At 35.9% G+C, this 144,179-nt stretch overlaps 1 pseudogene; it reads left to right on the top strand.

Moving 5' to 3' along the window:
* Positions 1-3,263: 3,263 nt before the first annotated feature.
* LOC109438722 (proteasome subunit alpha type-1) lies at positions 3,264-87,587 on the top strand (annotated as a pseudogene).
* The last annotated feature ends 56,592 nt before the right edge of the window (positions 87,588-144,179 follow it).

Consider the following 144,179-nt stretch of genomic DNA (forward strand, 5'->3'; position numbering starts at 1 on the left):
TAAAAAAGAATTAGACAAAAATTTTGGAGCTGAACAATATGACTGTACTGAAGAACTCAACACAGAGCTTCAATAGCAGACTTGACCAAACAGAAGAAAGAATTAATGAGCTTGAAAACAGGTATATTGAAATCATCCAATCAGAGGAACAACAACAACAAAAAGGAATAAAGAAAATCTACAGGACTTACAGAAAACCATTAAAAGGAATTATGTCCATATCACTGAACTTCAAGATGGAAAAGAAAGGGAGAAAGATGGAAAAAACTTATTTAGAAAATGAAAATATATTAATATATTGGTAAAAAAATATATATGTACATGTATGTAATCAGATTGAAATTACTGTAATACTGTAATATGGTGTTGTGTTCAACACTTATCTAAAGGAATAGAGACAGTGGAAATGTAACGGCTGTATACAATGTCAGAGGGGAAGTAGATTGGGGGAGGGGGATTATCACTTTGTGAGGGGTATAAATGATAAATGTCTAACTATTACAGTGTTTTGTACACATTAAACTAATAAAAAAGATTTTTCAAAAGAAATTTAAAAAAAATGAACTAATACAGTAAGACAACAGTTTAAAAATATTTAAAATATCTACAGCTACAATGACTTGTTAACAAATATACAATATAAAATATGTAAATTGTGACATCAATACCATAAAAGGGTAAAGTGGTAGAATTTTTGTATATGACTAAATTTTAATTGTTATCAGCAGAAACACACACACACACATATATATATATGATGTTTTATTAAGTCTCATGATAACCACAGAGCAAAAACCTATGGTACATGCACAGAAGATAAAAACAAAGGAATCAAAACATACAACTATAGAAAATCATCAATTCAAAAAAATGGAGAAAAAGAGAGCCACAAATAAACTACAAAGCAGCCAAAAAACAATAAGATAAAGTTAGTAAGTCCTTACTATCAATAATTACCATTAAGTGTAAATGGATTTACTTCTTCAATAAAAAGACATCGAGATGCTGGGTGAATAAAAAAACTAAACCCAACTATGTGATGCCTACTAGAGACTCAATTTGTCATTAAGAACAACATAGGCGCAAAGTGATGGAAAAAGGTATTGCATATGAGTGGAAACCAAAAGACAGCATTAGTAGCTATAATTATATCAGACAAATAGACTTTGAGCCAAAAACTATAACAAGAAATAAAAAAGATCATATATTGATAAAGGGGTCAACTCATCAAAGATATTATATATAGCTATATGTAGGTATATATATAGATATATATATATATACACACACACATATTGGGGCTACAAAAAATGTATACACATGACTTGTATTAATCTTTTGTTATTGGCATACATTGAGTATTACAAATTTAATAAGGTTTTTTTCCTTTCTTAAAACATGTATACATTTTTTGGCACCCTCTGTGCGTGCGTGTGTGTGTGTGTGTGTGTGTGTGTACATACATTGGATCTGGTATATATATATATATATATATATATATATATATATATATATATATCATTGGATCAGTTATATATATTAAGTAAATACAAATGGATCTGAAGGCAGAAGTAGACAATAATACAATAATAGTAGGAGACTATAATAATCACTTTCAACAATAGATAGTTCAGACTGATAATCAAAAAGGAAACACTGGACCTGAAAATTACTTTAGAACAAATGGGCCTAACAGACATATATAGCAGCAACAATATACACATTTTTCTGAAGTGCACATAAAGCATTCTTCAGGATAGATCATATTGCTACAACACAAAACAAGTTTTAACAAACTTAAGAAGCATGAAATCACACAAATATCTTTTCTGACCATAATGGTATGAAACTAGAAATCAATACCAAGAGGAAAATTAGAAAATTCACAAGTATATGGAAATTAAAAAAAACAAAACAAAAAAACATGCTTCTGAAAAACTAATAGGTCAAAGAAGAAATCAAATGGGAAATGAAAACTGACAAAACAATCAACAAAATAAAGGCCATATATGACAAGCCCATGTCTAACATCATACACCATAGTAAAAAGTGGAAACTTTTGCTCTAAGATCAGGAACAATCAGTTGTGTCCAGTCTCACCACACCCATTCAACACAGTACTGAATGTCTTAGTCAGGGCAATCAGGCAAGAAAGAGAAGTCAGTGAATTCAGTAAAGTTCCAAGATGCAAAATCAATATAGAGAAATCAGTTGTGTTTCTATACACTACAATGAAATCTGCGTAAGTTAAAAAAAAAAAAAAAATCCCATTGATAAAAGGAGTAACGACACTAAAATACTTAGGAAGAATTTTATGCAAGGAAGTGAAAGGTCTGCACACTCAAATGTAAAAGACACTGACTTTTTTTAAAAAATGAAGACACAAATAAATGGAAAGATATCCTGTGTCCATGGATGGGAAGAATTAATATTGTTAAAATGTTCATGCTACCCAAAACCATCTATTGATTCAATACAATCCTGACCAAAATTCCAATGGCATTTTTCACATAAATAGAAAAAAAAATTAAAATTAATATGGAACCACACAAAAGGCCTCAAACAGCTAAAGCAATCCAGAGCAATAAAAACCAAGCCACAGGTGTCACACTTCTTAATTTCAAACTATACTACAAAGATAAAACAATCATAACGGTATGGTACTGGCCTAAAAGTAGAAACATATAGAAATGTCAGAAGCATAGTGGCATGAGGGATGCTCCTTCATATTGTCCCTTGAAGTTACAACAAATTGAACAGCTATAATTCAACAAAGGAGTCCTACACAACACAAACACTTCTGAGAGATCTGTGCATTGAAACATCTGATGATGGGCAAATTGCGGTGAACAGGAGATGGGGGAAGGAAGAAGTACAGAGGTGGGGGGCCACAGGATGCAGTCTGGAGATCACTGGGGTCCCAGGAGACAAGAGGAGAGAATTGAGAATGCCGGTGCACTCTCTGTGGCCTCAGCAATTCTTCCTCAGGGATCAGCAGGTAACACAGCTGAAACCAGTGATTGGGGCAGAGACCTGGGGGCAAAGACCAAATACAGCAGTGTGACAACTGCAGTCTAACAGCCCTCACTGCCAGGCAGAAAACAAAGCCATGCATACTGGGTGCCTCTCCCCAATCTCCCAGAGCTAGCTTCCCCCACACCTTCCCAGTATTAGCACCAGGTCCCAGGAAAAACGGTAGCAGTGTCAGATTAAAGAGAATATCTATAGCCCTGACAACTGGAGAGACAGTTTCTGAGCTGCAGATGAACAGTGAGGCTAATTCGAGTGACAAGGGAGAAGCTATAAAGGTGAGGCAGCTGTGGTCATGCAGTCACCATTACTTGGAAGAGAACAAAGTCACAAACCGACCAGGCACCTCTCCCAGGCCACCCTGCCATAAACTTTCATGTCTCATCACAGCAGGGGCACACAGGGCTACTGAGGCACACAGCTCTGCATCTGGCTGCAGGGACAGCATTAGGATTTCACAGGCTCAGAACCACATAGCCTATCTCATCCTCCCCTGGGGGTTGTGTTCTGAGACCAAGATGATATCTGACAAGACAAAAGATCAATCTATGATTAAAACACTTAATAAAATGTTTTACTTACCTCAACATAATAAAGGTCATATATAACCAAAAGTCAGCTAATATGGTGAAAAACTGAAAGCTTGTCCTCTAAGATCACGTAAAAAAAATTCCTTTGCAATTGCAATAAAAAGAATAAAATACCTAGGAATAAATTTAACCAAGGATGTGAAAGACCTATATACAGAAAACTATATGACATTTTTAAAAGAAATTGAAGAAGACACAAGAAAACGGAAAGACGTTCCATGTTCATGGATTGGAAGAATCAACATAGTTAAAATGAAAATGGCCTTATTACCCAAAGCAATATACAGATTTAATGCAATTCCCATCAAAATCCCAATGGCTTTTTTTTTTTTAAACAAAACAAAAAAATCATCAGATTTGTATGGAACCAAAAAAGACTTCGAATAGCCAAAGCAATCCTAATTAAAAAGAACAATGCTGGACATATCACACTCCCTGACTTCTGCTTGCACTACAGGGCAACAATAATCAAAACAGTATGTTACTGGCAGAGTCCAATGGAATAGAATTGAGAACCCAGAAATAAATGCACATAAATATGGACAGATAATTTTTGACAAAGAAGCCAAAAATATACAACGAAAAGAAGACAGCCTCTTCAATAAATGGTGCTGGCAGAATTGGAAAGCCACGTGCAAAAGAATGAAACTGGACTGCTATCTGTCACCATGTACCAAAATTAATTCAAAATGGATCAAAGACTTAAGCATAAGACTTGACACAATAAACTGCATAGAAGCAAACATAGGTACTAAACTTATGGACCTTGGGTTTAAAGAGCATTTTATGAATTTAACTCCAAAGCAAGGGAAGTAAAAGCCAAAATAAATGAATGGGACTATATCAAACTAAAATGCTTCTGCACAGTAAAAGAAACCATCAACAAAATAAAGAGGCAATCAATCGAGTGGGAAAAGATTTTTGCAAATGACACCTCCGATAAAGGGCTAATATCCAAAATATACAAGGAACTCATACAACTCAACAACAACAACAAAAAAATAGAATTAAAACATGGACAGAGGACCTGAATAGACATTTCTTCAAAGAGGACATACAAATGGCCAGTAGACATATGAAAAATTGCCCAACATCACTAATCATCAGAGAAATGGAAATAAAAACCACAGTGAGATATCACCTCACACCAGTTAGAATGGCTATCATCAACAAGACAAATAGTAACAAGTGTTGGAGAGGCTGTGGAGAAAAAGGAACCCTCATACACTGTTGGTAGGAATGCAGATTTGTGTATCTACTATGGAAGGCAATGTGGATGTTTCTGAAAAAATTAAGAACAGAATTAACATATGACCCAGCAATCCCTCTCCTGGGTATCTACCCAAAAAATCTGAAAACATTTATCCGTAAAGATGTATGTGCTCCGATGTTCATTGTAGCTTTATTTATGGTGGCCAAGACATGGAAACAACCAAAGTGTCCTTCGATAGATAATTAGATAAAGAAGATGTGGTATATATACAGAATGGAATAAGTATATAAACCACAAAAGAAAAGATGTGATATATATACTTCTGCCATAAGAAAAGATGAAATAGTACAATTTGCAACAACATGGATGAATCTTGAGATTATCATGCTAAGCGAAATAAGTCAAACAGAAAAAGTCGAGAACCATGATTTCACTGATATGTGAGATATAAAACTGAAAACAACAAATGAACAAGAGAAACAAATGAAGAAACAAAAACTCATAGACACAGACAATAGTTTAGTGGTTACCAGAGGGTAAGAGGGGAGGGGTGGTAGATGAGGGTAAAGCGGATCAAATATATGGTGATGGAAAGAGAACTGACCCTGGATGGTGAACACACAATGTGATATATAGATACATTTTAGAGTTGTCCACCTGAAATCTATGTAACTTTACTAACAATTGTCACCCCAATACACTTTAATTAAAAAAAAAATAAATGAAAAAACGAAGAATAAAATACCTAGGAATAAACTTAAGAAAGGATGTAAAGAACCTATACACTGAAAATTATAAGACATTATTAAATGAAATTATAGAAGACACAAAGAAATGGAATAATATTCTGTGTTCATGGATGAGAAATCAACCTAGTTAAAATGGCTATATTATCCAAAGCAAATATGCAGATTTAATGCAAACCCCATCTAAATCCCAATGGCATTTTTTTCAAGAAATAGAACGCCCCAAAAATTATCAGATTTATATGGAATCACAAAAGACCCGAATAGCTAAAGCAATCCTAAGAAAAAAGAATATGGCTGGAGTTACCACACTCTGACTTCAATCTATACAAGAAGGTGACATAATCAAAACAGCATGATATTAGCAGAAACAGAGATGAATAGAATAGAACTGAGAACCCAGAAATAAACCCATGTATATATGGACACATAATTTTTAAACAAAGGAGCCAAAAACATGCAGTGGAAAAAAGAAAGCATCCTCAGTAAATGGTGCTGGGAAAACTGGAAATCTTGTGCAAAAAAAAGAAGGAAGATTGCTATCTGCTACCATTTACCAAAATTAACTTGAAATGTATCAAAGACCTAAACATACGACCTGAAACAATAAATTGCATAGAAGAAAGCATAGAACCCATATGGACCTTGGGTTCAGAGAGAATGTTATGAATTTGACCTCAAAGGCAAGGAAAGTAAAAGCAACAATAAATGAATGTGACTGTATCAAACTAAAGGCTTCTGCACAGCAAAGGAAACCATCAACAAAACAAAGAGACAGTCAACCGAAAGGGAGAAAATATTTGTAAACAACACCTGTGATAAAGGGTTGATATCTAAAATATATAAAGAACTCATACAACTCATCAACAAAAAAAAGAAAAAATCCAATTAAAAAATGGACAGAAGACCTGTACAGACACTTCTCCTAAAAAGATACACAAACAGCCAACAGATATATGACAAAATGTTGAATTTCACCAGCTGTTAAAGAAATACAAATCAAAACCACAACGAGATACTACCTCACACCTGTTAGAATGGCTATAATCAACAAGACAAGAAACAAAAAGTGTTCGAGAAGTTGTGGAGGAAAGGTAACCCTCATACACTACTTGTAGGAATGTAAATTGGTACAGACACTATGGAAAACAGTATGGCGGTAACTAAAAAAATTAAGAATAGAATTACCATACAACACAGCAGTTCTTCTGGATATCTACACCAAAAATCTGAAAACATTATCTGTAAAGATATACGAGTATGTACCCCTATGTTCATTGCAGGATTATTCATGGTGTTGAAAACTTGGAAACAACCAAAGTGTCCTTCGACAGATGATTGGATAAAGATGTAATACATACATACAATGGAATATTACTGGCCATGAGAAAAAATGAAATACTGCATTTCCAACAACAACATGGATGGATTTTGAGATTATCATGCTAAGCAAAGTAAGTCAGACAGAAAAAGTCAAGAACCATATGACTTCACTCATATGTGGGATATAAAACTGAAAGTAACAAATGAACAAGACAAACAAACAAAAACTGATAGACACAGACAATAGTTTAGTAGTTATCAAAGGGGAGGGAAGTTGGTAGAGGAGCAAAAACGGGGTCAAATATATTGTGATGGGAGGGGAACTGACTCCGGGTCATGAACGCACAATGCAATATATAGATGATTTATTATGGAAATACATACTTGAAGCCTATATAATTTCACTAACCAATGTCACTGCAACATATTTCATAAAAATTAATAAAAAATAAAAGAATATACACCATCACCAAGTGGGATTTATTGCTGGAATGCAAGGATGTTCTCACATATGAAAATTAATCAATGTAATAATACACCCTATCAACAGAATAAAGAAGAAAACCACATGATAATCTCAACTGATGAAAATGTATTTTTAAAAATTCAACAGACTTTCATGATATAAAGACTCAACAAACCAGTACATGCATTAAACTACCTCAACATAATAAAAGTGTCATATGAAAAGCCCACAGTTAATATCATACTTAATGGTGAAAGACTGAAATTGTTTTTACTAAGATCCGGAAAAAGACAGGATTGCTCACCTTTGTCATTTCTATTCAACATAGTATTGGAATGCCTCGCCAATTAGATCAATTAAGAAAAAAAAAAGATATAATTCACATACAAATTGGAAAAGTAGAAGTAAAATTTTCTCTGTTCACAACAACATGAAGTTCTTTGTACAAAACTCTATTACACCCCCCTTAACCCACCCCCCAAAAAAACAAAGAAAAAAATATTATATCTAAAGAAACTAATTTGGAAAAGTTGGAAGATACAAAATTAATGTCAAAATCAGTTGTATTGCTATACACCAACAATAAACAATCTGAAAAGGAAATTAAGAAAATTTCATTTACAAGCCTCAAGCAGAATTAAACACTTAGGAATAAACTTAGCCAAGGAAGCAAAAGGCTTGCATTTAAACTACAGAATGTTGCTGAAAAAAACTGAAGAAGCTAAAAATAAATGGAATGATATCCTCTATTTATATATTGAAAGAACTCATATTGTTAAGCTATCAATACTACCCAAAGTATTCTCCAGATTCAATGCAATCTCTATCAAAATACCAATGATGTTTTCACAGAAATATAAAAATCTATCCTAAAATTCATTCGTGGAATCTCAATGTATCCCCAATAGCCAAAACAATCTTAAGAATAATGTTGGAGGTCTCGCATATCCTGATTTAAAAACATATTTCAAAGCTAGAGTAATCAAAATAGTGTGTTACTGTCATAGAGACAGAGATGGGGACAAATGGAAATTGAATATAGAGCCCAGAAATAAATTCTCATATATATGGTAAAATGATTTTTTATAAACTTGCCAAGGCCATTAATGTGGAAAGGACCATGTTTTCAACACCTGGTGTGTGGAAAACTAGATATTCACATATAAAAAATAAAGTCATACCCTGATCTTACACCATACACAAAATTAACTGAAAATGAATTAAAAAAAAACAAACAAAAAAACAACAAACAACCCAAAGATACGAGCTAAAACTATAAAACTCTTAGGAGAAAATATAGTGAGAAATATTCATTATACTGGATTTTTTTTTTTTAAGTTTTATACATGAAAGGACACTATCAACACAGTAAAATGGCAACCCAGAGAATGGAAAAGTATTTGCAAATCATATATCTGAGAAGGGGTTAATATTCATAATATATTAAAAATATCTACAACTCAACATTAAATAAACAATCTGATTTAAAAATGGGTAAAGACTTAACAGACGTTTGTCCAAACAAGGTATGCAAATGACCAATAAACACTGGAAAGATGCTCAATATCAATCATCACTAGGGAAACGCAAATAAAAACACAATGTTACTTCACATCCCGTTAAGCTGGCTGTTATTTCTTAAAAAGTGTCAAGGATGTGGAGAAATTGGAATGCTTGTGCATTACAGGTGGGAATGTAAAATTCTGCAGGCATTGTGGAAAATAGTATGAGTATTCTTCAAAAAATGAAAAATAGGATTACCATTTGATCAAGCAATTCAACTTCTAGGTATATACGCCAAAGAATTGAAAATAGGGACTGTTGAACAGACATTTGTACACACATGCTCATAGCAGCATTATTCACAATAGACAAAATGTGGAAGTAACCCCAGTGTCCATTGACAGATGAATGTATAAACAAAATGTGATATATAAATTGGCATATCATTTTACCATAAAAGGGTGAAATTCTGACATATGCTGAAACATGCATAAACCTTGAAGACTTTATGATAAGTGAAATAAGCTAGTCACAAAAAGCCAAATAGTATATACAAGATACCTAGTGTTAAACATAAGAAGCATTGAAACTTATAGAGAATTTTTGTAAGAGTATATGTGAGCCAAACTGATGACATGCCAGGAAGCAAAATCTCAAATGCTCCTGAGAATGACAATTTTGTAGTTTCTTTTATGCATTTGGAATATAAGGGAGATTACATGAACATGGGAGAAAGCAAGGCAGGGAAATCTCTATGAATGGATTACAGGATAGTTAACAAGATTATGTGGTCTCTTGAGGTTGGTTATGCTTCCCAGGGGCCTGAAAACGAGGCATTTCAAAGGCGTGTTAAACCTAGATTCACAGAAACAATGGATAGGGCTTCCTTAAGGCAATGATAAACCTTTTATAGCCCTGGGGTGTGACTACCCACCAGGCTCTGCCCAGTTGGCAATTTATTATCAGATCACTCTGTCAGGTAACTTTCAGTTAGATTTATTATAGAGCCCCTTTTTTCATCCACAATTCCCCCTTTTGGTCATAAATCAATTGCAAAGATGCATTAATGACCAACATTTTGGTGAGACAGTGTGGTCTCACAGTGCTAGGAAGACTCATTCTTAAAAGTCTTGGTATCTACATAATTTCATTGAAATGGGGGACCATTGGGGTGGAGTAATAGTGTAACATGGGCTATGAATTTAGACCAAATTTTCCCAAAAGGGAGGGCTGGTAAATGAAGGCACTCAGGTCTTATGGCCTTCATTGTGAAAAAACACTCTGAATCATTTCTATCCTGTAAAGTGTCATTATCTGTGTTTTGCCTTCTGCCACATTTGTTTGTATCTGGCATCTAGTATTACATTTACATAAACCATGAATAGAATACTAACTGTTATCTTATACATGTTCAGTAATCATAAATAATTGGACTATATAGAGAAATCCAAATAACAAGTATAATTGTTATAAAGACTAATATCATTAGCAGACAGGTAAAGACAATCAAACAAAATGGATTATGAGTTCAATATTAATCTTTAGGTATATAGGGACAGCTGTCTACCTCTGATGTCTGTAGCTTCTCATCCTAGAGAAGTTTTTGATGCCTGTTATAGATGAAAGGGAGTGTCAGCAACAAGGGTAGATGTCCATTCATGGTTAGGCACCTGATAAGGTCCCTTCCAATGAGGTTCAAAAGTGCCTTTTAGTTGATGTCCTTTCCAAAAAACAAAACAAAACAAACACACACACAAATAAACAATATTTAAAGCCTTTGTCTCCTGGGAACTTGCTGTGAAAGGAAACAGTTACCAACTTGGCATTTTCTTGAAGTGACTCTTTCAAACCTTGGCAATATTGTAAGATATCTCCTTTCAATAATGTCAGCTCATAAATTCCTTCATCTAAGTCCTGCTTAAATGCACTGTGATGCATGAAGGAATGCAAAAACTAAAAAATGGTGAATGAACCAGGGAACAGGGTAGAACCAAGCAGCCATCGGGTTTCCCATAGCCCCAACTATATGTTTTTTTATAACCATGTTTACCCATACAATATACGTTAGACATTTTCATCCCTTATTTTAGAATAATTTCCATGCAATTTCAAATCTTTTAAGGTGTTGCAGGAGCCCTTCTGAAACACTGCAAAGTTATTCCTACATATATTGAGATATTAACCCTTAAATTCTCAATGTCTAATGAAAATTAAGAATCAATTAGCATCCCTTAGCTTGGACATTTTACAACCTCTAGAAACATTTTTCATAAACATCAAAGTCAATTATTAACATGGACTTATTTTTGTAAAACCCAGGCAATATAAAGAAGTCTGTTTTACTTCAAAAAACTTAAGTTAGCTTTTATTTACTAAGGATTAATTTCAGAAATGTGAACTGAAAAACATGGATTGGTTTCTATATTTATGAGAATTTTATTTAGAGTTCCCAATTCTTACAAGTACATACCTTTAAATTAATTTTAACAATATCATCCAGAGGTAGAAAATTATCTCACATTTATAACATATGTATTTATAAGACACACAGACACAAGCAGAGACCTTTCAGCCAAGAGAAAAACTCTCTAGTTTATAAAAGAACAATTGGATTCAAATTTTGCCCTGGAGACATTTACAATTTATATCTGTCCTTGACAAGTCAAGTACCAAATGATCTTCCCTCCGTTAAAATAAAAACACTAATTTTTGATACCTCAAAGAATTGGGTTGACACCTAACGGACATCATAGGTTGATCTTTATATCTAAATCCTTTTTTTAAGATTTCAGAGAGCAATGAAATATGTTTTCCATTCATTATGCCTACTTTTATAGCCAGCTTTTTCTAATTGTGTGCACAAAACCTTAGAAGTATCAAAAGATCCTCATTTTGACCATTTTAGTATTAATGGGAGGCTGACTCAAAGGGCTTGTCAGCCTCAGAGGCATGATTTTCTACGTTAATTTGGACAGCTGTAGAGCCTGAAGAAACTTCTAAGGAAAATCAGCCCTTACACTCATGTCTCCAGATGAACCATGTAGGGCGGAGATCCCTATGGGACCACTTTATGCCCTAGAGGAAATTTTTCTTCAGGCAACCTCACAAAGATTCTTAGTCACTTAGGAATACCTGAGCAAGGGCCAGCAAGAGCTTACCAGACACTACCAGAACCGTGATGCTTTCCAAAGCACAGTCTCCTTTCTTGGGCTCCTCTCCCAGGGTGAACCCATTCTAGTGTCCCCTGCCCTTCTCACCATGGCTCCCACTGGCTTCTCCAGGATTGGCTGAATGACTCCCATTTCCCATCTCCACCACTCTAGATTAGGGAATCTGAACAACAACCATCACCCCACTGGCTATTTGAGTTGGGGAAGCGAGTATCCTTTCTCTTTCAGAGCTAAAGGGAGTTCAGTCTTTCATTTGACCAGAAAAATTTTGTTCAGACTCTCAGTAAGTAATCCAATTAAAACGCTGAAATTAAAAACAGCAACCCATTTTTATTTATTTTTTTTTGTGTGTGTCCTTTCCCTGGATTATCTCAACCGTATCCACTTTAAGGATTTTCTAAGAACAGGTCAAATAAAGTCATGGCCTGCTACTTAAAGCAAGAAGGCCCAAAATACCAAGAGAAACTCACCCAAGTTCACTTGAGGCCAAATGGGGAGCCAGTGGGACACAATGGGCCCTTGATTGTACCTAGCACCAGGTCCGGGTTTGCAAGGTGGGCCTGGGTGGGCTTCTTCAGAACACTGCTGACTATGCAAAGTAATGTCCAAATCTGGGGAGAATTTGTATGAGTTTATTTGAGCCAAATTGACAACATATGCTGGGTAGCTGGTATCAAATGCTCCAGAGAATAACAGTTTTGCAACTTCTTTTATGCTTTTGAAATTAAGTAGGGAACATAAAACAGATTACATGGATGTGGGAGAAAACAAGGCAGGATTGGATTACAGGACAGTTAACAAGATTATTTGCTCTCTTGAGGGTGGTTACTACTTATTTCAAAGATGTGTTAACCTAGATGCACAAAAACAAAGGACAGGGCTTGCTTAAGGCAAGGATAAACCTTTTACAAAAAAGTTATATTACCCAGAATGACATTATGCCTCAGCTGTTGTCTTCTTAAAGGAAAGAATCAGTCAAGAGACAGAGTTTGTACAACATAGAACAGCAAGATGTTTATTAGTCAAAGCGAGTACACTCCGAGGCATGGAGCGGGCTGACTCAAGACAGGGAAGCAGTCACCCCCTTATATTATGTGAGGGTTTTTATCTCTATGGGTAGAATTGCCTCCCCAACTCCTTCTCTATTATCTTTCTCTTTCTTTGCTGAGGTGTCCCATCCTCCCCTCTGGTTTTCAACATTGTTTCTCAGAGTGTAAGCTGGTAATTTCCTATGATTTATTTGAGAATCTCATTAAAAATGGTCCTGAGAATGGAAACTACTTGGCCATAAGAAAAGATGAAATACTGCCATTTGTAACAACGTGGATGGATTCTGAGATTATTATGCTAAGCAAAATAAGTTAGACAGAAAAAGTCAAGAACCATATGACTTAACTCATATGTGGGATACAAAATAGAACAACAACAAAGGAACAAGACAAACAAAGAAACAAAAACTCATAGTCAAAGACAACAGTTTACTGGTTACCAGAGGGTGAGGGGAAAAAAGGGTGGTAGATGAGGGTAAAGGGGGATCAAATACATGGCGATGGAAGGAGAACTTGATAGGGTAGGTAGATAGATAGAAATGAACAGGAGAAGAAGAGATTTAGCCCCAATTAGAAAGTCCCTTGCTGCGGCTCTTACTTGGGTCAAGACCCCTGGCAGCTGCCCAGCAGGACTCCAGGCTTACACTTACCTCTAAATCAGAGATGTGTTGTTAGAAGTCAGAGAAGCAGGGGTGGGGGTGGGGAGGTGGGGGGGTGGGCATATTCTCTTTGTCAGGATCATCAGTATCTTTCTAGACCAACAGGATTCCAGGTTTAAACATACTCCTAAAGAATGTGTTTACTCATCCCCGCCCCCCAACCAAGGGGATGTGTTTATTCATGTCCCTAAATCAAAGGGGTGTGTTTGCACATGCCCCTAAATCAAAGAAATGCATTGTTAAGAGAAGACATCCTGCTTATCAACACATCCTGTTTGTCGCCAATACCTCACTAGCCCAACAGGATTCCAGATTTACACATACTCCTAAGGAATGTATTTACTCATCCCCCCCCCCAACCAAAATCAAAGGTGTGTGTTTACTCATGCCCCTAAATCAATGAAATGCATTGCTAAATGCCAGAGGGCTAGGTACCTCAGGGGGAGAAAGAGAGATAAGAGAAGGGCATTCTACCCACAGAAATAAAAGCCTTCATACAATGTGAGGCAAGGCTGCTTCCCTCTCATGGGTCAGCCCGCTCCAAGTCTTGGTGTGTACTTTTACAAACAAACTTCTGCTGTTCATGTTGCACAAATTTCCATCTCTTGATTGAATTCTTTCCTTCAAGAAGACAAGAACCAAGGTTATCGTCATTTTCCTGGTAACAAACTGACTCTGGGTGGTGAACACGCAATGTGATATATAAATGATGTATTATAGAAACGCCCACTTGAAACATAAAATTTTACAAACCATTGCCACTCCAATAAATTTAATAAAATAAATTTTTTTTAAAAATGGTCCTGAGAAGCAGGATGTATATTCTGATAAGCGGAATGGTTTGTCTCCCTCTCCAGCATTTTTCCTTGTTGTAACATCATCTTATTCTCAGTATCCTGCTGAGCAAGCAAGATGTTTGTGCCCCAAGTGAAAGCAGCTGCAAGGGGTCTCCTAACTGGGGCTAGTTCCCTCCTTCTCTTGCTCATTTCTACCTTTCTGCCTACCCTATGAAGTTATATGCCTAGGGATTGACTTCCTACCATAACCTGCCCAATTAGGAATTTTTCATCAGATCACCCTCTGTAGTTATTTTCCATCGAACCCCCCTTTTTTTTTCACTCACAGAAGAAAACTTAAAATTCAAGGAAAAGGAAAACTAAAATCCTGATAGAAAATTGGGAAAAGACATAAACACATAATTCACTCACATACATAAACAAAATATAAAATTAGTCCTCAAACATATTTTAAAAGTTCAAACTCAATTATAATTAGTGAATTATAAATTAAAACAACACTGAGATAATGTGTTTCACTCATCAGGCTGGCAAAAATTAAAAAGTATTAAAATATTCTGTTGACAAGTTTATAAGGAAACAGGCACTCTCATATTGTTGGGAATGCAAATTGGATATTTGACTGAAGAAATTTCTAAGCAAAATTTTGAAGGAATAAGCTAGTTTCTCTTGAATGCTTGTATTAATAGTAAAGTGTGAGAAGAAAGAAATTATTAAATGATGGATTGATTAATCAAAATGCAAACATAACTTAAAAATTTGGAAAATTCCCCTACTAGTATCCATATTGAAGAAAATAAGAAAGCTTGTTTGGGAGAGAATACAAAAGGTATGGCCAGGATTCCATAAGGAGATTGGTATGGATCAGCTATCTCAATGGAAGTTAGAAGCTATTTGTCAAGACAGTGGGGAGTTTGGTGGGCCATCTAAACAGAAGCCAGGACCTACTATCCAAGAGAACGAGAGAATGACCCAGTAGGCATTTCAAAGGTCTTCGGCGCTACCTCCCCCATTAGAGGCCTGGAATGCAAGGTCTGAGGGGCAGAAGAATTTTATAGGGGAGACTGAATTATTCTGGCCTGTCTCACATAAGGGGCTCTACTCCTCACATTCAGTTGCCATGCTCCACAGCCACCCCAGGTGTGCTTCAGGCTAAGATAGCCACCCCTCTGGAGGGCACGGACAGTAAACCTTGACAGCATCAGCTTTCCTGCTGGCACACAGAGTGCAAGAACTATAGGGACATGGTTACTCCACCTCGATACCTGGGAGAGCCAGGGTGTGAAGGAGGAAAACCTCTGTAGGGATGGGGACCACAGTGGGGATCTCTTGCTAGGGCAATGCCTAGTGGAGCCATGGGTGTGGGGTGGCCCTGCTACCCCATCCTAGGAGATCTATAGACACGGAACTCTAACCTATGAGAACTGCAGTGAGGCTGTATCCCTCAAAGCCATGGGAAATCCTCACCCCAGTGTTTTTCAAAGGCAAGACCCTTGCCCCAGTGGGCCTTATTTATTTATTTATTTTTTTATTTGGACCTGCTACCTCTTTCTTTTTTTTCATTTCTCTCTTTTGGGAGAGGAATGATTATCTAATCCCTGTCCTATCATAATGATTTAGAAGCACATAACATGTTTGATTTCACAGGTTTATAGCTAGAGAGCAATTGGCCTTAGAATGAAGGGTACCTTGAGCCACACACATATCTGATTTAAATGATATTTAAATGATAATTATATTTGGATTTAGACTTTGAACTTGATGCTGGAATTAGTTAAGACTTTGGGGGCTATTGGAATGGAATGAGTGTATTTTGCATGCAGAGGAACATGAATTTTGGTGAACCAGGGGAGGAATGCTATGATCTGAAGATTTGTATCCCCTCAAAATCATATATTGAAACTTAGCCCCAAGGTGAGTGTGGGGGCAGAGCCCCAGAAAGTAGTTTCCAGGCTCTCAGCCTCACATAAACAGGTGCTGGCTCAGGTAGTAAATGGCCAACTGTGATTGCATGGCCATCAGCTGTGGCTAGTTGGCCGTCAGCTGTAACCAGTGAGCCATTGGCCACAATATAACTGCTGTGGCTACGCTAGAGGAGAGAGAAAGAATGGGGCTAGCAAGAAGATGGCGGCTAGGCTGGCAAGCGTGGATGGCGGTTTGCGGACAGTGTGGATCCAGCCTCCAGTGAGAGTATAGTGCCGCCAGAGAGAATATAGTGGTATGACTCCCCTACCTATGGCTCCGTGGGTGTTCCTTTTTGGCCTCACCATATCCTGCGTTCTTGTGTGGGGAGCGGGACCAGAGACCCCGCAGACCTCCCTGCATGACAAATGGCGGAGCGAGCAGGGTCTCCCGCACGACAGTGATGGTATTAGGCGATTGAGCTTTTGGGAGCTGATTATGTCATAAAGGCAGAATTCTCATGAATGGGATTAGTGCCTTTATTAAAAAGGCTTCAGAGAGATCCTTTGTCCCATGCACCATGTTAGGACACAGGGAGATGGCACCCTGATTTCACACTTCTCATAGGTGTATGGGTTAACAATTTTGAAATTACTTTAGATGTATATTAAAATTAAACTAATAATCGTGTGTGTGTGTGTGTGTTTAATAGACAATAAGAGCTATTTCTAACTGCTGGAAAAATAAGTTATAGGCAAGAAAGAGGAAAACCTAATATAAAGCCTATGTTTTGTTAGAATCAGAGACATTAAATATAAATCCATTGGCATATATATGTATATATATATATATATATATATATATATATATATATATACACACACACATATATATATATATTCAATATTCAATAGGTACTGAATTAAACAGAGACACATGTATATTGTGGGCTAGCTCTGTCTCTTGAGAGAGTAGAGAATCAACGTCACTTCAATAGCAATGAGCAAATCTAGTGCTAACACCTTAGTTTCTAAATACTGTTCTTCAATACAAAGGTCCTGGGATCCTTGAAGAAGTGACTGAGGGCGGCCAGGTAGCTCAGCTGGTTAGAGCGCAAGTTCTGAACAACAGGGTTGCTGGTGCGATTCCCACATGGGCCAGTGAGCTGTGCCCTCCACAACTAGACTGAAGACAATGAGCTGCCACTGAGCTTCCTGAAGAGCAGTTGGATGGCTCAATTGGTTAGAGTGTGACCTCTCAACAAAGTTGCCAGTTCAATTCCCTGCATGGGATGGTGGGTTGCGCCCCCTGCAACTAAAGATTGAAAATGGCGACTGGACTTTTAGCTAAGCTGTGCCCTTCACAACTAGACTGAAGGACAACGACTTAGAGCTGATGGGTCCTGGAGAAACACACTGCTCCCCAATATTCCCTAATAAAATTTATTAAAAAAAAAAAAAAAAAAGAAGGAGTGACTGAATGTAGGGATGGGGTTGGGGCAGGAAAAATATAAGATTAATTTGGGATACCTTGTGGTGTCAGAAATTAAGAAAGAGGACTTGTTGAAAAGACACAGGAGCCTAATTTAAGGAGTGCCTAGTAGCCAAAGTTGTAAAGTTTTAAGCAAGAAAAAAAGTAAAGATAGTATAGTATAATATAAAAATAACATGAATCCATGTGTCCATATTTATATAAGTAAACAATTAAATAAGTAAAAATATTTGAGTAGGGACAACTCTTCTTTATGAAAGAATTGTAATTTAAAAATTAGGAGAACTAGCATAAAAAATAAAGACTAAAGAACTGTAACAGATTGGAGGAGACATATAAACTAAATGTCATGTGGGTTTCTGGATTGGATTCTGAAAGAAAAATGGACATTAGTAGAAAAATTGTGAAAATATAAATAAAGTCTGTAGTTTAGTTAATAGTTTTGTCCAAATATTAATTTCTGAGTTTTTTATAGTTCTATGGCTATGTAATGTTAACATTAGGGGAAATTCTAACTGAATACATAGCTGTATGGATCTGAGGATTTCAGTTCATGTCAGTTTAAGAAACATGCAGTAAATATCTATTATGTCGAAAACACTGTGATAGATGCCAAAAAGTGTATGGCGAAGAAACACAGATTAGTAAGGCATAGGCCCTGTCATTGAGGTGTTTAGAGTCTAGTGGCATAAAAAACAATCACATAGTCCAATAATTTTACTCTAATTTGATAAGCAATAATATAATGGTTTGCCCCAGGAATCATGGAAGCACAGAGGCAAAGCTCTTAGTTTAATCTGGGTGTCTAGAGAATACTTATTGGAATAGATAACTTCTGGGCTAAATCTTTTTAGAGGAATATGAGTTTTTCAGGAAAAACATAGCATACATTGTGTACTTTAATAATTATTTTTATATTTGCCTATTCGCTAATCAATTTCTTCATATTGGCTTATAGATTTAAGATAACTTTATGATTTTAGTGAAAATATCAAAGAAAAGTAGGTTCTCCAGTTCTTTTGGCTTTATCTATGCACAGCTACCAACACAGACTCTGATATTTTGCCTGTCTTCGTAATTGATTTCAAGTGTCAAGCTTGAAAGTGTCAAGAATTCAAGTGTCAAGAATTGATTAAGTGGTAATCCAAAAAAATTACCAACATTGTGCAAACAAATATTTCAGTGTGGTGTATTCTATTTGATCTCATTCATGGTCAGGGGAGAATCAGATTGCAAAATCATTTATCTCCCTTTCAGTCTTCCCCTCTTTAAAAAATTTGCCACATCAATTGCTGCGTCCATATTAAGTGCAACAAATAGCAATTTTAACTAACATATCTATTTAACTTCAGCGTTAATGCTCAATTGTTACATCCGTAGCTTTGTACACATTTTATATACATAACACTTGCCACAAAGTGAGCCCAATAAGGTCAGCCAGATAATTACCAGTCTTGTCACACACACATCAGCTCTACAATTATCCTTAATTAATTAGAACCTTGATGCAATCACCAGAGGTAATCAACAGTAATCATTTTGAACTGCTCTCCTTTGATTCCCCCAAAGTGTCAATATTGGAGTATTATTTGATTTGAAGCAAGTAACTATAAATACAAGAGTCTAAATTCTCTTTAATAATTTATTTTAAAGAATTTCTCAGCAACTACTCTCATTAATTTTTTCTAGCAGTTATCACTCCAGAAGGTTTAAGTGCCCATGATGAATAGAGAGTGAATGAAGTGCCAGGAGGAGTCAGCAAAGATGTTGACAAAGCATCTGAACTTTGTGACAGGTAGTGATCATCAATAGAAATAATAATACTTAAACATTTTAAGCATTAATAGATATAACTGCTCATGAACGCTCTTTAATTAAGGTGTTGTAGAAAAATACAGTTGCTTACAGAAGGGAAAACTGAGCGAAGTTAAAAGAAAGCAGACAGAATTAATCACAGGCAAGTGACAGTAACTCATTTTCATGGTTAAAGCAAAGGGTGCACTGTCAATGCAACAAAACAATGGTGGTTAAGCAGTGGATTTTGGAGGACATTAAAGATCAAAATGAGAGATCATCCATTGTCTTTAAAAATTGTGAAGTGGCACAATCTTTAGGGGAGAGTCACAATTTTTAAATTACACTTAGAAACAAATACTACCATTGTCAGGCAGATTTAGAAAGGGAGGCAGTCATGAGGAAGACTATTCCAATTATTTAAGGCTGGTGAGAACAAAAGGGAAAGAGAGAAGACTAAGGCATCAGCAAAAAGGAATGGATGGTAATTTGTACTAGTCATGTCCAAGATCTGGAGGTATGAAAGTGACTTTCTGTGACTACTGGTACAATATATGGGTAGTAAGATGAGTGTTTATCAGTTAAGGTTGTGGTCAGCCAAAAGTAATAGGACCCTCCAAAAAACAAACAAACAGTAACTTAACAAGTAGTTTATTTCCTTTTTGTTTCTTATATATAAGAAAACTTGGGGTAGGCAGTCCATAGCTGGTATAGCCATTCAAGGGTATTGCCAAACACCCTTTATACAGAGGGTGCCAGAAAAACGTATATACATTTTAAGAAAGTAAAAAATTGTATTAAAATTATACTGATGGTAACCACTTTGAACACCTCTTGTAATTGCAAAAGTCAAACGTGACTTGTATTCATCTTTTGTTATGAGTATATATTGAGTATTACAATTTCAATAGTTTTTTTCTTTCTTAAAATGTGTATACATTTTTTTTTGGCATTCTCTGTATATTCCTGCTATATTAGTTTCCTGTGGCTGCTATAAAAGAACCCCGCAATTTAGCAGCTTAAAACAATACCAATTTATTCTATTAGACATCTGTATGTCAGAAGTCCAAAATGAATCAGGTAGAGCTAAAACCAAGGTGCAGTTATAGCTGTTCTTGTTTTTTTATCTTTTTTTTTTTTCTTTTTTCCCCTGGAAGCTCCATGGGACAATCTGCTCCTTTCCTCTTTCAAATTCTAGTGCCTGCTGACATCTTTGGGGGGGCCATTATTCATACTGCCAGATCTTCTACGCAATCCTTAATGTGTACCTTTGATCTAATTTCTGTAGCTCTAGGCATTTCAGGAAAAAAAGAAGGAGGTGGCTAAGCAAATACTAGGGAAGTGATTCTAAAGAACACTTTCCCAAAATTCCCCCGAAACTTCCACTTTTATTTCATTTACCAAAACTATGTCACATAGCTAGTCCTACATAGATGCAAGGAAATTTGAGAAGGCAGTATTTTACTTTCCAGCTACGTTAGAGGAGAAAAGAAAAAAAAAAAAAAAAGAAAAAAAGAAAAAAAAAAGGGGGCTGGGAATGAGTATTGAGCAAGCCAACCAAGAGTACCTGCATTTTGTAGGAGTCCCAGCATATATGTGTGTGTGCCCCTGGGGACATATATACACACATATAAGTCTTATTCATTCCTCAGTTCACGACATTTTCTAGTTTTTATGTCCTTGGGCTAGGAAATGAGGTGAAACAGAGGTAGAAAAATGAGCGAGAAGAAACTGGGTGTAGGGGCAAAACTTCCCTTATTTCCTTCTAGGTTCTTTGGCTGGTCTGATAATTAAGTTAACATGAGAAAAATTAACAAGAGAAAAATAAATTCCATACATACAGAAGCTCCATAAAAATTTGAGACTCCCTTGCAGTCAGGTAATTGAGGCACCCTTAGCTAAGGAGAAGGGGTTAGGGGTCTGGAGCTTCAAAAGGGAAGTAGACAATTCACAGGAAGATGAAAAGATCAAATATTTTACAAACAAATATTTCCCATGCTATGCACATAAGTCTTTCTGATATAAAAAGAGTGTGTGTGTGTGTGTGTGTGTGTGTGTGTGTGTGTGTGTGTGTGTGTCTGTGTGTCTTGTAACGGCTCTCCTCCTGGTATAGACCCCCTATCTTAAAATTCTTTTAAGGCAGTTAAAAAAAAGGAAGAAAAAAAAAATCTCTTTCTAAGTCTGCTGGGCCCCAATTGTCTTCAGCTAGAAATAATCCACATGCCACCGTGGCACATTCTAGGGTGACATATCCTGTTCCCCTCTCAGAAGTTAGGACTTGGCTGGTAATAGAAAAGGGAAAGTTAGGTCGATAAAATCATTAATTTGTGGGCTCTTGAAATTCCATTCAAGACATGTTCTGATGAAACAATTGTCCTATTCCTGAAGAACATGTAACAATATCTGCAACTGCATAAATACCTAATATCTTAATACAAAAAATACTACAAGTCCTAAGAAATCCAAATGGAGTTTAGATGTTTTAAACTCAAAAAGAATATGTCCTTCTCAACTTTAATATTTCTGTTAATTTCTGATGACTTAGAAAGCTTGTCTCTAGGAAAAGCTGTATTGGATGACCAACAAAGATAGACATATCTGTTGGCCATTTATCATACGAAGTAGAAATGTTAGCTAGATTACCATATAAATGCTTTTTTTTCTACTTACATTCTTGTCTAATACAAACACACCTAGGACAAAAGACAATGAAATGTGATGATACTCTGGAATTTAGACACAAAAGCCCTGCACATTTAAAATTCAATGACAAGGGTAATAGGGATTATTGAACATCTGATCTTAAGCGCTTGACTCTGGAGTCTCTATGTAGTCAGGATAGGGACTTATTATTCTAGCTTCAGATTTATATGTTAACCAATATGTTTTACATAATTTTTACTCTTGTTGATTCTCCTTTAAATTTGTAGTTGAAAGGCAAATTATTTGCTCTTCGCAATGTAGTACAGGATCCAATTTTCTTTTTTAACATAGATTTCTAGTTCTTATGGTCTCTTTAAAAAGAATCAAATCATTAAAAAATGCGACAATTTAACTTTCACTGATGGGTAACGATGAAATAGGAATTTAAGTACTTAAAAAAAATTACAGCTGTCACAAGTTTGCAAAAAAAATGGTCCCTATGAGACAGCAGCTATTAGATAATTCTTAAGAAGACAATTTATCTGAACATTTAAAGCAGAAAAGGTAACTATGTCATACATTTCCTTAGGTATTGGTTGATTGTTAATAAATGCAATTAATGTATAATTATAATATTATTAACATGTGTCACATTCTATTATTCTGCAATGTATTGTTATATCTATATGTTAAGTGCAGTAGACATACATACTAAGGAAAGCTGCTTATACTAAGTTAAATGATACTTAACTGTGATTCAGTAGAATCTGTGGATTCTACTGGTGTCTGTAAAGTCTGCTTACCTTTCAGCACTTATTTGAAGAGTGGCCATATATTAATGTCCCACAAAAATGTTTCTTCATCTTTTAAGTAATATTTTCATTTTCAAAAATTTTTAAATACACCTAATTTCAGGGACTATGAAATGGAGTCTTTAAAACAAGCTTTCTTAAGATCCTCTTTTTATTTGGTCATTGTTTTCCAAGTAGCTCTGATCTCAGGATCTCTACTTCACGTCAAAATATCCCCTGTGTGACACAATTCTGTCATAAATTACTGAAGCTCTTGGTACTGACATTTAACCTCAGTGCTATTCAGTGTTCTTAGTCATTAAACAACACCTCAAAATCTTACCACCAAGCTATGGCAGAATTCTCAAGTTAGGCAAGAGACTGCCTGATTTAGCCTGGATGGGTCCCCATGTTGAGAGACCTGGCTTACTCAGTGTCCTTCATTAAATCCACCATTGAAGTGGAAGTTGAAAATATGAAAAACAATAATGACGGAGCATCTACCTCCTGCACTACTCCCAGAGAGTCAATTAGGCATCGGATACTCAGTGACTTCTTTTTAGGCCAATGAAGCAGTAACTTAGTTAATGGCATCCCAGTGGCAAAGAAGAGTTCACACAGTTTCCAAAAATGCCCAAATTTCTCCCAGAGAGTAGTTTACACATTATAAACACATTATAAAAATCTAGCTCAATCATTACAGGCCAAATAGTCCATTTATAAAATGTTAAGAGGTTTTGATGCTGTGGTAGACAATAAAATGGGTGTAGCTACTTCATGAGGGTGAGTAATGATTTCAAAGGCAACCAAAATAGAAAACTGATTATAATACTGAAATATGCAGTGAGTCATATATGCAACTTATAAGCTGCATGCCTGTATGAAATATATAATATCATCTAGATGTAATTCATGGGAATATGTAAAATGATACAAATTATCAGGCTCAAGAGATAGAATAAGCAACAATTTCTACAACTCACAGGAGTTTAGAATATCTTTGTCATTTTACGTTAAATGATTCAGTTAAAAAACATTAGGCCATTTAAAAATTAAGTATTGCTATAGGTATGATAATTCTTCTCTTAAGTAGCTTTTACTTAATAGAGAAGAAAGAATACATGCAAAAACATTCAGAATGAAGATAGGGACTGCACCTACACTATACCTTGTCTTCTTAATGGTCTGAATAACACCATAGTTAAATATTCATCTGGGTATTCTCATGGTTATTTTAAATAATTTAATAAATTATACTGAAAACTATTTATTTTGCAGTTGCAACAAAAAGAATAAAAACCTAGGAATAAACCTAACAAAGGATGTCAAGGACTTATACACTGAAAACTATAAGACATTATTAAAAGAAATTGAAGAAGACACAAAAAAATGGAAAGACATTCCATGTTCATGGATTGGAAGAATCAACATAGTTAAAATGGCCATATTACTTAAAGTAATACACAGATTTAATACAAGCTCCATGAAAATCCCAATGGCATTTTTTCAAGAAATAGAACAAAAAATCATCAGATTTACATGGAATCACAAAAGACCCCAAATAGTCAAAGCAATCCTGATTGAAAAGAACTAGGCCGGAGGTAGCACACTCCCTGACTTCAATTTATACCACAAAATGACAATAATAAAAACAGCATAGTATTAGCAGAAAAACAGACATGCAGGACAATGGAACAGAATTGAAAATCCAGAAATAAATCCACATATATATGTGCAGATAATTTTTAACTAAGGAGCCAAAAACATAAAATGGAGAAAAGACAGCCTCTTCAATAAATGCTGCTAGGAAAATTGGAGAGCCGCGAGCAAAAGAATGAAACTAGACTGCCACCTGTTACCATATACCAAAATGAACTCAAATGGATCAAAGACCTAAACATAAGACCTGAAACAATAAATTGAATAGAAGAAAGCTGTCATGCAAGGTGTCATGCGGGGTCTCTGGTCCCGCTCCCCACATAAGAACGCAGGACATGGTGAGGCCAAAAAGGAACACCCACGGAGCCATAGATAGGGGAGTCATACCATTATAGTCTCGCTGGCGGCTGGGTTGGAGACACAGGAAGCAGGAGCCAGACGATCCACAATCCACACTCTGCTAGCCCCCATTTTCTGCTAGCGTAGCCACGGCAGTTATATTAGTGAGCAATGGCTCACTGGTTACAGCTGACGGCCAACTAGCCACAGCTGATGGCCATCCAGTCACAGTTGATGGCCATTTACTTCCTGAGTGAGCACCTTTCCATGTGAGGGCAAGAGCCTAGAAACTGCAATCCTGGCTCTGTCCCCACAAAAGCATAGATACAAAACTTATGGGCCTTGGGTTCAGAGAGGATTTTATGCACTTGACCTCAAAGGCAAGGGATGTAAAAGCAAAAATGAATGGATGGGATTATATCAAACTAAAAAGCTTCTGCATAGCAAAAGAAACCATCAACAAAACAAAGAGGCAAGCAATCAAATGGGATAAGATATTTGCAAATAACACCACTGATAAGGGGCTAATATCCCAAATATATAAAGAACTCATACAACTCAACAACAAAGACACAAACAATCGAATTTAAAACATGGGCAGAGGACCCCAACAGACACTTCTCCCAAGAAGACATAGAAATGGCAACAAATATATGAAAAAATGGCAACAAATATATGAAAAAATGCTCAGCTTCACTAGCTATTATGGAAATGTAAATGAAAACCACCTCACACCTGTTATTAGGTTGGTTCAAAAGGAATTGCGGTTTTTGCAATTATTTTCAACCTTTTAAACCGCAATTACATTTACACCAACTTAATAGAATGGCTATCATCAACAAGACAAGTAATCACAAGTGTTAGAGAGACTGTGGAGAAAAAGGAACCCTCCTACACTGCTGGTGGGAATGTAAATTCGTACAGCTGCTATGGAAAACAGTATGGAGGTTTCTCAAATATTAAAAATAGAATCATCATATGACCCAGCAATCCCTCTTCTGGGTATCTATCCAATAAATCTGAAAGTGACATAAATCAAACAGAAAAAGTCGAGAACCATATGACTTGACTTACATGTGGGATATAAAACTGCAAGAAACAAATTAACAAGACAAACAAACAAGCAAAAACTAATAAACACAGACAACAGTTTACAGCAGTTACCAGAGGGTAAGGGGGAAGGGGAGGTAGAAGAGGGTAAAGGGAGTCAAATATATGGTGATGGAAGAACTGACTCTGGGTGGTTAGCACACAGGGCAATATATAGATGATGTATTATTGAAAAGTACACTTGAACCTATATAATTTTACTAACCAATGACACTCCAATAAATTTAGTAAAAATTTAAAAAACTAATAAATTCTACTGAATTATCTCTTGGATTGATAGGGGTTTAAACTATTGCTCATTAGAAGGCTTATTATCACCTTGCTGTGAACACATACGTCTCACTAATTTGAAAAGGAATTAATCATGATAAAGAGGGACATTTCTTTTAAAATTGAACCTTTTTTTTAAATTAAATTTATTGGGGTGACAATTGTTAGTAAAATTACATAGATTTCAGGTGTACAATTCTGTATTACATCATCTATAAATCCCATTGTGTGTTCATCACCCAGAGTCAGTTCTCCTTCCATCACCATATATTCGATCTCCCTTACCCTCATCTCCCACCCCCCACCCCCCACCCCCCTTACCCTCTGGCAACCACTAAACTATTATCTGTGTCTATAAGTTTCTGTTTCTCATTTGTTTGTCTTGTTCTTTTGTTGTTTTTGGTTTAAAATTGAACCTTAATGTGTCTGTGTAGCCAGAACATTCTTAATTTATTTGTAATCTGAATTAAATGTTCCTCCCTGTCCCAGCATATTACTTTCCTATATACATGACTGTGTACTTTCTTATGTTCCCAGTTTTAACCTGTTTTTCTTCATCTGGTTAATTTAGGTTATAAAATTCCTGAAAAGATGGGCAAAGTAAATTTTGAACCTAGATCATTATTTCAATTTCACAACAGAAACACAATAATTAATAGTAATGCTAAGTCTGATTTAGAATTCTGATCCAGATAGGTTGCAAAATGAGTTTTTTGTGGCTGCATAACAAATTGCCACAAATTTAATGTTTTTAAACAATACAAATTTATGTTCTATATTTATAAAAGTCCAACATTCATTTTAGTGGGCTAAATTCAAGGTGTCAGCAGGGCTGCATTTCTTGCTGGATGCTCTAAGAATCTGTTCCTTGCTCATTCAGATTCTTGGCAGAATTGTGCACCTTGCTGTTGGGACTGAGGACAGAATATTTCCTTGCTGTCTGTCAGCTAAGGGTGTTCCCAGCTTGTCCAGGCCACTTGTATTCCTTGGCTCTTGGCCCCTTTTCTCTATCTTTAAAGCCAAAAACGGTGGTCAGTCTTTGCACACTGAATCTTTCCCTTTCTTCTGTCTCATGTCTCTGACCTACTCTTTTGCCCTCTTCTTTTTTTAAGGACTCGTGTAATTACATCAGCCTCAGCCAAATAATCTAGGATAATCTCCCCATTTTAAGGTCAATAAACTTTACCAACTCTTGCAAAGTCCCTTTTCCCCATGTAAGGTAACATATTCACAGGTTGCAGGCATTAGGGTGTGGACATCTTAGGGGATAATAATTCTGCCTATCACAAACAAATTTAAAGGAAACTTTAAAATCTAAAATCACCTTTAATGATACTTCTTGAACATTTTATTTTCAACACATGGATCACTGCAAACTTGAAGTTTTTATACAGGCAATTACCTTCAAGGGGAGGAGTGATATATAGTCGTGACCGTTGAAAGGACTTGCTCTAGAAAGAAATCATTCTTGGATTTGACATATAGTGTGGACATTTTAATTTTTAAGATAAATAATGTTGATTCTTTTCTATGATTTTTTTAACAAGAAAGAAATGTTATTACAGAAAAATCCATTCCATTTGTATTTGGTTATACTTAAATATATACATGATATAGTAATTATTATGATCCAGAATGAATAACAAATGCAATAGTACTTTTCTACTTTTTAAAATATATTTCTGCTCAGAAATAAAAACCAAGTTCTTCTAGGCTTGCTCCTACTTAGTTGTAGCTTCCAATTTGTTTTTATTTTGCCCACACTTTAAACACCTCAATAACAACAAAAAAGGTGTACACTTGAGGCTTCCATTCTTCTCAAACTTTTCTGCTATACGCATGTGAAATCTGGCTTCCATTCATACCACTCTACAGAAGAGTGCTTTCAAAACTCACTGGAGACCTTCTTCTAGTAATTTCCACTGGTTTCTTTTTCTCAGCTTGGGCTTCAGAGACACTAAATTTAATACTATTGATGGTTTCTATTTTTTAATTATCTGACCACTCCTCTTATTTATCTATTTTTTCCTTTTTCCTTTTTTTTTGGTCTGCAATTCTCTAACTGTCTGTTTTTGGAGTTGCTCCTACTTTTGTATGCATATAATCATCTTAAAAAGGTAATATGGTTAGTGATGTCATCAAAATGGCACTGTGAGGTGAGCCTCTGGAAATCTCTCCTGGAATTTACAACAAATCGAACAACTGTAACTCCACAAAGGACTCCCTGCACAGCAGACAGGCAACACAAAGAGGCTCACTATTGAATTCATCTAAAGGTGGGCAAATTGCACGAGCAGGGGAGGAGAGAAGGGAGAAGTGTGGAGACGGGGCCACGCAGGCGCAGGACGCAGACCTAGATCAGTGCTCTGAGCTTGCTGCGTCCAGAAACTACAGCAGCTACCGGAGAGGGAAGAACTCAAACAGCTAGGGCTCTGTTTATGGCCCACAGGGCTGGGGACAGCGTATAACACAGCTGAACCCAATGCTCATGGCAGAGACTTTGGAACAAAGACTGAGGGAAGAAGGCTGAAAACAGTGGTTTCAGCCCTCACCACCACAGAGAATGGAAGCCTTAGGCACAGAGAATGGAGATTAGCTGCCACCTCCAAGCAAATGGCATTGAGAGAAAATAAAGTGTAGCTATACTGATATCAGATGAGACAGATTTCAGGGTGAAAAAGGTAACAAAAGACAAAGATGGACATTTCATAATGGTAAAGAGGACTATACAACAAGAAGACATAACAGTCATCAATATTTATACTCCCAATCAGGGAGCACTGAAATGTATCAAGCAACTACTAACAGAACTAAAGGGAGAAATTGACCAAAACACAATTATACTAGGGGACCTAAATACATCATTGACAGCTATGGATAGATCATCCAAACAGAAAATAAATAACAAAATAGCAGCCCTAAATGACACATTAGATGAAATGGACATAATTGACATTTATAGAGCACTTCATCCTAAAACATCAGACTATACATTTTTTTCTAGTGTACATGGAACATTCTCAAGGATAGACCATATATTGGGACATTAAACTAGCCTCAGCAAATGTAAGAAGACTGAAATCATACCAAGCATATTCTCTGATTACAAGGCTTTGAAATTGGATATTAACTGCAAAGAAAGCAGGAAAAAACTACAAAAACATGGAGATTAAACAACATACTTTTATAGAACGACTGGGTCAATGAAGAAATTAGAAGAGAGATCAAAAGATACATAGAAACAAATGACAATGAAAATACATCCTACCAAATTTTTGGGACACAGCGAAAGCAGTTTTAAGAAGGAAATTTATATCATTACAGGCCTATCTCAAGAAACAAGAAAAATCCCAAATAAATAACCTCATGTTACACCTTAAAGAACTAGAAAAAGAAGAACAAGTGAAACCCAAGGTCAGCAGAAGAAAGGAAAGAATAAAAATCAGAGCAGAACTAAATGAAATAGAGAACAAAAAGACAATAGAAAAATTGATGTGACAAAGAGCTGGTTCTTTGAAAAGATTAACAAAATTGACAAACCCTTGGCTAGACTCACTAAAATAAAAAGAGAGAAGACACTAATTAACAAAATCAGAAATGAAAAGGGGGGAGTTATAACAGATGCCACAGAAATACAAAGGATAATCCAAGAATACTATAAAGGTCTATATGCCACGAAATTCAATAACCTAGAAGAAATGGACAAGTTCTTAGAAACATATAGCCTGCTAGGCTGTTCCATGAAGAACTGGAAAATCTAAACAGACTGATCACCAGTAAGGAAATGGAATCAGTCATCCAAAACCTTCCCAAAAGCAGAAGTCCTGGACCAGATGGCTTCACTAGTGAATTCTACCAAAACTTCAAAGAGGATCTAATACCAATCCTGCTCAAACTCTTCCAAAAAATTGAAGAAGAGACAACACTCCCTAACTCATTTTATGAGGTCAACATTACCCTGATACCAAAACCTGGTAAGGACAGCACAAAAAAGAAAACTACAGACCAATACCTCTGATGAATACAGATGCAAAAATCCTAAACAAAATTCTAGCAAATTGAATGCAACAATGCATTAAAAAGATTATTCATCACGACCAAGTGGGGTTCATCCCCGGGGCACAAGGATGGTTCAACATCGCAAATCCATCAATGTGATACATCACATAAACAAAATAAAGGACAAAAATCATATGATTATATCAATTGATGCAGAAAAAGCATTTGACAAGATACAACATCCATTTATGATTAAAACACTTAATAAAATAGGTATAGAAGGAAAATACCTTAACATAATAAAGGCCATATATGACAAGCCCTCAGCTAATCTCATAATTAATGGTGAAAAACTGAAGCCCTTTGCTCTACGTTCAGGAACACGACAGGGCTGTCCCCTATCACCTCTGCTTTTCAACATAGTGTTGGAAGTCCTTGCCAGAGCAATCAGGCAAGAGAAAGAAATAAAAGGCATCCAAATTGGGAATGAAGAAGTTAAATTATCACTCTTTGCAGATGACATGATGCTATATATAGAAAACCCTAAAGACTCTACCATAAAGCTGTTAGAAGCAATCAATGAACACAGTAAAGTTGGGGGCTATAAAATCAATGTACAAAAGTCCATTGCATTCCTATACACTAACAATGAAATCTCACAAAAAGAAATAAGAAAAACAATTCCTTTTGCAATTGCAGCAAAAATAATAAAATACCTAGGAATAAACTTAACCAAGGATGTGAAAGACCTATATGCTGAAAACTATAAGACATTTTTAAAAGAAATTGAAGAAGACACAAAGAAATGGAAAGACATTCCGTGCTCATGGATTGGAAGAATCAACATAGTTAAAATGGCCATATTACCCAAAGCAATATACAGATTTAATGCAATCCCCATCAAAATCCCAATGGCATTTTTTAAAGAAATAGAACAAAAAGTCATCAGATTTGTTTGGAACCACAAAAGACCCTGAATAGCCAAAGCAATCTTAAGAAAAAAGAACAATGCTGGAGGTATCACACTCCCTGACTTTAGCTTGTACTACAGGGCTACAATAATCAAAACAGCATGGTATTGGCAGAAAAACAGGCACCTAGACCAATGGAATAGAATTGAGAACCCAGAAATAAAACCACATAAATATGGACATAATTTTTGACAAAGAAGCAAAAACATACAATGGAGAAAAGACAACCTCTTCAATAAACGGTGCTGGCAGAATTGGAAAGCCATGTGCAAAAGAATGAAACTGGACTGCTATCTGTCACCATGTACCAAAATTAATTCAAAATGGATCAAAGACTTAAGCATAAGACCTGAAATAATAAACTGCATAGAAGAAAACATAGGTACTAAACTTGTGGACCTTGGGTTCAAAGACCATTTTATGAATTTCACTCCAAAGGCAATGGAAGTAAAAGCTAAAATAAATGAATGGGACTATATGAAACTTAAAAGCTTCTGCACAGCAAAAGAAACCATCAACAAAATAAAGAGGCAACCAACTGAATGGGGAAGATTTTTGCAAACAGGGCCTCTGATAAGGGGCTAATATCCAAAATATACAAGGAACTCATGCAACTCAACAACAAAAAAACTAACAACCCAATTGAAAAATGGGCTGACAACCTGAAGAGACATTTCTCCAAAGAGGACACACAAATTGCAAATAGACATATGAAAAAATGCTCACCATCATTAATCACCAGAGAAATACAAATAAAAACCACAATGAGCTACCACCTCACCTCAGTTAGAACGGCTATCATCAACAAGACAAATAGTAACAAGTGTTGGAATGGCTGTGCAGAAAAAGGAACCCTCATACACTGTTGGTGGGAATGCAGATTGTTACAGCTCCTATGGAAGGCAGTGTGGAGGTTCCACAAAAAATACGAATAGAATTACCATGTGACACAGCAATCCCTCTCCAGGGTATCTACCCCCAAAAATCTGAAAACAATTATCCATAAAGACAAGTGTGCTCCAATGTTCATTGCAGCTTTATTTATGGTGACCAACATATGGAAACAACGAAAATGTCCTTCGACAGATGAATGGATAAAGAAGTTGTGGTATATATACACAATGGAATACTATTTGGCGGTAAGAAAGATGAAATAGGAGCATTTGTGACAACATGGATGGATCTTGAGAGTATAATGCTCAGCGAAATAAGTCAGAAAAAGCAGAGAACCATATGATTTCACTGATACGTGGTATATAAATAAAAACAACAAAAGAAGAAGACAATCAAATGAGAACCAAAAGCTCATAGACACAGACAATAGTTTAGTGGTTACCAGAGGGTAAGGGGGGGAGAGGGATGATAGATGAGGGTAAAGGGGATCAAATATATGGTGATGGAAGGAGAACTGACTCTAAGTGGTGAACACACAATAGGATTTACAGATGATGTAATACAGAATTGTTCACCTGAAATCTATATAACTTTACTAACAATTGTCACCACAATAAACTTGAAATTTAAAAAAAGGAGTGTGTTAATGTTTTATATTAGTTCAAACAGTACTTTAAGATAACTGAAATCTGTATATTTAGACCTAATTTTTTTTACCTAAACAGCAGTATCATATTTCTAAACACATTCAGGGCATCTATGCTGGCTATAATTGACTTGATGAGTGTAACATTACATATATTATCTTCTTCCAAAATTTGCTGTGCTCTCCAAAATCCCTATTAATGGTATCACTGTTCTCCCAGTGTGAAACCCTGAAGTCAAGTTTTATTTTGCTTTTCCTTTACTTCTTCATGTCAAATCCCTCATTAAGTCTTCAGTTACATTTCTTCATACAAAACATCTTTCTCATTTATATCATTGTCGTCTAAGCTTAGATCAACCCACATCTAGATTAGTTCAACTCCTTTCTAACTTTAAAGTATTCTTGCATTCAGCTTTTTCCTCATTAATCTGTCTTATTTGCTCTTACTAAAATAAAACATTTATCATAGTTACACAAACACACCTCCTGTTACCAGAATAATAACAATTACTAATCACTGGATTCCTAATATGTGCCAGGTATGGTTTTAGGTGCACATTAACACCTTTTCTTCTCATTACAACCCTAGGAGTTAGGTGTTATTATTATCCCAATTCTACAGATGAGATAATTAAGACAATGAGAGATTGTCTTTCCCAAGGTGATGGAATTAGAATACTACTTCAGGTAGTGTGCCTCCAGTGTTTATACCTGGAGCCACAGTACTATACAATTTCCTTCTTCCTGCTAGAGTGCTTGTAAAATACATCTACTCAAGTTACTCTCAGCACAGCATAGAGGTGAACTTTCCAGGAATTGGTGGGAATGGACAATGCAGGTTTGGTGTTGGTTTTCTAAGCTTAGTCTAAAGCAGAACATTTCTCCAAAAGTAATTTTTTGTTATTTTTAATTTTTACCATGTGGTAAAATTTAATGCTTTGGATGACACTGTTCTCTGAAATTTAATACATGTCTAGATTTGGGTAACTACAACCACAATTTAAAAAAAAATTCATCATCCCCCCCAAATCTCCCTATCACTTCATATAATCTCACTTTCTCACCAGCCCTAGCCTCTGACAACCACTGATTTGTTGTACATCACCACACTTTTGCCTTTTTGAGAATGTTATATAAATACAATCACACAATATGTGACCTTTGTTTTTACTTATTATTTGAAATAATTATAGCCTCAAGGAAATTGCAAAGATGCACAGAGAGGTCCTGTGCATAGTTCCCCTAATTTTTCCCACAGTTAGCATCTTGCATAACTATAGTACAACATCAAAACCAGGAAATTGATAATGGAATAATCCAAATAATTTATTCACTGGTTATGCTTGTACTAATTTCTATGTGTGTGTGTGTGTGTGTGTGTGTGTGTGTAGCTGTATGCAATTGTATCACGTGTAGCTTCACATAACCATCACCACAAACACAAAAAACTGTACATCACCGCAAGGCTCTCATGCACTACCCTTTTGTGGTCATATCCATCCTTTCCTGCCATTCCAACTACTGGCAACCACTAATCTACTCTCAATCTCTGTAATTACGTTATTTCAAAAGTGTTCTATAGATAGAATCATACACTTTTCTATCTTTTGAGACTGGCTTCTTTCTCTCAGCATAATACCCACAAGTTTCATCCACATTACATATATCAATAGTTCATTCTTTGCTAAACACTGAATAGAATTCCCATATTTATAGGTGTCAGTTTTTTTTACCAGTTCACCAGTTGCAGGACATTTGTGTTGTTTACAGTTTTGGGCCATTACAAATATAGCTGCTATAAAATATCACACACAAATTTTTATTTAAACATAAGTATTTACTCCGAGATAAATGTTTAAGGGTATAATTGCTGGGTCAAAAGGTAAGTGTACATTTAATTCTATAAGGAATCTTTGCTTTTTAAGCATATTACTTACAAGGTAAAGAAAAACCTTTCACAATCACCTCTTATCAAAAGCAGATCAGTAGTCTAAGGGCACTTTGTTCTTTTAGCAGTTATCATCTTAAAGTGTAGTGTGTCACAGAAATAACCAAATTTCCTTGTCAATTTAATTATAATGAATCCTCAACAGATCTTTAACCATGGGTGTTTTCAAGTCTTTTGCTATTTACTGACGGTTATTGCTTTACTCTGACGCTTTTGCAATGGTGAGACTATTGGAAAGGATCCGACCAACAACTCTTGATCACTGACACCATTGCCAGATTACAAGATGTCAAATCTTGGGTACACACTTCACAGCTGAAGAAGGCTTCACCTGACATCTGCTCCTGTGTAAATGCTGGAAACCTCAAAATCAAGACTAGGAAAAGAAGTAGCTGACAACAAGTTACACTGCTTTCTCCCAAGACTTTGGATCAAGAGTGTTTCTTTATATTTCTCCTTCCCTCTCTGATCATCCTTTTTCTAATTCTAAAACCATGAAGGTCTTTGTAATTTTTTTTGGTCTATCTTTTACCTTTCTCTGGCCTGAAAAGATGCCATTGTTCACATATCTCAGGCCATTGTAAAGGGGGATAATCCAATTTCCAAATAACTGTTGGATTTGCTGTGATGCTGATTATCTTGCCATCCTACCCATCACAAACTTATACCTGACTTTCACTGCTTCAGTTTCTCTGGAACAAACTCAGCCCCTTCTCTATTATGTCAAGCTTCCCAACCCTGGTGCTCCATTTTCCCATCTCTGGTTAACAAACCTAAACCTGAGGAACTTATATCTAGGCTCTGTATAAGAAAAAGACACAAGGCAAGGTAAGTAGAATAAAGCCACTGGTATGGTCTACAGACATTTGCATTTTACTGACCTCCATGGCTGTAATCTTCCTATTTTTGAGCCACAGACTCCAATGGGAATTACCAGGAGGCATTCATGATTCAAAATTATCTTTCTTTGGTAGATCATTGCTCTCCTGGCTAGGAGTAAGTGCAAATGAGGTTATGAGCAGGAACATCTCAGAATCTGCTGCTACAGCAATAGCTACCCAACAAAAATCCCTAGAATATCTGGCCAACATTCTTGATAATATGATAGCCCTTGATTAACTTTTAGCAGAGCAAGGAATTGATCCAAGTGCAGCAAGTGGTGTTGGCGATGGCCAATACCACTTGCTGCACTTGGATCAACACTTCTGGGAAAGTTGTGACTCAGCTACATGATCACTGAATAAACCACTTGGCTCAAGAAAGTGACTCCTTCAGTGGGATCTTTCTTTGACTTATTTGATTCTGATTGATTTGGGTCTTGGGGACTACAGCTTTAAAGCACACTCCAGACATTGGGAATTATCCTGCTTATAATAATTATAGTAGTCTCCTTGGTGCACTGTATTCTCTCAAAAGCTTTAAAAGCATGTTTGCAGCTGCTAACTACCAAGTAAATGAGCTCCCTAAGATTATATTGTCAGAAAAGAAGTGAAGAGAATGGCTGACTTAAAGAATGTGAACTCAACATTGTGACTTGTGAATACCACAGAGATTGAGCAAAAAGACATCATGGCTTATAAATATCATACAGAGAATTGTCAAAAACTGCTCGAATTTCAGAGTGGTAGCTGGAAGTAGTACTAATGCCTTACATTTTGATCACATTCTTCAGTTAGGTTGAGAGTCTGGTCAAAATGGAGGAATTTTAAAAAACAAGACAATAGGCCCAAAACAGAGTCATTTATATGAAATTAAGCCCCATGTCACCAAACCAACAGTTAACTTAATTACAGTTTCAGCTGTCCCAGAAATGTAATCTTAAACCAGTCAATCAGAAATTACTGGCTTGGTACTAGTGAGGTAATAAGCCTGATAGACCTCTGCTGTCCCCTAAAGGAAATGGACCTTGCCACAACCAATATGCTTTTTTCTAGTATAACTTCCTTGTTCCTGCTCTATTCTGCCTGCAAGCCTTTCCATTTGTACAGTTCCTTGGAGCTCCTTTATACCTGCTACATTGGATGCTGCCCAATTCATGAAATGTTGAATAAAGCCAATAAGATCTTTAAAATTTACTCAGTTGAATTTTGCTTTTTAACAAGTCAAGTTTTAAATCATGTTTGTCATCTCTTACAGTATGCATTAAGCTAAGGACATAATAGATGCTTAATAACTGCTCGTGGATATTTTGGTTGATACTTGTATTAGCAGACACAACTATTGATAGCTGCCAATGGTAATCTAAATACCACTCCCTCTGTTAGTAAAGATTACCTTCCCATCGAAGTCTCAGAGCTTCACTTGAGAATGAGAATAAGACTGTAGGCATTCCATTTAATTAAACAAGTATTTATTAAGAATCTAGAGTATAATGTATATGAAAATTAACATCTTAATTAAAAATCCAATTATTCAAGAACATTCAGACTTTTGATTTAAGATTATAAAATGTTAAAGACCACAATCTCTGGAGAGTCAGACTGCCTGTATTTGAATTTGGGCTGCAGTACACACAGGACTGACTCATAGACCTCACCCTGTGAACTCAGAAAAGTTGCTTAACTTATTTATGCCTCAGATTCTACCTGTGGATAATCACATAGTAATATCTAATTTGCAAACTTGTCAGAATAAAATGAAGATACATGGTATTTATTTGATAAAAGTATTATTATTATTACTAGTTAAATGAAATCCATAAGCTAACATCTTAAAGTCAGTAGCTTCCTAAAGTGGATCATTCACTTCCAGTTTCCAAGTATTACTTCTTTTCCTATCCTTTTGCTACGTCAGCTTGCATATTTGCTACCAAACTAATATGACTAAATCGCCACTTTGATTTGCTTTAGCTTTGAGGTTTCATCCTATTTCCAGTTTATTTTTTATTTTACTGCCCTGTTCAAAACTGTTAAATAACTCCAAACTCTCAAAGTCCAAACATCCTATCCTGATATCAAATATCTTCAAAATTCTGACTCTAACTTGCAGCTACACAGGTCTATTAGCTGTACCTCAGAACACACATCCAGCTATTCTACCTGTATGCTTTTACTTATGAGTGTCTCCTACCTAAAACTCTTCCTCAGAATCATATTTATTCTTGAAATGTAAATTATTTTTAAGTCTCCCAAAATTAGAATGGTCATTCCCTTTTCATACTTTAGTATCAAATGTCTATGTGGATATTTAAACAATTATCACTACTTTGTTTTAGAAATCATAATTTGAAAGATTATAAAAGTAATATAAACTTATTGGATATTTGAAATATTATGAGAAAACTCCTCGGTACTATTTTCAAATTACTAATTCAGTTTTTAACTACATCAGTTTATATATTCCTTTTAATTGAGTTGTTAAACTTCAATGCCTATACCCATACATTTTCAGGGTTTCTCACTGGCAATTTTTAATATCTGTATGAATTTGTAATATTCATACATACATCAGTAGCACATTGTCTGGAATCTTTTGTTTTATAAATATTTTTGATATCTAAAAGAGCTGGTCTCCCCACTCTGTTTTTTCTTTAAAATTGTCTTAGTTATTCTTGACTCATTATTTCTTCTATGTGAATTTTAGAATTATCTTATTAAATTCTAAATATAAAATTTGTTGGGATATTTGTTGAAACTAATTGGGTGGAAATGTTATTTTGGTGATAATTGACATCTTTATTCTTAAAATGTCCTTATACACACATATATTAATATCTGTCTATTTATTTAGGATTTACTTTGTCTTCTAATAAAGTTTTATGTACTCTTCCCTTACATTGCTGAACCTGCTTGATCTGATTTACTTCTAAATATCTTATACATTTTATAGCAATTGTAATTAACATCTTTCTATTTAAAATTGAAATTTATAAATTATTTTTCTATATTGATCTTTTATCAGCAAACTTTATGAATGTTCACCTTAGTTCTCAGAATTTATTTCTTGAGTTATCTATAAAGATGATCATAATATTTGATGTAATGGCAATTTTGCTTTTATTTATTTATTTGTTTATTTGTTTGTTTGTTTGTTTGTTTACCCAACCATGCTTTAATCTGTTAACAAAATATATACATAATCACCTTTTCTGATGTTACAATATTTGTGCCTTCTGGAAATAAACCCTATTGGTGATGACATATTTTAATTCTAGATTTGGTTTACTTGTCTATGTTTATCAGGGTAATATTCCTTTCTGTTTGTGTCCTTTTCTTGATATCAAAATTACACTAACCTTTTTAAAAGAGTTGGGACATTTGCCTCATTTTTCTCTTAAAGAATCTGTATACAATTGGATTATGTTTTCCTTGGCTGTTTATTAAAAATTTGTTTAAATAATTACCTTGAACTGATATTATTTTAGGAATTAAAATTTTACCTCCAAACTCAAGTTCTTTAATTCTAATAGGTGTATTCAAGATTTGATTTTTTTCCCTTCTCTTCCTCTTAGTTCTGGAGCTGGTTTTGGAAATTAAAAAAAAAAAAAAAAAGAAATTGTTCATTTCTCTTAGGTTTTGATATTTATCATTTAAACAGCATGTTTATGACTATTTTATGTTGTTCTGTATCTGTGGATAACCCCTCCCCATTTATGTTATTGTTCATTTGTGCCTCATTTCTCATTTTCTTGATCAGTCTTGCACTGTATTTACCATTAATTAGTCTTTGCAAAAGACATTTGACTTTAATATGTTTGTATTCAATTTGATTAATTTTTGTTCTTTCATATTTTGAGTTTTCTTTGAGTTTATTTACTCTTCATCTTTCCAACCTCATGACTTGGGTTTTTAGTTCCTAATTAGTTTTTTTCTCTAAAACTGCTTTAAAGTTATCTCATGAGTTTTTATTTTGAAATATTAAATTATGAAGTCAGTTTCTCCTATATCTTCAATGTATACTTAAGAAGAATGAGTAGTCTCCAATAGTTGGTATTAGGATTTGTGTGTATGTGTGTGTGTGTGTATGTGTGTGTGTGAATTGACATTAGAACAATCATTTTATTTTTTTTAAATTCTCTATATGCTTATTTATTTCTTGTTTGAATTTTTTTAATTTTCATGTACTGAGAATTATAGCAAATTCACTCTGTATAATTGTTCATTTGGCTTTTTTTTCTTGTAGCTCTATCCACTTTTCCTGTATCCACATTACCTGTTAAACAGTAGTTATATCTAGGAGCTTAAGTAGGTTAAGCTTAATATTTTTGGGGTTTTTTTTTTTGTTTTTTTTTGTTTTAGCAGAGATACTTCATGGGTGGTGATGTGTACTAATTATTACAAAACATCAGGAGGTATATGCAGTTTGGTTATCTTGAGTTTAGTGAAATTAAGATTGTTCAGTGAATTCAGGTGACGTCTGCCTGACCCTTTCATTATAATGTTATTGATTAACTTTTTACCTAAAAGTTTAGCATCCATTAATAATCATTTTCTGGATTTATTATTTTATTAGGTAATGCATACAGGTGATGTTTTTCCTAATTCTATACTTATTTTATTCAGTAATAGATTTTTTTTTTAAATAAAATATGTACCCACATCAACTATTTCATTACCCTAAAATAATTTGCTTAAATAAACTGGATAAATGCTTGACTCTTTACCTACTAAATTTCAAATTAGTTGTAGGTCTAGCAACCTACAAAGAAGACTATTGCATTAGTTTTTAATATTTGAAACAATAAGAAATATATAAAAACTTGATCTTTATCTCCAGTTTGTGATACAGAGCTCCTAAATTCCTTAGAATTTCCTGGGTGATAGTAGTGATATGAGCATTTTTGTTCTGATAAGGTGATACATGGAGGGCCTTTACATAGTTTCAGTACAGGGACTTGCCACCAGAAACACCAAGAGTTTATTAAGATTAGAATTCTCAGCCTCACACTCAATCTCCAGGGAGGAGAGAGGAGCTAAAAATTGAGTTAATCATCAATGACCAAAGATTTAATCATTCATGCTTATTAAATGCAACCTCCATAAAAAAAAATCCCTAAATGATGGGGTTTGGAGAGCTTCTAGATTGATACTGGGAGCGTGGCACACTCAGAGGGTATGAGAGCTCCCTAATTCCCTCCCCCATACCTTGCCTTATGCATCTCTTCCATTTGGCTGTTTCTGAGTTATATCTCTTATAAAAAAAACGGTGACAGTTATGTGTTTCCCTGACTTCTGTAAGTCAGTCTAGTACATTTTCAATCCTGATGAAGGGGTGTGGAAACCTCTGAATTTATAACCAGTTGATCAGAAGTGCATGTGGCAAAGTGGGATTTGCAACTGGGATCTGAAGTGGAGACAGTCTTGTGGGACTGAATCTTCAACCTGTGGGATCTGTACTAATTATACAGATCCAGTGTTAGAATTAAAATGAATGTAAGACACTAATACAGTGGAGAGATGGGAAACACATTCAGTGTCATACGTACTGTTGGAAAACACTACAAATATCCATGTAAATTTACGGATATTTATATATTTGATATAATTTACTCCATTAGTGTAATTTTTCTTTTAATACTTAGTTGGCTGACGTTGGCCAGTGGGGGGTGGGGTTTCCTTAGTATTGTTTCTGCATTGCTTTGACATGACTCCAGTAGTTTTAATATCCCCCTTGTTTGCTAGCAAAACAACATTCCCAGGCTCTTCTTGTATGTTTCCTGACCCAGATTTTTTTCTTCTATTTCTTCAAGGACCACTAATTTTATTTATTAAGAATATTTTAAGACTTCAATCTGGGCATTATGCATAAACTTTGCTACTCAGTTCTCATAGCGTATAGGTCTTTTGGTGGAAAGAGATAAGAAAAACATATATTTTAGAAAATAAACAACAAATTATGACTTCAACTTTCTACTTCAAATTTCAGATTTCAGGTTTTCACTTCACTTCTTTCATTTTGTATCTGTATCTTTTCTTTGTACTGAAAATACTGTTTTCTAATAAAAATGTATTTATCTTAATTTACCATAGCAAATATATATATACGAAGATACAAAAGATAACTTTTTGAGGTGATGGAAAATCTGTACATTGATTATGGTGTTGGTTTAAAGTAAAGATTTCTTTAATATAATTAATATAAAAAACACAATGCTTTCAAGACATTCGATATAAGCCCCTGAGTAATTCTGGCACCAACTTTATATACATCAAGACTCATTCTTCTCATTCTATGCACAATTTTTAGAATTTTTAGAGCATGCTTTTCACTCTCATTTAATTTTGTCAATTATACCAAATATATACATCCTTCCAAGTCAAAGCTGAATAACAAGATACATTCACAAAATTCTCCTTTCTATCCATGTCATGTTAAATCTGTTCCCTTTCTATCCCTAGATCTAACTTTAAAAAATATATAATACTTGCATGGTTTCTTTTTGAAAATATAAGCAAATAAGTTATTTAATTTGATCCCCCTACTTACTTCACATACAGCTTTATTGAGATGTACTTAACATATGTCATATAATTCACCCATTTAAAATATACAGTTCAGACTTTTTGAGTTCTCCTCCAGATCTTATCACAAACAGGACATCTATAACCCATCAAAGGACTCTCTGCTCATCACGCAGAACAGCTAAGAAACTTGTGCAAGGATTACTTGAAGGTGGGCAAATTGGGAGAGCAGGGAAGAAGGAAGGGAGCAGAGTGGAGACGTGGCCTGCAACTGTGGCTGTGGGGACGCGGCCCACACCTTCGGCTGTGGAGACACGGCATGCATCTGCAGCTGCAGAGATGCAGGGGATCCCAGGACAGAACAGAGAACACAAAAGCCAGGAGTTGGGCTCTTTCCCTGCATCCCACACCTGATCTCTCCCACTGAGGGGGCAGCATATCCAGCATTTGAGGCAATAACCTCAGTGAGACCTCCAATTGGGCCCTAGACTGGACAAAGGACACAAACTCCATACCTGGGCCCCTCGACCTCTCTTCCAATCCTACTTCCGCCTTTTCAGAGACTTAAACTGGCCCCTGAACTGAGGAGTAGTGTCAGATTACAGAGGAGCCTTACTGCTCAGGCTCTGAGAAGACTGGCGTGCAGCTCTGACCCAGGGAAGAGGCTGGGAAGAGTGTGATTTTTGCTGGGCTACGAGAGAGAAGACCCCTCCATCCCCAGCCCCCTCCCTTTCTGGCCTGCCTAGGGCGGGGCAATTACAACCACGGAGGCATTCCCAGGGATCAGCAGTAAGCGGCAGACGCAGCTCTGGGCTTTCAACAGCTCAGAAATCTCCTACCCGCCACACACACACACGGAAGAAGTGCCCTAAGATTCAGGAGAACTGGACACAGGACTGGTGGTGCTACTCTCAGTGCGCATATGTGCAAGAAAGAGCAGAAACTGCACTGACTTTGGAGAAACTACCATCCAGACCCCTCAGATCCCCATATCCAAATCTGCAGTTCCAACGTCACTCTGGGCACCAGGTGACCGGCTCTGACTGCACAATACGCAGAGGACTCTTTGGTACAGCAGAGGACAACCTGGTGATTACTTGGTGGGCTTAAGCCAAGACTGGCGCTGCTTTTGGTTTTGTTTTGTTTTGTTTTCTCTTTACGTCTTTGATATCTTTGCCTGTGTTGAGTGTGGGTTGTCAGTTGTTTTTACATGTGAAGGTATTTGATTTTTTTCTTTGTTGTTGTTGTTGTTGTGCTTGGTGATTTCCCTTGTTCTGAAATTGCCCTACCAGGGCCCAGCTTAAGAGGCACAAGATTCAACACACCCAGAGGCCAATTCCAGACCAAACCAGAGTACTACCAGGTTGGACCTATAAGTGACACACCCAGAGGGAATTGTCTACAGGCACAAGAGCCAATAGAGGCCAAACCATATTTAAGCAGTCAACCCTCACGCAGCAGAACACCCTGCAGTGGGCAGAGCCAAGTCTCACAACTAGTCAGCCTAGGAGTTAACCTCACATACTCACAAGTGAAAACAAATTAAAGATCTTCTTTAACAGGACAATATACACAACGCAAGAGTCACCTTTGGAACACATGCAGAGGAGAACGAAGTAGTGTAAGTCAAATATAAAGGACACATACTACATAAGATAACCCAGCAAGAACTAAGAACTCTAGGGGATCTACCTAACACATTGAATCAAACACAGAGAGTCAGCCAGAATGGGGAAACAAAGAAACATGTCCCAAATAAAAGAACAGAAGAAACCTCCAGAAATGGAACCAAATGAAACAGAGGTAACCAACCTATCAGAGACAGAGTTCAGAACACTGATGATAAGAATGTTTAAGGAGCTTAGAGACGACATAAAGAAGGATGTAGAAATCATAATGAACAACCAGTTAGAACTAAAGAACACAATTACTGAAATAAAGAACTCACTTGAAGGAATTAACAGCAGGTTAGATGAAGCAGAGGATCGAATCAGCGACTTAGAAGACAAGTTAGCAGAGATCACCCAAACAGAACAACAGAAAGAAAAAAGAATAAAAAACAATGAAGATGGTTTAAGAGACCTCTGGGATAACGTCAAGCGCAACAACATGCACATCATAGGATTACCAGAAGGTGAAGAGAGGAAGCAAGGGATTGAGAACATATTTGGAGTAATAATGTCCAAAAACCGCCCTAAAAGGATGAAGGAAACCAACATACAATCCCAGGAAGTGCAGAGAGTTCCAACCAGGATTAACACAAACAGGTCCACACCAAGACACATTATAGTTAAAATGGCAAAGGTTAAAGACAAAGAGAGAATCCTAAAAGCAGCAAGAGAAAGACAGAGGATTACATACAAAGGAACTTCCATAAGACTGTCAAATAAATTTTCTACAGAAACATTGAAGACCAGGAGGGAGTGGCAGGAGATACTCAAAGTGATGGAAAACAAAGGCCAACAATCTAGATTGCTTTATCCAGGAAGGCTATCATTTAAAGTTGATGGAGAGATAAAGAGCTTCCCAGAAAAAAATAAGCTAAAGGAATTTATTCCCACCAAGCCAGCATTAGAAGAAATACTAAAAGGACTTCTGTAAATAGAAGAAAGATGAAAACAATCTAACTACAAATTTAAAAATGGCAATAACTATGTACCTATCAAGAATCACTTTAAATGTAAATGGATTAAATGCTCCAATCAAGAGACACAGGGTGGCTGAGTGGATAAGAAAGCAAGACCCTTGTATATGCTGTATACAAGAGACTCACCTCAGATCAAAAGACACACACAGGCTGAAAGTGAAGGGTTGCAGTAAGCTATTTCATGCAAATGGAAATGAGAAAAACGCTGGAGTTGCAATACTTATATCTGACAAAATAGACATTAAAATGAAGAACATATTAAAAGAAACTGATGGGCACTATATAATAATAAAGGGATCGATTGGACAAGAGGACATAACCCTAGTAAACATCTATGCACCCAACATAGGAGCATCTAAATATATAAAACAGATATTGACTGACATAAAGACAGAGATCAACAGTAACACTATCAGAGTAGGGGACTTCAACACACCTCTGACAACAAGGGACAGGTCTTCCAGACAGAAAATCAATATGGAAACCACAGCCTTAAATGACACATTGGACCACTTGGATTTAATCGATATTTTCAGAGCATTTCACACCAAAGCTGCAGAATACATGTTCTTCTCAAGCGCACATGGAACATTTTCCAAGATAGACCATATGTTAGGCCACAAAACAAGTCTTGATAAATTTAAGAAAATTGAAATCATACCAGTTGTCTTCTCTGACAACAGTGCTATGAAATTAGAAATGAACTACAGGAAAAAAACTGGAAGACACACCAATTCATGGAGGCTGAATAACATGTTACTAAATAATGAATGGGTCAACCAGGAGATCAAGGAAGAAATCAAAAGATATCTCGAGACAAACAAAAATGAAAACACGATGACCCAAAATCTATGGGATGCCGCGAAAGCAGTCCTAAGAGGGAAATTCATAGCATTGCAGGCCTACCTAAAGAAACAAGAAACATCACTAATCAACAGTTTATCTTCACACTTAAGGGATCTGGAAAAAGAACAGCAAAATAAGCCCAAAGGGAGTACAAGGAAGGAGATAATAAAGATCAGAGTGGAAATAAATGAAATAGAAACCAGAAAAACAATACAAAAGATCAATGAATCCAAGAGTTGGTTCTTAGAGAAGATAAACAAAATTGACAAACCTTTAGCCAGACTCATTAAAAAAAAAGACAGAGAGGACCCAAATTAATAAAATCAGAAATGAAAGAGGAGAAGTGACAACAGACACTGCAGAAATACAAAAAAATTAAGAAATTACTATGAGCAACTATATGCCAACAAATTTGACAATCTGGAAGAAATGGACAATTTTCTAGAGGCGTACAACCTTCCAAGGCTAACTCAAGAAGAAACAGAAAACCTGAATAGACTGATTACCACCAGGGAAATTGAATCAGTAATCAACAATCTCCCAACAAACAAAAGCCCTGGACCAGATGGCTTTACAGGTGAATTTTACAAAACCTTCAAAAAAGAATTATGACCTATTCTCCTCAAGCTCTTCCAAAAAATCCAGAAGGAGGAAAGACTCCCAAACACTTTTTACAAAGCCACTATTACCCTGATCCCAAAATCAGACAAAGACACCACAAGAAAAAAAAAACAAAAAAAAAAACTACAGGCCGATATCACCAATGAACATAAATGCAAAAATCCTCAACAAAATATTAGCGAACAGAATTCAGCAATACATTAAAAAGATCATACACCATGATCAGGTGGGATTCATCCCTGGTATGCAAGAGTGGTTCAATATCTGCAAATCAATTAATGTGATACACCACATTAATGAAATGAAGAATAAAAATTACATGATTTTATCAATAGGCGCAGAAAAGCATTTGATGAAATCCAGCAGCTTTTATGATAAAAACCCTTAAGAAAGTGGAAATAGAGTGATCATATCTCAACATAATAAAGGCCATATATGATAAACCCACAGCTAATATTATACTCAATGGGGAAAAGCTAAAACCATTCCCTTTAAAATCAGGAACAAGGCAAGTTTGCCCACTTTCTCCACTTCTATTCAACATAGTGCTGGAAGTTCTAGCCACAGCAATCAGACAAGAAAAAGAAACAAAAGTCATCCAAATCGGTAAGGAGGAAGTAAAATTGTCATTATATGCAGATGACATGATACTATATAGAGAGAACCCTAAAGACTCCACCAAGAAACTATTAGAGCTGATAGATGAATTTAGTAAAGTAGCAGGATACAAAATTAATATTCAGAAATCAGTTGCATTTGTATATACCAATAATAAAACATCAGAAGGAGAAATTAAAAAACAATCCCATTTACAATTGCTCCAAAGACTATAAAATACCTGGGAATAAATTTAACCAAAGAAGTAAAAGATCTGTACTCAGAAAATTATAAGACACTGAAGAAAGAAATGAAAGAAGATACAAATAGATGGAAACACATACCATGTTCATGGATAGGAAGAATTAATATAGTTAAGATGTCCATACTGCCTAAGGTAATATACATACATATTCAACGCAATTCCTATCAAACTACCAACGACATTTTTCACAGAAATAGAACATATAATCCTAAAATTTATATGGAACCATTAAAGACCCCGGATAGCCTCAGCAATCTTGAGAAATAAGAACAAAGTGGGAGGTGTAACAATACCTGACATCAAATTATACTACAAGGCTACACTAATCAAAAAAGCATGGTACTAGCATAAAAACAGACACATAGATCAATGGAACAGAATAGAGCGTCCAGAAATAAGTCCATGCCTATGTGGCCATTTAGTCTATGACAATGGACGCAAGAATGTACAGTGAGGTAAAGGCAGTCTATTCAATAAATGGTGCTGGGAAACCAGGACAGACACATGCAGAAAAATGAAGCTGGACCACCTCCTTACACCATATACAACAATAAATTCAAAATGGCTTAAAGACTTAAATGTAAGATCTGAAACCATAAAATTCCTAGAAGAAAATATAGGAAGAAACTTCACAGACATTACCTGGAGTAAGATTTTTACTGATATATCCCCTCAGTCAAGAGAAGTAAGAGAAAAAGTAAACATGTGGGATTAGATCAAGCTAAAAAATTTTTTCACAGCAAAGGAAACCATCAATAAACCAAAAAGGATCCTACTGAACGGGAAAAGACATTTGCCAATGATATATCTGATAAGGGGTTAATATCCCAAATTTATAAAAAAACTCACTCAACTCAACTCCAAAAAAATCATACAACCCAATTAAAAAATGGGCAGAGGACATGCAGAGACATTTTTCTAAAAAGGACATACAGATGGCAAACAGACATATGAAGAAATGCTCAACCTCACTAACCATCAGAGTAATGCAAATAAAAACCACAATGAGATACCATCTCACCCCAGTCAAAATGGCTATTATCAATAAATCAACAAACAACAACTGCTGGCGCCGATATGGAGAAAAGGGAACGCTTGTGCACTGTTTGTGGGATTGCAGATTGGTACAGCCACTATGGAAAACAGTATGCAGGTATCTCAAAAATCTGAAAATGGAACTACCTTATCATCCAGCAATTCCACTCCTAGGTATCTATCCGGAGAAATCCAAAAGTCTAATTCAAAAATCTTTATGCACTCCTATGTTTATTGCAGGACTATACACAATAGCCAAGATTAAGAAACTGTGGTACATTTATACAATGGAGTATTATGCAGCCATAAAGAATAAAGAAATCTTACCATTTGCAACAACATGGATGGACCTAGAGAACATTATGTTAAGTGAAGTAAGTCAGACAGAGAAAGACAAATGCTATATGATCTCACTTATATGTGGAATCTAAAGAAAAGAATAAGTGAATGAACTAATGAGAAACAGTTTTGGAGACATAGAGGAAAAACTGAGGGCTGTTAGATGGGTGGGTGTTCGGGATAAGGGGGAAGGTAAGGGGATTAGAAAACAGTTGGTAACCACAAGATGGTCATGGGGTTTTGAAAATTAATTTGGGGAATGTAATCAACAATGTTGTAAAGATTTTTCAGGGTATCTGATGGACACTTGTCCCATTTGGGAGACCACCTCAGGGATGATGTAGATGCCTGATCACTGCACTGTACACCTGAAGCTGAACAATAATGAATGCCAACTACAATTTAAAAAAATAATATACAGTTCAATAATTGTTAACACATTCACCCATATGTGCAGCTTTCACCACAGTCGATTTTAGAACATTTTTATCACCTCAGAAAAAAGTCATTTAGGAGATCCAAGATGGCAGAGTACATAAACACTGTTCCTGCTTCCTTCCATGAACAAATTAAAATTACAACTAAATTATAGGACAGTCAAACTGGAGAACCATTTGAAGTCTGGCTTAACAGAAGTTTTATAACTAAGAATGTATGGAAGAAGCTATGTTGAGATTGGTAGGAAGGGCAGAGACACGGAACTGGCTAACCCCAACACTCCGTGTGGCAGTTGAGAACCAGGAGGGATATCTTGGCCATGTAGGTTCCCCTGGAGAAGTCAGAGACCCCAGTCCCACACCGGCCTCCCCAGCCCAGAGTACTGGTATGAGGGAGAAGAGCTCTCACAACATCTTACTGTGAAAAACAGTTTGGATTCCAACTGTTCAGGTGGGATGGAAGGCAGTGGGTAACCCAGGTATCCTCTTAAAGTGTCTGTGCACAGATGTTCTCACTCCCAGGGACTCACCTTGGGCTCCAGCAGAGGGATGGTGACTAGGAGGGTATCAGAGATATACAGGAGGAGGGGGAGGGACAGACTGAGTTGTGTTGCTTTGGGTCGAGGGCTGGAGGACAGTTGCCATTTCCTTGTGAGGAGGTGCTCCACCCATGCAGCCAGTGGGCGACATTTTTGCTGTGTTGAGCTCACCCCCACATAGCCAAATCTGAATCAGATTGGTTTGGTAAGCTACTCCCAGCTCTGCTCTGCTGACTCACTGGGACCCTGCCTTACCCAATTCCTGCATCACCTGAGGTCCTTTCTCCAAGAGCAGCCAGATCTGACTGCATTGCATTCTTTCGTAGAAAACTAACAGACCCCAGATGGATGGTGACTGGCCTTGTCATGCTCTGATACTTTTCCTGAGTAACTTCAGGCTCAGCATTAGCGCCAAGCCAGAATTTACATTAACCTGGTGACCACAACTCTTCCCACTCTAGTGACTCCTTGAGACACTGCCCCACCCAACATGCGGCTTTATCAGTGGCTGAACCTTAACGGAGCTAGCAGGTGGCAGCAGGCAGGCCTCAGGGTGTCCTGACATTTTGAGGAGATACCCTAGGCCTGGTAATGGTGACAGACATCCTCAGTTCACAGCATAGCCTCTCCCACGCACCTCCAGGGTTAGCAGAGGCAGCAAACAACCGCAGATCATTTTGTAGCTCTTACCAGGTAGTCCCTGGCTAGTCATAGGCAGTGGGTGACCTGGGCCTGCCCTGGAGCGCCTCACAAGAGATGCCAGAACCAACATACTTGGAGGATGGCTTCAGACCACAGCAGAGCACTGCCCAATTAGCCCTACAAGGAGCACACCCAAAGGGCAGTCTCAACAGGCACCAGAGACCACTGGGGCAAATCCCACTCAGTGGGATAAGTCCCCCATAGAGCAGCCTATAAGCTGTGGACCTGGCCAAACGCCACAGCCAAACAGCCTCAGGATCAATCCCATCCACTGACATGCCAATAGCAACCAAGGCTCAAGGAGGGCACACACAACCCACACAAGGGACATTTGTGGAGCACCCAGAGCAGGTGACAGGAGGAGAATGTGCCATTGGGCCCCACAGGGCACATACTACATAAGGCCACCTGGCCAAGACTGCAAGAAATAGCATATCTTCTTAATACATAGAAACAAACAGAGAGGCAGCCAAACTGAGGAAACAAAGAAATATATCACAAATGGAAGGATAAGAGAAAATTCCAGAAAAATAACTAAACAAAATGAAGGCAAGCAACCTACCAGATACAGAGTTCAAAACAATGGTTAAAAGGATGCTCAAGGAACTTAATGAGAACCTCAACAAAGAGAGAGCAAGCATAGAAAAGGACATCAAAAAACAGAAAACCATAAAAAAAAAAGTGAAGAATACAATAACCAAAATGAAGAATGCACTAGAAGGACTCATCAGAAGACTATATGAAGCAGAGTGTCAAATCAGTGATTTGGAAGATAAGGTAGCAGAAAACACCCAAACGGAACAACAAAAAGAAAAAAGAATCCAAAAAAATGAGGAGAGTTTAAAGGGTCTCTGGGACAACATCAAGCATAACAACATTTGCACCATAGGGGTACCAGAAGGAGAAGAGAGAAAGCAAGGGATTGAGAATCTATTTGAAGAAATAATGACTGAAAACTTTCCTAACCTGGCAAAAGAAATACGCGTACATGTCCAGGAAGCAGAGTCCCAAACAAGATGAACCCAAACAGTCCCACACCAAGACACACTATAATTAAAATGGCAAAGGTTAAAGACAAAGAAAGAATCCTAAAAGCAGAAAACAAAAGGCAACTAGTAACTTATAAAGGAGCTCCCATAAGACTGGGAGCTGATTTCTCAACAGAAACTTTGCAGGCCAAAAGGGACTGGTGAAAAATATTCAACATGATGAAAAGCAAAGACCAACAAACAAGATTACTCTACCCAGCAAAGCTATCACTTAGAATTGAAGGACAGATAAAGAGCTTCCCAGAGAAGAAAAAACTAAAGGAGTTCATCATCACCAAACCAGTATTACAAGGAATGCTAGAGGGACTTCTTTAAGATAATAAATTAATTAATTAAAAAAACAAATAAATATCAACATTATGAATAATAAAATGGCAATAGCTACATATTTATCAACAATTACTTTCAATATAAATGGATGAAATGCTCCACTCAAAAGACATAGGAGGGCAGAATGGATACGAAAATAAGACCCTTACATATGCTGCCTGCAAGAGACAATTCAGATTGACAGACATATATAGACTGCAAGTAAAGAGTAGAAAAAAAGTTTTTATGAAAGTGGAAATGAAAACAAAAACAAAATTTAGGGTAGCAATACTTATGAAACTTATAAAAGACAAAGTAGACTTTGAAACAAAGGCCATAACAAGAGACAAAGAAGGTCAATTTCACTTCAGGATATTTAGTATCTGAAGAAACCCAAACACTATTTCGAGGAGATGTGTGCATCCATGTGTACATTGCAGCATTGTTTACAATTGACAAGATATAGAGGCAGCCACCAATGGATGAGTGGATAAAGAGGAGATGATACATGTAAACAATGGTATATCGCTCAACTATGGAAGGGAATGGGGTCTTGCCATCTGTGTTGGCATGGATGGACCTGGAGGGCATTGTGCTGAGTGGAGTGTCAGAGAAAGACAGGAGCAATGTGATTTTGCTTATATGTGGAATTTAAAGAACAAAATAAACAAAGAAAAAGAAACTCATAGATACAGAGATTATATTGATGGTTGCCAAATAGGAGGGGTGTTGGGGGTGAGTGAAGAAGGGGAAAGAATTACCGTATTATGCCATGTATAATGCACTCCTGTGTATAATGTGCACCCACGTTTTTGGCACAAACTTTCAGGGAAAACAATCTTTCATTTTAATTTTTTAATTCAATTTTTATTTGTTTATATTTAGGTACTTGTTTTTTGTATTATAAAGGAATTTCAGCCTTTAGTTTTTTGCATATTATGGTACAAGAAATTTTATGTAACAAATAATCACAAAACAAGAACGTATACAAGGTACAATAAATTTTATGTACTGGTAACAAATTTACGATATTTATGCATCATAGAAGCCAAGAACTCTACGTCGTTGAAAGTTCATCATAAATTCAACAAAACTGATTATCGTATTCCAGGGTATTATTTTGCATATGGATACCATTATTGATTCCTAGAGTTACACTTTTAACTCATAAGCATAAACAAAGGAGTTAAAAACATTTATATAGATACGGAATTAGCACTACCCGTGTAGAATGCACATCCTTATTTTTCCCTCACAAATTTGGGCCAAAAAGTGCACTTACAAGGTGAAATACGGTAAGAAGTACAAATTGGTTGTTACACAGGTTGTTACTTGGGGATGTAGGGTATAGTATATGGAATATAGTCAATAATATTGTAATAACTATGTACGGTGTCAGAAGGGTACTAGATCTATCGGGGTGATAGATGGAAGGGGTGTTGGAGGCAGGGTGAAAAAGGTGAAGGAATTAAGAAATACAAATTGATAGTTAAAATAGTTATGACAATGTAAAGTGTAGGGAATATAATCAATAATGTGGTAATAACTATGTATAGTGCCAGGTGGCACTAGTCAGGGGGATCACTTCCTAAATTATGTAAATGTCTAACCACTATGTTATGCACTTGAAACTGATATAAAATAATATTGAATGTCAACTCTAATTGAAAAATTTAAAAAGGGGAGAAAATTAATAATATTGTGATAGCATGCTACAGTGTCAGATGGTTGCTGGACTTCTCATGGTGATCACTTCTTTAGCATAGGGAATATAATCAATAATGTGGTAATAACTCCATACAGTGCCAGGTGGGTACTGTTGAATAACTATGATGTACACCTGAAACTAATATAATATTGTATGTTATCTATATTTTAATAAAAATCTTTTTTAAATATTTTTAAAAAGTTTATTGGGCCATTTCTTAATTAGTTTATTTGTCTTTTTATTATTGATTTATTTCTATTTTATATTCTGGGTACAAGTCCCTTATCATGTACATAATTTTCAAATATTTTCTCCCATTCTTTTGATTGTGTTTCACTTTCTTGTAGCACAAATTTTTAAAATTTGTCTTGTGCTTTTGGTGTCAAAACTAAGAAACCATTGCCAAATCCAAAGTCATGACGTCTTATCCCTGTTTACTTCTAAGAGTTTTATAATTTGCATCTCTTACATTTGTATCTTTTATACATTTTGACTTGATTTTATTTATGGTGTGGCATAAGGGTGCAACTTTGTTCTTTTGCATGCAGATATTCACTTGTCCCAGCACCATATGTTTAAAAGAATGACATTCATTGAAAATATCTCCATTGAATGACCTTGGCACCCTTGTTGAATACAAGTTGATCATAAACACATAAGTTTATTTCCAGACACTTGATTTCATTCCATTGATCTGTATGTCTCCTTAGGCCAGTATTACACTGTCCTGAATACTGTTACTTCATAGTAATTTTGATATCAGGAAGTGTGAGTCCTCCTATATTCTTCTTCTTTAAGGTTATCTTGGTTATTCTAGGTCAGTGAGAATTCTATATGAATTGTAAAATCGGCTTGTCAATATCTACCAAGAAGCCAGCTGGGGTTCAGTGAAGGATTTTGTTGAATCTATGGATTAATTTGGAAAATATTGGCATCTTAAAGATATTGGGTCTTCTAATTCATAAACATGAGCTAGTTTTTTATTTATTTACATCTTTAATTTAATCAACAATATTTTATAGTTTTCAGAATATATGCTTTGCGTTAAAAAAAATTCCCTAGTTACTTTATTCATGTTGATGCTATTGTAAATAGAATTGTTTTCTTAAGTCCATTTTTGGATTGTTCATTACAAATGTACATAAACGTAATTGAATTTTGAACATTGATTTTGTATCTTACAATATTGCTAAAGATTTTTTTATTAGTTTCAATAGCTAATTTAGTGGATTCCTTGGGGTTTTTCATATATAAGGTCATGCAAACTGTGATTTAGATTGTTTTAATTTGTCCTTTCCAATCTGGATGCCTATTATTTATTTTTCTAGCCTATTGTGTTGGCTAGAACCTCTAGTATGATTTTGAATAGAAGTGGTGAGAGTGGCCATTCTTGTCATGTTTCTGATCTTAAATGGGAAAGCATCCAGTCTTTCATCAGTATTATTTTAGCTGTGGGTTTTTCACAGATGCCCTTTACCAGTCTGATGAAGTTTCCTTTTACACATAGTTTTTATGTTTTTTTTCATTTGTTTGTTTTTGTGTAATGAGGGCACATTAGGTTTTGTCAAACTTCTTTTCTGTGTCTAAGAAGACCATTAGGTATTTTTTGTATTTTATTTTACGGATATGGTGTATTGCATTAATTAATTTTTATATGTTAAACCAATGTCACATCAATAGGAAAAATCCCATTTGACCATAGTTTGTTATTCTTTTTAAATATGTTGCTAGGTTTAATTTGCTGTATCCAGGAATAATTGGGATACTAATTAATTTACCTGCCTGAGTCCAATCGGAGAAGCATCTCCAAGGCCAGTAAAGTTCTTTGTTGTTTTGACCCAAGCTAAGCAATACCCAAGTTCCCTGGCTTTGTTCTGAGGACAATCAGCAATGTCTGACCACCCCTTTGGCTAGAGTATTGCTGTGCTATGCAGCAGCTTCCAGGTGTTCTTATCTGTGCTTTCTTTCAGATGGAGTCATGTGCCATACTCTGCAGTGGGTCAAGTTATGACTCAGCTGCCCTGCCTGGACAAGACTGGAAGGGATCACTTCAGGCAACTACCAGTTTTTTCTGAACAGGGTTTCTGGTTAGGAGGGGCCAGGAAACACACTCCACAGTGAGTGTCGTGCGGGGCCTCTGGTCCCACTCCCCACATAAGAACGCAGGCTATGGTGAGGCCAAAAAGGAACACCCACGGAGCCATAGGTAGGGGAGTTGTACCACTATAGTCTCACTGGAGGCTGGATTCACATGACGTGCTACCTGCTGTATGCTTTTCTGCCAACCGACCGACTCTCTCCTCGACTTCCCTTGACTCGACTCCCCAACATAGCCGTGCAGTTATATTAGTGGCCAATAGCTCAATGGTTACAGCTGATGGCCAGCTAGCCACAGCTGATGGCCATCTACTACCCGAGCCAGCACCTTTCCACGTGAGGCCTGGAGCCTGGAAAGTGCTCTCTGGGGCTCTGTCCCCACAGTGGGTTTGGCTATGAATTAACTCCCTGGCTTAGGTGTACTACAGGAATCCTCCACACCCAGTACTGGCTTTGCTCTGAGGGTGATCATCTCTGTCTACCCTCCTCTCAGCCTAAGCATTGCTGGATTATAGTTTCCTGGTTTTCTCACCAGCCTCTCCTGTCAGATAGATTGGGGGCCATGCTATGTAGAGACTGGAGCTATGACTCATCTCTCATGCCTAGGGAGGACTGGGAGAGCCCATTGTAGACAGCTCCCAATTTTCCCAAATGGGTTTTCTGGTCAGGAGGGTCTGGGAGCCATGCTCCACAGTGACTGTGACTATAACTCAGCTCTTTTGAGTGGGCATAGGCAGGTCAGGCTCCAGGGCTGGCAACATTCTTCCTTTGAGAACACAAATCAGGCACACCAGCACCTCATCAAGTTCCCTGGTCAGACTGTGACACCAACTTGGTTCTGCAGATGAGCAAAGCTGATGTTTGTGACTACTAATTGAGCTCTGAAGGTAGGACTTGGTCTGCTAATATCCCAGTGCTGGTTTTTACAAGCCCTTTTGCCCTTCTCTGTCACAATCAGATTCCCAACTGTTGAGTACTGCAGGTTTCCCTGTGTTCCACATGGGGTGAAACCAAAGCAGGGGCTCACATGGAAGAACTCATAATACTGAAAGGGTTGGATGTCACTCCTGGGCTCTCTTTTCCAAGTGGAGAAACTATTGGCTCAGGGGAGACCTCCTGGTGTTGTTCTGCATTGTCTCGGGGGAGAGGCACTGTGGTCAGTGTGTAACAATTACTCTTACCCTTCGGAAGCAGTCTCTCTTGGTCTCTGTGGTGCAGGGGATGCTTCAACCTCAGCCTTGTGTTATAGGATTCTCTCAGTGGTGTCTTGTTCATGAATAGTTGTTAGTTGTTTTACTTGTGAGGGTAAGGAAAATCAAGAATAACCTATGTTGCCATCTTGGTGATGTCACTCCTTTCTTAGCATATTTGTTATATTTTTTCAAAACTTTTTTGATGGTTGTTCAAGAGTTTGCAATATATATTTACAACTAATCCAAGTCCACTTTCAAATAACATTATACCACTTCATGGGTTTGATCACTTTACAGTAACAAAATAATCCCAATTTCTTCCTCCTGTCCTTTGTATCATTGTTGTCATATATATCAGCTGTTACATTCCTGGTCTGATAATTGCAACATACCAGCCACGTCTGGCTCTAATACTTGCTCTATGCTTTCAAATTGTGTTTTTTGTTTTTGGTATATCCTGCCATATATATTTTTTCTTGATAATAGGACATGTTGTACCAGGTAAAAGAAACAGACGTAAAAAAAAAAAAAAAAAAAGCCATTAGTAATATGGTGTTGAGGTGTGGGATAAGGGGAAATGTGGAAATGTTTTATAGTCCTGTGCTTAGGTGTCAGTCTTGTAGTGAGCTTACAGCTCTCAACTGTGAATTTCACAAGTGTTTCTCAGCGTTTTCCTCCTCACTAGGTGGGAAAGGATGGCTAGAGCTAGGTAGAACTGGGTATTTCCATTCCCCAAGGTCAGTTAAGCTCTAATAATACTTCCGCAAGTTATGTTTTGATTAACTAGTTTCCACAGAGTTCAGGCCTTGTTAAGAAAAATAGAGTACTTGAATGTAATTCAAAATGGTTTCTTTTCCCCTACCCCTACCAGAAGCACAAGGGGAGTTTTATTCAATATTTACTGCGGGAAGCTGGTGAACGTCCTGGATATGAATCTCACATTATTGTGCACGTTCACCTATGACAGGGTCCCCGGGAGTTTTTAACTCAGACTTGTTCTCAATAAGCCTCCAGCAATTTCTCAATTACAGTTCTGGTTTTCCTACCACGGCCCTGGTTCCTGAGATGGTTTCTGCTTGTGAGTCTCCGCTCTGGCAAACCACAGCTCCCTGTGTTCAGCTATGTCTCTCCCATTATGGGGGCAGTGATTTGCCCTGTGCCCTCTCTCACAGATTCAAGAAGAGTTGTTGCATTTTCAGTTTATTCAGCTTTTACCTTTTTGTTAAAATCAAGTAGCAATTTCCAATCTCCTTACATGTGGACCCCTAAAGCTCAATTTTCAAAGATATTTCATTGTGAAATACTGAAATGTATCAGAGTGAATGACATTCTCCTAAGGCTCAAATTCCCAATGAGCTGCAATTCAAGCACATTTTAAGCAGTTTTCATATTCTTAGGTTACTAGAACAAACTTTAGTGTAGTGTGCCTGCCATACTATTCAGGTGTCTTTTAAATCATTCTAGTTACATTCTGATTTTAAAAGTATGAAAAATACGATAAAGTCAGGTTTTCTGAGTAAAAAGATGGGGACTTATTGAAGTTGCAACAGGGCCACTGGAGGATATGTTTTCAGCAATATAGGCCCCTAGGTTTACCCTGAGACTGAATTGTAGAAAAATGAGACTGCTAGCCTTTTTCCCAAATCAAGCCTCATATGTTTTTAGCATTTAGAATATATGGGTCTGACATTGTCCTGAAAGTTAGAATCATTAGAATTTGGTGACTACCTGAATATTATAAGTGAGAAAAATAGAAGATTTCAAGATTCCTAACTTGTGCCATTAAGTGAAGTTTAATGCTATTTAATATGAGTACATAAAGAGAAACCAGCTTTGTCTGAGTGTGTGGTAATGTGTTCATTTGTATGTATGTATGTGCATGTGTGAGTGATAAGGAGGGAGTAGATGGCAAATTCAGTTTTTGACATGCTGAGCTTGAAGTGTTAGTAGACAAGACTCAACAGGAAGTTGGATATATGATTCTGGAGCTCAAGTGAAAGATTAGAATAATATTATACACTTTGTAATTATCAGAAGATGATTGTGGATTGCAATGTTAATCAGCAATGCAAATATTGTAAGAAAAGCACAGGAAAAAATGGAACCACAATTTGTGGATAACAACAGAGAGAGATGAGCACATTCCTACTAATTGGCAGAATCTATTGGAGAGGAGTAACTTAAAATGCAAGAAATAGAGGTATAGTTAATGGTCAAGGTGAGGGAAGAAGATGGATAACATGGAATCAAGAGGCAAATGGAAAGAAGCAGTAACAATTTATCTGATGGAAGAATTTATCTTCGGGATGTGACAAAGAATGTGTAGCAAAAGTGTAGATGAGAATCTGAGGGGAAAAAAAAGGAATTTAGAGCCTCATAACAGTAATTTTCTTGTGAAGCAGGAAGTGAGATCATATGTTCAGTGTGGGAGGATAGTGTTGAGTACTTAGGAAGTGTGACAAAGGTTTGGAACAGTAGCTAGGAGGAATTCAGTCAGTGTAATTATGTGATTTTTCTCCAAAGTTGGGTATGCCCTTAGATCAGGATCAGTAAAGATACTGAGATGGTTATTTAATTCTGAGATGAACATTGGCATAAATTATTTATAAATGTTTAAGTCTGCTTTCTAATGCCTGCTAGCATTCAAATGTGATGTATCAAAATTCACACTTTATGAGTTTCTCCATCACAGACTCCACAGTAATAAAAGTTGTTTCAGTGAGTCAAGAAATAAAATAATAATAATAATAATAATAATTAAATTTCAACTGATTGAAAAATAATGAAAAGTAATGCCAACCCAACATAGAACACTTTACATATGTAAAATTGAGGTGATGAAATAAATGTCCTGTACATTTGAAAACAGCAATTGCCTTTCTCCTTATTTTTTAAACTAAGAACCAAAGATTAGACAGCATCTCTTAATCCTAGTTTGTAAAGTTCCTTTTTAAAGGAGAATAAATCAAATTCCAAAATCACTGTGCCCCAGAGAAACTTTTCCATTTAGAGATCTGTAAATGTAACTGTAAAATATGGCAACTTAAGACATGTATGATGCTATTTAAAGTCATTGAAAATAAATCAAGTATTTAGGGGAAAATATGAATCTTTAAGGAAGCACTACTAAGTCCATCCTAATTATTAGTAGTATCTAGGATAAATTTCTTATTTAAAAGTTTTTACATGTAGCCTATTCTATATTTTGTATTTTCTACATGGACAAAAGTTGTTTCAGTGTCTGGAGAATGACACACACACAAAATTATGTCATTTCTCTTAAAAATCTCCTTCTCTGAGTTTAAATTTTTAAAGAGAATTTTATGCTTTCAAAAGAATGAGACTGGCAACTGTGAAAATGGAACTCTATACTTATAACAGTAAGTAAAGGGATAAAAGAAATACATCAGAAAGTAAAGAAAAAGACTAGAGTGGTTGTTATCACTGGATATATCATCTCAGCAGTTTTCATAAAATCCCAATGTCAGTCCCTATGAGAGAAATCATTTTTTTTCATTGAGATGACAGTATATTTTTATTAGTTAAATTAGTTTAAACAGGAGAAGAAAAGTAGAACAGAAGAATTGTGAAGAAGTGAGTAGATCTTGGGGCCCAAAGGCCCTCTCTACACTGTCAAAGATCAGGCTAAATGCTTCAAAGAGTAGTTGTAGTAAGTACTGTAGTCATTATCATCACTGAAGCATTTACCAGACTCCCATAGAGCAGGATCACTAAAAGGTGTCATCAGAGAATGTGTCTACTTTTTGGCCAGATGGTTTGGGGAGGAGAAGAGGTCTGTGACTGAGTTAATGTCAGAATGCTCATTGGACTTGAAGGAGACATGAGTTACAATTCTGAATCTGCAACAAACTAACTTTGTAACATTGGAAAATCTGCTTCCCTCTTTAGGCCTCAGCGTTAGCATCCACATAATGAAGGGGTTACAATAAGTGATCCTTTAAAGTTCTAGCCTTCTATCATGTTCTCCCTCATTTTTGCACTTTTTATTATAGTCTGGCAGTAGCGATACTATGGTATCATCAAACATTTTATTATTTTCCCCAACTCGTTCTTATGTGCTTAGCGACATCTATATCCCGGTAAGGACAAGAGGAGATTGAACTATAGGAGTCATCTGTTGAGCGACAATTCACTAAAGGACTTAGAAATGAAGCACTATTTTCTACATAAATCCAAAATCAGGAGAAAAGTCTCATGCATCCTGGAAGATATTTACTATAAGGTAGCTTACCTTAAGTACACTCAGATAGTAATTTAAACTAAATATTCAATGGGGAAAAAAAGCCTGTCCCTCATCACACAGTCAACATGAATTCAACCATCATCCTAGGTATTTCTAATTATTTCCCAAGTTATCTTAAAGTAATACTTCAAAAATTAATTAGGTTAAATAAATGTGAGATATTTCCTATTTTGCTACTACTTTCTAATATACTACACAAGTATTCATATAAAATGTGGTTTTGAAATAAAACTACTTGCAATTTATTTTTTTTGCAAATATCTAAAGTGTGTGCTGTGGTGAATTTCAGGACTTGCTTTAAAATCATCATATAAATATAGATTTTACTTAAAACTCATAAGATTTTGTCTTACGGTTTGCAAATCACTTCTTAATTCTTGACATTTAAAACTGGATATCTCTACTGATGGACGATACATATTCAAATAATTTAATGAACTTTTGAGGGACAAAGTGCAAATGTTTGGTTGTATTGGCTAGAGTCTATTACTCTCATTATCAGTGTAGATAATACAATGATTAACAATGTTACATGTATCTTTATGCCTTACAAAGAACATTCTACCATTATATTTTAAGTTCAATGAATATACAATAGATGACCTTTTTTTCATTTTGCAATTGCTACCAATCAGCTCACACTTAATGATTATCCTTTGTTGATCCAGACCTTATGAGATGCAGATTTGTTGCTAAAAATTAGGAATTGGTGGCGAGGTACTCCTTTTATGTATTGAGCTTCTGCCAGACACATGGCAACAGACACATATTCTCAAAAATGTTTTCAGAGATCTCTAGAACATGTTGCTTCTCCTGAGGGCTCCTTTATGACTAATTGCTATGCTGATTTTATATTTATATATCTGTTCTCTGTCCTTGCTGCTGCAATTTCTTAATAAGGAAATATTTCCTATCTCCACCCATTTTCATGTAGGAGGGTAAAGCAGAAAGTATTTCATATTTCATCTCATTTCTTTTTCATGACACCTGAATGGAACAGGTGGAATTAACTATCCTTAAATCCTTTCACTGAGATTGTATATTCCTTCTGCTTATGAATAATGAAGATAGTACAACAAACTATTTTCCTTATCTCTCTTACCTACCAAATCTCTATGTTATTTAGTTCCTTGAAACTCTCCCCACTAACAGAGTTAGCCATCTAGAACAGAGGTTGGTAAACTAAACTACAGGCCACAGACCAAATTTTGTTTGTCATCTCTTTTTGTAAGTAAGTTTTTATTGGAACAACGTCACATCTATTTGTTTACATATTGTATATACTACAACAGGAGAGTTGAGTAGTTGTGACAGAGACTGTATGGTTCACAAAACCAAAAATATTTACTACCTGGGTTTTTGCAGATAATGTTTGCCAAACTCTGAAAACTAACATTACATAATGTATGCTATAATTGCAAATATTTTTAGGAGAGAGCTGAGATTATTATACACATTTAATGCTTCTGGGGAGATTTTTCAGTAGATAACATATTTATATAGCAAAAACAAATTGTTGAAAGATGTCAGTAGTTGAAGAAATAGAAGGAATGTGGCAGATAGTGTGGGGGCAGAGCCCCAGAAAGTAGTTTCCAGGCTCTCAGCCTCACATAGACAGGTGCTGGCTCAGGTAGTAAATGGCCATCAACTGTGATTGGATGGCCATCAGCTGTGGCTAGTTGGCCGTCAGCTGTAACCAGTGAGCCATTGGCCACTAATATAACTGCTGTGGCTAGGCTAGCAGAGAGACAGGGAGAGAAGAGAAGAATGGGGCCTAGCAAGAAGATGGCGGCTGGGCTGGCAAGTGTGGATGGCGGTTTGCGGACAGTGTGGATCCAGCCTCCAGTGAGAGTATAGTGCCGCCAGCGAGAATATAGTGGTATGACTCCCCTACCTATGGCTCCGTGGGTGTTCCTTTTTGGCCTCACCATATCCTGCGTTCTTGTATGGGGAGCGGGAGCAGAGACCCCGCAGGCCGCCCCGCACGACAAATGGCGCAGCGAGCAGGGTCTCCCTCATGACAACACCCTGCACGACAAATGGCGCAGTGAGCAGGGTCTCCCGCACGACAGATATATAATTTGTGACTTGCCTAGCTCCATTTAATACTGTGTCTAAAATACAAATTTCAGGAGAGTTACAGAATATCCAGATTGGTTCAGTGACCAGGTGTGCTATAATTTCAGGCCTGCAAACAATATAATTCTACTCTCAGATACAGGATAAAAATACATATATTCAGATTACATAAGTGACTCACTGCCAAGAGAATATGGCTATGTTCAAAACTGCGAGAGACAAGACAATATAAAGACAAATGGAAAATCAATCTGGAAAATCAGTAGGAACAATAAATACTGGTATTTATATATTTAGGAAAAAGTGACAACAACAACTTGTAGTAAATACAGCAAGGAGGAAAATCAATAACTTCTACAAACTCAACAAAATTAGGGAAAAATAGAAAACCAGTGAAACTCAAATCATGTTTATCCTTCCAAAATGCTATACCCTCAAAAAGTTGCAAGTAAACTGAATTCTTTAAAGTATGTTTAAATTTACATAAATTTGAAGATATAATTTGACATAAGAAAAACTGAAAGGGCTAAAATTTGCATAGTACTGCATCCTCGTGTATAAAACATAGCGAAAATAGATAATTATTTTTGTAGATTTTTTTTTGTTCTATGCAAAGAGTAGCCATAGCGGCAAGTCTGCTTGCAATAGATTGACCACTTCCCTAGGGGAATTACCTGCCTTTGATTCTTTGTACCTTTAATCCATACAGCACATTGTTCTCATCATGCTAATTTGCCACATATAATATGCAAATCTCTGTGGGGACAGAGGCCGGAGTGCAGTTTCCAGGCTCTCGGCCTCACGTGGAAAGGTGCTGGCTCAGGTACTAAATGGCCATCAACTGTGATTGGATGGCTATCAGCTGTAACCACTGAGCCGTTGGCCACTAATATAACTGCTGTGGCTACGCTAGCAAAAATGGGGGCTAGCAAGAAGATGGTGGCTGAGCCTGCAAGCGGTGCAGTGAAGGTTGCGAACAGTGTGGCTCCTGCTTTCTGTGTCTCCAACCCAGCCGCCAGCGAGAATATAGTGGTATGACTCCCCTACCTATGGCTCCGTGGGTGTTCCTTTTTGGCCTCACCATGTCCTGCATTCTTATGTGGGGAGCGGGAGCTGAGACCCCCGCAGGCCGCCCCGCGCGACAGTCTCTTATTATACATAGAATGAAATGTCATTCAGTCAAACATTCAAGATCCTCCACATCATTTGTGCCAATACATTCCTTAAGTATAGCCTGCTTTAGCAAAATTGAATTATTAATCAATCTTATGACATATTCTGTGATTTCTTGTCTTGATGTTTTCAATCTTGCTAAAATGCCATCTTTTCTCCCAACCTCCTACTCAAGTCACCACTCTTTCAAGAACAGCTCTACTGCCAATCCCTCTAAGAAGCCTTCCCATACCCCTGCAATAAAATACAATAAGGAAACTCTTGTTGTTCTTGCAGTTCTTGCTTTATCCTTTAACAGTATCTATTGTCATGCGGGGTCTCTGATTCCGCTCCCCGCATAAGAACGCAGGATATGTTGAGGCCAAAAAGGAACACCAATGGAACCATAGATAGCGGAGTCATATCTCTATATTCTTACCACACAGGAAGCAGGTGCTGAACCATCCATAACCTGCCGGCCGCTTCTCTTCCAACTAACCAACTCCACTTGCTAGCTGCAATCTGCGGCTGCTAGCTCAGCCACGGCAACTGTATCAGTGGCCAATGGCTAACTGGTTACAGCTGATGGCCATCTGATTACAGCTGATGGCCATTTAACAACCGAGCCAGCACCTTTCCACGTGAGGTCGAAAGCCTGGAAAGTGCTCTCTGGGACTCTGACCCCACACTATAATATTCAGTTATATTTGAGAGCAACTTTTATTTTTTCCTGTTAGGACAAGATTCCTTAAGGTTAAATGTTGTACCTTTGTGTTGTGCAGGAGACCCTGCTCGCTGCGCCATTTGTCGTGCGGGGCGGCCTGCAGGGTCTCTGGTCCCGCTCCCCACATAAGAACGCAGGATATGGTGAGGCCGAAAAGGAACACCCACGGAGCCATAGGTAGGGGAGTCATACCACTATGGTCTCACTGGAGGCTGGGCCCACCGGACGCGCGACCTGCCCTCCGCCTTTCCGCCAACCGACTGACTCTCCTCTACTCTCCTCTACTCTCTTCCACTCTCCTCGGTTCTCCTCGGTAGTCGCAGCAGTTATACTAGCGGCCAATCGGCTAACCAGCCACAGGTGACGGCCATCCACCACCCGAGCCAGCACCCCTCCACGTGAGGCTGAGCCTGTAAACTACTTTCTGGGGCTCTGTCCCCACACTTTGTTATATCTGTATGCACCAAAATTTGTGCACAACCAGACAAAACTACACTAGCACAAGAAGTCTCATTTCTCAGACAGAAAATCTTTTTATCTGTCTGCCTTCAGAAATGTAAATTATTCAATGAGACTCTAAAGAGAAGGAGAGAGCATAAGAAGGGAAGAAACTAAATTAAAAAGGTAGAAAATGCGATTCAAATGTTTCCTTTTTATTCATCCCACCCTCTTCCCATTTTGAGTGGAAAGTTGAAAACAAGGAATTTATTCTATACCAAAATGTTACGAGAGAGGGGCCCTCCTTGGTGCGGCGTCCAGGTTATAGGCATCTTGAGCAAAGAATTGAATGAGACACAGAAGTAATGTGGTGAAAAAGTTTATTGAAAGAGAAGATACACTCCAAAGAATTAGGAACTGGCTGAGCACTGAGAAAAGTGGCTCAAGGCCCTTCGTTAGCAAGGGTCTGGTGGTTTTATTTTTTTCTGGGATGGGCTGTTCCCCTCCAGGCATGGAACTGTTTTATTGACACCTGTGATTGATAAGGGGCTATTATCTCAACCTCTTAGACTGTGCATGTCCCTTCCCAGAGTTGAGTCTGTTATAATGATATTAATGAACTACCCAGCATATGTATGATATTATAATGATGGCTAGGGTGAGATGGAGGTCATGGTGACCTCCTATAGTCAGGTGCCAGTGAATAGTCCAATTTAGTTAGGTCCTCACAGCAGTTAATGGCTAGGGCAGATAAGGAAAAAATTGGGAGGTCTATAGGCAGTGGTCTCCATAGATTGTGTTGGACATGCAGTAATGTAGAGACCCAATTACCTGTTTCTAACTGCCTGCCTTGTTTTCCCTGAGAGACATGATCCCCATAAATCTCTGTGGGGAGTTGAGGGACAGGAGATCTGTTCTGTATCTGCTTCAATCTGAGAAGGGAGTAGAGCTGTCCCTACCTAATGGGGATTCACGAAACTCTCACCCTATCTGTTCTTAAAGAAAGATGGTGTCTCATATCTGTCTTGGTTGGGGTGCACCGGAAGCCTCGCTGGGACATAACTCCTATCCTGACGGCCCCTAGATGAGGACAGACAGATGTTAGCTAATAAATTAAAAGCGTTGGCTCCAGGAGTAGTAGTTGAAGCCCAATTATCTTAACTTTACCCAGGGGTTAGGTATGGACTGGCCTGGAGGGTTGTTAAAACCCATTTGGTTTCTGGGATGGCCTTTGTTTATCCAAGAGTTAGGTCTGGAATGGCTCTGGGGAATGTTGGGCTATAATGATTATAGCTCACAGGCCTTTAACTAGTTATTAGGCAGGGGTGAGAGACATTCTGTGACTTAGGCTAGGAGCAATCTTTAGTTTAAGACTAAGAAACTGATTAAAAGAGTGACTAAAACCAGGGGCTAAGGAGCTAAGAAACTGGGGAAAAGGAGACTTAAATTTTCTATAGTGAGGGAGGCTTAAAACTTTTATATTGATGGAGCTCTCCCATATCAATACCTTCTTTGTATTTTTTTGTATTTTAACTAAATTTATTGGTGTGACATTGGTTAGTAAAATTACATAGGTTTCAAGTGTAGATTTCTATAATCATCTATGTATTGCATTGTGTGTTCACCACCCAGAGTCAGTTCTCCTTCCATCACCATATATTTGACCCCATTTTCCCTCTTCTACCACCCCAGAAATAGCTCCTGTGGAAACTAGAGGAGCTTTTCCTTGGAAGTTAATAATTAATTAATCCTAAAGAATATACCATATTTTGTCAAAGGTCCTATGTGATTCGTTATACTATGCATCATTTTATATAACACAAAGAAAAAAAGAAAAACACTGCTAATTAAACTATAACATTGATTATAAATTCAGCCTAATGTGAACTCCTTAAATTCATGAAATATGCTAGTTTAAACCAAATGAACTTTTTATTAGTTTATATAAACACACTATTTTTATGAAGTCGATATTTGTATATAAAGAACCAAATAAAATGAAAGTTACATAGAAATATCCTAGGAACATAAAAAGTGTGATTATTCGAAATAACAAGAGACTGAGTGATTAGTGGGAAGGGAAGTGATCAGCTTTTTCGCTCTTTGGATACAAAATAAGTCTACCTCTCCATATTTTTGAGATGGCCTGTAATTATATGGGAACAACTGGAGTTTAACATTCTCTTTGTGGATGCTATTTTCATAAAGCCCTACACTGCATTGGCTAGGAAGCTGGCTCAACTCTGCTGATCTGTGTATCATATAATCACATTCATCACTGAAACTGTTGTATACATATCTCCTTATTTACCCAGTACCACAGTTTTTTGGATTTTCATATTTATCATAATGAGTAATATTTGCATGTTAAAGTGCAGACTTTCAAGTATAGTCTGGCTTTAATTATCTAGTGAATTATTCAGTGTATAGATTTTTTATTCATTACTAAGCACATCTTTCTTGAAAATGTCTTTACATTCATCGCATTCTGATGTTCTGTTCTTGAGCCTTTATGAAAATTAGATCTATGGGAGCCATAACTGAAGAAGGTGGCTTGATGACAATGATTTTAAATTAGGCTAGAAAAAAATATAGCAATAGAATAGTCTCTACTGTCCAATATTTTTAGCCAGATGCTATAAATATCAGACAAAAGCTTGAATCTTATAAAAGTTACCATAGAATGCACACTATTCAATTCACCTTTGGATTTTCATTTTCTAAAGGACTGTTGCGAGTGCCTGGAAGGGCAATAGCCACATTGCAGTCTCTTCCTGAAAATCAAGGGGACATTAATCCCTCAGCAGGGCCCTGTGTCCCTGCGTGGGACTCATGATGTGAGTGGGGAACAAAGTCCTGACACACAGGTTCAGATAGAGTAACACAGCTTTGTTTGGGAACCAATGTCCCTCCAGAGGCCAATGCTCTGGTAAGCACAGAAGGTTATACTGAATAGAATAGAATTTAATAACGAACCAAGTCCCAGAGTCAATCAAGGTGGAGAAAGTCCCTGGTCCGGGAGAGGTGACTGGGTCCACAATGTGTCTGAGGCAAGCTGTTCTTGCAAGGAAGAACTTTGGAGGGTCCCAAAATACCGTGGCTTTCACCTCGCAGGGGACTCTGTTGGATCGTCCAAACGAATGTCCCAGAGAATTGTTCTGGAGTGTCTCACTCAGAGCCTCGCAGAAAGTCTTAGCCAGAGTGCCCAATTGGACTACTCATGGTATTGCTCTGGAGTTCTACTTTTATCACCTTTTCCTTGGACTTGTTTACTTCTTAGGTGATAACCAGAAGTTGTTTGCCAGGAGTTGTTTTGGTGAACGTGTTTACCACTCAATTTTGTTATGCTCAGTTTCACACATAAACATAAACATGTTTACTTTCACGTATATGCTATACACATAAACATGTTTACTTTCACTTTACTCTTATCAGTCTCACATGTGTGGCCATCGTCCTGTCCCTACTAGTAAACAACTTGTTTTGCAAACTTCAATCCAACATATATAATACATTTTATATGCTCTATACAAGGACAAAACCCCCACATGGAAAATTTTCTGGCACTCTCTTATCCACCCAGTGAGTGCAACATTCTTAATAAATACTGATGGTATTTGAACCTGTGATTGTAAAAAAGAAAAAGCACACTGTAAAAACAGTAAGTCACATTGTAATTATTTTCTGTAATTTTTTATGCTGATCTTTTTTCTGTAAGATTTTGAGGCAACAATGTCTTACTAAAAAAATATAAACTTGAGGTCCAAGATGGTGGCAGCACAGAAGGATGCTGAACTCACATCTTCCTGTGAGCAAATTCAAATATGCACATATATAGAGAACAATTACTCCTGCAAGACAACTGAGGGCTGAATGAACAACTCCTGAACAACAAGCAAGAGATAGAGACCAAATAGAGAAGACTTGGAAACCATGGGAGTCCTCCGGGAGCTGAGGGAATTCTCTGGGCCAGAGGAGCCTGTGGGTGCCATTGCTTACATGCCCCTCAACTTCTATAGGGCAGGTAGGAGCTCTGTTTGGGTGCTTTGGCCTGCCTGCTGGATCACCACAGCACACTCCTAGCTACATTGCCTGGAGTATATGAATACAATGAAAATAAATATGTTAAAACTGTACATAAAGAGTTTAGTTAATTTTCAAAAAAAAAAAAAAAAAAAATCCAGAAGACTTCCGTGAGGAAAAAAAGAGTGTTACTCATATATGGATTGCAAACCAGGGAATGTAGCGCTCAGCATAAACCAAACGTATGCTCCACCACAGGGGAGTTGGGGCAGGGTTTTTAAAGGAAAAACTGCAAGAAGCTGACTTTTAAGGGGAGTGGTTGGCAAGTGAAGAGAAATCATAGTATACTTTATATATTTTCTGATTGGTTGAGGCAATGGGCTTTTTAAGTCTCAGTTAAACTACCAGAGCAGTATCAACAGATTGTGTACAAAATGTGACAAACATCTTGGTTCCTGTAAGCCTTGAAAAAAACCAAGATATGGTCAAGTTTCCAGCTCCCTTAGACCTTGCAAAAACAAGTTTTTGTGATAAAATAAACAATTCAGAGAACACCATTTGTCATGTAGGCAAAATTAGAGTCCAAATTTCAAAGAAGTCTGAATATTTTGCCCCCAAATTATAATATAATGATGTTAAAGTTCACAGAGGTATAAAACATGCAAGGCAATTCCTCTGGCATGACAGCTCCAGCTCCATTTTAAAATGGCTCCATTTCTATTATTGTTTACAAAGTGATGCTTTTAAAATATGTTCAAAGGGAGAGACACTGCAGACGGTTCTACTGCCTTTATTTTATTTGTCAAGGAATGGATAATTAGAAGATACAATTTTTTAGAAGAAATCTTTAATACTGAGGGTAGATCATAGACCATTAGATCTGGAAATTAGTCCAATCCTCTCAAACGACAGGTAAGAAAATTGGACTTTAAGAGGTCAAGTGGCAACTCTCACTTCATGTGGCAATTTGATGGACACCAGATTTGGACACCAGATAGCTGTGTTACTTCAGTAGTTATTCCCTCTGCTTCTTCCACAGACATATACTTTACATTTCATTTTAGATAAAAAAAGAATAATTTAAAACTTAATCAGAGTGAAATAGTATTTGTTATTACCATTACATGAAACCAAATAAACACATGAAAAACTCTACTTTCTAAAAAGACATAGTAAGTAGCTATATGTTGGTGTTATTAGATCAGGGTTTCTCAACCTGAACACTATTGACATTTTGAGCTGCATAATTCTAGGTTGAGAGTGGCTGTGCTGTGCATTTTTAGGATGATTGTAGCTTCACTCTACACACACCGTGCCAGTAATGCTCCTTTCTCCCAGTTGTAACAAATTAAAATATCCCCAGACATTGCCTAATGTCCCCTGGCAGGTGGGGAAATTGCCCCTAGTTTAGAACCATTGGATTAGCAGACATATTCTATGGCCTAATCTTTTGAAAATTAATTGTGAATCTTTGTGTTCCAAAGAAATTTTATTTTTTCAACACACGTACTCAGCAAAGAAGTCAAACATTGACATATATGAAATGAAGTTTCCAGGAATTTCTTTTTTAAATAGACCCTTCCATTTCAAAGCTACCAACAGGGTGGATTCTTCAGTTGCTTTCACCTTATGAAGATCTGCTAATGAGGAAAAATTTTGGGCAGGCCCATGACGGAGATTCTATTGTGACTCATTAACATTTGCTCTGACCCCTCAATCAAATTATAAAGACACTATGCAATATGTTAACTATGGAATTTAAAGAAGAAAACTGAGTAAACATACAACCTATAAGTAACCATATGATACTTATCTAACAGCAATATTAAGACAAGAATATCAGATGTCAGTGAAAAAATTTTTCTTGAAAACTCATGTTGTTTGAGAGTGAAGCAGATTTGAAAAAAAGTTTGTTTAAATCATTAATAGGTTAAAAATCCAAATATGTCTGTAAGTGTTTTATTCCTATCATTACTGTTATCATTTAGTAGTGTTTCTATTTCATGTTCAGATGGGAAAAACTCAATAAATGTGTGCTGAATGGATTAATGTCTCAGCTTTTTATTTTATAGAATCCCTGAACAGTCTAATTTAAAAGAATTTGTTTAATAAAATGTCTTTAGACAAGTCAATATTGTATTACTTAGCTCCTGTATCTTAATCAGACACTTAACGCCTTGATCATGAGCTGTTTGGAATCTCTAAGTAGTTTTATGGTTAGAACATGAAGTACAACAAAGGGAGAGATGAGACTAATGAGGTAATAAGAAAAATATAGTACATGTCATACAGGCATTGCATACCTTTTAAGTTTGGAATTTATTCTAAATTCAATAGAAAGTTAATAAGCTGGAGAGAGAGAGAGGAGAGAGGAGGGGGGGGAGAGAGAGAGAGAGAGAGAGAGAGAGAGAAGAGAGAGAGGTGGGGCATGTTCAGATTTTGACTTTATATATGTTATAGAGAGAAAGTAAATCTTCTAAGTTAAGAATAAGGGCGTATATGTGTAAATAGGGAGAAGTGAGCAGGCCAGGCACCTCATCCTCACTCTACAGCAGTTTCATTTTTATGCATTTTTTAAAATATTGGGCTTCTGTATATAGTTCTGTTTAAGGAACGTTTCTATTTTTGAAGAAATCTTTGAAAAACAGTGCTCTATAGCATATATTTTAGTGATAAATTATATAATTGAAAATACTAAATTGTTTACATTAGGATTTTCCAGGTAAAACTTCATATTGCCTGTGAAGTGTTCAATAACTATTCTAGACCCTCAATATTTCTCCAATTTCTAAATTATTATGATGCAATCTCTTTGGATTTAGTACCTCGTTAATGTCTATTTTCTCCTTTGTCTAATCTTGCCTCTTCAAAGAGTTTGCAATCTCTTTGAAACCAGCAGCTATAGAACTTCTGACTTTTGTTTAAACACATAATAGAAGCTTAAATGCCTGTTGGTCAATTAAGTTAAAAATCGGGCCAGGTGCATGTTGAGTAATCAAATAATACCTACTCAATAAATCAGTGATAAATTACCACATACATGACAATAAAAAAGACAGGCTATCCATGTCTACTGTGGACTGTAAACTCTTGGGTTGATTTTTACCTTTATCCACAAAGCAGATTTTGTTTCTCATCTTTCAGCATATCTTTATTTTTCTTGTAGGAATTATTACAGCTAATGTTGACAAAGTCTCAATCTAACCAATATTTTCTATTTATCATGTAACTAATTTATCCTCATCCCACTCACAAAATACTCTTTTAAAAATGAATTGTAGAAACAATAATTTAACAGCCTTCTTAAATTATAATTAGAGCAGGTGATAATTAAGTAGAATGAGTTATATCATTCAGGAATCAAGATGAAAAAGCTTGAGGATTTCATTGAGATATACGATTGGTTATTCAGAAATATACATAATGAGAAGAGCTACTTGACTCTCATTGCATCTACAATTCTTGTATATAATGAATGGAATTTCTTGGTTGAATACCATTATATACCATATCCAAATTTTCCTCATCTTCAATATTGTTAGTTATTAGACATATGGAAGTAACATCTTGGGCTTTGGGATAGTCTTAGGCTACATCTGCACATGCAAACTAATATGAAAAAAAATAGGCAATCAGCAAGAAAATTTCTTTTAAATGAATATTTTTGCCTGCTCTGTCCAGATAATGAAAAAGAGAATAGATTCTACTATACGAATGATCCTAAAAACTGCCTCCAATTACCCATGCACTGCATTTTAGGCAGAGCGTGTACCTACCTGGGATATACTAACAGTATACCAACCAGCTTCTTTAGCGTTGCTCTGGAGTATGTATTTAGTCCACTCAAAATGAGTTACAGGTTTGTAAATATTGGAAAATCATTAACTGAATTATTAGATTTATACTGAGCAGAAATCCCACAATCATAGGACATATTGTGCCTAATGTTTTATGTCTCCTTTATGTAAAATTTTATCTTAATAATTTCTTATAACAGGCTCCAAAAAGAGATATCCCTGTCATTTCCCACCAATCCTTATTCATTCTTTATTCTCTCTGTTTAATTTTTTTTTTTTAATTTGCATTTCAGTCTAGTAATGTCACACTGACGTCTCATGGGGAATTCTTCATAATGAACATTTACTCACTGTAGACAGATGCCTGTTTACTTATCTCCTTTAGACACACAGAGCATCACTACTATCATTTTCTAAGTTTTAAAGCCTTTGCATACTTAATTTGTATCTTCCTTGAATGCAAATTATACTGTGTTTAGTCTTAAAACAGCAGCATTAGTAAACTGAACTCTCATTTATGTGTGCAGTGGGTGAGTTAGGTACCTCATAAAAATTCTAACAGATGCCTTGCTTTAATATTTCTAATCATCGAGTTTGTGCCCCAAGGATTTTTTGTTTTGTTTTGTTTTATAGTCATCAAGTTTTTGCCTTGTTACAAAAAAATGCTTTCTTAAATTCTATGAAGACATTGAAACCTTTTTTAAATTTATTCCTGAGCCTATAGTCATTGTTCTTATTTTATATGTGCACTTGCTTTTCTTCTGTCCTCTTTGATCTCTTTCCCTCATTCATCAGTCAAGTCCCCATAGATTTAGGCTATGTTGATGATTTGCTCAAGCTGGCAAACTAGTGGGTTTCTCCTCGTTTCCTAAATCTGGAGATGTACTGTGGTTTTTTAGTATAACAAGATCAGTCAGATTCATCCCATAAGAGTTTCCTGATTGTTTACAAGATGAAGGAATCATTTGAAAAGTAACAGGATCACAACAACCCATTCTTTGTCAGAGGGTAATATCAGAAAGTGATGCTAACTTTACTTGTTGTTCCAAAACTTAATAATAAAAAGGCAAGAATAAAGCTGTTTTCAATTCTAATCATCTAAAACAGCTGACAGGTCACATCAGAAACACGGCGGTGTGAGTGGTACCCCTTGATCTCTCCTCTTGAAGTTACAATAAGTTGGATAGCTATAATTTAAAAAAGGATTCCCTGTGCAACACACAAATACATCTGAGAGATCTGCGCATTGAAACATCTGAAGGTGGGCAAATCGGGTCAAACAAGGGAGATGGGAAGGGAGACATGCAGAGATGGGGGCTGTGGGATGCAGCTCAGAACTCACTGACTGTAGTCCTGGGAGAGGGGAAGATGGAAACTATAGGTGCACTCTCTGTGGCCCCAGCAATCCTGCCTGAGTGATCAGCATATAATACAGTTGAATGTAGTCATCAGGCAGACCAGCGGGAAAACACCTAAGTACAGAAATGTGACAACTGTGGTCTAACAGCAATCACCACCATGTAGAAAACAAAGCCATGGAGCCTGGCCACCTCCTCCCCATGCTCCCAGACTTTGCCACCCTCACACCCTCCCAGTGTTAGGCAGCTGGCCTCAGAAAAAAATGGTATAAGTGTCGGATTAAAGACCAGAATATCTACAGCCCTTGGAACTGAAGAGATAGTTTCTGAGTGGGAGACACACACTGCAGCTAATTCCAGTGACCTGGGAGGAGCTAAAACGGCGAGGTAGCTGAGGTCTAGCAGTCACCATTACTTAAAGGAGAACAAACGCAGAAACACAACAGAAGCTTCTCTCAGGCCGTCCCAACCGCACTTTTCACAGCTGATCCTAGTGGGGGCACCAAGGGCTGCTGAGGTCCATAACTCTGTATCTGGCTGCACGGGCAGCACTGGGTTTCAAGGGCTCAAACCCTGTTGCCCATCACATCCGCCCACAAGGGTGGTGCCCTGAGACCCACATGACCTGGTCAAGGAGGAGATGCCCACTTTTCCAGGAAATCTTCTACTGGGAGAAGCCAAAATAGGGCAAGAGAAAATAAAATGCTCCAGTGCTACCTGGTGGAAAACAAAAGAAAGACCTCTTCAGATAAGCCTGCTGCAGAATTCACTGCTGTAGATACCCAGGAAGAGACACCCATTAATTATGATGAATAACCAAGGTAACAAGGCAGCTCAGAAAGAAAATGAAAAATCTCCAGAAAATAAACTTAAAACTCATGGAAATATGTGACTTAAATGACAGAGAATTCAGCACTGCCATTCTGTAAACACTCAACGAGATGCTAGGAAACTCAGATAGGTAGCTTAGTGAAGTCAGAAATAAAATCAACAAACAAAATGTATATTTTACCAAAGAGATTGAAATGTTAAAAAAGAAACAAATGAAAATTCAATAAATGAAGAATTCAATAAAACAAATGGAGAATGAAATACTGAGCGTGGAAGTAGAGCTGACAGATAGAGAAAACATTAGTGATATCAAAGATGTGAATCTGGAAGTGACACAGATGGAAGAAGAGACAGCCTTGAAAGTTAAAAGAAATGAAAGAACTCTATAAAGAATTTTCTGACTAGGTCAGAAAAACTATATACAATAATAATGATTATACCAGAAGGAAAAAAGAGGGAGAAGGACGAAAAGAGCCTATTCAAACAGTCAATGAGAACTTCACAAACCTATGGAAAGAACTGGATCCTCAAATCCAAGAAGCAAACAGAACACCTAATTATCTCAATTACGAAAGATGTCCTCCAAGGCACATTATATTGAAACTGTCATAAATTAATGACAAGGAAAGAATTCTCAAGGCAGCCAGGGATAAGAAAATAATAACCTATAAAGGAAAGCCCGTTCAAATATAATCAGATTTCCCAGCAGAAACTCTGCAAGCCAGGAGACAATGGAATCAAGTATTTAAACTACTGAAAGAGAGAAATAACCAGCAAAGAATTATATATCCAGCAAAGTTATCCTTTAGGTATGAAGGAGGAATAAAGACCTTTCCAGACATACAGAAGTTGAGGAAATTTTCCACCACAAGGCCTGCATTACAGGAAATACTGAACAAGGTTATTCTACCTGAAACAAAAAAACAACAGGATACAAAAGTATAAGTAAGATTACCAACAGACAGACAGAAGCAGGAAATGGCAATTCCTACACAGAATAGGGCACTATACACTCCAACGTAAAGAAGATAAAAATATAAGAAATTAAAGTAAAGTAAAACTTTATAAAAAGTAAAGAAGATAAAAACATAAGAAAAGAAAGTGAGAAGAAGATAATTTGCCACTCTAACACAGAAATTAACTCACAGCATAAATAGGGATAATTTGTGACAACAAAAACATAAAAGGGGAGTGAGGTCTGAATATGCAAAGGGAAACTGAGATAACATGAAAAGAAATGACTACTGTATATATGAAATTTTCTTTTACATAAATAATAACCACTAAAAAAAAAAATTCAGAACTGAGACACATAACATAAAACAAGAGAAATAGGAAAAAAATCATAGAATACCACCAAACTAAAATAACAGATAGAAACACAAAGGCAAAGAAACAATGGAAACATGGAACTACCAGAAAAGAAAAGATAAAATGATAGGAAATCTTAATATATCAATAATCACCCTAAATGTAAATGGACTAACTCCCCAATAAAAAGGCACAGAGTAGCAGATTGGATCAAAAAGCAAAACCAACCATAAGCTGCCTCAAAGAGACACATCATCTTAGCTGCAAAGATAAATATAGACTCAAAGTGAAAGGGTAGAAAAGCAGGTGTATTCATACTTACATTTGATGTAATTATGATGTAACAGACATGATTCAACATACTTATATGATGAAACAGATTTCAAGATAGAAAAGGTAACAAGAGACAAAGATGGACATTTCATAATGATAAAGGGGACTATACAACAAGAAGATATAACACTCATCAATATTTATGGCCCCAATAAGCGAGCACAGAAACATATAAGCAACTATTAACAGAACTAAAGGGAGGAATTGACAACAACACAATTATAGTAGAGGACCTAAATACATCATTGACAGCTATGGATAGATCATTCAAACAGAAAATACATAAAGAAATGTCAGCCCTAAATGACACATTAGATGAAATGTACATAATTGAGATTTATAGAGCATATCATCCTAGAACATCAGACTATACATTCTTTTCTTGTATACATGAAACATTATTAAAGATAAACCATATATTGGGACATAAAACTAGCCTCAGCAAATTTAAGAAGATTGAAATCATCTCAAGCATATTCTCTGACTACAAAGCTTTGAAATTGTCCATCAACTGCAAAAAGAAAGCAGGAAAACCCACAAATATATGGAGACTAAATAACATACTTTTAAAAAACGACTAGGTCAAAGAAGAAATAAGAGGAGAGATCAAACGATACATAGAAACACGTAAGAATGAAAGTACATCTTACCGAAACCTTTGGGATGCAGCAAAAGCAGTTTTAAGAGGGAAATTTATATCATTACAGGCCTATCTCAAGACAGATGAAAAATCCCAAATAACCTCATGTTAAACCTTAAAAAACTAGAAAAAGAAGAACAAATAAAACCTAGAGTCAGCAGAAGGCAGGAAATAATAAAAATCAGAGCAGAACTAAATGAAATAGAGAACAGAAAGAAAACAGAAAAAAATAATGTGACAAAGAGCTGGTTCTTTGAAATCTTTAATAAAATTGACAAACCCTTGGCTAGACTCACTAAGATAAAAAGAGAAAAGACACAAATAAACAAAAGCAGAAATGAAAGAAGGGAATTTACCACAGATGCCACAAAAATACAAAGGATCATCAAAGAATACTAGGAAGGACTATAGTCCACCAAATTAAAAAACTTGCAAGAAGTGGACATGTTCTTAGAAACATTTAGCCTTCTTAGGCTGAGGAACGAAGAACTGAAAAATCTAAATAGACTGATTAACAGTAAGGAAATTGAATCTGTCATCTGATACCTTCCCAAAAGCAACAGTCCAGTACCACATGGCTTCATTAGTGAATTCTACCAAACATTCAAACAGGATCTAATATCTGTCCTACTCAAACTCTTCCAAAAAATTGAAGAAGAGACAATACTCCATAAATCATTTTATGAGGCCAACATTACCCTGATAAAAAACCTGGTAATGATAACACAAAAAATAGAAAATTACAGATCAATATTACTAATAAATAGAGATGCAAAAATCCTAAACAAAATTCTAGCAATCAGATGCAATAATACATTAAAAACATTACATGTCTCAACCAAGTGGGGTTCATCCCAGAGGCACAAGGATAGTTCAATACACGCAAATCGATCAATGTGATACACCACATAAACAAATAAAGGACAAAAATCATATGATTATATCAATAATACAGAAAAAGCATTTGAAAAGATACTACATCTACTTATGATTAAAACACTTAATATAATGGTATAGGAGGAAAATACCTTAACATAATAAAGGCCATATATGACAAATCCTCAGCTAATATCGTAATTAATGGTGAAAAACTGATGCTGTTTACTCTACGATCAGGAACATTACAGGGCTGTCCCTGATCAGCTCTGCTTTTCAATGTAGTATAGCAAGTCCTAGCCAGAGCAATCAGGCAAGAGAAAGAAGTAAAAGGCATCCAAATTGGGAATGAAGAAATTAAATTGTCACTTTTTGCAGATGACATGATGCTATATATAGTAGAAAACCCCAAAGAATCCACCAAAAAGCTATTAGAAAAAATAAACGAATACAGTAAAGTTTTCGGCTGCAAAATCAATGTACAAAAGTCCATTGCATCCCTACATACTAAGAATGAAATCTCAGAAAAAGAAGTAAAATAAAAATAAACCAATTCCTTTAGCAATTGCAACAAAAAGAATAAAATACATAGGAATAAACTTAACCGAGGATGTGAAAGACCTGCACTCTGAAAACTATAAGACATTTTTAAAAGAAATTGAAGAAGACACAAAGAAATGATAGACATTCTGTGTTCATGGATTGGAAGAACCAACATAGTTAAAATGGCCACATTACCCAAAGCAAAATATAAATTTAATGCAATCCCCATCAAAATCCCAATGGCTTTTTAAAAAGAAATAGAACAAAAAATCATCACATATTTATGGCACTACGAAAGACCCCAAATAGCCAAAACAATCCTAAGAAAAAAGAACAATACTGAAGGTATCACACTCCTTGACTTCAGCTTGTACTACACGGCAACAATAATCAGAACAGTATGGTATTGGCAGCAAAACAAACACACAGACCAATGGAATAGAATTGAGAACCCAGAAACAAACCCACTTAAATATGGACAGATAATTTTCGACAAAGAAGCCAAAAACATACAATGGAGGAAAGACAGCCTCTTCAATAAATGGTGCTGGAAGGGAGAATTGGAAAGCCACGTGCAAAAGGATGAAACTAGACTGCTATCTGTCACAGTGTAAAAAAATTAACTCAAAATGGATCAAAAACTAAACATAACACCTCAGAGAAGAAACTGCATAGAAGAAAACACAGGTACTAAACTTATGGATGGACCTTGGGTTCAAAGATCATTTTATGAATTTGGCTTCAAAGGCAAGGGAAGTAAAAGCTAAAATAAATGAATGGGACTATATCAAACTAAAATCTTCTGCACAGCAAAAGAAACCATCAACTTAATAAAGAGGCAACCAACCAAATGGGAGAAGATTTTTGCAAACAACGCCTCCTATAAGGGGCTCCTATCCAAAGTATGTAAGGACTCATGTAATTGAACAACCAAAAAAAACAAACAATCCAATTCAAAAATGGGTAGAGAACCTGAAGACACATTTCTCCAAGGAGGACATACAAGCGGCCAACAGACTTAGGAAAAAATGCTCAACATCACTAATCATCAGAGAAATGCAAATCAAAATCTCAATGAGATACCACCTGATACCAGTTAGAATGGCTATCGTCAACAGTACAAATAATAACAAGTGCTGGAGAGGCTTTGGAGAAAAGGAACCCTCATACACTGTTGGTGGGAATGCAGACTGGTGCAGCTGCTATGGAAGGCAGCGTGGAGGTTCCTGAAAAAATTAAGAATAGAATTACCATATGACCCAGCAATCCCTCTCCTGGGTATCTACCCAAAAAATCTGAAAACATTAATCCATAAAGATGTATGTGCTCCGACGTTCATTGCAGCTTTACTTACAGTGTCCAAGACATGGAAACAATCTAAGTGTCCTTTGATAGATGATTGGATATAGGAGATGTGGTATATATACACAATGGAATACTATTCTGCCATAACAAAAGATGAAATAATGCCATTTGCAATAACATGGATAGATCTTGTGATTATTATGCTAAGCAAAATAAGTCAGTCAGAAAAAGTAGAGAACCATATGATTTCACTGATATGTTGTATACAAAACTGAAAACAACAAAGGTAGAAGATAAACAAATGAAGAAACAAAAACTCATAGACACAGACAATAGTTTAGTGGTTACCAGAGGGTAAGGAGGGGAGGAGGTGGTAGATGATGGTAAAAGGGATCAAATATATGTTGATGGAAAGAGAACTGACTCTGTATGGCGAACAGATAATTTGATATATAGATGATGTATCACAGAATAGTACACTTGAAACCTATGTAAATTTATTAACAATTGTCACCCCAATAAACATTAATTTTTTTAAAAAAGAATCTAGGTACCAACCATACGTGTTTCATAAAAATTAACTCAAACAGATCATGTATTTAAATTTAAAATGCAAAACTATAAAACTCCTAGAATATAACAGAAGAAAACTAGTTGATTTCGGTTAGATGATGACTTTTTAGATAGAGCACCAAAGACACAATCCATGAAAGAAAGAATTCATAAGCTGGGCTTAGTTGAAATTAAAAACTCCTGCTCTGTGAAAGACACTGTCAAGAGAATACAAAAAGAAAAACCAGAGACTTGGATAAAATATTTTCAAAGACATATCTGATAAAGAACTGTAACCCAAAATATGCAAAATTCTTGAAATTCAGAAACACATAAAGAAAAAACACACAAACAATGAGTCAGACATTAACAGCTGCCTCACCCAAGATGATATACAGATGGCAACTAAGAATATGAAAAATGCTATATATTATGTGTCATCGGGGAAAGTAGAAATTAAAACAATGAGATTCCACTACATCCCTATTACAATGGCGAAAATCCAGAACACTGGCAACACCCAATTATGGCAAGGATGTGGAGAAACAGAAAGTCTCATTCATTGCTCCTAAAAATGCAAAAATGGAACAGCACTTTGAAAGACATTTCTTCGTTTCTAACAAAATTAAACATTCTCTACCTATAAGATTCAGCAGTTTCACTTCTTGGCATTTACCCAAAGTAACTGAAAACTTATGTACACACAAAAACGTGTACAGTGCTATTCATAGCAACTTTATACATCATTGCCAAAATGTGGAAGCAACCAAGATATCCTTTGGTAAATGAACAGATAAATAAACTATGGTACATCCAAACAATAAAATGTTTTTCAGTGCTAAAAATAAATGAGCCACAAAGTCATGAAAAGACATGGAAAAAACTTGAAGGCATATTATTAAATGAAAGACATCAATCTGAAAAGGCTACATGCAGTATGATTCTAATTTTATAACATTGGGAATAGCCAAACTATGAAGAATAAAAATATCAGTGATTTTTTGGGGATAGATAAGAGAAAGGGATAAATAGACAGAGAAAACAGGAATTTTAGGGAGTCAAACTACTTTGTATAATACTCTAATGTTGGATACATGTCATTATATGTTTGTCTAAACCCATAGAATGTACAACACGAAAAGTAAACCCTAATTCAAACTATGGACTCTGAATGATAATGTGTTAATGTAGATCCATCAATTGTAATAAATGTACCACTCTGAGGTGGGTTGTTGATAATGGAGGAGGCTATGCATGTGTGAAGGCAGTGGATATATGGAGATCTCTGTACCATTTACTCAATTTTGCCTAAGAATTCAATTGTTAGATTGTAAATTATTACATTGCCAGATGTTTTTCCAGATGGCTGTACAAGCTTTCATTCACACTAGCAATGTATGAGGGTAACTCTCACCTCACATTCTCACCAGAATTTGGTTATTGCCTAATTTTTTGTTAAGCCTTTTTAATAGGAATATAGTGGTATGCAATTTTTGATTTTAATTTGCTTTGATAACAAATTATGATGTTTAGCACATTTTTATATGCTGGTTTGCAATCTGTATATCTTGTTTGGTAAGTGTCTAAAATTGTACATTTTTAATAGCTTGTCCCTAATTTTTGAATTGTGACAGTTTTTTTATATATATTTAAGATACAAGTACTTTATCAGATGTATAATTTACAAATAATTTATGATATTTTACAGATTGTCTTTTCCTTCTCTTCACCATGTTTTCAGTAGAGGAAAAGTCTTAAATTTTGAGGAAGTACAGTTAATGTATGTGTGTTTTTTTTTTTTTTTATGGATTCTGCTTTTGGTGTCATATTCAAATAATTATTTGTATAACTCAAAAATCAAAATGAGTTGCTACTAGTTTTTCTAAAATGTTAATAGTTTTGTGTGTTATATTGAGGCTTTTATATTGAGTTAATTTTTTAAAGTTATGATATATAGTTCATAGTACATTGTTTTTGCGTATGGTTATCTAATTGTTCCATCATAATTTATTGAAAGACTACTTTTTTATTAAATTGATTTTCTACTTTTGCAAAAAATCAATTAACCATATTTCATCAGATCTATATCTGAGAACTCTATTTAACTTCATTCATCTATTTGTCTATCTTTTCAGTAATTGACATATAACATTATTTTCAAGTACACAACATAATGATTCAATATTTATATATATTGCAAAATGAGCATCACAATAAGTCTAGTTATCATCCATCACCACACATAGCTACAAATTTGTTTTCTTGTGATGAGAACTTCGATTCACTCTCTCAGAAACTTTCAAATACGTAACACAGTATTATTAGCTAGTCAACATATTGTACAGTGCATCCTTATTACTTATTTTTTTCTGTAAGTGGAAATTTGCAACTTTTGACCCCTTTCACACATTTTATTCACCACCCATCCTCCACCTCTGTCATTCACCAATCTGCTCTCTGTATCTATAAACTTGTATTTTAAAAACAAATTTAATTCCACATATAAGTGAAATATACAATTGTCTTTGTCTGACTTATTTCAGTTAGCATTAGCAAAGACAGTAATGCAAAGAAAAATAGACAGCAACAGGAAAAGACGAAGAAAAAATATGAGATGGATTGATTTCATAAAAGAAGCCATAAACATGAGTCTACAGGAGCCACGTAGGGCTGTTGAGAAAAGGACAAGGTGGACATAATTCATTCTTAAGTCACCAATACTCTGCTGAGTCAGAGCCAACTCAACAGTATTCCCTCCAAGTTTACCAATGTTGTTATAAATGGCAGAATTTCCTTCTTTTATGACTAAAAATATATTATTGCATATGTATCCCACACTTTCTATATCCATTCATGTACTGATGGACATCTATTAGGTTGTTTCTATATGTTAGTTATTATAAATAATGCTGCAATGGACATGGGGTGCCTGTATTGTTTTGAGTTAGTGTTTTTGTTTTCTTCAAAAAAATACTCAGAAGTAGAAGTGCTGGATCATATGGAAGTTCTATATTTTTAATTTTTGAGGAAACTCCATTATGTGTACCATAGTGGTTGGAGCAATTTACACTCCCACTAACAGTGCACGTTTCCCTTTCCTCCACATCATCACCAACACTCGTTATTACTTGTCTTTTTTATAATAGCCATTCTCACAGGTGTGAAGTGATAGCTCTTTGTGGTTTTGATGTGCATTTCCCTGATGATTAGTTATGTTTAGCACATTTTCATTTATCTGTTGGCCATCTCTGAATGTCTTCCTTGGAGAAATGTCTAGTAAGGTCCTCTGCCCAGTTTTAAATCAGATTTTTAAAAATGTTGAGTTGTAAAAGTTTTTTAAAAATATGTTTTGAATATTAACCCCTTATTAGATACATCATTGACAAATATCTTCTATCATTCACTAGGGTGTGTTTTCATCTTGTTGATGGTTTCCATTGCCATGCAAAAGCTTTTTAATTTGATGTAGACTCATTTGTTCAATTTTATTTTGTTGTCTTTGCCCTAGGAGACATAGCCAAAAAAAGAAAAAGAAAAAGAAAAAAAATCACTAAGACAAGTGTCAAAGTGTTTACTGCCTACATTTTCTTTTTCTAGGAGTTTTAGGGTTTCAGGTCTTACATTTAATTATTTAATCTATTTTGAGTTTGTTTTTTATATAATGTAAGAAAGTTGTCCAAGAGAACAGTATATGTATTCAACTTATTGCAGATATTTTTATTTCTCACTGAACATCCATTGCTCTCCACATTACTAAGATCCCTATGAGGAGAGTTCATGTAACTAATTCTGCTCACTGGGTGGTGAACAGCAGTGGTATGTGATATCTCTGGGCTGAAGCATTGAAGAGCTTATGCATGAGTCTCCTGATTTCTATTCCCTAATGACAATGGAAGCCACATTTATGTGATAGAACCACAAAATAAAAGTAGAAAAGTACTCAGTCAATTCATGAAGGTCATCTTCCTGGAAAATTCCCAGTCAGGCATTGAGCTTTAATTAAAGTAAAATATAAACTTTTCTGTGTTTACTTTGGATTTTGAGGTTTTGGGTTATTTTTGTTGTAAGCACAGCATAGCTTGACTTACATTTACTATACAATTTGTTTTTCTAGTTCAAAGTTATTTAACTTCATTCTGATGATTGCATATATTACTGATTACTCTGGTAATATTATCTAACCTTGATTAATTGGGGGCATATAATGTTTAAGAAGTTTTTAAGTTCAGTTATATATTTCTTAGTTTCTCTTAGAAATATATATCCATTCTGTACTCGCAAATATATCCCTTGTATAGTCTCCATAGCATTTCCCTGTAATATGTTTAATTGAAAAAATATTTAATACAACAATTATAGGAGACACTTTTAATATTTTCAAATTCTTTTGCCCCTTCTCTAGTAAAAGCAATGTAGAATATTATAAAATAATTACATTTTACAATAGCATATTTCTATGAAATTATTTGATGTATCTTAATGTCTCAAAGTTCCAATTAGCTGCTTGGGTAATTAAATTCTAAAGACTAAAATTTGCCATCTACTAGAAATAGAAACTAAATTAGATCAGATAGAAATTGTACATTTTCTAATAACACTGTGTCATAAAAATTCCCCAGAGTATTTATTTCATTTTCTTGTAGCCCGTCTTTCCTTATGTGATAGTCTGCTTTGTCTTTGAATAAGCAGCATAGCATTTAAAAAAACATTAAAATTTGTATTATATCCCTTTTCTAATGGGACAGTAATATTCCATTAAAGCATTTTAAGGTTGATTTTTGGTTCTTGTACTACTGAATTAACATTAGCAAAGCCCAAATAAGAAAAATTAAATATATGAATGGAGTGGTTTTCAGTTAATTCTTATGGCAGCTATTCCAGGAAGAGGATTCCACACTTATAATGGATATTGTATTGAGATTTGACAATATGAATTTATTAGTTTTATTACATGGAACATTTGGGGGAAGAAAAATAATTTATTCCTAGAACAACTACATCTGAAAAAATAGAAATAAATTATTTATACTTTGAAGTTTGTGGAGTGGTGTCAGAAAACATTTTATCAAAGCTATCACTATTTTGAAATAATCAAATTAGCTGACTTTTCATCAAAAAAGAACAAAAAACTAGAAATGAGCAAAAGTGTACAATTTCTTCTCTCAACTTACAGTTTTAAACTCCAGGTAATTAACTTATCTGAATCCTGAATGTTTATATAAAATCAAAGCAACAATGATACTGAACAAAAATGTTATAAATTACAGATAAACTCAATTAATTTACAAATAAATTAAATCACAAATTGTCATGTATTTATTTAATATTTCTATTTTAAGCATCAATAAAAACATGACTGTACATCTGTTTACAAATAAAGGTCAAATGCCAAAAATTGGCATTCAGGATCTTCCCTGATTTGATTGAACCCATTTTCCTTTTTTCTTTCCGCTTTATCAATTCATTTACTGATTCATTTAACAAATCTTTGTTAAGTACCTATATTCCAAATTCTATTTTTCCTACTGGACCATATAATGATGAAATTATGATGATGATAATGATGATTGATGACTCAATGACTGCAAATCTTTTATATAACAAAAGTATATATCAAGCATAGTTTTTGATGAGTCACATACATTAACTCAATTGATCCTTGTACCACACCTATGAAAGTTAGTGTTGTTATCCTTATTTTATAGATAAGAAACCTAAAATATGAAAGGATTCATTACTTAAGGGCACATAGCAAATAAAGTATGGGGCTAGAACTCCTGATCCATAGCTTTGTAGGAGGTGGCAGCCAGGCCCACAACTGGAACCATATTTCACAACCAGTATGACAATGATGTCACTGTTGGAAACCCAGGGAAGGAAACTGAACAATACAATGAAAGCTGGCAGACAAGATTCAGCCAGTTGGTCTGAAATGGAAAACCTATGCAATGTTGACTGCATTGAGGACAGTCAGAGTTTGCTGCTCATCAGGAAAAAAAAAATTACTCCATGTTCACACTCATATTGGTATCTCAGTTCTGGGCTTACTGCCGATGCTAGACTGTTATGTACTTTTATGCACTAGCAGCCTTTTAATTCATTTCTTCCAGTGTCTCATTTTGTATTTCTAATTAGAAGCAAAACCCAGATACTAACACAATATGGCTGGAGTCCACCAGGTGTCAGGCTGCTTGTTGCTGGTTATGATGATGTGGGCCCTCGTGTTTTCCAAACCTGTCTCTCTGCTAAATATTTTTAGCTATATCCACTAGAACTTGTTCTCAATCAGCCTGTACTTATCTGGAGAGATATATGTCTGAGATTACGGAGTAAAATTTGAATGCACTGGTTAAACATGGTCTGTGCACCTTAAGAGACACTTCATGAAGAACAAGACCTAACTATAAAGAATGTCTCTATTGGGATTACTGGAAAGACTTGGGGTTTATTATCTATGATGATGATAATGTTTCCCCCATTTACAGAAAAATCTTAAAGACCACAGAGAATGGAACAGCCTGTTCAACTTGCTAAGGAACCTGCAGAAAAGGCTGATAAATCAGTGGAACATTAAGTGATAAGGCCATTTACGTATGTTCATATTATCAAAGTAATAATGCAGAAACACATACTGATGACAATAATTTATGCTTTGAAACAAAAGATGCAAAGTGATGCAATGGTATTTTTAAGAAGTAGTCAAGATGCAAATTTCTTTCAAGCAATCTCACTGAAGCCCTTTAATGGGGTACATTTTTCTTTGAGAGGGTCTATATAATAATTTTCTAGAATGTATAGGTATCTGTTACTAATGTTTTGATATGAAGAGCATAGTGTCCTTGTATTTTAAAATAAGGATCAACTGTAAAATAAAATGGTTTCATCTAAAAAAAGAAGTGTAGGACTGGGATTTAACTCAGAAAGTCTAAGTTCAGAGATGCAGTCTTAAATATTATGCTTTACTTTTTCCCACATCATTTCCATTATTAGAATAACCATTAAGTCTATCCACACATATTTTGTTTTTCTCTCTCATTACTCTAATTCAGTCCATTTTCATTCTTCACCTTACATTTTCCTGGTTACTCTCCAATCAAAATTAATAACTTCTTTCTTTGTATTTCCATGATACATTTTGAGATATTATTATAACATTTATTCCATATTGTCATCTGTTGTTTATTGTTTATAAATTGGTTCTTTTCACCACATAATAAACATGAGAAAAAATCTATTTTTGATCAATAATTATATTCCCCCATTGTTCTTAACATAGTGACTTGTACTTAATATTTTCTTAGTAAATGAACTCATTAAGTCTTCTTTGAAGAATATCATAAAAATCTTCACAGATATATTACCTGTTCAATACAGAGAATTTGAGAAACGTTTTCAATACATTTCATTGCACTAATTTTTACTCTTTCCTATTCTGTATGGTTGTAATGCCAATTTACTTAGCCAATATATTCTATCTTACTCAAATCACTGAAGTTGACCTTCGGATTTGAAGGCTATTGAAAAGTACTGCCCATCTATTTACTTAGGCCTTTGAGAAATCTTAAGAGTGAGTTGTCATAATGAAATGTGGAGTTTCATTTCCAATCACTGTTCTATAACTGCCAAGAGATAAAGAACTAAGGGCATACCTACACAGCAGAAAAGAAAAAAAAAAGTAGAAATGAGAGCTTTCAATTTTCTAGGACTCAAGATTATCCCAAACCAAACAAACAAAGGTACTATCCTTTCCAATGAATAGAAAATTATGTATCTGATATTCCTGGCTGTAAAAATGTATATCAGCAGGTGACACAAACTGAAAAGATGACATAAGATAACATGTTTAGTTTGAAATCAGTAAACTTCTGATGGTTAAGTAGTCATTCTTTCACTCACTGATTCAAAGAAAACAATGCATTGAGAACCTAATACTAATGATACAAAGGCTTTATGAAATCACATTCTATTTGGGGGAATAGACTCTTTAAAAACCATCATAATATGTTCTGATAAAAATGATAATTGAAACCATTTTAAAGTGCTATGATTACTTAGATGAGGGATCTATTAATTTATCTTGAGTGGGTTAAAGGAGGCTTGATGGAGGTGTTATTTAAGGTAAATCCTAAAAGATTCCTAAAGATATTGGGGAAGAACAGGACACAAAGGAGAATCACTATGAAGCAGAATAAATTACCAGGACAAAACTGGCCATTATAATGGAACCTTAGGTGGTCCTCTGTGCCAAACATGCATGTGTTTGTGGGGAAAGCAGTGTGAGGTGAGAATGATAATTCTAAAAGTGTTAAATTCAGGTTGCAGAAAAAATTGCAAGACATATTAAGGAATTTAGACTTTGTAGTTTGGCATTAGGAATCCAGTAAAGGGTTTCAAGCAGAGAAATGACTGTATCATCTGTACAAAGTATGAGAGGAGACAGGAGAGTGGCAACTAATTTGGAAGCTAGAGCAATGGTACTGTTAAGGAAAGAGAAGGGTCTTAACTAATTATTTGACAGTGGCAATGGAAAATAATAAACTCCAGTTTTGATAACTATCACAGAGGTAGAGTGATTTAAAAAGTCAATCCACTTTTCATTATTAAATTTATTGGGGTGACATTGGTTACTAAAATTATACAGGTTTCAAGTGTACATTTCTATGATACATCATTTATATATTGCATTGTGTGTTCACCATCCAGAGTCAGCTCTCCTTCCATCACCATATATTTGACCCCCTTTTCCCTCTTCTACCGTCCCTCTTTCCCCCTTACCCTCTGGTAACCATTAAAGTGTTGTCCATGTCCATGGATTTTTGTTTCTTTGTTTGTCTTGTTCATTTGTTGCTTTCAGTTTTATATCCCACATATTCCGTCTTTCCCCAAAAATAAGACCTAGCTGGACAATCAGCTCTAATGCATCTTTTGGAGCAAAAATTAATATAAGACCTGGTCTTATTTTACTATAATATAAGACTGGGTCTTATATAATATAATATAATAATATAATATAATACCGGGTCTAATATTAATTTTTGCTCCAAAAGATGCATTAGAGCTGATTGTCCAGCTAGGTCTTATTTTTGGGGAAACTTGGTAGTGAAATCATATGGTTCTTGACTTTTCCTGTCTGACTTATTTTGCTTAGCATGATAATCTCAAGGTCTATTCTTTAGATAGCAAATAATAAGGAGGAAGTTAAACATGGAAATTCTTATCATCATTCCTCAAAATGTAGTCCAACAAGCATCAGCATCAGAATCACCTTGGGAAGTTGAGAAAAACGCTCATTCCTAGACTCCACAATAGATATACTGAGTGTCACCTAGTTTTTAGGAGGATGGAGCGGAGTTTAAGTGAACAATAAGACTTTAGAGCTTCTATCTTTTGTGATCTAGAAGATGGCAGGGTATAATAGCAACTGCAGGAAATAAGACAGTGTTGCTTTAGTATAAATTATGATAAAGTCATTTGGGGACAAGATGAATCTGAGTACCTATTATTTATTGTGATGGAGATATTTAGTAGGAAATAGAGATTTGGAACTCAGAAAAGAACCTGGTGCTATAAATGTCAATGTGAATGTCATAAAAAATTAAATGATAATTAAATAAATATAAGATAATATGATTGCCCAAAAGTCTATGCAGAGTCGGGGTCCCCAAGTCAAGTTACATGAAATAATTGAGCAATGCAGACAGACTATAGGATGAATGAAAGATGAAAACCACGGCCTAAATGGAGAGTACATGCTCTGCTTGAAAGACATTTAAATCCTTCTTCTTGTTTAATATTGCAAATGCTGCACTAAATATTTCTGGGGCCAGAGTCAGCCCAGGTGTTATCAATTTATAAATGATAAGGAAGAGTATTAAAGAGAGCAAGGGGGAAAAGTGTGGTGCAGCTCAACACTGAATTTGATGACAAGAAAGACAAATCCACAACATAAACTGAGGAGTGAAGGTCAAAGAGACAAAAGAACTAGAAAGTAAATTATATCTGTCATGCAGTCTGTCACGCGGGGTCTCTCATCCCGCTCCCCACATAAGAACGCAGGATATGGTGAGGCCAAAAAGGAACACCCACGAAGCCATAGGTAGGGGAGTCATACCACTATAGTCTCGCTGGTGGCTGGGGGAGACACACACAGCAGGATCCACATGATCCGCAGTCCGCCATTCGCTTTTTTCTGCCTGAGAGCCAACCAACCAATTAACGCAGTCCCGTCAGTTACATCAGTAGCCAATTGGCCAACCAGCTACAGCTGACGGCCAACCAAGCACAGTTGATAGCTGTTCACCACCCAAGCCAGCACGCCCCCCCACGTGAGGCCGAGAGCCTGGAAACTGCTCTGTGGGACTCTGTACCCACAATATCATGGAAACTTAAGGGAAAAAAAAAAACAAACACATGAGAGAGTGAGTGATTAAGAATGTTGAATCCTGTAGATAGATTAAGTAGAATGAAGCTGTAAACAGGCCTGCCATTTTATTTTCTGAGGATAAAGGAATAGGACCACTACAATTTGGGGTAATACAAAATCACTGATATTTGTTATGTTTTTATTTCCTTGTAATTATGCATTGATTTAAAGTATTGTTGTTAAACTGTTTAATTTTTTTTTTTTTAGACTTTAGTAGTTTATGTATTATCAACTGTGGCCTTAAGAAAAGAGGGGAAAAAAAGTTGTCCTTCCATAGAGTATGTACAGATTTTAATAAAATTAAAACAAATGTGATCCTTTAAATGGGTACCAAGCCACTATTTCAAATTTGAAGCTACCAGGTGTAACTTCCTATATTATTTAGGTCTACCAACTAATCACTGATGAGGCAGAAAAGAGTTAATAAAAATGAACCTGAAAGGGGACTGCCCAGGCCTGCATCCCCTCCACAGGAACTGCCCAAGCTCATCTCCTAGAAATAAATCTAAAATGTCCAAACACTCCTAAAAAGAGGAGATAAGGCCCCACTAGTATTAACTGGTTTCTCATACATGCACAAATTGTTAAAATCTGTCCATTAGTTGAACTCTAGCCTCATTATAATACAATTAAAATAAACTGTTCATTAAGGCTTGCCACCCCACCCACCGTGGGTTTTTCTGTATTCATTCTGGGTAAGAGCATGCACAGAAAGAAACTAGTTTTTTAACCAATGTATGCCAATGAAATGACCTCAATCTATATGTCACATCTGCTGCTATAAGGAAATTTACCTACCCTTTCCTATATAAGAAAACTCTAACCTAAAGTTAGGTGCAGTTGTCTGCCCTGGCAACTTTTATGCCGGCATCTTTCTTCTTGAATAAACGTACTTCCTTGATTTCCTCATTTCAGGCTGAGTTTATGAATTTGTTCCTTTTGCAAATGACCAGGGGTTAATTCCAATGACACAACAATCACTGTCTCTAGTCAGTCAGACAATCATTTGCTGACAAGCTTCCAATGGCCAAATCTTAATGATAAAATTAACTAGTCAATTTTGTAAATTTGTATTGACATATTCCAACAAAAAGTCTCTGAAAGGAACTAAAAATTATAATAATAGAACATTTAATGATGCATCAGAGTAGCCCTACAAAATGGCCACTTTGTTTTTCTTTCCCCAATGTGAATTTTCTTTCTTTACTAAATTTATTAGTGACACTGGTTAATAAAATTATATAGGTTTTAAGTGTACAATTCTGTAATACACCATCTATATATTGCATTGTGTGTTTGCCACCGAGTCGGTTTTCCATCCATCACCATATATTTGACCCCCTTTATCCTCTTTGAAACAGACTTCTCAGGCTAGAATCCATGTAGTGACATCTAAATATCATATCATTTTAGATCTCATCTGTGGGGACAGAGCCAGGAGTGCAGTTTCCAGGCTCTCAGCCTCACGTTGAAAGGTGCTGGCTCAGGTAGTAAATGGCCATCAACTATGATTGGATGGCCATCAGCTGTGGCTAGTTGGCCGTCAGCTGTAACCAGTGAGCCATCGGCCACTAACATAACTGCCATGGCTACACTAGCAGTAAATGGGGGCTAGCAAGAAGATGGTGGCTGAGGTAGCAAGTGCAGATTACAGCTAGCAAGTGGGGTTGGTTGGTTGGCAGGAAAGTGGACAGCAGGTTGCGGATAGTGCGGTTCCTGCATCCTGTGTCTCCAACCCAGCCGCCAGTGAGACTATAGTGATATGACTCCCCTATCTATGGCTCCATGGGTGTTCCTTTTTGGCCTCACCATATCCTGAGTTCTTATATGGGGAGTGGGAGCTGAGACCCCACAGGCTACCCCGCACAACACAACCATTATTGAGAATCAGCTAAAAATCAAGCTGAACTGAAGCCTTTCAGCTAAGGATATTGTGGGGACAGAGCCCCAGAAAGCAGTTTCCAGGCTCTTGGCCTCACATAGAAAGGTGCTGGCTCAGGTAGTAAAAGGCCATCAACTGTGATGGGATGGCCATCAGCTGTGGCTAGTTGGCCGTCAACTGTAACCAGTGAGCCATTGGCCACTAATATAACTGCTGTGGCTAGGCTAGCAGGCAAAATGGGGGCTAGCAAGAAGATGGTGGCTGGGCTGGCAAGCGTGGACTGCAGTTACGATGGAAGGTTGCAGACAGTGTGGATCCAGCCTCCAATGAGACTATAGTGCCGCCAGCGAGAATATACTAGTGTGACTCCCCTACCTATGGCTCCATGGGTGTTCCTTTTTGGCCTCACCATATCCTGCATTCTTGTGTGGGGAGCGGGAGCAGAGATCCTGCAGGCCACCCCGCCGGACGCCCTGCACGACAGATATGCAGTAGTTGCCGCCTCCAGACTGGTAGAAAGGGCAGAGACGTGGAATGGGCTCTGGTCCCACACCCGTGCATGACCATTAAAGATCGGGAGGGCTGTTTTGTCTGTGGGGTTCCCCCACGCCCTAGAGGAGCGAGAGATCCCAGCCCCACCCCAGCTTAGGGTTCCAGGGCCAGGGAGAGAAGTGCCCATAATTTTTGGTTGTGAAAAACAGCAGAGATTATGACTGAGTGAGACAGTGCAGCTGCACTCACAGGCACTCCTCTTAAAGGGACCACGTGTGGACTTACCCATTAATGGACTCACTCACTCTGAGCTCCAGGGCTGGCGCAGCAGCTGGAAAGGTGGCAGGGACCAGTGGTGGGGAATTGAGTTGTCTGGCTTGGGACAGGGACTGAGAGGTGGCTTTCTCCTGCATGGGGGAGCTGGCAAAGGCCATTGTTTCTTTGCTGTGCCCTCCCCCTTCCTGGAGTGCAGACACAGGTGGCCACCCTTTCTTTATCTCTGCTGTTCATTTGCCCACCCTGGTGATTCGAGACCCTACCCCACCCAACTTTCAGGCACACCCAGTCTGCTTCCAGTGGCTTTTCATGCAGACCGCTTTTCTTGGCTCAAGCTGCACTTTCCTAGGGTCTCTCAAAATTCTTGGAACCCAGACAAGCAGCATTTGGCTTGAGTATCTCTGTACCTCTGAGTGAGCAGCCCTAAGCCGGCACTAGTGGCAGCTGGCCTTGGTTTGCAGCTTGGCTTCTCAAGGCACTTCCAAGCACAGCAGGGACGGCAGACATCTGTGAATTTCTTTCTGGCTCCCGCTAGATGGCCCCGGGTGGGGCATGGGCTGTGGCTGAAGTAGACCTACAGCAGATCCCCTCCAAGGTGGTCCTGGATCTCATGCCCCCAGTGGCCAGCTTCAAAACGAGCTGGAGCATCACCTAGTCATCTCCAAGTACAACATACTCAAGGGGCAGACTGGACAGGCACCAGTGTCCTACTGAGGCAGATCCTGCTCTGTAGGATCAGTCCCTGCACAACAACTCTTCCACTGTAGTGAAGGCCAGTCCCCACAATCATTGAGCCCATGAGTCAGTCCCTCACATTGATGTGCAATTATCAACCAAGGCTCAACCAGAAGAGGAGGGTACACACAACCCACACAAGGGATGCACCTGGAGGTCATGGCTCAGGTGACCAGAAAGACTGTGCCACTGAACCCCACAGCACACCTACTACATAAGGCCACTCTGCTAAGACCAGAAGACATAGCAGCCCTACCTAATACATAGAAACAAGCACAGGGTGGCAGCCAAAATGGAGAGACAAAGAAACACGTGCCAAATTAAAGAACAGAACAGAGCTCCAGAAAAAGAACTAAGTGAAACAGAGATAAGCAGTCTATCAAACACAGAGTTCCAAATACTGGTTATAAGAATGCTCAATGAGCTCATAAAAATGGAGATGGAAACCATGAAAAAGAACCAGTCAGAAATAAAGGATACAATAATGGAAACGAAGAATATATTACAGGGAATCAGCAGTAGATTAGATGAAGCAGAGGATCCAATGAGCATGTGGAAGATAAGGTAGCAGAAAACCCCCAACCAGAACAGCAAAAAGAAAAAGGAACCGAAGAACTGAGGAGAGTTTAAGGGGCCTCTGGGACAATATCAAGCGTACCAACATTTGCATTATAGGGCTACCTGAAGGACAAGAGAGAAAGCAAGGAATTGAAAAATTCCTTTATTATTTGAAGAAATAATGACAGAAAACTTCCCTAACCTGGTGAAGGAAATGGACATACAAGCCCAGGAAGCACAGAGAGTCCCAAACAAGATAAACCCAAAGAGGCCAACACCAAGACACATCATAATTAAAATGCCAAAGGTTAAATACAAAGCAAGAATCTTAAAAGCAGCAAGAGAAAAGCTGTTAGTTACCTACAAGGGAGCTCCCATAAGACTGTCAGCTGATTTCTCAACAGAAACTTTTCAGGCAAGAAGGGAGTGGCAGGAAATATTCCAAGTGATGAAAAGCAATGACATACAACCAAGATTGCTCTACCCAGCAAGGCTGTCATTTAGAATTGAAGGACAGATAAGGAGCTTCCCAGACAAGAAAAAGCTGAAGGAGTTCATCACCACCAAACCAGTATTACAAGGACTCTTAGAGGGACTTCTTTAAGATGGGAGGGGGTTAAGGATGGGTGAAAGGGGAAGGGATTAAGAAGAACAAATTGGGTGTTATACAGTAGTCATGGGGATGTAGGTTATAGCATAAGGAATATAGTCAACAATATTGTAATAACTAGGTATGGTGCCAGATAGGTACTAGATCTATCAGGGTGATGGATGGGAATGGGGTTGGGGTCAGGGTGAAAAAGGTGAAGGCATTAAGAAATATAAATAAATAGTTAATATAGTATGGGGAATATAATAAAAAATGTTGTAAAGATCATGTAAGGTGCCTGATGGGCACCAGACTTATCAGGGGGATCACATCATATATTGTGTAGATGCCTGACCAATGCACTATACACCTGAAGAGCTGAAGTAGAATAATATTGAATGTCAATTATAACTAAATATGTAGGTGTATATATAGTCACGGGATGTGGAGTCCAACATAGGGAAGATAGTCGATGGTATTGTAACAGCTATACAAGATGTCAGAGGGGTAGTAGCTTGGGGGGTGGGTTATCTCTTTATGAGGGATTTAAATGTCTAACTATTATGTTGCTTTGTACACCTGAAACTAATTAAAACAAAACAAAACAAAAAACCTTCAGACCTGTGGTATTTTTCAATTTGGATCTTTTATTAGCTGTTTAATTAAACAGGTAATCAGTTTATGCCTCTTTGTTAGACTTTAAATGAAATAACCCAGAAAATATAAAACAAAACTAAAAACAAACTATAGTCTGTGACCTGACTAACTTGATCACATGTGATAAGCCTCTCTTATGTTCATACTGTGGAAAATATTATAAGAGGAAATAGATATAAAGAAAATTGAGGGAAAAGAAGTTATAGTCTACTCTGAGTCTTTATTAAGAACTACCACTTATTCACCCAGACATTTTATGAAATGATTGAGATTGAAGGCAGTGTACTTTATTTAGATAATAGTAACTGCCACCAATCCATTTTTCTATGTTAGAATTTATTCTGTGGTTTATTTTATGGCACTGTGTGACAGTTTTCATTTTTGTGGATGGGAGTTCTTTTGTTTTAATATATAAATACTTAAGAAAAATGTGAGATTACTGTGAATATAAATGGCCAATTCTTGAGTACAATATTTCCAGTTTCCATATCTTTAAATAGACATTGGGGAACCTAAAATGTGAAAAGACTACATTAACTTTAATCTGCGAGGAGAGTGTTCCTTCCAGACAGGCTTAGATTACACTTGCATGGTTGCAAATGCCGTTGCCCACCCTTGACAAAACAGTTATGCAGATAAAACTTCAACACCTTTCTACTTTTTTCTTTTGTACATCGTTTCTCCACTATAATTCACAGTATTTCAATAACTTATCTTTTTTTTCTGGCCATCTGCTCAAGGGTCTTCTACTGTTGTCCTCCACTGGGGCAGCAAATCCATTCTGGATTAACCTTTACCTCTATTATTTTCCTCCTTTCTTCATCTTCAAAATAACACTCTTATGGCCCTAATATCTCAGGTGTATGATTTACATCCAAGATTGAGAAACTGAATTTAGCTAAGGGTTTTATGGAAAACAATTACTTAATGTTGTCCATTTTAGAGGAAGTTTACATAATGGCAAGTGTCTTTAGAGAAGAGATTTAACTACAGATTTCAAATACAGAGTCAGTGTCAGTATCGAGCATAATTTTGGCAGAGAAAATCTTTCCATGTCAAGATATTAAAGATTGTCCATACTCCATCCATTATAAAAGTCAACTCTATCAAACAGAGAAGAATTATTTCTGAGCTCATAAAAATGGAGATGGAAACCATGAAAAAGAACCAGTCAGAAATGAAGGATATAATAATGGAAACGAAGAATATATTACAGGCATTAATTCCCTCAAAAGGACTTAGTTGATCTGCTGTTGAAGTACATAGTAGGAATACGAAAGATTGAAAAACAACAAAATAACATTTCAGTTGATTAAGTGATATTAATGTAGTGTTTCACTTAAAGCATCTTGATTATGTTTCTTTACTTTTAATATAAAAATTATGCCCCATACACTACAGGACACAAAACATAACTCGCCTAAATAGGGCAGAAGCAAAGTAGCTCAGCTTGAAATATATAAACAGACAAAACACACCGGCAGACTTTATTAATAATGGTTATTATTGGCTGCCATCAAATAATATCTCTAAAATTCAAGTACCCTAATGAATATAATTGTTATAAAATTAACATTAGATTAATATTAGTAGTCAGATTGCTAGATTTAAATATGCCTCAAAACATAATGACCACATAATTCTCATAAGAGCAATAAAGGGATTTTCATTTTTAAAGAGATTAGAGTTTTTAAAATAGTACATTTAATGGATACTAAGCATTCATTATTTCTATGCATTTGACCAATGATATTCTAACTACATTATTTTCTCAAAATACAGATTAGTCTTTTGAAGTGAAGTGAATGGCACATAACAATGTTATAAAAGCCATCAAAACCAAATGTGTGGAAATTGCTTAAATCTTTTTGATATAACAGTATGTTAAATCATTTTATTTTTGGCACTAATTCTAATAAATTCATATCTATGTTTGCAAGTCAAACAGATAACAAACAAAAAATCATTGTAAGTGTGATTAAGTTTATATATATACAGAGGGTGCCAAAAAATGTATACACATGACTTGTATTCATCTTTTGTCATTGACATATATTGAGTATTACAATTTTAACAGTTTTTTTTTCTCCTTTCTTAAAATGTGTATACATGTTTTTTTGGCACTCTTTGTATATATAAACACATACTCAAGCACATACACCTAAAATATTAAAATATAAGATTGATGGTATTTTAAAGATCATCAGAATATGTTTACCTTCTGCTTGGAATGAGAATAGAATAACAAAAACAATTTTGGTTTTCAAGAAAATACTAAGTGGAGGGGAATGTGGAACTATTAGGCTTTCTATTTGGATAAGAGAAAATTGTTTTTCCTAAGAATTTCTTAATTTATCAAGTATTCATTTACTTGTAAATTAATATCTATCCACAAAACATAGTTTTTTCAATATTTGGTCACATTTTCAATGCACAAGTAATGTACGTTCATTCAGACATATTCAAAAATGTAAAAAGACAGAATGAATCAAATAAATGTCAATGAGAAAATACCTAGACATTTATACTGTTTTCATTTTGGTACACAATATTTTCATCTCTTTTGTATACAAATACACCATGATATAAGAAAATAGTTCTTCTGATTTTGATGTACAAAGTTGTCCAGAAACCAAAAATAAATGGAACCACATACCATGCTCATGGATAGGAATGATCAATATAGTTAAAATATCCATATTACCTAGAAGAATATACAGATTCAATGCAATCCCTATCAAAATACCAATGGGATTTTTCATAGAACTAGAACAAATAATCCTAAAATTTATATGGAACCATAAAAGACCCCAGAGAGCCATGACAATCCTGAGAAATAAGAACAAAGTGGGAGGTATCCTCCTACCTGATATCAAATTATACTACTACAAGGCCATAGTAATCAAAACAGCATAGTATTGGCATAAAAACAGACACAAATAAATGGAACAGAATACAGAGCCCAGAAATAAATCCATGGCTATATGGTCATTTAATTTACGACAAAGAAAGCAAGAATTTACTTTGGAATAAAGACAGTCTTTATTCCAATAAGTGGTGCTGGGAAAACTGGACAGATACATGCAAAAAATTAAACTGGACCACCTTCTTATGCTATATACAAAAATAAATTTAAAATGGCTAAAGACTTAAATGTTACATAGTTAACATGAGATGTATGAGGCTGCTGCTCACATAACAAGGCATAATGTTTTACGTACAACTATTTTTTATAAGTAGAAAGAGTACACTCCAAAATAATAAGTATAGAGTAGTAAATACATAAACATGTGACATAGTTGTTTATTATTATTATTTACTGGACATAATTCATTGTATGTGCTGTGCTTTTATATGACTGGCAGTGCAGTAGATTTGCTTACATCAGCAACACCACAAACATGTGAGTGATACATTGCACTACATTTTACAATGGCTACAATGCTACTAGGTGATAAGAATTTTTGAGCTCCATCATAATCTTATGGGACCACTGTCCTTTATGTGGTCCGTCATTGACTGAAATGTTATGTAGCATGTGACTGTACTTAGAGTGGAAACCTGCTAGGAGGAGAAGTACATAATACATTTACATGAATAATCAATGTTATTTTACAGTGGGTTTATTTTAGAAGTGCAATAGAGGTTATTTTTAAAAAGTATTCTTAAAGTTTTTACAGGTATTCTATTTTATAATAAGAACCTGATAGGTTTGTATATGAACCCAGGAAACCTTATTAAAAAGTTCTACTTTAGGAACCATCCACAAATATAAATTCAATATTTCCTCAAACAGTAACGTATGAATGGTAGTCTATTGATTTCTTTTCTTTCCCAAAGCTTCATGTATCAATGTGTAAAACATCTCACATGACTGACTAGCTTGTTTTTAAATCAGAAATACTGAAAATCTTAATATGCTATAATAGTAAAAAATATATAATTTCTTTTTTCTCTTCTTTTACTGCAACATTTAGTTTCAATAATGTGTGGTATATTAAATTTGATTAATACATTTTTTTTTCACATTTATGGACTTACTCTGCACTGAAGAATTATAAAACTCTTTTTTAACACTTCTTTAAAGTTAGCCAAATTGACATTTCTGTAATTTCTCAAACTTAAAATCAACGTTTTTTTGTTATTGTAATTTTTGTATATATTATAGTTATTTCGTGACTCAGATAACTCATCAAGACCATTTAATGGCACCAAATAATGGGCTATATATTCCTCTTGACTTCTTACTTATCTCAGAAAAAAAAAAAAGTGCAAGGAAATATTAGACCTCCTCAGGTCTTGTGAATTGGCAAAAAAATATATTTCTATGTAAATTTTCATATGCAGGTTCAACCTTATTCCTAATGACTACATATACACAACTGCAACACTTATGAAGTATCTAATACATTATAAAAACATGGAACACACCTCTGTCAAGCGCTTGGACCTTGGTAAATTTCATGATTCCTTAATTTACTGTTAATTGATTAAATTAATATTTCAGGCCCCTAACAGTACATAGATCCAAATGGCCCTAAAGTCTTATTTTTTTTTCCTCCTTTAGCTTGTATACCAGAGAACTGGCTTAGCAGGCCTGTTAGTTCAAGGAATAACAGGCTATCATTGGGTTCTGTAGGTTCCTCATTTCTAACAAGATCATTTCCCCAACCAGAGAACTTTACAGAGATCGCTCACTATTATATAATGACATAAAACCTATTTTTCTACCTGATCCTATAAATATGTAGAACATTAACTGGGATGAGGTTCCTTTCTATTGAAATGGTGGCCAAAGTATAAGCAGATTATCTGTTCCCTAAACTGTGGGGTAATGAGAAATTGGGAGAATTGCATACTGTTACTTGTAGCTTGTGAGATTGTTTTTTTCTGGTTTCCCATCAAGATGGTAGAGTAGGAAAACATTGTGCTTACCTTCTCTCATGACCACATTAAAATTACAACTAAACTACAAAATAACCATAATTGAGAATCACCTGAAGTCTTGCTGAACCGAAGCCCTACAACTAAGGACATACAGAGAAGCCACCTCCAGACTGGTAGGAGGGTCAGAGATGTGGAACAGGCTGATCCCACATCCGCATGTGACCATTAAAAATTGGGAGGGATACCTTGGCTGAGAAGTCCCTCTGGGATGTGTGAGGGATCCCAGCACCACACCAGGCTCCCCAGCCCAGGGTTCCACTACTGGGTGAGAATTCCCCATAATTTCTTGTTGTGAAAACCAGCGGAGATTGTGGCTGAGTGAGGCAGAGGGTGGCTGGAATCACAGGCATGCTTCTCTTAAAGAGATGACAAACAGTTTTACTTGCTGATGAACTCACTCACTCTGAGTTTGAGTGCTGGGGCAGCAGCTCAAAAGGTGAAAGGGACATACAAGGAGTAACTGAGTTGTCTGGCTTCAGAACGAGGGCTGGAGGGGCAACTTTCTCCCAGACAGGGGAGCTGGCAGAAACCATTGTTTCTTTGTTGAACCCTCCCCCTTCCTGGTGTGCAGCTGTAGGCAGATGCCATATCTGAGTCTTCATCAGCCTGTTTAAGGCTGTGCATTCGCCCAGCCTTGGTGATTCTGAGACCACGCCCCACCCAACTTTCAGGCACACCCAATCTGCTTCCGGTGGCTTTAACTGAAATGAAGAATACATCAGAGGGAATCAACAGTATATTAGATGAAACAGAGGATCAAATCAGTGATTTAGAAGATAAGGTAGCAGAAAACACCCAAGCAGAACAGCAAAAAAGAAAAAAGAATCCAAAAAAATAGGGACAGTTTAAGAAGCCTCTGGGAAAATATAAAGTGTACCAACACTCACATCATAGGTGTACCAGGAGGAGAAGAGAGAGAGCATAGAATTGGAAACCTATTTGAAGAAATAATTATGGTAAACTTCCCTAACCTGGCCAAGGAAGTGGACATTCAAACCCAGGAAGCACAGAAAGTGCAAAGAGGCCCACACCAAGACACATCATAACTAAAATGCCAAAGGTTAAAGACAATGAAAGAATCTTAGAAGCTGTAAGAGAGAAGAAGTTGGTTGCCTACAAGGGAGCTCTCATTGGAGTCAGCTAATTTCTCAATAGAAACTTTCCAGGCTAGAAGGGATTGACAGGAAGTATTCAAAGTGATGAAAAGTGAGGACCTACAACCAAGATTACTCTACCCAGCAAAACTATCATTTAGAATCAAAGGACGGATAAAAAGCTTCCCAGACAAGAAAAAGCTAAAGGAGTTCATCACCATTAAACCAGTATTACAAGAAATCTTAGAGGGAATTCTTTAAGATGTAAAAATTAAAAATAAATAAAAAATATTAATAAAATGGCAATAACTATATATCTATCAACAATTACTTTAAATGTAAACAGATTAAATGCTCCAATCAAAAGACATATGGTGGCTGAATGTATAAGAAAATAGACCCTTACATATGCTGCCTACAAGAGACTCACTTCAGGTCAAAAGACACACACAGACTGAAAGTAAAGGGATGGAAAATATTATTTCATGAAAAAGGAAACAAAAACAAAATCTGGTGTAGCAATAGTTATATCAGACAAAATGCACTTTAAAACAAAGGTTTAAGAAGAGACAAAGAAGGATCCAGCAATCCCATTTCTGGATATTTATGCAAGGAAACCCAAAACACTACTTTGAGGGGATGTGTTCTTCCATACTCTCATTGCAGTATTATTTACAATAGCAAATAAATGAATGAAACCTGGGTGTCCCTGAATGGATGAATGGATGAATGGATAAAGAGGTGGTACATATACATAATGGAATATTACCCAGCCATAAAAAAGAATGAAATCTTGCCTTGTGCAACAACATGGTTGGACCTAGAGTGTATTGTGCTGAGTGTAGTAAGTCAGACAGCAAAAGACAAATGTCATATGATTTAATTTATAAGTGGAATGTAAAGAACAAAATAAACAAACAAAACAGAAACAATCTCATAGATAGACAGAGAGAACATTTTGATGGTTGCCAGATGGAAGGAGGTTTGGGGGTGGGTGAAAAAGGTGAAGGGATTAAGGAGTACAAATTGATTGTTACACAGTAGTCGTGGGGATGTAGAGTATAGCATAACAATTATAGTCAATAATATTGTAATAACTATGTATGGGGTCACATGGGCACAAGATCAATCAGGGTGACAGATGGAAGGGGGGCTGGATGAAAATGGAGAAGGGATTAAGAAATACAAATTGGAAGTTACAAAATAGTCAATGTGATATGAAGTAATGTATAGGGAATATAGTCAATAATATGGTAATAACTATGTAAAGTGCCAGGTGGGTACTAGATTAGTTAGGAGGATTACTTCTTAAATTATATAAATGTCTAACCACTATGCTGTACACCTGATGTAATGCACAGCATAGGGACTATAGTCAATAATATTGTGATAGCATAGTACAGTGTCAGATGGTCACTGGACTTATCATGGTGACCACTTCTTTAGGTATATAAATGTTGAGTAACTATGGTATATACCTGAAATTAGTATAATATTGTATGTTAGCTATACTTCAATAAAAATCTTAAATAAAATAAAAATGCAAAATAAATATATTTTTTTCTGACAAACTATTTTACAATGCATTCTTTTAGAGTAGTAAGTAGAGCATTTTGTGATTCTGTTTTATCTTCTTTATGACTTACTAACTATAACTCTTGTTTTGTTATTTTAAGAATTGCTCTTTGGTTCATATGTACAATTTGAACTATCACAGTGATATTATATCTCTTCAAATATAATGAAGCTTTCAATAGTATACATCCATTTTTTTCTTCTTGACTATTTTGCTATTTTCACCATATATTTTAATTCTACATATGCCATAAACCCTAAAATAGGCACTTTATTTTTATTTTTTATTTATTAGCTAAATGAATATATTAGTGATATTTATTCTCATTTTTACTGAGAAATAATTGATATATAACACTGTATAAGTTTAAGGTGTACAACATTGATTTGATGCACTTATATTGCAATATGATTGCCATTGTAGGGTTAGCTAACATTTCTACAGTGTCATATAATTGTCATTTCTTCTAGCGGTGGGAACAGTTAAGATCGAATCTCTTAGCAAGTTTAATGTTTATAATATACTTTTATTGTCTATAATTGCTGTACTGTGTATAAGATCTCCACGACTTAATTATCTACTAGTTGCAAGTATTAACCTTAAACAACATCTCTACCATTTTCTGATTCTATAACACCTGATAACTACTGTTCCTCTTTCTCTCTCTCTGTTTGAGTTTTCTTTTTTTAGATTTCACATATCAGTGATATCATACTGTATTTGTCTTTCTCTGTTTGACTTATCTCACTTAGCATAATGTCCTCAAAGTACACCTATGTTGTACCAAACAGCAAGATTTCCTTTTTTTCTCATGAATAGTATTCATATAATATATAATATATATTTATATATATTATTTCCTTCATTTGTTTGTTGATGGAAACTTAGGTTGTTTCCATATCTTGGCTATTTTGAATCATGGGAATACATATATCTTTTTGATAACTTGTTCTCATTTCCTTTGGATATATACCTAGAAGTGGAATTTATAGATCATATGATAGTTCCATTTTTAATTTATTGAGGAACCTCCATTCTGTTCTCCATAGTGGCTGAACAAGTTTAGAATCCCCCCAACATTGCACAGGAGTTCCCTTTTCCCAACATCCTTACCAACACTTATCTCTTGCACTTTTGATGATAGCCTTTCTTAGAGGTATGAGGTGATATTTCATTTTGGTTTTGATTTGCATTTCCCTGATGATTAGTGATGTTGAGCACCTTGGCCATTTGCATGTCTTCTTACATGACTATTTAGTACCTCATCCATTTTTTATAGGAAAGCTGTTTAAAAAGTAGATACTAAGAGTTCTCGTCACAAGAAGAATTTTTTTCTTTTCTTTTTATTATATTTGTATGAAATGACAGATGTTAACTAAACACTGTGGTAATCACTTCACAATATGTAAATCAAGCCATCATGCTGTACACCTTAAACTTATACAGTCATGTATGTTAATTATTTCTCAATAAAACAGGAAAATTTTTCAAACTGAAGCAAGATGAAATGGGTGAGTCATTGCCTTTCTCCAAATAACTGATGCTTTTATATTTACTCAAGGAGAGTCATTTCTTAGCAAATAAACATCTGAAACAGTCAATATTCACTTTTCTAATTGCCACTTCAGTATCTCTCCCTCAAACATCAGCTGCTTGTGCATAATTCATTAATCAAGCTAGTTATAACATTCAGAATTATATTTTTGAAAAGAAATTTTATCTATTCTAGCAGAGTATAGTGTTTAAAATAATTTCCAAATAAATTGTTGTTGTATGCTCTAAAAAGAGAGGAAAGATAAAGCTTAAACATTTTTAAAAAGCAGCAGTCAGGGAAGACAATAGAACTAAAACAATTGTAAAAATTAGACAAATTCTATTTAAATTCTTAAGTTGTTTTTCCTGATACTAAAATATAATGTTAACTGTATGACAGCCTAATAAAGAAAAAAAATCCAGATTTTTGGAATTTCGATTTGTTTTGTTTGACTAGAACAGATTATATATGCATAATGCTACATTTGGTTTATTTTTACCTCAATAGCGAGTTCTGGAGAAAGGCTATTAAGAAGGGTTGAAGTGTAGATGCTTTTGAAGTACGTGCTATAAATAATTCTACAAAAGAAAACCAAGTATATCGTTTCTGGAGGTCAATGGATAAGAGATGAAAGTTTAAGACAGGGTTGAGAAATATGTTAGGCAGAATTATCATCCACCCTCCTCCCCACGAAAGATGTCCATTCCCTATTTTCTGGAACCTATGGATATGTTATGTAGCTAAAATGATTTTGCAGTCGTAATTAAAGTTACTATGTAGTAATCTTTAAATAAGGAGACTATTGTGGATTATATGGGTGAGACTACCTGAACCCTTAAAAACAAATAACATTCTCTGGCTGAAGTCAGATAAATTGTGGCAGAAGAAAAAGAGAATTTTGAAGCATGAGCAGGACTCAATGTACTGTTGCTGGTTTGCAGAAGGAAGGTCAACATGATGAGCCTCCAAGAGATGCGACAGGCTCTAGGAAGACAGTTAGAAAGGAAATAGGGACCTCAGCACCATAGCCACAACAAACGAAACTCTGTAAACAAGTTGAAGGAGCTTGGAAGTAAATTCTTCCTCAGAGCCTCCAGAAAGGAGCACAGTCTAGCTGGCACCTTGATTTCTACCTGTGAGACATGAAGCACAGGAACCAGCTAGCGATACCGTACCAGGACTTCTGATCTATGAAACAGTAAGATAATAAATTTGTGATCCTTTAAGCTTCTAAATCTGTGATAATTTGATATGAGACCAATATAAAACAAACACAAAAGAACTTTTGTCTCATATATATATATATATAGAATCATGTGTGAATTTTTGTGTTTATCAATTTGCACATGTATGTGTATGCATATATTTATCCATAGACATCACACTGTCAAATCATACATTCCAAAAATACTTTTCATGTAATTTACTCTGAGTAATCTAAAACATAATATAATAGGATTCTCTGAGATATGCAAACTATGCAGCTAGCTTACATGTGGATGACAATCTGCTCTTTTAAAACTACCATATTTTCTGATCCTTCATTAGGAAAGAATATTTTCACTTTGGGAAAATGCATGTATAAACAAATACACAACATATATGATGCTTGAATGAGATTTGTAGTATGCAAGGGAAAGTGAAAAGCCTACTCTAAAACAGAAATATCCAGCGAGTGAGGTGCCTAATCATGTAGAAGGCTGATTTACTGTGATTTTTTTTTTGCCTCTGAGTCAACTATGAAAATATTGAAAGGGAGTGTGGGAGAAAACTGGTTTCATCTTTCCCTCAAGGGAAGCCTCAGCAAGAATTGAAACTTTTATTCCTGACCCATAAAAAATTCTGGAAAGCATTCATTCACCTCTGCATCGTGTGATCTGCCTAGGGAACTAAGCAAAAAGCTAAGCAGGAGAGAATACCCGTTGAAGTGCATATCCACAACGTGCCTAGGGTCAATGGACTCTAGGAGGTATGATTGCATGTACTTACTTGTGCATTGCTCACTGACTGCATTTAACTTATATTTTTGAACAGTATTATATGCCAGACACTGTTCTAAGTGCTAGAAGTACATGAGTAAATACACAAAGATCTGTGTTTTTATTATGCTTACATCTTAAAGACTGAATAAGAAGCATGATTAACGAGTAAATTATACATCAAAATAGAAGGTAATAAATGGCATGGAAATGCAGAGTAAGGGCTTTGGGAATGCCAAAGGGAAATGATCTCCCAGTTATCCACATGGCTAATTGCCTCAACTTCTTCACATATTTGCCCAAATGTCACATTATTAGCAAGGCCTTCTTTACCCACCATACATAAACTTTTAATTTACACATCCCTAAAATAATCACCGGTTTCAGAGCCTGAAATGTGCTGATTGATTTGAGCTCTCTCAAAGCTCAGGTGGGCCTACTTTCCTTCAAGTCCATTGGCTGTGTGATATAGGGGTGTATACCAACTTACACCCAAGATACTATTGCTAATAAGTAGGGTGAATGATGTCTGCTGAGCAAAAACAGCAAATGCCAGCTACACGCATCTACGGAGAAGGGAAAAGTAGTTTGGAGCAGAATTGTTGGTGGATCTAAAGAGTGAATGTTTGGAATGCATAAGAACGTCCCAGGTAGTTTTAGTAATATTTGGTTACAGGTAAAAAGATAAATCATGAGACGTCCTTTCAGGACTAAAATATGTCACTTTTGTATACAAGGACTGTATTAACCAAAGCCTAGATAATTCGGCTATATTGAGGTTGAACTAGCTGTCAAACAATCTTTAAAAAGTCCACGATGAGGTGAAATATAAATATTATGTAAACATATTATATATCACATGAGTTATCTAGATACGCAAGTAACTGTTTTTATTGATGATTGTGTAGACTTTTATATAATTTTGAGTAAGTAGTTGATTTATTTAGCTTTATCTGTGACCATTATAAAGAATATTCTCTCAGTTATCAACAGGTAACAATAACTGGAATACATAAAGAAGTAAATGTTTAATAAGAAAACTATCATTTTCTAATTCTGAAAACTCAGGGGGAAAGGCATGTGCTATATGTTATTGGTATATGCACACAATTAATGTGTGGAGCTTTATTCTGTATCTATTACATAACTTGCATTGGTTTGGAATATCTTCAAGATGATGCAGACAATTGTCAGTTGATCTACATGCTCATCTATGGTAATAACTCTTCCCTAGGAGCCAGAAGAAAAAGAACATGGCCTGAAGCACTGGAGATGGTCAAATGATGCCCATTATGGGTTTTGTCTGGTCCATTTTGTGGAGGTCATGTCACCAGGATGCAATGGTAAGTCAGTTAACTGTAAGTTGAGCATTCTTATCTTAGCAGGAGTGAAGCCCTTTGTATTGTCTGAAAATTATGTGTGCGTGTGTATATGTATATAAGCATATTTTTTGGGGGGTGGGGGAGAAAGGGTCTATATCATTTATTAAGACCTCATGATTCCAAAACAGATTTAAAACATTGCTAAGTAATATATAGGAAACAACAAAAAATGCTTTTTAGCTTCTCAGTTACCAAAAGTATATTCTTGTATAGAATTAAAAGAGTTCACTTCCTAGTTCTCCCTCCAGGATTGCCTTTATACCACAGTCAACACCACAGTCTATATCCTCATCCTCTCACAGGGACCACGGCAATTGCCTTCTAACTGATTGTCCTCCATTCACGTTTGCCCTCTGCAATAAATTCTCTACATAGTAGCCAGAGAGATGCCTCAAATGTGTGAATGAAATAACTACCACAGTTAAATCCTCCATACAGCTTTCATTCCATTTAGCATAAAATACAAGCTCTTTATATGATTTGGCCCCACATGTCTTGGGCCCAATCTGTGTCTCCAATTTTTTTAATATATATATTTTTTAATTTTTCAATTAGAGTTGACATACAATATTATATTAGCTCCAGTTGTACAACATAGTAATTAGACATCTATATAACCCATGAAGTAATCAAGTGATTAGACATCTACGAGTATATCACCCACAAAGTGATCACCCCAATTAATCTAATACCCATCTGACACCATAGTTATTACAATGTCATTGACTATATTCCCTATGCTATACTTCACATCCCCATGACCATTTTGTATCTACCAAGTTTTATTTCTCAATCCCTTCCCCATTTTCACCTACCTCCCCAACCTCCTCCCATCAGGCAACCATCAGAATGTTCTTTGTGTCTCCAATTTTATTTTAAAACATGTTTCCTGAGTTCTCTACACATATATTCTTTCTTTTGTTTTTATTATAATTTTTAATTATTTTATTATATTTTTCCAGTTTTATTGACATACAATTGACAAACATCACTGCATAAGTTTAAGCTGAACAACATAATGGTTTGACTTACATATACTGTGAAATGATTACCACAATAAGTTTAGTTAGCATCTATCATCTCATTCAGATACAATAAAAATAAAAAAATAAAAAAGTCCTTTTGCTGAGAACTTTTAGGATTTACTTTCTTAACAGTTTTCATTTATAGCATACAGCCGTATCAACTATTATATAATCGTCATGTTGTACGTACATTACATCCCTAGTACTTATTTATCTTATTACTGGGAATTTGTACTTTTTTACTACCTTCCTCCAATCCCCCCCCCCCCAATCATGCCCCTTCTTTGGTAACTACAAATATCATCAATTTTTCTGTGAGTTATTTATTTCAGATTTCACAAGTAAGTGAGATCATAAAGTATTTGTATTTATCTGTCTGACTTACTTCACTTAGCATGCTGCCTGCCATAATGTCATCACTTAGCATAAGGGCCATACATCTTGTTGAAATGGCAGGAATTCCTCATTGTATGGCTAATTAATATTCATATACACACACACACACACATATACATATATATACCCACACACATATATCTATATATCTATATATCTATATCTATATCTTTATCTATATCCACTTCTTTATCCATTCATCTATTGATGGACACTTAGTTTGGTTTCCATGTCTTCAAAATTAATGTAGCTATGAATGTGGGGATACAGATACCTTTTAGAGTTAGTGTTTTTATTTCCTTTGGATATATTCTGAGTAGTGGAATTCCTGGATCATATGGTAGTCCTAGTTTTAAGTTTATGAGGATTTCCCATACTATTTTCCATAGTGGCTGCAACGGTTTACAATCCCACAAACAGGGCACAAGGGCTTTTTTTCTCCATATACTCACCAGCATTTGTTATCTTTTGTCTTTTTAATCAAGGCCATTCTAACAGGTGTGGAGAGATTTTACACTATAGTTTTGATTTGTGTTTCCCTAAAGACTACTGATGTACAGCATCTTTTTATATACCTGGTGGCCATTCATATATCTTCTTTGGAAAATTGTTTATTCAGGTCTTTGCCCAATTTTTAATTGAATTATGTGTTTTTGTTTTTTTGCTATTGAGTCGTTATGTGTGTGTGTGTGTGTGTGTGTGTGTGTGTGATATTAGCCCCTTACCAGATATAAGATTTCTAAATTTTATTTTCAATTCTGTACACTCTGTAGATTATCTTTTCACTTTGTTTTTTTGTGTTTTTTTTTGTTTTGTTTTTTTGTGGTACAGAATCTTTTTAGTTTGATGTAATCCCACTTGTTTATTTTTTTATTTTGTTGCTTGTGCTTTAGGTGTTATATCCAAAAATTCATTTACAAGATCCATGTCTAGGAGTTTTTTTCCTGTTTTCTTTTAATTTTATTGTTTCAGGTCTTACATTTAAGTCTATAATCTATTTAGAGTTAGTTTTTATAAGTGGTGTATGAGGTCTAGTTTCATTTTTTTTTTACATGGGAATATCCAAGTTTTTTGTTTCCCCCCAGGATGAATAATTTCAAATGCCCTATCTCCCAGTTCACTAATTCCTTTTTCTGCATGTTTGATGCTGCTTTTGAAGCTCTTTATTGAATTCTTCAGTTCAGTTATTGCATATTTTTAGCTATAGGATTTCTATTTGTTTTCGTTGCTGTTGTTAGTTTCTTTTTCTTTCTTCTTTTTTGTAGAACCTCTCATTTTGTACATGCATTTGTTTTTTAATTTCATTTTGTTGTCTGTGTGTTCTTCTACTTACATTGGTATCTGTGCATTTGAACTTCCAGTCTTTGCAGGGTCAGTTCTTCTGACCATTCAGCTCATTTTGGGTTTCTGGATGTGTTTGCTGGTAATGTTCGTTGGCAGGTGGGGCCTGCTATTAGGGTCTATTTTTAAGTGAGGCAACTGTTCAATCTCTGATGTGAGAGGTGAGAGGGTGTGCCACTGTCTGATAACAGCTGGATAGGACTTCTGCTTTTGGTTACTTGCCTAAATGAGGTTATATAATGGGCTCATCAATTGCCTGAATTCTGTGGTCTAGCTTACAAAAACATCAAAACTGTGTACTATACTCAACAGTAGGTGGGGCTATGAATTGTCTTCCTTGTTCTGGTGAGGCAGCAGAACAAAACCCAAGACTTGCATGGCTTATGGTTTGGCAACCAGAATCCTGGTCAGGTGAGGGCACTGGTTTTGCTCTGCAGACAGGGAAAGTCATGGCTGTGCTCTTTGTTCAAGTGCCATTGTAAACAAGGCTGTTGGATGGGCTATGCAGCTTCCCATGTGTGCGGTAAGGTTCTCTGATCAGGCAGGCTTAAGGCTGTATTCAGCAATGAGTGCGGCTATGAGTTTCCCTGCTTGGGAGCAGCAGGAGAAGCATGTCCAAGGAGAGTAAGACTCTTCGTTTCTCATATTAACTTAAGCTGACCCATTCCGCTAGTTCCTTGGCTAATCAGGGCTTCTTGCTTTGCTCTGCTGGTGATAAGCTTTGCCTCTCATCTTGAGTACTGCTGGGTTATGTAGCAGCTTCCAGGTGTTCTCATCACCTTTCCTGTCAGATGGGGCCAGGAGCCACACCTTATAGCAAGTGGGGCTATTATTTAGTTTTCCTGGGCAGGGTTGGTAGGGCCCACTTCAGAAATGTCACAAATTTTCTTGAACAGACTTTCTGGTTGTGAGTGGCTGAGAGCTACAGTCAGCAGTGTGTGAGCCTATGGATTAACTCCCTTGCCTGAGCATAGCAGAGGAATTCTGCATGCCCAGTACTAAGGGCAGGCAGCTCCACCCACCTTTCTCTCAGCTGGAGTGTTGCTGGTGTCAGGTGGGGCTATGGATCAGCTCCCCTGCCTGGGTTGGCAGACTTGCACTGTGCCAAGTTCCCTCTTCTTACTGCACTACCTACCTGTTTATGCAGATGAGCAAATCCACTGGTTGGACTACTGCAAGTAGAAACTCAGTCTGCCAAGTGTTGTTGGAAGCCCCTCCCTTTTCTCCATCATAATAAGATTCCTTGAGGTTGAGCCCCACAGATTACTCTGCTATCCTTGTGGGGCTAGACCAGAGTAGGGACTTACAGAAAGCGACCCATAATACCTGGCTTGCTTTTTCCACTGGAGGAACAGTAGGCTCAAGAGACACCTCTTGGCATGTTGCTGCACCAGCCTGTGGGAGGAGCGATGCTGTCAGCATGCAGCTGTTCTCCTCACTCCTCTAGTGTGATCTGTCTTGGTCTCTGTGGTGCAGGGGATGCTTCAGCCTCACTCCCATGTTCTAGGATTTTCTCAGTGGTGTCTTGTCCATGAATAATTAGTTGGTCTTCTTGTGAGGGGGAGCAAAGTCTGGAGCAACCTATGTCATCATCTTGACATCACTTTCTCATCTGTCTTTTTGTTTCATGAACTCATCAGACTAATTTGTGCTTCACAGCCTTCATGTCTGTTCCCCCTGCTGGGGTCTCTTCCCCAGATAATTCCATCACTTATTTCTTTTGATTACTCAGCTCTTGCTCAAACATTACCTCTTGAAAGAGGCCTCTTTGACCACCCTTTTTAAACAGTGCTTTTCTTCTCTGATTATTTTGTAAGATTTTTATTTTGTCATCTTCACCAAGCTTAGCATTATGAGAAACAGACTAATTTTATCTGATTACTCAAGTACTATTTGTCTTCTATCACTACCATATAGGTTCCAAAAGGCAGGAAACTTCTTAGTCTTGTTTACTGCAGCATTAAAACTCCCCTTTCTGGCATAGTGTCTGGCTAAATAAAACATATTTAAATGGTTAAATAAATGTCAATATTTCTTTCTGTGGTACAGAAATTGAATGAGTGTCATGGTAAATAATTACTTAAATGTAATAATGGTTGAAGCAGCCATTGCTATTTCATTTTCTTCTTCTTTCAATTGAAAATGTGAGATCAGGACAGTCAGATGCAACTTGAGTCTCCCCTTTATGATGAGGTTGAGAACACCTTTCTTTAGAAATTCTTTGTACATTGTTTCTGTCTGTATCTAAGAAAGATGTCTCTTACTCAGGGCCCAAAGTTATAGGGCAAAGTTTTTGAAATGAACAGTTAGGATAGCCTTCACTAAAACAGAACCATCTTAAAAGAATGAGTGGCGAATTTACTTTAAGCAAACCAAATATATTATAGAAACGGACCAGGAAATAGATTGTCGCTGTTGAGGGCTTAATATTGCATAGACCTCCAGTACAGTGGCCATAGTGTCGGCTTTGGAATTGGGTTTGAGTTCTGAGATATTGGCTCCATTACTTACAGTGTAAATTTACACATAGTCACTTATTCAATTTCTGAGCCTCATTTTCCTACCTATAAAGCTGGAGAAACACTGTTTTAGTTGAAGAATTTGAGGTAATAATTGTAAATAATTCATGTAAAGCCCCTGGCCCATAATTGACATTCAATAATTTGTAGCTACAATTAGGGAAAGCGGTGATAATAATATGCATTTATTATGTACCAGATATTAATATTACTGTGCCCCTATTTAATCTTTACAATAGCCTTATGGTGTGGATGGTATTTTTACTGAGGCTCAGAGAAGTTAAGTGGCTGTCCAAAAGCCATATATACCTAATAAGTGGCAGACCTTAATTTGAACCTGAATATTGTGGCTCCAAGATCTGGGCTCTTTTATTTATTTATTTATTTTTTTGAGAGGTAGAGGAGCAAAGATTTTTATTAAAGTGAAAGTCCAGCTCTCTTACGAGAGGGGGTACCCAAAACTGAGATGCCCCCAGAGTCTGAGCTCTTAATTATTACTCGATTGTGACATGAAAACCAGAAGAAGGGCCTGTTACATTTAGGGGCCAGTTACATTACATATCCAGAGAGTCCAGAAAGTCATATATCAAAACCTATGGCCATAAGGGATAGCCTGAAGGGTCAGAATTAATGAAAATACTAGAGTATTATAAATTAATTAAGATGGTTGACATTTTCTTTAAACTTCAGTATGATCTAAAGTTATCTTAAACTAGAAGACTGAATATCTTTAGTTAGCAGCTATTCAATAGAGTTAAGGTAAAAGACAAAGAATAAATAACCACAAAGTTTAAGCCTGTTGTCTATCTGAAGCAAGCCAAAATAGAAGGCTAAATTTAATCAGTAAAGACATCCTCTTCTCTGTTTCTGAAATGCTTTTATTTGTCCTTCTATCATCTTTTTTGTTTTTCTTAGTGGCTTTGCAAATGTTCACTTTGGGAAAACAATCTTTTTCTAGTTAAAGAAAAGTTCGACCACTCTACTGATAAAGACCAAGAGTGGTGATAGCAGTAGACAAACTACTTTTGAAGTCCATGGAAATTAAAGTAATTGTAGCATAGAGGAAGAGTAAAATCAGGAAAACTAGAGTCAAAAATAGCTGGAGCTATTTGGTCAGCTATGGATAATTCTCTCATAGAAAATTATATTGCTAAAAATGATAAGACATAGTTGGTTACTGCACAGTTAGAAAACAGTGAATTGCTCTTTAGGGACGACATTTAAACTGTAACAACATTCAGTTATATGTAGAGAGTATTCCATAGTTTGCAGAATACTAGCATTCCATATCTCACAGCCATATTGCCTGCGCTTCTCTTTGTGAAAAGAATAAACTGTCTGCAGACTATAAAGGGGATATGCTCAAGCCAATTTAAACAGGTTGCAGTCAGGATTCCAGAAGTCTGAAGGCCTAATGTCTTCTGTGAGTAGGCATTATACATAATTTGGGTACTGTATGGTCAAGATTTAGGGGAAGACTTTTGAAATCGGGGACTTAGAGAAGATTTAAGAAGACCAGAGATGGGACCAAACAGCTTGGGGCTGGAGTCATCTTGAGTCATGAATGTGGCATTCATTAGTACTGATAAGGTGCCAAACTAAATCTACATGGAGTTAGATGTATGAGCTATTTTATTTAGGGTCCACCTTGACAGGAGTTTTGGAAAACAATTATGCTATGCTTATGACAAGCTAACCAATATACATGTAAATAATTTTTGTCCCCTGTGAACTCATCTGTTTCTATATGTGTCTGTATTTCTCCCTCATTTCCTAGAAGAAATAGTTCCCTATATTAAAAAAAGCAAACTCTTCAATTATCACTGATTAATTGAAAATGAGCAAATTTGTTACATTTCACACAGATACATTAAGGATCTCTACATTTCTAGTGGCCAAATGTGTGGGTGGCAGACTAAAAATGGTTGGAATAAAGAATGTGAATAAGATGTAAATGTATAAATGTTTATCTCTCCCACTTTGCTTATGACTTTTCATTGAACATTTCTGTTCAAGAATCTTAGACTGTAGACAGATCACAGCATAAAGGAAGAGAATACTTTGCATCTTGCTAAGCCCGTAAGTGTAACACTAATAACTACATTCAAATCTTGTCTAGGTGACAATTTCAAAGTCTTCCCTCAAATCCTCGACCACCAGTATTGAAATCACAGTTAATCCCTTTTCTAGTCGTAGATGTCTCAAGCTTCATTCTTCTAGAAATTCTGCCCTTTAATGTGCCAGATACTTTGTATAAATTATCTCATTTGATATCCACAGTAGCACTAGTGATAGGTAGTATCATCTTCATTTACCGGTAAGGAAAATGAAGCACAAAAAGTAACTTACAGGTATGTAGTGGAGTTAGGATTTGGAATCCAGCCTCTCATAAAGTCCATGTGTTTGTTTGTTTGCTTGTTTGTTTCCACTACTCCATGTGGCTTCTCCACAAAAATAAAACAAGGTCAGTATATACAGAGACATTTATTTGCAAACATTCACTATTTTTCTTATTTTGTCATAAATATAGGTAGCCAGATTAATGAAACTAAATATATTTAAGCCAAAACAAAAACAAAAACAAAAACACTATGACTGGAAAAAGAAAACTACTTTTTTTCTTTTTTGATTATTTTGAAATATAACAAGTTTCTGAATTACTTCAAAATTTAATGTAGAAGGGTAAGAAGTGTGTGTGTGGGGGTGGGGGTGGGGGGGTGGTGACACACAGCTAGGGACGTCAAAATTCAGAGTCAGGGTGCTAGTGTTGAGTTGGAATGCAAGTGTACATTCATTTGGACAGTCTGGCACTTGGTGTCGGATCCTTAAAAGGGTGGATCTTCACATCAATAAGTGAAGGAGCATTTGAGTGTGGTTTGTTAGAGTTTGAGTGGAGTACAGAGGGTATTTGTACAAAGGAAAAGGTTGTGGTAGTGATGGGGGAATAGTTACATACCAGGGACTGATCAAATAAGTAAACATATTAAGGATAATGGAAACCAGGTTTCTCACTATCTTCAGAATGGACTAACAAATAGGTGAGAGGATATAACTATATGGGGGCTACATTGTTGGAATGGAATTGGAGGTATTGCATGCATTATCCATGATTTTCAAAATGTGTAAACAACTATGTACCCACTACGAACACAACATTGCTTCTTTGGTATTCCTGCTACGATACTCAGAAACCTATGATTACCCGCAAATGATTCATTCATTTCCTTGTATAATCTACTCCCTGATTGTGAGCAGGACCTGAGAATATGACAGAATTCCACTCCTTTGATTAGATTCAGATTGCACTATATAGCAAGGTGAATGAATTTTACAGATATAATTAAAGTCCCTAATCAGTTGATTTTAAGTTAATCAAAAGAAAGGTGGCTTGACCTAATTAGCTCTTTTTAATGGACTGAACAGTGTACTCCCAAATTCATATGTTGAAACTCTAATCCCTAGTACCTTAAAACGTGATTGTATTTGGACATAGGACCTTTAAAGAGGTAAGTAAGTAAAAATAAGGCCACGAGGGTGGTTCCTAATTCAATATGCCTGATGTCCTAAAATAAGTGAAAATTAGGACCCACAGAGAGACACTAGAGGTAATCATGTGTGCACAGAGAAAAGACCTTGAGAGGCAGATGGTGGCCATCTGCCAACCAAAGGGAGAAGCTTCAGAAGAAGACAAATTTGGTGACACCTTGCTCTTGGACTTTTCACTTCCTGAAGTATAAGAAATAAATTTCTATTGTTTAAGCCATCTAGTCTCTGGTATTTTGTTATGGCAGCCCTAGCAAATTGATACACTTTAAAAGAGGATTTAAAGATGAGAGATGCAAAGCAGATCAGATGCTTTCCTGATGGCCCTGAAAAGACCACATTGTGGAGACAGCTGTGTAGCAGTTAATGGCAGGCAGCCTCTAGGAACATAGGGCTCAGGCCTACACCCAAGAGAAAATGAATTCAGCCAGCAGCCAGTGCAGTTGAGAAGACACTGAGAGTCAAACAAGTTTCTATGCCTAACTGACACCTTGATTTCATTCTGGTGAGATACTGAGCAATTAAGCCTTGCCCAAAATTATAATCCATGGAAACTGTGAGAAAATAAAAATACATTGTTTTAAGCCATTGTTTGTGGTAATTTGTTATGCAGCAATAAAAAGCTCATACAATGGCCAAAGACACATGGTATGAATTTAATAAATACTCAAACTTAAAGACATTTTACAAATTACCAGCCGGTATTCCTCTAAAATGTCAAGGTCATAAAAGTAAAAGAAACAAAAAGGGAAATGTCCAAACTCTAGGAGTATAAACAGACATGACAAATAAATGAAACATGGTTTTTAAACTGGTATCTTTTACCATGAAAAACATTATCAGGACAATTGATAAAATTTGATGGCAGACTGAGAATTAGATGATAGTAAAATATTAGTGTTAATTTCTTGATTTTGATGATTAGATTTTTTTTTTTTTTTTAGATTATTGTTTTTTGAAGTAAATGAAATACTGGAATTGTGACAGGATACCAGGTTGGAGATTCATTTTTTTAAAATTTTTATTAACTTTATTGAGGTGACATTCATTAGTAAAATTATGTAGATTTCAAGTGTACATTTCTAAAATACATCACCTATATATCTAATTATGTGTTCACCACCCAGAGTCAGTTCTTCCATCACCATATATTTTACCCCTTTTGCCCTCTTTTACCATCCCCCTTCTCTCCTTACCCTCTGGTAACCACTAAACTGTTGTCTGTGTCTATGAGTTTTTGTTTCTTTATTTGTTTGTCTTGTTCATTAGTTACTTTCAGTTTTATATCCCACATATAAGTGAAGTTATATGGTTCTTGACTTTGTCTTATTTTGCTTAGCATGATAATCTCAAGATCTATCAATGTTGTCACAAATGGTTTGGAAAAAATTATTTCTACTAGCAATTTTTCTGTAAATTTGAGATTCTTTCCAATATATATATTTCATATATATATATATAATATATGTTTATATATATATACATATATATATGTGTGTGTGTGTGTGTGTATATATATATATATATATATATTTAAAATATTTTTATTTATTTTCACCAAAATTTTGTTAAAGTTAGAAATGAGAAGGAAAGATATGCCAGGACCATATCAGTGTTAATTTATATTTGATGAACAATTCCAAAGAATTGGAATTTCACTTTTGGAATGGCAGTGTGCAGAGCCCAGCAAACTAACTTACCAGAAAAATGAGCATAAATGGTGATAGTTATTTTAAAATTCAACCATCTAAATTTTTTAAAAAAAATTCTGAGTATACAGCAAGTGAAAAAAACCTGCAAGAAAATCTACTGAAACTGTTAGAACAGTGTGTAGCTTTTGAACCACGACCCATGTTCTCCCCCAACCTCCCAGTTCATTGTGATAGAAGCTACACTCCAGAATGTTTCAGTCAAGAATACATGGCTCTGTTTCCCTCCATCTGCTAGTTGAGAACTAAGATATTTTCTATGGTGAGGTGGAATCAAACATTTTTCTTCCTCCTCTGCTACATAAAGCAAAACAAAACAAAACAAATACAGTAGAAAACAAAATTCTAGGTGGACAAAGGAAGCCCTAACCTCTGTGCAGGAGAAGCCTGGAATTTTGCCTCTGCCAACATGTAGCTGAGGGGGAAGAGAAATGCTAGTGTTCTGTCCCTCCAGGGAAGAACCAGGTAAAGAGACAGCTAAAAAGAGCAATTTTGGGGTCAAAACAAACATCAAGCATTGATCTCTAAACTGTCTCTGCAAAGAAGCCAAGTTTAATTGTACCAAATTTTGGAGCAACTTATTCCCCAGGACATTGCTAAAAACAATAGCACAGTCAGCCAATAATTAGTTGAGACTAAGTTTGTTTGTTTGTTTGTTTATTGTTCAGGTGACAATACTCCTCAAATTTATCTACAGATTCAACAAGATCTTTGTCAAAATTTCTGTGGCCTCTTTGCAGAAACTAATAACCTAACCTTAAAATGTATATGCAAAGGACTCAGAATAGCAACAACAAAATCTTAAAAAAACACAGTTAAAGAATGCACATTGCCAGATTTCAAAACATACCACAGAGTTACAATACTAAGGACAGTGTACAAGTGTTTTCTGCCAGTCTCAGCCAATCAATAATCAACATTGTTGCCTGACAACCCCTTCTGGTTCTTATTATGATTGCAAGATGCCCTTTTGCAACAACAATGAGAAAACTTTGAAAAACAAAAGCATTATTACTCACAGGACCTGGGAATTACACAGCACACCTGGGACCACACAGCAAGGTCATAGGTAGAGAGTGAGAGTGTGCATGGGCTTGGGGTTCTACTTTTATTGGGGTCAAGTGTGGAAGCCTAAGGTTTTGAGGGGTTACTCTTTACTGGTGAACTTAAGACATAGGAGTGGGAATTTAAAGCATGGAAAGAGACAAAATAAACCAATAGCCCAAATGGTCAGTGTAGGGACAATAGAATTAGTCAGGCTCCCTCCCCCGGCCAGCTGCTGACCCTGACCAGCCGGCCGGGCTGGTAAGATAAAATGTCATGCAAGCATCGCCCACACTGAAGATGTTGTTTGTGTGTACGCTTATGTAAGCATCTTGGCTGTGTGCCACTTTTGTCTCTATATGATATAAAGGGGTCTGGCGATTTTAGGGGACCAGGGCGGAGACTGAGACACCGCTGAGGCGGAGACATGGCTGAGGTGGAGAGACATGGCTGAGACTGAGGTACGGTGGAGATGTGGGCTGTATTGTATAGGGCTGCTGAGACACAGGTCTGTGAGGCCCATGCCCCAGGGCGGCTGCTGTGGGCTGCTGAGAAACAGGCTGCTGTGAGTTATGAGGCTGTTGCTGGCTGTGGGTTGTAACCTGAGAACATCCAGCTGTGTACAGCAGTGAGAAACCCCTAGCTGTATCCCAGGAAGCCTGTGAATAAAACATGTCTGCTCTGCCTTCGGCTCCACACATCTTCTGGCTCCCCAAGTTACAGGCGAGTTACGGGCACCTTACCCCGGGGACACCACCACTTGGACCTCCACATGACAGCAAGTTATTGAAATTAACTAAGTTCTCTGAAACAAAGGAGCCTCAGTGGCAGAGATGGCCTGGCTCTTTTCTAGCAGTGTGACTGACAATGTGTTTCTGCAGTGGGGTCTATCTAGATAGCTGTCTTTGAAGGGAGTGCCTCTTTGAAATGGATACTTTGGCAATCAAAGCTTAAGTCAGGCACATGAATTACAAATAAGCAAAAAAATAACAGACATCAGAGCTTATAGTACATAGTGGTATAGAATATTCATATAAATCAATGGAATAGAATTGAGAATAGAGATATAAATCCTCACATACAATAAATTGATTTTCAGCAAGGATTCTAAGGCAGTTCAATGGTAAAAGAGTATTGTTTTCAACAAATAGTTCTTGCACAAATAGATAGCCACATGCAAATGACTAAACTTGGATTTATACTTTACGCATATATTAAAATTACTGAAGATGGGTATAATGTCTAAATGTAAGTGCTAAAATGATAAAAATCTTAGAGAAAACACAGGGGTTAATCTTCATGATCTTGAATTAGGCAACAGTTTCATAGATATGACACCAAAAGCAAAGTCAAGCAAAGAAAAAATATGCAACATACTGGACATCATTAAAATTAAAATGTTTCTGCTTCAAAGAACACCATCAAATAAAGATAAATAAAAATTTGATTCACATAATGGGATACAATAATAATAATTCATACATGTGATAAAAATTGTATCTGGAATATATAAGGAATTTACTCATTAACGAAAAGAAAATTCCATTAGAAAGATCTGAATAGAATTTTCTCCAAAATAAGAAACACACATAGCCACTAAGTGCATGAAATAATTGTCACTATCATTAGCCAGTAGTCATCTGGACCTGACAAACAAATCCACAATGAGGTATCACTTCACACTTACTAGGATGGCTATGCAAAGAAGATGTCATATATATATATATATCTGTCTGTCTCTATTTCTATCAGCTATATCTACATCATCTATATCTATACATGAAATACTATTTAGCCACAAAAAAGATTAAATAATGTCATTTGCAACAACATGGATGGATCTTGAGGTGTCGGGACGGTTTTTTCCTGCAGACACAGCCGCTAGGGGCTTTCCATCCCCCTCCTCCTCCGATACCTTATCGGAGCAGTCTCCTGCAGGCACAGCAGTTAGAGGCTTTCCCATCAAAACAGTGTTGAGCGATCACAGCTGTTAGGGACGGACCTCCCCGGCACCCCGGCCAGATTTAACCAATCCCTAGCATCGCAATAACAATGTCGCGAATCCCCCCAAACCCGGAGGCCTAACCCTATAAAACAAAGCGCCCGACTCTGTAAGTGCTCAGTCTTTGGAAACAATCCCACTGAGCCTGCCAGCGTAATAAAGCTGTGGTCTCTCTGATCTCTGCGTGCTGCTTAAGTCTCTCAGTCCTTGCCGTTTTTCCGCAACAAGGGTATTATGCTAATTGAAATAAGTCAGATGGAAAAAGACAAAAACCATATGATTTCACTCATATGTAGACCATAAAACACAAAAGTAACCAATGAAGTAACAAAACAACAAATGCAAATTCATAGATACAGACAACAGAATGATGGTTACCAGAAGGAAAAGGAGTAGGGGAAGGGCAAATTGGGGAAAGAGGGTCAAATACATAGACACAGAATGAAACAAGATTGTTGGTGGTGGGCATATAATACAGTATATCGATATCAAATTATAATGTATACCTGAAATTTATATAATGTTATGTCATTTCAATAAATTTAATAATGATAATAAAAAAATGATTGTAACAAGTGCAGGTGGGAATGTGGAGAAATTGGAACTCTCATACTGCTGGTAGGAATGCAAAATTTTGCAGTCACTTTCCAAGAACACATACAAATTACTCAATACATTAATGGTAGTGTTACCATATGATCAAGAAGTTGTACTCCTAGGTATACACTCAAAATAAATGAAAACATATGGTCACCAAAAAAAGATGTACAATAATGCTCAAAGCAGCATTATTTTTAATACTCAAAAAGTGGAAATGGCTCAACCATCCATCAACTGATGCATGGATTAATAAAAGTGATACATCCTTCTAGTGGAAATCAGCAATAAAAATAAAGTAATGATACATGATACAACATGGATAAATCTTGATAATATTAGGCAAGGGAAAGAAGCCAGTCACAAATGACAATATATTATATGATTTGATGTATATGCAATATCCAAAATAGTGAAACGAAACCACAAAGACAGAAAGTAGATAAGTGTTTGCCTAGAGCTGTGTTGAGGAAGGAGTGGAATGGGAGTGACTGCTAAAGAGGATAGCATATCTTTTGGGGATGTTGAAAGCGTTCTACAATTGACTGTGCTGATGGTTTCATATTTGTGAATATAATGAAAAACACTAAGTAAAAGTGAAAAACACTTTAGGTAGGTGAATTATATGCTATGTGAATTTTAATCTCAATTAAGCTATTCAAAAAAATCCAAATAACTGATCTTTATTTTGAATTATCTAAGATTTATTCAAATACATAAATAAAACATTCTATTATTGACATCTTTAACAGTATAAAGTTAGCTTACAAAAATTACACAATATTATGATGTATTAAAAGTTATTTGTTACATTCAATTTCTCTTTCACACTATGTGTGATCCCTTTATAGTAATGGAAGTCGCAATATTTTCAAAACTTTACTACTGTCACCTAGCTTTAAGAAGTTGCATGTGCTATATAGAAACTATTTTTTTAAGTGATCACAAAACAAAGAATACATATCAAGTGATTAATGATCATTATCATTGTTAGCAAAGTGTTTCCCATTCTAGAATAAAATCTTAGATATAGGCTCATTTAGAAAATGAGCTATAGTTCTATAGCATGGAGTGTCGTCTATTACCATCAGGGAATGGTGAACAGGCTTTACCCATCATTTGCCATCTGGGAAGCCTCACAGTGATTTGAGGTAAAGGCAAAAAAGAAATGGTAGTGTGGTAGTGATAAATTCAAAATATTGTACAATTCTGTGAAGACTCTAATATCACATGGGTTTGCAAAGGCACTTACACACATGCCCCAGTTCACTTCATACTGAACTGATATCCATTCCATAAGATACAAGGCTCTAGATAAAGTATGTCTCAACTTCTAGAGTAACAATTTACTTAATTTTCTGACTCCAGTAACTGTCTATTAATACTTGGCAACATTTCTAATTTATGCAAAAAGAATATTAGAAATACATCATGAGGAACTGCAGATATTCTTAGTGTTAGTCCACGCATCATGTAGCAGATTATACATGACAGCCCTTGGACATGACCTCTACATGATGTGAACCATACTTAAATCAGCTGTATGCAAGGATCCATCGTCATAAGGGAAGGGATGTAGTTAATATCTATTACAGTAGTGTCTTCATACATCCATTAAAAAAAAAAAAAAATGTGACCATTTTAGGCCCAGGTTTTGCAGAGGGAGACTCAGGTTTAATTATTGATGACTCTGTATTATACTAATAATGCAAATATCCACATCTGTCTGCTCAAAGTAGACCAAGAAATAGAACAGAATAGACCACAACAAACAATAACTGTATAATAAGAACTTAATTATTTGGTTAAAATGAGAACAAAATGATATTAAAGAAGATTGATGAGGTATATAATTGAAAGAAAACTGAAACTAGGTAAAGTAGCCTTGATGAAATGAAATTTGAATTAAAGGGCAAGAGGGAAAAGAGAGGGAGATAACTTAATGATGGAGAAATTTAATAATGACTATATAAGGAATTATTTATTAAACCAATTTGTCATTTGAATTTAGATCCTGATCCACCATAATATATTTATGTTTATGACATCTTAGGGCCACAGCCTTGAAAGGGGCAGTCCTACTCATGTGCAAGTTATGTTTAACATCTACAAACCACATGGTGGGCACATTTATTTTAATAATCCATACCTCACTATGTGTATGTCTTTTCTTCCTTCCTTTGTTCTTCCCTCCCTCCCTCCTTTTTTCTTCCTCTCTCCCTCTCTCTCCTTCCCCCTCCCTCCTTCCCTGCCTTCCATCTTTCCTTCCATCTTTCCTTCCTTCCATCCTCCCTCCCTCCCTTCCTTCCTTCTTTCTTTCCTTCCTTAACAAGTATTACTGACCAATCACTATATGTCAGTCATTTTTCCATACTCTAGGGAGACAGGAGTAATCAAAATAAACTAAAGTCTGTCCTCATGTAGCTCACATTCTTACAAATATTCTACGTCTAACACAGCCTCCTCTAGACACTTCCACCTGGAGAAATGCCTTCTGCCAGGCTTCTGTTTTTATTTATTTTGTTGGTTTGTGCCCTTTGTCTAATGTGTTTCACCTATTTGACTTGTTTAATGATCTTTAGTCTCCCATATTATCAATGAGCTTGGGATTTATCTCTTTCCTCCTAGAGGAACACACTTGGATTGGCCATGTAGATAGCTCAGTTCTCTCACTTTGCCTTTTGATGGCTCTTCTTAGAAACCTCTCCATGAATATATCTTGTGGTCTGTGAAGACAAATCTGTACTTCAGAATTTCCTATCTGTTCTTAATGCTCAGATTTAGGTACCAGACATGGGACAAAGGAAAGAATAATATAAATATTAAACAGATAAAAAAGAAATCTCTCAGTGATATTATCACTGCAGAATAGCAAACACACATTACTGATTTCGTATGTTATCTGGAAATCAAATTGGACTAGTAAATTCATGTGATTCTGATTACTTCACTTTCACAATCTTTATAATACACTTAATAATATTTTACTTTTTGGTGGTCAATCAACAAGTATTTAGAGTGTAATTACTGTGTGTTCATTTCTGTTCTAGGAATTATGGAAACACCAAGGATAAGACAGGGTATCTGGCACACAGTAGACAGGAAGTAAATATTGTTTAATTAGTTCATGAAGGAATGAATTTATGAAAACTGAAATTCAATGTATAACTTACTGCTATATTGCATGTGTTTGCCCTTAATGAACTTGTCTCAGTCAACCTGTCAACACACTTATACCAGAAGCCATGTACTGCACATTAATTGCTTCCATGAGTAACTAAACCCCATCTCAAAGAATTCACCCAGGCTTGCTTTTCTTCCATCTTCTTCCAGTCACACCACATATCAGCCCGTCATTCATTTGTGTTAGCATTTGTGATAGTTACTTATATACATGACCTTGGCTGGGCTACAGTGCCCAGATGTTTGGTCAAATATTATTTTGGATATTTCTGTGAAGCTAGTTTTTTTTTTTTTTTTTTTTTTTGGTATGAAATTAATATTAAATGGGTGGACTTTGTATGAAGATTACTCTCCATAATATGGGTGGGCCTCATTCACTCAGTTGAAGGCACTAACAGAACAAAGACTGACCTCCCAGAAAGAAGGAATTCTACCAGCAAACCTCTTCTGGACTCAAATTGCAACTTTTCTCTATATCTCCAGCCTGCCAGTCTGCATTGCAGGTTTTGGACTTGCCAGGCCTCCAATAGTACATGTGCCAGTTACCTAAAATAAATCTCTTTCTCTCATATATATATATACATATGATCACACAATATGTTGTAAATTAGTGGCAGATCTACAACTATGTCCATGGCTCTTGTAAAATGGCATTCTCACTTAGGAAATATTCTCAGCGCTAATGTAGGAGCACAGAAGAGAAACAAATGACCAGGTGAGGGAGCAATTGCTAATGTGCATGAATATTCATTCCCACTTGAGAGAAAGCTTTATTTACAACATACACACAGATTTATTTTGCAAAAAATTGTATTTGTGATGTGTGCTGAACACTGAGTGCATGCTAATGATTTCAATTGTCCAAACAAAAGAAAAAGATTAGTGAGCTTATGCTGTTCAGTTTCATTTTCTCCATAGCTTTTGTTCAAAGTTTGGATTGCAAATGCATTTTGATCATGCATATATATCACTTGATGTAAGTTTTAAAAATAATTTCTAGAAATGTGTTTATAAAAACCTCTAAGTGGTTTGGAGCAATATAATTTTGTCAACCTCATTTGTGGGGGTGGGTCTGCACATTTAATGTATTATTTTGCCACAGGGTCCTTCTAATTTGGAGGATGCACACACTGTAACTTTCTCACCTGCCAGTTTAACAGTAAGAGTTAATTCAAACTCATTTCAAACTGTATTGTTTCACTTTCTGACTTTCTACAGATGATTCGCCTGCCTACGTCATACTAACAATTGAGATAAGTTGTAATATAGTTAGTATAGGTATGCAATCAAGATTTTTCCTTCAGGAGCCATCAATTTTGAAATATCTAGCTACTACTCTTTATCTCATAAGTTACTTACCACAAGCCAGACATTTCTGTCACCAGGTTAGATTTTCTCTGAATGGTCCAATGGGAGAAAATATTATTTTTTCTGTTATTTAAATCAACTTGGTGTCAGTTCTTCGTCTAAAGTCAACTGAGATATCAACATCCACTTCATGGGTTTAGGTGGTAGGGTAGGGCATGAGCCAAATAAAAATTCCCCAAATATATTGACATTTATATTCTGTTGCTTAGCTCTATATATTTTAATATTTTAATAATGTTAATTAAAATTTATTTTCTTACCCCTGCAAAGACATTGCAGAAAATTTCTGTACATTACACTAAAAAAAGCTTTCCAACTTTTCTTTTCAATTTTTTCTTGAATTTTTTCAATACATGTCCCTTGTTTATTTTTGCTTTTCTATTTTGTTTAAAAGTAGGAATTTAGGCATACCTATTAATTCTTGGATTGAGTAGAATTTTATGTTAATAGTGCATAAGAAATTATATTGGGAATTATGGAAATAAATTACAAATGATAAGGAGTAAAGTTGTGCATTTTTTAATCAATAATACAATCATCTGTTAAAACTGGATTCCCCGTGAAAATTTGTAGATGTAGATAGCACAGCTATATAAAATGATACCTGAGTGAGTAAATTGTTCCTTTCAGGTTTTCATAATTATTCAGTGATTAAAAGTAATTTAAAATTGTGGTTTACATTCATGAGTTTCCCAGCCCTTATATATTATTATTCTATCACAAAATTTATTGCTGTAAGGTGAGCTTCCATAAAAAAAAAAAAAAAAAAAAAACAACAACAAAAAAAACACACAAAACAAAACAAAAAAAAACTTTAGGAAATGCCCTCAGACAGCTTATTTAAGTTTAACCATTTATGTTGAGCATGTCTTTCAATGTTCTAACACAAGTCAATTCAATTGTGTGATGTTTGTTAATTTTCCTCAATGGCCAGTATTAAAATATCTAACATAACCGACCATAATAATGTATAATGGTGTGTGTGCTACTTGCCCTGAATTTACTTTTCAACAGATTATCTCTTTTAGGAATTACAAAAGTGGACCAAATTCAATGACTCATTATAAACTGAAAAATGACAAGAAAGCATGATTGAAAGGCCCTGTGTGTTAATAGTCACGCCATCATCATATTGGTTGGTTATGAAGATGTCCCTTTCCAGATGACTTAATTACATTATGACATTTAGTAACATATCTTATTGTATTGTGTCACCTGGGTGTAAATTTCTGGGGAAGACTTCGGAAAATTCATTGAAATATCAGATAGAAAATTTAGAGTGCAGCAGAATCACTCAGCAGCTTGCTAAAATTAGATATTTTCCTGCTGCAATACTACAGATTCCAATTCAGGAGTTCTGGTGGGATCCAAAAATACTTATGGGAATTTGTAGATAGATATTTCAGAAAACACAATCAATGAAGAATTCTGTATCCAATCAAGTGCCCTTTAAATAAGCATGTTATCAGAAAATACACCATCTATATACATTCTAACAATTATATAATAATTACTCTAATTATATTGAGATGAAGCAAAATTTGATAGTTTTTTGCAAGACTGAACATAATCATATTAGAGTAAATCTATAAAATTCCTGTAAACATAGATCCGAATGTAAAAATATATATAAATATAAAATTGAATATCTGAAAAGAAAAGTGTATGATATAGATAATAATAGGAAAATGAGAAAAATAGATCATATAAAATCTTTGTGGTGGAAAATAATAGCTAAAGGATATTCACTTATGCTTTACAATATGTTTTCTAACTTTCTCCCCTCTTTGTGCAGTTTCATAGATCATTCAGTCAAGAGGTCTAAGTTAGCTCAAGTGAGTAGGCTGATACCAATCAGTAGACACCTGAGGTTCAATGTTTGTTGCAAAGCTAACTCTATAATCAAGAAGCTCACTTTGTTACATAGTTGCATAGATGTTCTTTGCTCTTAATATTTACAGCATTATTGGTGTAGGTCTTTACTGGAATGTTTTCCAGGTGAACAGATTTACTTGGTGTTAGTGGTGCATATTTATGGCTTCTCTGCATAACAAAAATATATGCCAGGTTATATGAACACTCAGATGAATGGTGAGAAAGTAAAAGGCACAGGCAATTTGAAAACCGTTTAGGAAGTTTCTTTAAAAGATAACCATAAATTTACCATATGAGTCATTTCTTTGTCTCCTAAGTATCTACTCAAGAGAAATAAAAACATATGTCCAAAAAAAAGCTTCCACATGAATGCTTATGACATTACTCATAGTTACCCCAAAATGGAAAAAATACATATGTTCATTAATTGGTGAATGGATAGATTTTTTTATATGTCCTTACAATGAAATATTATTTAACCATGCAAAAGAATGAAGCACTGATACATACTACAACATAGATGAACCTTGAAAACATGTTAAGTGAAATAGGACAGTCACAAAAGACCACATATTGTATGATTCTATTAATATTAAATGTCCAGAATAGGCAAATGTTTGCTGCAAGGCTACATAGAACCATAAACTAGGTTAGTGATTTCCAGGGGTTGAGGAATGGGGTATGATTGCTGATAGGTATTGGGTATCTTTGGGAATGTTTAAAATGCTGTGAAAGTAATTGTGGTGACGGTTGTACACTCTGTGAATATACTAAAACTCACTGAAATGTATACTTTAAATAAGCGAATTGTATAGTATGTGAATTGTGTCTCGATGACGCTGTTAGTAATACAATAATCAATAGATACCAATGTCACAATTATGTGGTTATTGGAATTCTCTAAAACATTAAAGGAGGTGTTATAAAAATGCTCCCACAAAAAGATCATGAATACTCTTGAAACAAACACAAATAAAAACGAATCTCAGCAAAGAAATAGAAAATGTATAGAAATATCAAATGTAAATTTTAAAACTGAAAAATATGATTACTAAAATTAAACATTCAATAGACAGACTCAACTATTGAATGTATAAGCCAAATATGGTATATTTCTAAACAACAATAAAGAAGAACAAGATATTGATACACACTACAACATGAACTTCAAAATAGGGAAATTAAAAGATGACAACAGGGGCTGGCCCGGTGGCTCAGGCAGTTGGAGCTCCATGATCCTAACTCCGAAGGCTACCAGTTCAATTCCCACATGAGCCAGTGGGCTCTCAACCACAAGGTTGCCATTGCCAGTTCGATCCCTCAACTCCTGCAAGGGATGGTGGGCAGTGCCCCCTGCAACTAGCAACGGCAACTGTACCTGGAGCTGAGCTGCGCCCTCCACAACTAAGACTGAAAGGAAAACTTGAAGCTGAATGGCATACTCCACAACTAAGACTGAAAGGACAATAACTTGAAGCTGAACGGCACCCTCCACAACTAAGATCGAAAGGACAACAACTTGATTTGGAAAAAGTCCTGGGAGTACACACTGTTTCCCAATAAAGTCCTGTTCCCCTTGCCCAATAAAATTTTTTTTTTAAATCTTAAAAAAAAAAAAAAAAAAGATGACAACACAAAAGACAACATATTTTAGGATTCCCCTTAAATGAAATGTGTGACAAGACAAATACAGAGGGTGCCAAAAAAGTATATACATATTTTAAGAAAAGAAAACTGTATTAAAATTGTAATACTCAGTATACACCAATAACAAAAGATGAATACAAGTCACGTATGACTTCCGCAATTACAAGAGAGGCTCAGAGTGTTACCATCAGCATCCAGACACTTCTGATTATGAAGAAGGACTGCTTGAGCAACACTGACCAAAGTGTCCACTTGTATACATTTTTTTGGCACCTTTGTATATAAATAGAAAGAAGAAAAATGGTTTCATAGGGCTAGGAAGGGAATGGGAATTAACCTTAAACATGCATGTAGGAACTTATTGGGAGTATGAAAATATTCCAAATCTAAATTGTGGTGATGGATTCAAAACTTAGAAATGTTACTAAGACATTACATTTTATAGTTAAAGCAATTGGATTTGGGGTTATGTAAATTATACTTCAACAAAAACTTTCAAAAAGTTACTACTGTATCCCACCCTGGTAATACTGAATCAAAATCTCCTCATAGTAAGAATTAGTCACATATATTTTGAAAGAAGTTTCCCAGGTGATAATAAAGAGTGTATATTTTTCAGAACAACCTTATATTTACTTCACTAGTTAAAATAAAAATTATCTTCCAAATTTTTACACACAACACATACACAATATCATTTGGCAAAATACAGAGAACAGCAAAGGACTACTGATGCATAAGAAATAGAAAGAATAAATCAAGATGACAAAATTACTATTAAAAATATCAATTAAAAATAAATGCACCAACTGTCACAGCCAAGAGGAGCTAAGAAGACATGGCAATTAATGTAATGTGATATTGTGAATGGGATCCTGGAATTTAAAACAAGGCCATCATGTAAAAACTAAGAAAATTTGTACAAATGTGCATATTAGCAAATAATAATAATGTGTTAGTATTATTAAATTAATTGCAAAAATTATCACACTAATGTGTTAATATCAGGGAAAACTACATGCAAGAGTATAGGTACTCTCTGTATTATCTAAACAATTTTTCTATAAATCAAAAACTGTTCTAAAATAAACGTTGATTAAAAAAAAACTACACATCTAATACCCAAGTCAATGCCTTTCAAAAACATTTCCCATTAAAAGGAATCTGAGCCATTTGGAGAAATGGCTGATTCGAGATCTAGGGAAGGAGATACACAATATTAGCTGGAAAATGTTCTTAAACCACAAAGAAAAATAGCTATGAATATTACTGAGATCAGCAAGATGGCTGACTAGGAAGCTACAGGCACTCAATCTCCTGAGGAAACATTTAATAAACAAGAAGTAAGCTAAAACAATTTTATGGGAGGTCTGGAAATCAATGAAAGATCTATAGCAACCAATCAAATACTCAACGAAGAAAAAAACACATTCAAACAGTAGAAAATGATGTGCAACACTTACTCACTCTTGCCTTACTTCCTCACCAGGTGCAATGAAGTGTGGCTTTGGTGAAGTGGCAGGACCTGTTCTCCAGTTCCTTCCCACAAACTGGAGATAGTAGATTAGACCAAATTTGCAGCATTCTAACATGTCTTCTGGCTGCCTACGGAGTAATATAGTTATGTTTCTTAACTTGGAGTTCAGACAGCTAAGAGCAAGAGCAGCTTGGATCCCAGCTAGGCGAAGCTGTGGGAAGCATAAGGCATGGCTCATATAAACCACAAGCATTTTACAGGCATGACAGTGCCTAGGGCTGGAGATTACTGCTTGAATAATACAACGAAATAACTAAAGTCCAGATTAAAAAGTAGGGATAAAACTCTTGGGGAAATTAAAATATTTAAAAGCAGCCATGTACATGACAGAATATTGAAAAAAAAAAAAATACACAGGTGAGCTCAGGAATGACTCATGCCCAGGAATTGCCTGAGAAGACTTTAAGCATTCAAGCAGGATGATTTGTGAAGTTCTTTACCTACATAGAGTGAAGTGGCTATTTTCTATGCTGAGTTTTCAAAAAAAGATCACAAGGCACACAAACAAACAGGAATATATATACGACCCATTCAAAGGAATAAAATAAATCTCCAGAAACTGTGCCTGAGGAAACACAGGATTTATGCACAAAAAACTAAAAATACATAAACAAAATTTAAAAGAAATCAAGAAAATAATGTATGAACAAAAGATTGTTAAAGAGATAGAAATTATAGGAACATAAGCAAATTGAAATACTGGAGCTGAACAATTTAATAACTGAATTGAAAAATTCAGTAGTGGGGTTCAAAAACAGACTCAAAGAAGCAGAAAAAAGAATCAATGAATTATTTGAGATTATCAAGTCTGAGGCACAGAATTTTAAAAAATTAAAAAATGTGCTTAAGGGACAAAGCCTAAGGGACTTCTGGGATAGAAATAAGTGAAACAATATATGAATTATGGGGGTCCCAGAAGGAGACAAGAGATAAAGCTCAGAGAGCTTATTTGAAAGAATAATGGCTGAAAGCACACCAAATTTGAAGAAAGACATGGATATACAAATATAAGATCAATGGACAACATGAGGGTTAAACCCAAGAGACCTGATGGAGAAACATGTAATCAGACTTTACATATTGATGTCAAAGACAAAGAAAGACTTAAAACTATCAATAAAATGTGGCTTATCAACACAAGGTATTCTCAACAAGATAATCAGCAGATATCTCAGTGGAAACACTGTGGGCCAGAAAGCAGTGGAGAGATATATTTAAAGCACGCAGATGGGAGGAAATAACTGTCAACTGAAAATTCTGTATCTGGCAAGACTGCACTTTAAAAGTGAGGGAGAAATTAATATATCCATACATTAACAAAAGTTGAGAAAATTCATTATCATTCAAATGCCCAAGAAGGAATCTTTCAATTTGCAATGAAAGGCCACTATATGATAACTTGAAACTGTATGAAAATAGGAAGTTCTCTGATAAAATTAAATTTATGGACAAATATTAAAAGCACTATTATTATAATTTTGGTTTATAATTCCAGTTCGTATTCTTCTACAAGATTTATATTATTTATTTATTATTAAATTTATTGGAGTAACGTTGGTTAGTAAAATGATACACAAGGGGTGCTAAAAAATGTATACAAGTGGACACTTTCGTCAAGGTTGCTCAAGCAGTAGTTCGCCATGATCAGAAGGGTCTGGATGCTGGTGGTAACCACTTTGAACACTCTTATAATTGCAGAAGTTAAACATGACTTGTATTCATCTTTTGTTATCAGTATATATTGAATATTAATATTTTAACACAGTTTTCCTTTTTTAAAAAATGTGTAATCATTTTTTTGGTACCTTCTGTAGGTTTCAAGTGTACATTTCTATAATACATCATCTATATATTGCATTGTGTGATCACCACCCAAAGTCAAATCTTCTTCTGTCACCATATATGTGACCCTGTTTACCCTCTTTACCTTCTCCCTTGCCCTTTATTCTCTGATAACCACTAAACTGATATCTGTGTCTATGAGTTTTTAAAAGGAAAAAGTATAAAAATAATTTAAAGTGTATATTAGTGAGTACATAATACATAAAGATGTAGTTTTTGACATCAATAATGTACACTGGGGAGGCTCAGCTGTAAGGAGTATTGTTTGCAATAAAATTAAAATTATCAATTTAAAATGGATTGCAATAACTTTAGTTTGTTATATGTAATTTCCACACTAACCACAAAGGAAATATCTATAGAATATACACAAAATTAAATGAGAAGAAAAACAAAATATGTCACTACTAAAAATATCTACATACAGAGGAAGGAAGGAAGGAAAGAAAGAAAGAAAGAAGGAAGGAAGAAAATGAAGGACAAAAAAATCCATAAAACATACAGAAGACAAATAATAAACTGGCAATAGTTATTCTCTATCAGTAATTGTCTTAAGTGGAAATGGATTGAATTACCCAATAAAAAGACATAGATATGCAGAATGGATTACAAAAAATATCCAACTACAAGGTGTGATAAAAAAAATACGATTAATGTTTAAAAAAAAGACATTATTACAGTAAAAGACACATTGCCATTAATCCCCCTCAAAATACTACCCCTCACTTCAAACACACTTATCCCATTGTTCTTTCCACTTTCTGAAGCAGTTCTGGAAGTCCTCTTTCATGAGTGTCCTTAGCTGCACTATCATGGTTGCCTCAATGTCTTTGAATCATTTTGACTTTGGGGAAGAGCCAGAAGTAGCACGGTGCCAGATCCAGTGAATAAGGTGGATGAGGACACACAGGAATGTTTTTATCCGACAGAAATTGCCATATACCAGAAGCGATGTGTGACATGGAGTGTTGTCATGATGGAGCATGATTTATGGCACACTTTAAAACACACCTTCTCTCAACTGTAGTTTACACCTAACTGACTGCACCAAACAAGTTGAAACTTGTCACACACTGTTACTAAGGTTCGACACACTGCTTCCCATATTGAAGATCCCTGCCTTTCCATTGGATGGTACTCGGCAGCAGCATTCACTGTATTTTGTGATCACAATGGAAAGGCTCCACGTCACACATCGCTTCTAGTATATGGCAATTTCTGTCAAGTAAAAACATTATGGTGTGTCCTTATCCACCTTATTCACCATATCTGGCACCATGCGACTTCTGGCTCTTCCCCAAAGTCAAAATGACTGTGAAAGGTAAACGTATTGAATTGATTCAGGACATCAAGGCAGCCACAAGAGCGCACTAAAGATACTCATGAAGGAGGACTTCTAGAACTACTTCAGAAAGTGGCAAGAATGATGGGACAAGTGTGTTTGAATTGAGGGGAAGTATTTTGGAGTGGATTAATGGCAATGTATCTTTTACTGAATAGTTTTTTTAATTTAAACATTCACCATATTGTTTGATCAGACCTCATGTGTACTCTCTACAGGAGACTCATTTTAGATCCAAAGACACACATAGATTGAAAGTGTAAAGATGGGAAGATATATTGTATGGAAATAGTAACCAAAAGAAATCAGAGGTGGCATAACAATATTAGACAAAATAGATATTAATAGAAAACCAGTTACAAGAAACAAATAAGGTCATTATGTAATAATACAAGGGTCAATTTTCCAAGTAGATATAGAAATTATAAATATATACATACCATCACAGTTCTTAAATATATGAAGAAAACATTCGTATAAATCAGGGGAGAGATAAACAGCTCTAAAATAACAGTAGGAGTACTCAATACCCTACTTTACATGATAAGTACAACAACTAGAAAGATCAATAAGTAAAAAGAGAACTTGAAAAATACTATAGAACAATTGTATCTAATGAATATATACTAAAAACTGTACCAAACACCAGCAAAATACATATTTTTCTCATGTGCACATAGAACATCCTCCAGGATAAACTGTATGATAATCCACAAAACAAATGTTAATAAATTTCAAAAGAATGAAATCAAGGTATTGTTTTGGATCACAATACAGTTAAACTAGAAATCAACAGCTTAAAGAAAACAAAAACATTTACAAATGTGTGTAAAGTAAAAAATACACTTGTCAACAGTCAATAGCTCAAAGAAAAAATTCAGAAAGGAAATTTGAAAATATCTTGAATCAAATAAAAACAAAACACAACATACCAAAATTTATGGGATGAAGGAGATCAGTGTTAAGGAAGAAATTTATGTCTGCAAGAGCTTTCACTGAAAAAAGAAGAAATCTCTTAAATTTAATTCCTAAAATTATCCCTTAATGGACTAAAAAAAAACAAAACACAAAAAACAAAAACCACAAATCCACTAGATTAAAGAAAATAAAGAACAGAGATAATAGAAAATTGCAAAACAATAGAAAAAATCAGTGAACACAAAAGTTCATTTTTCAAAAAGATCAACAAAATTGAAAAATCTTTACTGAGATTAAGATACAAGAGTGAAGACTTACATAACTAAAATTAGAAATAAAAGAGGGGGCATTTACAGAATTGAAAACAAATTCCAACAAAGTACTATGAAAAATGCAATGGTGACACATTGGATAATCTACATTAAATGGACAAATTCTAGAAACACACAGCCTACCAAGACTGAATCATGAAGAAATAGAAAAACCAAACATATGTATAACTAGTAAGGATATTGAACCAATCAAAAACCTTTGAACAAAATAAAGTTCTGGACCAGATGACTTCACTAGTGATTTCTACCAAACATTTAAAGAATTAACACCAATCTTTTCAAACTCTTCCAAAAAATTGAAAAATTTTGACTGATTCCATGAATGGCTATTATCAACAGACAAGTAATAACAAGTGCTGTAGAGACTGTACAGGAACCCTCATACACTGTTGGTGGGAATGTAAGTGGGTACAGCCACTATGGAAAACAGTTTGGAGGTTCCCTCAAAAAATTAAGAATAAAATTACCATACGATCCAGCAATCCCTCTTCTTGTTAAACAACATCAACAGAAAATTTGAAATATTTATCTGTAAAGATATATGTATCCCTGTGTTCATTGCAGCATTATTCATTGTGGCCAAGACATGGAAACAACCAATGTGTTCTTCGATAGATGATTGGATAAAGAAGATATGGTACATATACACAATGAAATATTTACTAGGCCATAAGAAAAAATGAAATGCTGCCATTTGTGACAACAAGGATGGATCTTGAGATTATCATGCTAAGCCAAATAAATCAGACAGAAAAAGGTGAGAACCATATGATTTCACTCATATGTGGGATATAAAACTGAAACAACAAACAAACAAGGCAAAGAAACAAAAATTCTTAGACACGGACAACAGTTTATTGGTTACCAGAGGGTAAGGGATAAGGGGGATGGTAGAAGAGGGTAAAGGGGGTCAACTATATGGTGATGGAAGCAAAATTGACTCTGGGTGTGAGTACACAATATGATATATAGATGATGTATTATAGAAATGTTCACTTGAAACTTTGTAATTTTACTAACTATTGTCACCCCAATAAATTTGATTTTTTAAAAAATCAGAATATTAGTAATAAAATGGCAATAACTATGTATCTACCAACAATTACTTTCAATGTAAGTGATATAAGTGCTCTAATCAAAAGATACGGTAGCTGAATGAATAAAAAAAACAAGACCCTTACATATGCTTTTTGCAAGAGGCTCACTTCAGATTGAAAGACACACACAGACTGAAAGTAAGGAGATGGAAAAACATATTTCATTAAAATGGAAAGAAAACCCCCAAAAAACTGGGGTAACAATATTTACACCAGACAAAACAGACTTGAAAAAAAAGTATGTAACAGGAGACAAGCACCCAGTAATTCCAGTTCTGGGCATTTATCTGAGGAAACCCAAAACGCTATTTCTAGGGGACCTGTGCATCCGTATGTTCACTGCAGCACTGTTTACAACAGCCAAGACATGGAGGCAGCCTGGGTGTCTGTCGATGGATGAATGGATAAAGAGGAGATGGTACATATATACAACGGAATATTGCTCGGCCATGGAACGGAATGAGTTCTCGTCATCTGTGGCAGCATGGATAGACCTGAAGCATATTACGCTCAGTAGAATATGTCAGCCAAAGACAGATGCAATGGGATTTCACTTATATGTGGAATCTAAAGAGCAAAATAAATAAACAAAACAGAAACAAACTCATAGATACAGAGAACATTTTGATGGTTGCCAGATACGAGTGGTTTGGGGGGGGTGGTGAAAAAGGGGAAGGGATTAAGAAGTACAAATTGGTAGTTACAAAATAGCTGTGGTGATATAAAGTAAAGCATAGGGAATATAGACAATGATATGGTAATAATTATATATAGTGCCAGGTGGGTACTAGACTAGTCAGGGGGATCACTTCTCAACTTATATAAATGTCTAACCAGTATGCTGTACACCTGAAATTAATGTAAAATAATATTGAATGTCAACTGTAATTGAAAATTTAAAAGGGGGCGGGAAGGTAAAAAGGAATAAGAGGTCCAAATTTCCAGGTATAAAACAAGTAAGTCATGGGGATGTAACGTACAGCATGGGGAATATAGTCAATAATATTGTGATAGCATGGTACCGTGTCAGATGGTTACTGGACCTATGGTGATCATTTCCTTAGGTACATAAATGTTGAGTAACAATGGCATACAGCTGAAACTAATATAAAATTGTATGTTAGCTATATTTTGATAAAAATCATAAAATAAAATAAAAATACTGCATGGTGAAAAAAAATACTGCATGATTCCATTTGTATAAGATATCTAGAGTGGTCAAATTCATAGAGACAAAGTAGAATGATGGTTGCCAGGGGCTGGGGACAGAGGAGGGAAAGAGTTGCTGTTAGTGAGTGTAAAGTTTCAGTCATGGAGGATGGGGGGTTCGGGGCATTTGTTGCACAATAATGTTCATGTGGTTCATAATATTGTATTATACACTTGGAAATTGTTGGAAAGCGAATTTTATCTTATGTGTTTTTTGTTTGTTTGCTTGTTTTGTTGTTTTTTGCCACAAGAAAATAATTATCTTAAAAAAATTAAATAATCTGAAATTATATTTCATGGTTAATATAAAATGCAACTGTCCATGGACTTGCATATACATACTACTCATTGTAGTATTTGAGGCTATTACTACCTCCTTTTTAAAGTAATGGGAACAAACAAGGTCTAAGAGATTAAGTCATTTGCCTAGGGTCGCACAACCAGTATGTAACAGAGCTAGGATTCAAACCAAGATCATCTGATTTAGAAACCAGGATCTTCCCCACTTTTAACACTCAAGAGACCTAGTAAATAAACAGTTTTTTTGTTTATTTGTTTGTTTGTTTTCACCAGCTTCATTCCTTTCTACTATGCAGCCTGCTTAATGATTATATTTACATTTTTCTCTCACTTTTTTGCTTCACTCTTTCTTGCTCCTCTCCAGCATTAGGTATTACTTGTAGACTATTTCTGTTAGCAGCATTGATTTACTGGTCACACGGTTCCTCTGAATATTACATGTCGATAAAACAAATTGAAAAATGGGCTACGTATATTTCAGGGACTTAGTGAAAGAGTGAGAGCCCAGTTTTAGAGTTGGCACTCTGGAGAAAGAGATTCAACCTTTATTTAGACAACACCAGGAAATGAATGTAGTATCATCATAACTAACAAGTTCAGTATTAACATCACTGCACAGAGGAGATAGCTTTAATCTACTTTTGTCCAAAAATCTAATAATCAACAAACATTTACTGAATACTACTATGGTGCTAAGCACAAAGGTTATTATAAAGAATTATAAGAATCTCCATTCATTGTATTGAAACTTATTAGGCTCCAAATGTCTTGAATAGCCATTTTCCAAAGAAGGTACACAAAAGGCTAATAAGTACATGAAAAGATGTTTGATGTCCTTAATACAACTCAAAACCACAATGTACCACTTTACAGACATTAGAATAATTAGTATCAAAAAAGAGAAAATGACAAAGGTCAAGGAGGATGTGAAATTGTTACCCTTGTGTACTGCTGGTGGGAATGTAAAATAATACAGCCACTATAGAAAACAGCTTCATAGTTCCTCTAAAAAGAATAATATTACCATATGATTCAACAATTCTACTTGTAAATATATACCAAATGAATTGAAAGCAGGCACTCAAGCAGATATCTGTACACCCATTTTCATAGCAGCATTATTCACAATGGTCAAAAGGAGAAGAAACTCAAGTGGCCATGGGCAAATAAATGGATAAATAAAAGTGGTATAGACATGCAATTGAATATTGGGAGTTATTGTTGAGTGGGTATAGAGTTTTACTTTGGGAAGAAAAAGAAGATGAAAAATTAGTACACAGTTTGGGTAGATGAAAAAAATCAGGAGATGGTGTCGTGCGGGGGACCCTGCTCGCTGCGCCATTTGTCATGCAGGGAGGCCTGCGGGATCTCAGCTCCCGCTCCCCACCTAAGAATGCAGGATACAGTAAGGCCAAAAAGGAACACCCACGGAGCCATAGATGGGGAGTCATATCACTCACTATATTCTTGTGGCAGCATCCGCCTCTCTGCAATCCGCTCTTGCTAGCTCAGCCACCATCTTCTTGCTAGCCCCCATTTTCTTGCTAGTGTAACCACGACAGTTATATTAGTGGCCAATGGCTCACTGGTTACAGATGACGGCCAACTAGCCACAGCTGATGGCCATGCAATCACAGTTGATGGCCATTTACTACCTGAGCCAGCACCTTTCTATGTGAGGCCGAGAGACTGGAAACTGCTTTCTGGGGCTCTGTCCCCACAGATGGATTGTGGTTATGGTTGCACAACAATATGTGTGTACTTAATGCTAGTGAATTGTACACTTAAAATGATTAAAATAGTAGATTTTGTGTTATGTATATTTTACCACAATCAAAAAATTTTAAACCTCAGGAACCAATTTGCTGAGGTTCACATTGGCCAAAGATAAGACAATTTTTCTTTCATTGTTAACAATTTTAGCCACAATGAATTAAAAATATCAAACATGCTTTTAGTCATAATTTCCTAGTGATCTTATAAGATAAAACCTTATTACTTACCTTTGGAACACTCTAGTGAACTAACACAGTATTTTGAAAACTTATAAATAAGGGAAAACAATCAAATATATTATGCCTTTCTGATAAAACTGTACCCATGTGTAACCAAATACTTGACGAGGTAATTTTGATTCATAGAACTTTAACATCTAAAATAAACAGTGATTCCTTAATATAGTAAAATGTTTAATCTATGTTCAAATTCACATATTTCTGTTCAAAACGGTTTTTAGGGATTATTTGTACAAATCAGTAGAAAATTAAGATCCAAACATAACTGATTGACATATCTTCTCAGTGTCTTTTAACATCTTTTATTATTGAGATGTAATTCACATGTCATAAAATTCATTCTTTAAAATGTACAATTAAATAGGTTCTAGTATATTTACAGAGTTGTGCGACTAACACCACAATCACTTTAGAATATTTCCACATCTCAAAAAGGAACACTTTAATGCGTTTCAAAACCCCCAAATGTAGTCAACCAATGATATTCATTCTCTCTCTCTCTCTCTCTCTCTCTCTCTCTCACTGGATTTGCCAATTCTGGACATTTCATATAAATAAAGCTATACAATATTGGGCCTTTTGTGTTTAACTCTTTCACCTTAGCATAATATTTTCAAACTTCATCCATGCTGTAGTTTGTAGAGTACTTCATTCCTTTTTAAGGCTGTCTAGTAGTCCATTCTACTGTTTCTTTGTTTTGTTTTTTAATTAAAGTTTAGTGGGGTGACAGTTATTAGTAAAGCTACATGGATTTCAGGTGTACAATTCTGTAATATATCATCTATACATCACATTGTTCACCATCCAGAGTCTGTTCTCTTTCCATCACCATATATTGGATCCCCTTTACCCTCATCTACCACCACACCCCTTCCTTACCCTCTGGTAACGTTTCTTTGTTTTTTTAATGTTTTGTTTAGCCTTTCATTAATTGATAAACAATGGTATTATTTCTACTTCTTGGAAATTATAAATACTGCTTCTAAGAACTTCTGTGTACAACCTTTTTTGTGGACAAATAAAACAAAGCTGAAATTACTGAAATCAGAAAGAAAGGAAATTGGGGATATTAATACTAATCCTACAGATGCTAAAAAGAAAAAAAAAAGAAAAAGGACTGTGAGTAAATACTCTGAACAATTGTATGTAAATAAATTAACATATATGAAATAAATAAATTCCTAGAAAGTCACAAATTACAAAACTGATTCAAGAAATAGAAAATATGAGTAGACCTATGATAGAGGCTGAATTGTAATCAAATCTCTCTCACAAAGAAAATTCCACAAATAGATGTTTTCGCTGGTGTATGCTACAGAATGCTTAAAGAAGAATTTTCACTAATAGCTCCCCCAAAGTCACAATACCCCACACAATCTATGAGGCCAGCATTACCCATATACGAAAACCAGACAAAATAATCACAAGAAAATCAATTTATTGATCAATATAACTACTGAATATGAATTTAGAAACACAAATCCTCAAAAAAATGCCAGCAAATGAGATCCAGCATTATAGAAAAATTATTTTATGCTATGACTAATCAGAATTCATCTCAGAAATATAAGATTTTTTCAATATACAAAAATCAATTAATGTAATAAACCTCATCAATACAGTAAGAGACAAAAATGCATGAAAATTTCAATATAATCTGACAAAGGCCAACATCATTTCATAATAAAAACACTCACAAAACTAGGAACAGACAAAAAAAAATCTCAACTTGATAAAAGGAAGCTATGGGAAAAATATAACATTATACATAGTGGTAAAAGAATGGAAAGCTTTTGCCTTAACACTGGTCTAAGACAAGGATGTCAGCTTTTGGCACCTTTATTTAACATTATGCTGGATGATTTTACCATAGCAATCAGGCAATAAAAATAAACTACAATTACATACTTTAGAAAGGAAGAAGTAAAAATGTCACTATTTGCAGATGGTATGATCTTTTATATGGAAAATCCTAAGGATTGAAATAGGCAGTGATATGGGATTGCAGAGAAAGGAATGAAGCCCAGAAGACAGAATCCCTACACCCAGTGACCGCTGGTCCACAAGCATATAAGAGGAAGAACAAGTCAACATTCCTTGAGTCAGAAGGTGGGTCTTGGGAGAACCACTGAATGTAGCTGACAAGTCTGGTGGGGTGGGGAGGAGAGACAATTTTCTAAGTATATTTCCTCAAAGCTTTA

This window comes from Rhinolophus sinicus, chromosome X (genome assembly GCF_036562045.2).
Source record: "Rhinolophus sinicus isolate RSC01 chromosome X, ASM3656204v1, whole genome shotgun sequence".
In the NCBI taxonomy this organism is placed as follows: Eukaryota; Metazoa; Chordata; class Mammalia; order Chiroptera; family Rhinolophidae; genus Rhinolophus; species Rhinolophus sinicus.